Source organism: Abrus precatorius, unplaced genomic scaffold, assembly GCF_003935025.1.
Source record: "Abrus precatorius isolate BTA unplaced genomic scaffold, Abrus_2018 Scaffold3, whole genome shotgun sequence".
Classification (NCBI taxonomy): domain Eukaryota; kingdom Viridiplantae; phylum Streptophyta; class Magnoliopsida; order Fabales; family Fabaceae; genus Abrus; species Abrus precatorius.
In genome coordinates this window covers 7,048,808-7,161,480 of record NW_020874373.1, presented here as the reverse complement: position 1 = coordinate 7,161,480, position 112,673 = coordinate 7,048,808, and the positions used below count along the sequence as shown (strand labels likewise).

General features: G+C 33.2%; 17 protein-coding genes and 1 non-coding gene across 31 annotated transcripts; 6 read left to right on the top strand and 12 right to left on the bottom strand.

Annotated features, from left to right (window-relative positions):
- Positions 1-8,991: 8,991 nt before the first annotated feature.
- On the bottom strand, positions 8,992-10,066 carry LOC113863483 (BON1-associated protein 2). The gene has a single exon (XM_027497082.1). The coding sequence runs from the start codon at positions 9,937-9,939 to the stop codon at positions 9,187-9,189; it is 753 nt and encodes a 250-aa protein (XP_027352883.1). The 5' UTR covers positions 9,940-10,066; the 3' UTR covers positions 8,992-9,186.
- A 4,472-nt stretch (positions 10,067-14,538) lies between these two features.
- Positions 14,539-15,309, bottom strand: LOC113862072. The gene has a single exon (XM_027495225.1). It carries the CDS (start codon positions 15,307-15,309, stop codon positions 14,539-14,541), a length of 771 nt encoding a protein of 256 aa, XP_027351026.1.
- A 1,883-nt stretch (positions 15,310-17,192) lies between these two features.
- Positions 17,193-18,086, top strand: LOC113863644 (basic endochitinase-like). The gene has a single exon (XM_027497290.1). It carries the CDS (start codon positions 17,193-17,195, stop codon positions 18,084-18,086), a length of 894 nt encoding a protein of 297 aa, XP_027353091.1.
- Positions 18,087-18,333: 247 nt separating this feature from the next.
- Positions 18,334-18,405, top strand: TRNAG-UCC. Its single transcript has one exon. It is a non-coding gene; the product is annotated as a tRNA-Gly (tRNA).
- A 196-nt stretch (positions 18,406-18,601) lies between these two features.
- Positions 18,602-20,359, top strand: LOC113863106. Its single transcript, XM_027496532.1, has 2 exons — positions 18,602-19,059; positions 19,595-20,359. Exons 1-2 carry the CDS (start codon positions 18,722-18,724, stop codon positions 19,995-19,997), a joined length of 741 nt encoding a protein of 246 aa, XP_027352333.1. The 5' UTR covers positions 18,602-18,721; the 3' UTR covers positions 19,998-20,359.
- Positions 20,360-20,821: 462 nt separating this feature from the next.
- Positions 20,822-27,687, bottom strand: LOC113862070 (acidic endochitinase-like). Its single transcript, XM_027495224.1, has 3 exons — positions 27,678-27,687; positions 27,458-27,553; positions 20,822-21,660 (listed from the first exon to the last, which is right to left on the bottom strand). The coding sequence occupies exons 1-3, from the start codon at positions 27,685-27,687 to the stop codon at positions 20,822-20,824; spliced, it is 945 nt and encodes a 314-aa protein (XP_027351025.1).
- LOC113862731 lies at positions 22,724-27,844 on the bottom strand. Of its 2 annotated transcripts, XM_027495884.1 has the most exons (3): positions 27,668-27,844; positions 24,760-25,386; positions 23,330-24,597 (listed from the first exon to the last, which is right to left on the bottom strand). In XM_027495884.1, exons 2-3 carry the CDS (start codon positions 25,283-25,285, stop codon positions 23,459-23,461), a joined length of 1,665 nt encoding a protein of 554 aa, XP_027351685.1. In that variant the 5' UTR covers positions 25,286-25,386; positions 27,668-27,844; the 3' UTR covers positions 23,330-23,458. The 2 variants fall into 2 exon arrangements, with proteins under 2 accessions (XP_027351684.1, XP_027351685.1); XM_027495883.1 differs by having other exon boundaries at positions 22,724-25,386.
- Positions 27,845-29,022: 1,178 nt separating this feature from the next.
- On the bottom strand, positions 29,023-30,598 carry LOC113863210 (putative F-box protein PP2-B12). The gene is made up of 3 exons (XM_027496705.1): positions 30,239-30,598; positions 30,037-30,155; positions 29,023-29,947 (listed from the first exon to the last, which is right to left on the bottom strand). Exons 1-3 carry the CDS (start codon positions 30,533-30,535, stop codon positions 29,398-29,400), a joined length of 966 nt encoding a protein of 321 aa, XP_027352506.1. The 5' UTR covers positions 30,536-30,598; the 3' UTR covers positions 29,023-29,397.
- A 3,665-nt stretch (positions 30,599-34,263) lies between these two features.
- LOC113861152 (probable serine/threonine-protein kinase PBL25) lies at positions 34,264-37,318 on the top strand. 2 transcript variants are annotated; one of them, XM_027493770.1, is made up of 5 exons: positions 34,264-34,516; positions 34,827-34,994; positions 35,103-35,292; positions 35,412-35,803; positions 36,252-37,318. In XM_027493770.1, exons 1-5 carry the CDS (start codon positions 34,430-34,432, stop codon positions 37,113-37,115), a joined length of 1,701 nt encoding a protein of 566 aa, XP_027349571.1. In that variant the 5' UTR covers positions 34,264-34,429; the 3' UTR covers positions 37,116-37,318. The 2 variants fall into 2 exon arrangements, with proteins under 2 accessions (XP_027349571.1, XP_027349570.1); XM_027493769.1 differs by having other exon boundaries at positions 34,264-34,535; positions 34,819-34,994.
- A 162-nt stretch (positions 37,319-37,480) lies between these two features.
- On the bottom strand, positions 37,481-41,785 carry LOC113861151 (probable receptor-like protein kinase At3g17420). Its single transcript, XM_027493768.1, has 8 exons — positions 41,658-41,785; positions 40,759-41,332; positions 40,054-40,635; positions 39,394-39,831; positions 39,164-39,279; positions 38,815-39,075; positions 38,533-38,733; positions 37,481-38,428 (listed from the first exon to the last, which is right to left on the bottom strand). The coding sequence occupies exons 2-8, from the start codon at positions 40,865-40,867 to the stop codon at positions 38,354-38,356; spliced, it is 1,782 nt and encodes a 593-aa protein (XP_027349569.1). The 5' UTR covers positions 40,868-41,332; positions 41,658-41,785; the 3' UTR covers positions 37,481-38,353.
- Positions 41,786-43,173: 1,388 nt separating this feature from the next.
- On the top strand, positions 43,174-46,357 carry LOC113860823 (violaxanthin de-epoxidase, chloroplastic). Of its 7 annotated transcripts, none has more exons than XM_027493339.1 (6): positions 43,180-43,324; positions 43,619-43,935; positions 44,078-44,241; positions 44,324-44,420; positions 44,533-44,924; positions 45,192-46,266. In XM_027493339.1, exons 1-6 carry the CDS (start codon positions 43,213-43,215, stop codon positions 45,691-45,693), a joined length of 1,584 nt encoding a protein of 527 aa, XP_027349140.1. In that variant the 5' UTR covers positions 43,180-43,212; the 3' UTR covers positions 45,694-46,266. The 7 variants fall into 7 exon arrangements, with proteins under 7 accessions (XP_027349143.1, XP_027349140.1, XP_027349146.1 ...); XM_027493345.1 differs by having other exon boundaries at positions 43,203-43,324; positions 43,600-43,944; positions 44,075-44,241; positions 45,192-46,147; XM_027493341.1 differs by having other exon boundaries at positions 43,270-43,437; positions 43,600-43,935; positions 44,075-44,241; positions 45,192-46,357.
- A 2,218-nt stretch (positions 46,358-48,575) lies between these two features.
- Positions 48,576-50,520, top strand: LOC113863057. The gene is made up of 4 exons (XM_027496448.1): positions 48,576-49,304; positions 49,383-49,598; positions 49,939-50,169; positions 50,252-50,520. The coding sequence occupies exons 1-4, from the start codon at positions 49,299-49,301 to the stop codon at positions 50,306-50,308; spliced, it is 510 nt and encodes a 169-aa protein (XP_027352249.1). The 5' UTR covers positions 48,576-49,298; the 3' UTR covers positions 50,309-50,520.
- Positions 50,521-57,475: 6,955 nt separating this feature from the next.
- LOC113862748 (U-box domain-containing protein 9-like) lies at positions 57,476-59,820 on the bottom strand. Its single transcript, XM_027495921.1, has 2 exons — positions 59,156-59,820; positions 57,476-58,869 (listed from the first exon to the last, which is right to left on the bottom strand). The coding sequence occupies exons 1-2, from the start codon at positions 59,429-59,431 to the stop codon at positions 57,793-57,795; spliced, it is 1,353 nt and encodes a 450-aa protein (XP_027351722.1). The 5' UTR covers positions 59,432-59,820; the 3' UTR covers positions 57,476-57,792.
- Positions 59,821-65,238: 5,418 nt separating this feature from the next.
- On the bottom strand, positions 65,239-84,242 carry LOC113861252 (protein PIR). Of its 4 annotated transcripts, none has more exons than XM_027493953.1 (30): positions 84,006-84,242; positions 83,484-83,556; positions 83,272-83,336; positions 83,087-83,164; positions 82,461-82,580; positions 82,282-82,352; positions 82,111-82,203; positions 80,448-80,517; positions 80,207-80,271; positions 79,479-79,674; positions 79,156-79,307; positions 78,722-78,815; positions 78,414-78,605; positions 77,666-77,877; positions 76,424-76,571; positions 75,666-75,834; positions 75,053-75,129; positions 74,187-74,357; positions 73,302-73,378; positions 73,110-73,212; positions 71,684-71,803; positions 71,441-71,584; positions 71,104-71,247; positions 70,352-70,495; positions 69,102-69,189; positions 68,155-68,282; positions 67,136-67,343; positions 66,483-66,655; positions 66,118-66,327; positions 65,239-65,679 (listed from the first exon to the last, which is right to left on the bottom strand). In XM_027493953.1, the coding sequence occupies exons 1-30, from the start codon at positions 84,057-84,059 to the stop codon at positions 65,485-65,487; spliced, it is 3,834 nt and encodes a 1,277-aa protein (XP_027349754.1). In that variant the 5' UTR covers positions 84,060-84,242; the 3' UTR covers positions 65,239-65,484. The 4 variants fall into 4 exon arrangements, 2 of the variants coding, with proteins under 2 accessions (XP_027349754.1, XP_027349755.1); XM_027493954.1 differs by having other exon boundaries at positions 65,394-65,679; positions 68,143-68,282; positions 84,006-84,059; XR_003504169.1 differs by having other exon boundaries at positions 65,547-65,679; positions 66,483-66,591; positions 84,006-84,059.
- A 2,020-nt stretch (positions 84,243-86,262) lies between these two features.
- LOC113862069 (two-component response regulator 24-like) lies at positions 86,263-86,827 on the bottom strand. Its single transcript, XM_027495223.1, has 2 exons — positions 86,579-86,827; positions 86,263-86,442 (listed from the first exon to the last, which is right to left on the bottom strand). The coding sequence occupies exons 1-2, from the start codon at positions 86,825-86,827 to the stop codon at positions 86,263-86,265; spliced, it is 429 nt and encodes a 142-aa protein (XP_027351024.1).
- Positions 86,828-88,899: 2,072 nt separating this feature from the next.
- Positions 88,900-91,109, bottom strand: LOC113861926 (GDSL esterase/lipase At5g33370-like). Its single transcript, XM_027495035.1, has 5 exons — positions 90,850-91,109; positions 90,237-90,364; positions 89,800-90,042; positions 89,300-89,552; positions 88,900-89,173 (listed from the first exon to the last, which is right to left on the bottom strand). Exons 1-5 carry the CDS (start codon positions 91,100-91,102, stop codon positions 88,938-88,940), a joined length of 1,113 nt encoding a protein of 370 aa, XP_027350836.1. The 5' UTR covers positions 91,103-91,109; the 3' UTR covers positions 88,900-88,937.
- A 2,054-nt stretch (positions 91,110-93,163) lies between these two features.
- On the bottom strand, positions 93,164-96,019 carry LOC113860992 (GDSL esterase/lipase At5g33370-like). Its single transcript, XM_027493588.1, has 5 exons — positions 95,650-96,019; positions 95,385-95,512; positions 94,752-94,994; positions 94,191-94,443; positions 93,164-93,616 (listed from the first exon to the last, which is right to left on the bottom strand). The coding sequence occupies exons 1-5, from the start codon at positions 95,894-95,896 to the stop codon at positions 93,384-93,386; spliced, it is 1,104 nt and encodes a 367-aa protein (XP_027349389.1). The 5' UTR covers positions 95,897-96,019; the 3' UTR covers positions 93,164-93,383.
- Positions 96,020-106,878: 10,859 nt separating this feature from the next.
- Positions 106,879-109,512, bottom strand: LOC113862680 (GDSL esterase/lipase At5g33370-like). 3 transcript variants are annotated; one of them, XM_027495801.1, is made up of 5 exons: positions 109,261-109,512; positions 108,976-109,095; positions 108,615-108,857; positions 107,902-108,154; positions 106,879-107,111 (listed from the first exon to the last, which is right to left on the bottom strand). In XM_027495801.1, exons 1-5 carry the CDS (start codon positions 109,510-109,512, stop codon positions 106,879-106,881), a joined length of 1,101 nt encoding a protein of 366 aa, XP_027351602.1. The 3 variants fall into 3 exon arrangements, with proteins under 3 accessions (XP_027351602.1, XP_027351603.1, XP_027351604.1); XM_027495802.1 differs by having other exon boundaries at positions 108,976-109,103; positions 109,269-109,512; XM_027495803.1 differs by having other exon boundaries at positions 106,970-107,090; positions 107,898-108,154.
- Positions 109,513-112,673: the final 3,161 nt, after the last annotated feature.

Sequence of the window (112,673 nt, the reverse complement as noted above, 5' to 3'; positions counted from 1 at the left end):
GCGTCGTCTATCAGTATATATGGTAGTATTTTTACGAAATCTTTGATACTACAAATTAAATTAAGGAAGAAACCTTAATTACGCGTTTATTTTAAAATTTATAAAGTTTTTTTTTTAATAGGAATGTGATAATGAGAAAATGACAAAAATGATAATTAAAGGATATTTTTATTTTTTTAAAATAATTTACTAATTTTATTATTTATTAATATAAAATTAACAATGATAATTATTTTATATGTGAGAAGACAAAAATGTTTCATTAATCGTAGAAATTACTTTATAATAATTTAAGTAGTTTATACAAAAAAAATTTCAATTTAATTGTTTTACAATATTTTTATTTAATTTTACAGTTTAAGACGGTATTGTTTCATTTAAAAACACTCTAGTCTATATTAGCAAATATTATCAAATAATTAAAATATATTGTAAATATAGTTTTATATTATTTAGTATAAAAATAATAAATTTTACTCACACGACAATTTATTATTTTCTTCCCTTTAACAATCCATTACACTATTTTCTCTTTTGTATGAGTTTGAGTATATACTTTGGCAGTTTGTGGAGATTACTTAAAATTGGACGACCACAAGAGTTTTCTCCTTTTTTTTTCCCATCTATAATTCCATATTCCTAGTTATTTTGTCTTACCTCTTTATTTTTACTTTAAAATTTTATATATTGTGATGAATATAGTTAAATTATTATTTCTACATTTACTTATTTGTTTTAGATTTCACTTTATGCTAAAATCAACATTTTATTATATCATAACAATAGTAAAAAAATAAAAACAAAATAATGCTATAAAAATATGTCACTATAAGAGACTTTTAATATAATTATATAAATTTATTTATAATATGACGTTTATTCTTAAAATAAATTAAAATATTAGTGCAATATTCTTTCCATAAACTTTTAACCAAATTAAAAGTTTAATTTAAATAAATTAATAGATCTGTCCAAAAAATTAAAATACTTGTAAAAGAAAAAATATGGACGTAGTCATTCAATTATAAATTATCATAATATTTTTTAATGATTAATATAAATATTATATCTATAATGTATTTTAATTGGTTGATATTACTCAAATTAATTCTTTAAAAGTTTAATACGTGAATAAATTAGTTCTTAAAATAATTGTCACCGCAAATTAGTTTAGACACGAAGAAATATTTTTTCCCTTTAATTATCTCACAAATAAATTAATTCAAATATGAAAAATTGAATATAACATTTTTAACACTTTCTTTATAATTGTGGGAAATCTCATGCCAGCTATGCTAATATAAAATTATTTGCCGAATCAGCATAAGATTTACCGAATATTAAATAGTAATAATATTCCTCTTAAGATATATTTTAAAAATATTTGTTTTCTATTCAGTGGCTCATCACGCGAGAACCTACTAATCCTCTGTACCTTCTGCACAGTGCAAGAAACTTTTTTGTTTTTATTCTTTTTCTTTCAAATTATTTGTGTTGCCGATAAAAATAAGGACAGAGAATGTCGACATTCTCTCAATGTGTCATTTAATGGTGGGTGCCATTTTGAACAAAGTTTAAACAAAGTGTGCATGAATATGCATTTATATATATACCTATTTTTTGTATTCTTTCCTGTTTTTTATTTTATATTTTTAATCTTTTTTCAGTTATCATTTTATATTATCAATAAATTATACATTTTTTAATTTCATCTTCAAAATAAAGAATATAATAAAAGATTAGTTAATATTTTTTATAAAAATATAATATTGATTATATTTATTTAGTTTTTGCCTTGACAATTAGATAACATACAACGAAATATATAGGAGGAGTAATAGTGAAGTAAAAGTCCAACATTTTGAACTATTTTTAAGTAAAATATTTTGTGTATTGAAACAATTTTTATTCTGGTATAAATTTTAAAAAATTTATATTTAATTTAAATTTTTTATTTAATTTATTATTTTATTGGGTATAAATGTAATACTAATGTAAGAATTTCATAAGTTAAGTCATTATTTTTATGAGAATATATATATATATATATATATATATATGTATATTGTATGTATTAAAGTTATTTTTATAGGTAAAATTGTGAATATTCTCTTGTAACTTCTTCAAATAGGATATTTATTTGTATTTTTTTTTAAATGAAGCTTTTTGTTTTTCAATTACCAAATTAAAATTCCTTTTTTGAATTTCATATTTTCATCTTAGAACAACCCGTTAGTTTCTCCATTCGAATCGTAATACAAACAAACTTTAGATACAAAGCTTTTATATACCTATTCATAATTTCATCTTCATTCTCATACACCATATTACATATTACACATCTTTCATATTTATTTAACAAGAAAAATGTCTTTTTACAGATAAAAAAAAAAGACAAAAATAAATAAGAAACGTTCACAAGTATATATGAGATCGATTATGTAATTTTGTAACAATGAAACTGATACAACAATAATCATAAAATATTTACCAAACTGATACAACAAGGATTCTTGCTTCTCTTTAGTTTTTTGGTTTTTTGGTTTGAATTCTCTCTTTATTTAAAATACCGACAGCAGAATCGGAGCGAAAACGAAACAAGAGAAGTGGCAGGTTATATACTGTAGCATATGCTAACTCAACAGAGCAAAAGCAATTGGCAACGGAAAGTTAATAATTCTTTTCCCCCTTAAGACTAATTATTTATATTAATATACAAACAAATTGCGTGAACAACAAAGAAATCTCTGATTAATCAATCATTAATCACTGATGGTATTATGTTGAACCTCGAGCATCACCTTTTTTCTTGGAGAAAATGTTAATTAAAGGATGAAAAGTAGAAAGATGGCTCAAAAGCCATGCCAAGAATCAAATGCTATTAAATAAGTTAATTATGTGATGTACAATGACCCTTTTGGTGTTTAGAATTGTACATAGAATTGCTGAAAAAAGGAGTTAGTAGTGGCAGAACCACTATAGCAATAGGCTCTTTCCAGCCAAGCCACCTTGTGCACAATAAGTCAGGCCTCACTTCTAATAGTTTATTGAAAACTTCATCTCCAATATCAGTATCGACGCTCGGATTCATTTGTCATGTTGTGTACACAATTTTAAAGGGAAGAAAAGAAAAGAAAAGCATGGCATGCATTAAAAGAGAGCCTGTGGCCAAACATTGAAAACGATAGTTCTTATTTAGCTTAATATCACTACAACTCGTCAGCTTATATATTCGTACACTTCATCATTCTGCTCGATAAGATATATTTCAACCCAACATTTATTACCCAATCAATCTCAAATCTTGTCTACTTTTATCTTGATTCATCTTCACCAGTGCTACTACAATCTAAAAGTCCATTTTCACATAATTGTGTTCTTCACCGACAAAATCGTGTACTTCGGTCAGCTAAAATTTGGAAAACTTTGCTTCCTTTTAATCACAACATTTTTTCTCTAGACTTGGAGAAAGCAAGATAGAATATTAGAATAATGTATATAATTAGTACTTTTCTTTTGTATAATATCAACAAAATGATGAATTAATGAACCGTTTACTATTTTCATTGATTTTTTCTTTTTATGTATAACTCGATTTAAGTTCGTGTACTTACAATTTTTTATTAACAAGTAATTATTTTGTATGCAAAATGATGAATTTTAGCTTAAAATAATAATTAAATTAAATACTTTGAAATAAAATCACAAAATTTTTGCATAAAAAATAGCAAAATTGTTATTTATTTAATATAGTAGTAAAACGTAACTTTATAAAACTATTCACATAGTGTAATTCCTTTTTCTGTCCTTTTTTTATCACTTGTTTATCCACAAGAAAAAAGGTCTCTCACAAGGCAATGTACATACAAAAGGTGGATGTTATATATATAAGGGGTAGCTCTTGGATCATGTTTAACACGCCGGAGATGAAAGAAGAAACTCAAAATTCCAAATATAAGAAAAAAAAAACTATTTATCCAATTAATTATTAACTAGATATAATCGGTTTTTAATCAAAATCACAAAACATATATAAACCAATGCCTTGATATCGTTCAAAGCTACAATATTTTGATCATATTTCTGATTAATGTAATACATCTTGATACTCTTTTACGTTTAAAAGACAATATTTGATAGGTAAAATCTATTTAAACTTTAAGTATCTAAATATTAACTTAAGAGAGAGGTTATTTAAACTTTATAAAAATATTTTAATAATATTTTTAATTCAATGCAATACATTTTAATACAATTTCATGTATATTCGATAGATAAGGTTTTTTAGACTGAATAATTGCAAGTAACCTAATATTAAAATTAACTACATTTTGATACTGTATTAAAAATAAATCAAGTTTAGTTTATTCTGAAAAGTCAGTTCCATAAAAAGTTTATTCAAATTTTATAAAAATTATATTTTAACTAACATAGAAGTCTTAATTTGGTCTCTAAATTGTAGAAAAGGAGTGATGGGCATGCAACGAGTGCATTCTAGCGCATGGGCATGTGGGGTTGCAATGAATTTAACTTCTTCCAACACGAAGACTGTGGAAAGCAAAAGTTGGCTTCAGATCTGTTTTATTGAGAGCGAAGCAGAAAAAGAAATAAAGGAAACATTATGGCCAATGGTTTCCCTTCTCTCCCAAGGTTTATGCCTTCAATTGCCATTGGTTAGAGCTTACCTCGTGCCTTTAATTTATGGCTAGATTTTCCTTTACGACTCAAATCTAAACTTTCTAATTCAAAAAGCTATAAATTAAGAAGATTTTGGATTTGCTAATTTATTATTACTTGCATGTGACGTTTGTTAGTGAACTTAATTATATTTATTTAGAATGAATTGGTGTTTTAGTGAGAAATATGATTTGTTTCTTACTAATTTATTTCACTTGATTGTTAATTTGCTTTGCCTATAGTGGATTGAGTAAAGAATGTGTTTTGATATATTTTTTCAGAAAAAGAGTTTTTATACCATTCTTTAAACAAAAATTTGATTATAAGTTTGAGAGATATTAAATCGAATTATTCTAGTTGGTTTTGTTTACATTTTAGTAATGTATAATCAGCACAGCAATAAGATATACACAGACCAATAGCACTAGGGCAATATTTTTTAGTTTTTATTTATTAGTGCTTATATATAAATTGTTATGTATCATCGATAAATACGTGCCATTATTGTCACCCTGTAATAATTAATCAAACCCAAAACGTTAAATTTGTTATTAATTAAAATTATTAAATAAAGAAACAATAATCATGTGTATCATAGGAGACATGCCCCAGCAAACGACACTGTAAGAAATGCATTATTTAGTGGTGATTCATTAACGGTGTTTAACAATAATATCTCATAAATCATTTTGAAAATAACATTTAACATTAATTTTATTAATCGCCACAAAAAATACAAAATTTAACATTAGTTCAAGATAACATAATATAGGAAATATCACTCTTCCTTCATTTTTTATCACCTACTCAAAACTATCATTCATCTCCACCTCAGTCATGAGTTCTACCATTCTTTCTGCCACCACCACTGCCATTGCCACCATACCAAAATGTCTTTTCTAACCGTGATAATCTCAGTAATCTTTTTTTATCATTTTCACTTCTTCCAAAAATGATTCTTCTTTAACTTCTCTACACTGTAAATTATATAATATATACGTTGTGTTGTTAAATAATAAATGGAATGTGAACCCAAATAGCAAAAAAAGAACTGAGTAGAAGATAAAAATAGAAAAAAGTATGGAAGCAAAAAATTAGAGCACTATCGTGCAAAAAATAGAACATTGTTGTGCAAAAAACAAAACAATGACATGCGCAATTTGAAATTTAAATTTCAAATTTTAGCGGCAGTTCAAAATCGCCACTAAATAATCGCTGCAAATTCAAAAATTTAGCGACAGTTCAAAATCGTTATAAATTTAGCTTTATGTTGCTAATTTTAATATTAATTTTATAACCGTTGAAAAAATATTTAAAAATAGTTAAAACTATCATTAATCATAAAATTTAACTGTCACAGATAAATAATTTTTTGCAGTGTAGGTACCTTATTAGATCACCGAAAGAAGAAAACAAACAGACACTTCAATTTTCTCAACCTAGTGTATATACATGCAATCTTTCATTTCTTTCTTTCATGTATTTCTTAATTTTTTTTTATTTTCAACATTTCAAGTTTTTTTATTTAATTTTTTAAATAATCAACAAGACACGTACTTCATTGCGTATATTAATATTAATTAACAAATATAAAAATTATTTTGAATTTTCAGAAGGCTCAAAGTTTAAAGGTATTTTCTTGAATTGCCAACAATCTAACACACGACTAGATTTGATAACATATTTGAGGCCCACTCAAACGCTTCTTACATTGCTTGTACAAGGAATCATAGTCTAGTAGTTACGTCTTCAACCCCAAGGTATATTTCTACAGATAAGTCAAGTCATGCTGGAATATTTGTCATAGAATTATCATAATATCTTGATTATGCATCATCCTAGATAACTAGATAACAGCACTAAAATAAGTTCATGAAATATCCTATATTGTTACTCTCTTGATGCATTTATTAATTAACTTGAGTGATAGAGTGAAATCAACTTAAATACAAATTACTATACATCTCTGAAAGTCAATGGGAACAAATGTGTCATTCTAATCCTTTATGTTGATGACAATTCAGAAGGATTGAATGAAGAAGATCTTGTATGCTGTATTATAGGAAACTTAATGTACATTAAAGCTTGCACTAGACCTAACCTAGCTTTTCCTACAAATGTTATTGGGCAATACATCCTGGGTTGTTGCCAAGAGAGTAACAAATTTTTACACAAGATAAAAGCTAGCATGTCTTAACACCACAGTAGAATGCTCTTGTGCAAAAAGGCATTTGTTGAGAATTCAATAGAAAACCAACATTGGATATAACACTATTGGAGTACAGGGTTGGTTATGTCTCCATGCTACAATATTAGCAATTCCTTCAATAAGTGTTGATGGGTAGAGGAAAAAAAATAATAATTTAGTGAAATAAAAAAGGCCTTTTCATTCAACTATGACCAAATCAGATAAGAAATATATCAATATTAGTTTTATATGATTATCTATGATATGCTCAATCATGGCTACATTGATATTTAGTTCTAGCTCATAGTTTATTTGTAGGCCATTAGTGGTGGCTCTAAATTCATGAAGCAAGTTACATGGTTTTCCTCCTCCAATGTACCATAAATTGAACCCGAACCTGTGGCCTTTCTATTATTAGTTATGGGCCTGCCTACTGATCAATGGCTAATATTATCCATGTGCTAAGAGAAACAAAAGGAAGCCACGTGTATTCGAGAGTTGCATGGCTCCAACACAAAATGGTGGTGGGGGTAGATGTGATTTCACAACAAATACGTTGATATGTACAAATCATCAACTCTTGGACTCATTTTAATGGGACAAAATCTCTTTTATGTCATGGGTGTCTGAGTTCCATTTCATTTGATTGGAAATTGATCGTATTAAAAAATGGAAACATGTATAGATCCATACCAGAGCATATCAACTTGTATTTTGTTCTGGAAGGAAAAACAAATCGATCATGAAAAGTAGAAAACGACATGCTGATAACAATACATTAAGATTTATAAAGAAACAAAAATGTAACTAGCTAGTACCATGGTGCACCTTGTTAATAACATTAGAAAATGATAATAAAATATTCGAATTAATAAATATAAAGTGCACTAAATTGCGATAGTTGAATGCTCCAAGAGGACTCAATCAATTGCACGTAGTTATTCAACAAACTAATAAAGTCATTCTAGTGGATGTTTTGATGTAAAAGCTAACCACAAAACCCAAGAGCACTTTCGGTTCTCTAATTAATAATACTTACTTTGATGCTCTTATTTATTATTATTGTGACTTTTCAAACGCAAAACGCAAGAGGAAAAACTTGTAGAATCATTTTTAAAAAATTTAACATTTTAATTTTAGACAAAATTTATGCATAGCTCTTCATATTTTTCATGATAATTTTTAATCCAAATTTAAAATTTTATTTGATAATCTACTTAATGTTAAATACTTATTTTTTTATGAAATCATATTATAATTTTAGTTAAAAGATAATTAAAATGTTTAAAGACCTGTATTTAAAATTTATCATCGATGTTTTATTTTCTTGGGGAGAACATTTTTTCAATTTGGTGATTAAGTTATATTAATTTAGACTGGTTTGGCAAGGTACATGGACGGTATCATTTATCAGTCTAACAATGCTTCGGAGCTTTGCTGCTGCATTTTTGTGTAGTGGAATCAGTCAACCTGGGTGTGATTACGAAGACGAAACACAGCGAATAAGCCAATCAAGATATATATTCATATTCCTCGACAATATAATACATTATTAATTATTTCACTTTCATGATTATTTCTTAATTATATTATTTTAATTAATTTTTATTCTAGAGGTTAGATTTGTCCTTATGGCCCATGGGATACAGTTTTACTTTTGAGGGGTACATGGAACCCATAAATTTTAGGATTAGGAAACCCCATATTTATATTTTTGTCCCCTATATTGGTGGGCCTATGATTTTGTACTTGGTTCGAAGTACTTGATGCATAGTACTAACTAGAGAAAAGCAAAATGATTCAGAAATGACCCATGAATGGCCCAACCCTATAGTTGGACTAAATCGACTGAAAAGAAACACAAATCAACTATGAACGAAACAAAGATATGTTTCTTGGTTAATGGTTATTACCAAATAAATAAGCCACGGAATCTAAGTTTGATTTCTAGCCAAGATTCAAACTTATGTTATCAAAACTAGCTAGTACTTATGCAATTGAGATGGATCTATGAAGCAGGACTAAAAATCAATTTCACCACCATTCTGATCCTCGGTCATATTTATCATTTGATGGGGAAAAAAAATCAAATTAACAAACTCTAAAGAATATATTGTTTTGCTTCAAAACTTGAGAATATGAATTGAAAGGCAACAGCTAAAGACTTAAAGAGGAGAGTGTAAGGACACTATACAACAACAGGGACTCTGAGAGGAGAAATGACATAAGAAGAACAGAGAAAAAGAAAAAAAAGGATTGACTTTGACTTTGACTTTGACTTAGAATCTGCACCGTGGATCGTAGTTGATTATGATTATTAGTTAGCGTTCCATAGAGACACTTCTCTGTGCCACCAAACAGCACAAGAATCCCGAAGCTGTCAAAGTCAACCTTTTGTTTCCCGCCAATTCCCTCACTCCGTTCCAATCCTTCAACGCCGTCGTTCTCGGCGAAGACGAAGACGACGTCGACGACTCTCCCTCTCCCTCCTCCATCGAATCCGTGCAAGAATTCTCACAGGATTCACTCCAACCTTCTTCTTCCTTCGATTTCTCTTGCGCCCTCTTTTTCCGCCGCTGTTGTATCTTCTCTCCCATCAGGTCGCGGTACCCTATCGCCGATATCTTCTCCAGCGCCGGGAATCCCGATCCGTCTATCACCATGGCGCCGATGTTCATCACGCCGTAGAATCTCCCCGACGACCGCCGTATCTGGAAGGCGCTGAAGCAGGGGGTTCTGGCGTCGTCAGGCTCGGAGGAGAGAATGTTGCTGACGAGGAACCTGACGGTGCCGACGAGGTGGTCGCAGAAGGTTCCGACGGCGTAGATGGAGACGCAGATGCCGGAGGTTTCGCTGGCGAGAAACTCCGGCGTGACGCGGAAGAGGAACTTGTCGTTCCAGGTAGGGTTCTGGCCGCCGACTTTGTCGACTCGGGTTCGGAGCTTGGTGGAAGAGTCGATCCATGTGACGGCGTAGGTTTGGAGGCTTCGCCGTGGAGACGAAGGGGACTTGAGGCCTTGTGCTGAGATCAAGTTGATCTCCAATACTCTCTGCGTCTTCGCCGGCGTCGGCATTGCTCTCTCTTTCTCTTTCTAGAACCTTCCTTACCACACCATGTTGATTCTTTCTTGACTCTCCGGCAAGATTAAAGGCATGATGGAGCGAGAAAGAATCGGTGGTTGTGATTCCGGCGGAAGAAAGAGGCGCTGATCAGTTCTTATGAGAGAGAAAGAAAAGGCCGTTGTTTCAGAGAGAACAAGTGTGGGACCCGCCTTTATATTTATTTCCTTTTTTAATTTTTTTAGTATTAGTTATTAGTTATTTGTTAGGGTTTAAATGTGAATATTAGCTGTAAATAACTAATCAGCGTTTAGGGTGAGGTCATCAGTGAAAGCCGCCTTATTACTTGTTATTCACATCGCAACTAAATTGAACTACACAACTATAATAATAATAATAATAATAATAACAATAATTAAAGGTTAAATTTTTATTTTTTTTCTACCTTTTAATTTGTTATTTTACAAATTTATTAAAATATGAAACTTAGGTAATATTTTTTTGGCACTTTAGATAATTTTCTCCCATGTTATTTAATATCGGTTCTGTTTAGGTAATTGCCGGTGCCTGGTTGATGTTAAGTCTTAACACAAGTCCTTTCTCAAAATGATCAAGTTCATGTTCTGGGTAAGCACTATTATTAGGATTCAGCTTTGACAAATTACCAACCAAGCCTCGAATCCTATACCCTTTTAATTTTATAAAAAGGAAACGATTAGTTTACACATTTATTACATACCATTCACATGTAGATACGAAAAAAAAACACTTGCTATTGTAGAATTTTATTTATTTATTTATTTATTTTAAAACTTTGCATAGGAAAAAGTTCTTGTGAAAAAAAAAAGTCACTTCTTTTCTTACCTTACTCTTCTTTTTCTTAACTTCACTCAAGTCTTTGACTTCTTCCACCCACGACCATCGAAGTTGTTTCTCATTACTTCAAGTCTTAGAGTGCATTAGACATTTCTTTTGATCAACCTGTGAAGTGCACTAAACGACCAAAGCATTTTGATATTTTTACCCGCAGAAATCATCCATTTTCTCCTCCAATGATTTTTTTACATAGTTGTTTTTTCAAACTTGACCAAATTTTAACGTACAATTTGGAACTCGTTGTGGAATATGAGATTGAAAGTGATATTTTATTAAAAAAAACAAAGGCATTATATAGCCTTACAAGAGAAATAAAAAAATAGCAGAAGTAAGCTAAAAATTAGGAAATAGACTCCACTATAGCTAAGAACTAGGAAACAGACTCCACTACGTAATCGTAGATAACTTATTCAACTAAGACAAGTTCAAACTCCAACATACCCTCCCTTAAGCTTAACTTTCCTTAATTAAGCTTACTTCAGACAAGTTAACAATTCCAAGTAATGCTCTCAGCTTCTCGAACTGCTCCAGCTTCAACGGCTTCGTAAAGATATCCGCAACTTGGTTTTTTGTTGCATAATACTCCAGCTTAACAGTTTCGCCATTCACCAACTCTCTGAGATAATGAAACCTTACTTCGATATGCTTACTTTTCCTGTGAAGGACTGGATGTTTGGACAAAGCAATTGTCAAACTATTGTCACAATGAATGACAGTTGCAGACTCTTCTTTTGCTCCAATCTTCTCTAAGATCCTTCTAATCCACACACATTGACAAGCACAAAAGGCAACGGCAATATATTCGGCCTCAGTGGTGGAAAGGGCAACAACAGGTTGCTTTTTCGATGCCCAAGAAATCGCACTGGACCCTATCAAAAACACACATCCTGTTGTGCTTCTCCGGTCATCCAGATCGCCGGCGTAGTCGCTATCTGTGAATGCCATAAGTCTCGTACTGCTGCTTTCACTTCTCCTGTAAAAGATTCCAAGTTCAATTGTACCTTTTAAGTATCTTAAGATCTTCTTCGCAACAAGCCAATGTGACATCCTTGGATTTGCCATGAATCGACTTATGAGACATACTCCATACATGAAATCCGGCCTGGTCACTGTTAGATACATAAGACTCCCAACCAATTGCTTGAATGTAGTTGCTTCCACCTTCTCGCCATTCTCATCTTTTGTGAGCTTTGTTCCCGGCACAATTGGATTTTTAACAGCATTGCTTTCTTCCATTCCAAACCTTGCTAAAACTTCACGAGCATACCGTTTTTGACAAATAAAGAAACCATTAACACTCTACTTCACCTCTACCCCAAGCAAATGTTTCATTTTTCCCAGATCTGACATCTCAAATTCCATCATCATCGACTTCTTAAACTCATCACACATAGCTCTATCATTTCCAGTGAATATTAAGTCATCAACATACAAGCTGACAATGAGAATCTTACCTCCTTTCGTCTTGGTAAATAGAGTATGCTTGCTCGGACACCTCTCAAACTCCTCATCCAAGAAATGTCCTTCAATACGGCTGTACCAAGCTCTCGGAGCTTGTTTGAGTCCATACAATGCCTTCCTCAGCTTGTACACTTTCTCCTCTTCTCCTTTCTTTATGAATCCCTCCGGTTGTCGCACATACACATTCTCTTTTAGGTCCCCATGTAAAAATGCACTCTTGACATCTAATTGAAAGATTTCCCAATTTAATTGTGCTGCAACCGCAAGTATAGTTCGAATGGTATCGAGCCTCGCCACCGGAGCAAAGACTTTGGTATAATCTATGCCATAACACTGAGCATATCCCTTTGCCACCAACCTCGCCTTGTATTTGTCGACTTTACCATCTTCATTCAGTTTTGTTTTATATACCCATTTCACTCCAATTGGTGTAAAACCTGCAGGTAAGGTAGTTAGCTCCCATGTGTTATTTTTCTCGATCGATTCGATCTCGTTTCTCATTGCTTCTCTCCACACCTTGTTTTTCACTGCTTCTTCGAATTTGACTGGATCGTTTTCTGTCATCATCATCAATAGCATGGCTGATAAGCTTTCTTCCTCATCTTCTCCTTCACCCGTGACATAATCAGCCAAATAACCTGGTGTTCTCCTTACTCGCGGGCCTACAACCACTTCTCTTTCAATCGATCTTGATGAAGATGATGAAGAGATTGGGCTTGGCGGTGTCGAATTGCCACCAGATGCGGAAGACGAAGATGAACCAGAAGGCGACGAATTCGCAGTTGATGGAGAACAAACCATGTCACCTTTTCTCTCTTCTGTATTCTGTTCTTCTCCACAGTCGAGTATTTTCTCTTTTAAACCGGTTTTATTCCAATCCCAGCTTTTCTCTTCATCAAACACTACATCTGTGCTTATCATGATCGTTTTCATAACCGGATCATACAGCCTCCATGCTTTCGATTCCTCACTGACTCCGAGAAAAACACATTTCTTGCTTTTGTCATCTAGTTTTCTCCTCTTCTGATCAGGTATGTGCGCATATGCTATGCACCCAAAGACACGAAAATACTCCACCTCAGGTTTTGAATCGCTCCAAGCTTCTTCCGGTGTCATGTCTTCTACTGCTGCTGTTGGAGATCGATTCTGGATGTGCACACTCCATCTTGTAGCTTCAGACCAAAACTCCTTTGGGACTTGCCTCTCACTCAGCATGGATCGTACCGCATTCATTATCGTTCTATTCTTCCTCTCTGCCACTCCGTTCTGTTGTGGCGTAAATGCAGCCGTCAATTGTCGGGTGATACCATGAGTTTTACAAAACTCTCCGAATTCATTGGACGTGAATTCCCCTCCGTGGTCTGTCCTCATGCAAGTGATGAAGGTTCCAATCTCCTTTTCAACACTTGCTTTGAAAGCCTTGAAGGTGATGAGTGCCTCTGATTTTTCATGAAGAAAATAAACCCAAGTTTTTCTAGTGAAATCATCAATGAAAGTCACAATGTACCGTTTTCCGCTGTGTGAAATTGGTGTAATCGGACCACATATATCCGAGTGCACCAGCTGCAGCTGTCTTGATGCACGCCAGAGGCTCCTTTTTGACATTGATACTCTGTGTTGTTTTCCAGTCAGACACACCGCACATATCTCCTTCGTGGACTTCAGCATCGGCAACCCAATAACCATCTTCTTTTGTGCAAGTTGTTTTAGAGCTTCTTGGTTTAAATGCCCAAAACGGCGATGCCACAAATTCGTCTCCTTCTTGATCACTTCTTCTGTCTTTAAGCACATCGTGTTTTTTTGCAATTTGGATGTTAGAAGAAAGAACATCTTGTTTCCACTCATATTAGTCTCCATGATTGCACCTTTCTCGGGATGATATACTTTGCAGGTTCCATCATGAATCAAAATTGCCAAGCCTCTCTCCTGCAATTGTCCAAGGCTTAGTAAATTGTTCTTGAGCTCCGGGACATAATAAACTTCAGGTATGACTTGGGTGGCTCTGTTAACTTGTATTTTCACGCTTCCTTTTCCCACCACCGACATGCTTATGTCGTTTCCAAGTTTCACAGAGCGATTGAAACCTTATTCCAATTCGAAAAACCAATCTTTGCATCCGGTCATATGATTGCTGCACCCGGAATCAAGGAACCAAACTTCTTCTCTGTTTGTCCGATGTTTCTCAAGATAAGACATTAAAAGTAGCTCTTCTTCTTTGTCTAGTTCAACATAATTCGCCTTCTTTTCTCATTCAGGACACTCGTTCTGATAGTGCCCTAACTGGTGACATTTGTAGCACTCGATAATAGTACGATCGACAACATTTCTTCCTCTTCCTCTTCCTCTATCGCATCCTTCTCGGAACTTCCGAGACCTCTTCCTCTACCAGGTCTTTCATCTTGAAACACTTTTAATGCCAACTCTTCTTGCACATATCCATTCAATCGCTGCTCATGGACAAGTAGGCTGCCATGTAATTCATCGATACTCATCGTGCTCAGATCATTCAATTCCTCAATCGAACACACCACATAGTTGAATCTCGAGGTTAGCGATCTGAGAATTTTGCTCACGATCGTGCTCTGCTCCATTGATTCACCATTCACCTTCATCTTGTTCACCACCGTCAAGGTTCTTCCTAGGAAAATGTCGATCTTTTCTCCTTCTTTCATGGTCAGCAATTCGAACTCCCTTCTCAAAGCTTGCAATTGCGCCCTTTTCACCTTTGTAGAGCCTTGATACTTCTTTCTCATGGATTCCCAGATCGTCTTAGAGGTATCTTTGTCAAGAATAGTTTCCAGAATCTCTCTGTCAATGGACTGGAACAAGAAATTCTTGACCTTCAAATCCTTCAACTTCGCCTCTTCTACAGATTTGTTTTGCACCTCACTCGCCTGTGTTGTTCTGATCGCCGGAATCCCATCTTCCACCAGGCTCCACAATTCTCTGCTTCTCAGAAAATTCTCCATCGTCATGGACCAGAAATCGTAATGGCCATCAAATTTTGAGATGGTTGGCTGCACGAACTTTTCAGATCTCTCAGACATCTCTCTCGATCACTTTCTCACACAGGTTCAATCTCTGATACCAAATGTGGAATATGAGGTTGAAAGTGATATTTTATTAAAGAAAACAAAGGCATTATATAGACTTACAAGAGAAACAAAGAAATAGCAGAAGTAAGCTAAAAACTAGGAAACAGACTCCACTATAGCTAAGAACTAGGAAACAGACTCCACTACGTAATCGTAGATGACTTATTCAACTAAGACAAGTTCAAACTCCAACACTCGTACCCTTTAGAACCTCAACGAATCACAATCTAAAACCTACAATTTTGACTCTTAATATTAGGCTTCAGATCATTATTTCTTATCTATATACTAGCCAGGCCTCTAGTGTTTTTCCTAAAATCAATAGTTGAATTCTGACTTCTTTGTCTCTGCCCCTAATATCGAGGGAATTAACGTCAATAACTTTACAATATGTGTCGATGCTTCCCATTCATATCATTGCTCATCTAATTTCAACAATACAATGTCATTTTATTTCTGATTCCTTCGAAGAGTTAGATATATAAAATAACTCATGTTCTTATACGGGATACATCGATCTTCTAGAAACTCTTTTTCTTTAAAGTGAGGTGACGTCTCTACAAGTATCTCTAACTTTTTTCTAAAGGGTGTACCTGCAAAAAGTACTCCAATAATAAAGTCAGATATTAGTATAAGTAATAAATATTATTAAATATTCAAAAGTAACTATTTATCTGTATTTCTTATTTTTCTTTTATAAATAGTATTATGGGCTAATAGACTTTATGAGTCAGTATTGACTTTAACTTTCTAATTAAGTAAATAATGATATGATTATTTATCTTAATCAGTTTAATTATTCTTTAATTCATTTTTTATCTGATCAAAAGAGTACTTATCTTATTTAAGTTAAAGAAGTATTCATATTTCTTCTTTTATCATTGAGATCGAGTGATGTTTTATCTAGTACAACTCACAATATAAATTAGAAAAAAAAAGAAATGGTACTGATTTTTTTTATAAAATTGCTTTATTAACAAATAAATAAATGAAAAATATATTATGTTTTGTAAGATATGTATTTACTTTTTGAGTGAAAAATATCATTTTCTTAATTAATTATTAGTGATAAGATAAATATAGAAACGGAAATAGGACAGGAATCCGAATCTCCCACCCACTACAAAACTAAAAATGAAAAACTACAAGATTCTAATGTATTCAAATGACCATGAAAGATGAATGGTATTCACGGACTTTGTCCTTAACAAGATCTGATGTTTCTGATCCAAGGCTTGATAATATTTGTCAATTGGGTCTTCATCTAATTTTAAATTTAAATAACTAAAGCATTTTCATTTTCATAAAATGAGCTTAATTAAAAAATAATTTGAGATATTTTATCCCAAGAAAAGTTGTTAAAAACGAATAGATTCCTGGTAGCGAGTTAAGACACATCAACATTAATTAATTAACCTAACTTACTTATTTTCCTCTCTTGGTGTTGTTTGTCTTCAGTCACGTCGTGGCACTTGCCGACACATTTATGGAGATAATTACGCTACCCCAACTGAGTTTTATATATATATATATATATATATATATATATATATTATTTATGTATGTTAAAAATAAAAGAAATGATAATTAATTTTGGTTTAGACCACATGAGAGCCATCTAAGATTATTGTTTGTGGCAAAACTCATCCGAGTTGTTAAGAAAGTTGCATTGATTGACTCAAACTCGATACTTAAATTAAAATATTATTCCATTAAATCATTGCCCTAGCTACCCAACTGCACAGTACTCTGCATGGTACGTGAATATCTACTAAAACACTTCCCGATGCTCTATAAATTGCTTCCTAACTTAGTCATTTTAAGCAAAGATTGCAATGGGCAATGAAACATCATACGTTTCTATTCTCTTAATTTTTCTTGCCATGGTTTCTAGTACAAATGCCGGAGACATTGTGGTTTACTGGGGCCAAAACGAGAAGGAAGGTTCATTGAGTAAAACATGTCACTCAGGACTGTACAACATCGTCAATATAGCATTTTTGGCAACATTTGGCGGTGGCATGCAACCCCAAATCAATCTAGCAGGTCACTGTAATGCTGCATCAAACGGTTGCAGAAGTTTGAGCAAAGACATCGATAATTGCCAGAAGAAAGGCATAAAGGTGATGCTCTCAATTGGAGGTGGCAACCCAGGTTACTCCTTGTCATCCCCTAGAGATGCTAGTAACGTGGCAGATTACATATGGAACAACTTCTTGGGAGGAAAATCAAGTTCAAGGCCACTAGGTGATGCAGTGTTGGATGGTGTAGATTTTGACATTGAAGTTGGTGGTGGTGAAGCCTTCTATGCTGTGCTTGCAAGGAGACTCATACTACATAGCAATGGTGGCAGAAAAGTGTACTTAACCGCTGCACCGCAGTGTCCATTCCCTGATCAACACCAGAAAGGGGCACTTTCAACAGGGCTCTTTGACTATGTTTGGATTCAGTTTTACAACAATGGTCCTTGTCAGTTTGACTCTAGCAACCCTAACAAGTTCCAAAACTCTTGGAACCAGTGGATCTCATCCATAAATGTTACCAAGGTTTATGTTGGAGTTCCTGCATCACCATCATCAGCTAATACTGGCTATGTGCCACCACAGGTGCTTATGAGACAAGTGTTGCCTTTTGTCAAAAGATCAAGCATGTACGGGGGAGTTATGCTTTGGGACAGGTCCGCTGATAAGAAAACGCTATACTCCACCAAAATCAAGAGCAATGTTTGAGCTTCAAATGAAACCAACTTTCAAGTTTCCTTCACTTGTGTTAATTAACCTTTATTGGGTTAAATGCTATTTTCTTGTAATGAGTTTGAAGTATTTATGTTGATAAAACTTCTGTTTCAATAAATGATCCAGTTTGAGGGGTGAACTTCCATATATCCTCTTAATTCTTATATTAAATAAAATTTTTTATTTATTATAACGTTTAGTAAGAAAAACATAAAAGTTGTAAACATACAAATAAGAACAGGCGTTTGTAGTCCAACGGTTAGGATAATTGCCTTCCAAGCAATAGACCCGGGTTCGACTCCCGGCAAACGCATGCTTTTTATTTTTTGACATCCTAAAATAATTATAGTTACCGTGAGAATTGTGGAAGAATTTTACTTGAAGATGAAGAAAAGGGAGAGAAAGTAAGGGAATATGCTGTAAACTAAAGCCAAGGGACCTAAAGATTCTATTTTTCTTCGTTTTTGTAAATTATTTAGGAAAGAAAACTCAACCAATCACATATTTTTTTGCAACTTAATAACTCGATAATTCAAGTTATCCACAAGATAATTCTAATCTTATTTCGATTCTCCCTCAGAAAATGCCATTTTATTGTTTATTTTCATCTGAATTGGGCAAAAATATAGATGGCTCTTCTCGTCCGTTCCCCGGAAATGTGTTGTGTCCCCAAAATTGTTAACGATCTCAACCCTAAACCCATCAAACTGCACAACTTGAAACCCTTGACGAAGGGAAAGGGAATTATTGGAGGAACGCGTGAGTTAAGAGCGAGTTGCGAAGTTAAGGATTGTGGGGTTTTGGGTTTGGATGAGAATTTGAGGTTGTACGGTCAGTTCTCAGCTGCAGTGAAAGACGAAAAAGAAGAAAAGGAAAATTACTACTTGAATATGGGCTATGCTATTCGCTCTCTCAGAGAGGACTACCCTGCCCTTTTCCACAGAGAACTCTGCTTCGACATCTACAGGTTCCCTTTTCTTTCATCACTTGTCTAAATTTTAGTTTAATCAACTTTATTTTCAAAAACTGTTTTTTCTTAAAAGTGCTTTTAAATTTTTATAATTTGATTTTTCCAAACAAGCACTTTGTAGTTGTTATCTATTCAATTTTTATGATGTTGGGTAATTGACATTTGATGGTTTGAACGGTGCAGCAGGGGCTTGAGACAGTTCTTTGGGGCCTTTAACTTTGTGCATGTGTTTTTTTAATCATTCCTTCATAATAATGTTAAAACCCAAACCCCTCAAACTTGTGAAATCAAATGTGCTTTTAGTAGTGAATAGCAGAAGTTGGTTATTAGCTTTTCTTAAAACTGTAAACTTTGCTTGATTTATGTGTGTGAAAATTTAGTTTTTCACTGAGTTCAATGCCCTCATGTGATGCATGTAATTGACCTCGCCTAATGTTAGAAGGCTTGGTTGTCATTGTTGGTTGCATAATTTACGTATTTGATCTATTATGCTAAAATTTGCTGTGACTACAATATCTATTTATTCATGCAGGGATGATATAGTGTTTAAGGATCCTTTGAATACATTCACTGGCATTGAGAATTACAAGTCAATCTTCTGGGCACTACGATTTCATGGCAGGATATTTTTCAAAGCTTTGTGGATTGACTTAACTAGCGTGTGGCAGCCTGTTGAGAATGTCATCATGGTTCGCTGGACCGTTCATGGAGTTCCACGAGTTCCGTGGGAGAGCCGCGGTAGGTTTGATGGAACCTCGGAGTATAAGCTTGACAAGAATGGCAAGATTTTTGAACACAGGGTTCACAATGTTGCTCTCAATAAACCTCCTAAATTTAAAGTGCTTCCTGTGGAAGAATTGATTCAGTCTATTGGCTGCCCATCAACTCCAAAACCAACTTATTTTGAAACATCCTCATCTACAAAGAGAACTTGATGTTTCTCAAGTTCTTCCAAACAGTTTTGCTGTAAATTAAATGTAGGGTAAATATATTGAGCTAGATCTTTAGCAACTTGTCAAACTTTGAATTTTGTCTCACAAAGCTAAATTGTGCTCAAATCTATTGGCTTAAGTATATAGGGTCTTTGTTGGGTGTTGTAATTAGTTGAGTTTGGGGAGTTGTGTATATTGTATAGTATGTATACATAATACGATTGCAAGTTCTCTGGGCTTTAGCTATTGCTTCGCATAACCAAATTTTGTAGTCATCTGATGGAAGAGCATAGATATTTTCTAATTTTATTGTTACTATTAATTTATGTATGCCAGGATGTTAGGGTACAATCTACGAAGGTATTATGTACGACCGAGAGCCCTTCTATAGATATTTATTCTCCTTGTGCCTAATCCATGAATGATATATATGATGGCACCTAACAAAGTTCATTTGAAAAAAACGTAATCCTACTAAAGAAGTTATGTAAGGTAAATTTGAAAAGTTGCAAACTATAGGTGTGTAATTGTTATTATTTCAGCCTGTAACTTTTTAATTAGCAGTGTATAATTTTCCAATTAATCTTGCTACTTTTTCATATGACTACCGTTTTACCTTTTCACGAGATAATCCGAAGTGAACACCTGAAGACTTACTTCAGCACCCAAAGGATTTCAGTTTAAACAAGCACAGCCATTATATTTAAGATTCTAGACGTGGTACAATCACAATAAATAAATACAAATACATGTAAAATTAGTGCCTATTAACTTACAGAAGCACATCATGAACACAAGGTCCAATATAGCCATAAGTAATTAAGATTCTAGACGTGGCTTTTGATGGAAGAACTATATTCAGTTTGATCATCGTAGTACTTGGACCACAACATGACACCTCCATACTTTGTGGTACCCTTAATAACTGGAAGGACTTTCGATGTCAAATCACTCACAGAGATATACCCACTTCCAGCTGCCTGTGGAGATGCTGGTAATCCTAAGAAGATTTTAGTGGCTGGGATATCACTAGTCCATTGCTTCCATGCATTTTCACGATGGGCAATATCCACAGAAGAATATTGGCAAGGAGGGTTGTTGTAAAATTGAACCCAAACATAGTCAAAAAGACCTGTCTTGAGAGCCTTTCCAAGCCATGCATCAGGAAAAGGACACTGAGGAGCAGCAGTTAAGTAAACCTTCTTGCCTTGGTTGCTATACCCTGAAAGATACTTCGCAAGTTCATCCCAGTGTTGGTTTGTTCCCATTCCTATATCAAAGTCAATGCCATCCAAAGCAGCATCACCAAGTGGACGTGTAGATGAATGTCCCCCCAAGAAGTTGTTCCAAAGGTAAGTGGCAACTTGCTCAGCATCCTCTGAGGATGCAAGTGAGTAACTCCCGGCACCTCCTCCAATTGAAAGCATAACTTTAATGCCTTTGGCTTGACAAGACTTTATGTCAGTGCTTAAACCCGTGCACCCATTACTATATGCATCACAATGACCGGCAAGGTCTATCCTTGGAGTTCGTCCATTGCCAAAAGTATAGAGAAAAGCAATATTCACATATTCATAATTTCCTGTGGCACAAGTTTCTGCCAAGGTGCCTTCATTTCCATTTTGACCCCAGTAGATGGAAATTCCTCCAGCATCTGATCCTGTTGCTAGGATGAATATGATTAACGAGAAAATTGTTATCAAAGTTGTTCCTAGCAAACGAGCCATTTTATGTGGTTTTCTTAGCCTAGTTTCAGTCACTCAGTCTCTTTTGAAATCAATGTTTGTTTTGGCTGTGTAATATCTATCATGTTGGAGAAGACAGATTTATATTTCTTAAGGTTGCCCATTACCTTTGACAGTAACCATGTTTTACTTACGCACATAATAGGCGTGCCTTCGCAGTTATACTGGAGCAATTGTGCATTTGGCTTAACATGGTTGTCAGAGACTTAATCAAATCAATTTGAATATTGCGTTGTCTGTGGTCAGAATTTACAACATACGCCGTATGAAAGGCCAGAAGTAAATAAATTTTAATTTTGTATTTAAATAAGCTACCCCATCTACTAATAACTCCATCAACTTTAAATTGTGACTTAATGTATGACACTTGGGATAAAACTCAGATAGCATCTTAGATACTTTAATTATTCTCTAATCAAAATTGTGATCTTATCTCAATAACTCATAATGGTTAATAACTAAAAACACTTAAAATACTAGGTTTTGTCTTATACCAAATAGTCCTTGAAAGTATGAAGAACAGTCAATTTAGTCCCTAAAAATACCAAATGTCAATTATTTAAATTTTGTAATAATTGAACAATTAAAATGACTATTGTTAATAATTTCATAAATTAAAATAACATTTCTTATAATTTCAGAACTCGTAAATTCATAATTAATGTGACGTATTACTCATTTTTATTCGAACAAATCCAACTACCCAAATTATTTTAAGTTAGATCAGGTTCACGTGTTCATGTGAACCTGTGATCACACCGACGGATGCTGTCTCTTTTTTTCAATTTGACATATGACGAGGTTTCCATTTCTTCTGTGGCCACCCCACCCCGCTGCAGATTGCCTAATAAATATGAAAACCAAACAAAATAAACGCCTAAGATTTGGTTATTGGGAACACGGAATGTCACCGTTGTAATTGTGTGGCTATTATACTATTATTATCCAAAACTGGCCCCAGAACAAGTACAGAAGGAAGTCTGACTAGTAATAATTAACTCGCTTGCAGCTTGCTGCCAAAACAGAAGCACTTGAATATATGCAGCCTTGAAATAATAAAACCTGCATTAGGTAGAAACAGCACTTTATCCAACAATATGAAAGCAAAACGAGAAAACACATTTAAGGAAAAAATTCTAAAGATTCATTGGACAAATTCTGCGTAGAACTGGCCCAATAGGCAATAATGAGAAGAAAATGTCTAGTGACATCTTCCATTCATCTGTAAGTTGAGTATCTGTATTGTTTCCATGGGAGTGTCCTGAGTCAGTCGATCAGTTTTCTTGAGTTTATCATTCCTCTAGAGTATAGTTCATGAAAATTCAATTAAGAAAGGCATGTACTACTTCAAGATATTAACAAAGGAAGAGAACTAAAAGTGCAAGACCTGAAGACCAAGGCAGCATTTGGAGGAATGAAGATAAACCAGTTCGAGTTATTTTGCCCAACTTGTGAAACAATCTCCAGAACAGAGACAAACCACTAAGACAATTTTCTGTCATTAATTAACTAATTGTTAAGTGAGACGAGAAAACAGAGCATGCTGACAGCCCACCACCATTGCGAAACAATTCTATAAAATTATGGCAAAAACTAATGGATCCTTATTCTGTCACTGACTGGTTCAGAATACATTTAAATTACAATACAACACAACATTGATTCTATTGCAGGTAATGTTGCTGAAACAAGAGATATTTTAACAAGTAAACAAATTTGTCAAATGGGCATTGTGCATTTCTTTTGAGAATGTCCTAACATATGGCAGCGACCACATTGAACAACTCTTTTGGGACGCTTAAAGTTCTCAACTCGTAGAATCTTCTTTTTAGGCCTTCCAGGAGGTCTGCGAGTCTTTGGTGGACGAATTATGATATCAACCTTTGCTCCTCCACCTTCTGCTCCTTCTCCCTGATCTCTCCATTGGCTCTTATCTGGTATAGGATTTATCATCTGTGAATAGGTCATTCTGTAACTTTGTACAGTGAAGCACGGTTCAGCAAACATATGGGCATTGTGTCCACAAGAAATAAGTGCAGCAGCAGCATGGGCACAAGGTAAACCATAAAGCTGCCACCGGCGACAAGAACACTCACGACTCCGTATATCCACAATATTGGTCCTCTCAGTTGACACAATTTCAAACTCAACTTCATTTGCCCGGAGTACTTGATAGCAATGAGCATCAGCAATTGCCTCCAAGATCCGCTTCTCAGCTGATGGTACAAGAATTGATGTCCACCTCATGCCCATATCTTGCCGATCATTAAACCAAGATACCATCTGCTGGCGGATGTGTTCCATCATCTGCACTATAGGGAGCTCATGACATTCAAGGGCCCAGTTATACAATAATTCTGTTACCCCAAGTGTGAAATGGCCATATCGAACACCGTCAAAGTATGCCACAGCCCAAAGATAGGGAGGAAATTGTTGAAACCACGATATAACATCTTGCGAAATTTCCATCATCTCGCTAATCTTGCTTTCAAATTCAGCAGCTGTAAGTGCATAAACAGCATTCCAAAAGATGTTTACCAACTTCGTGTTTTTAAATGTATCGCGGAAATTTTCACTAACATAACGCAGACAGAATCCATGTGAAGCACTAGGAAAATGTGTTTCTACTGCCTCTACCATGCCTCTTTGCCTTTCAGACAGTATTGTCAGTCTAGGCATGTTGTCTGTGTTTACTCCTAGAAGTTTTCGCAATTCTGACATGAACCACATCCAGTTTTCATCACTTTCAGTATCAACAACAGCAATAGCCAAAGGAAACAAAGCATCATCAGCATCAACAGCTGCAGCACAAAGCAATGTACCTAGGTATTTTCCTTTAAGATGTGCTCTGTCAAGTTCTAGAAGTGGCCTACAAGCATTTATAAACCCATAAATTGATGCACGATAAGAAATAAACAGGCGTTGAAAACAATTTTCTTGTCCAATGGCAACAACAGATGCAATACTACCAGGGTTAGTTTTCCTTATTTGCTCACAGTATGCAGGGAGAAGACGATAACCTTCTTCAAATGTTCCATGAAGTGCAGCCATGCTGCGTTCCTTCCCACGCCAAGCTTGCATGTAAGAAACAGCAACTCCATGCTGATCTCGAATATCTTGCAGTATTTCCCTTGGTTTATATTGTGGATTATCTCGAATGCGTGCTTCAACAGATCTTGCAACCCAACCAACTGATGCTTGCTGATGATGAAGATTGCGAACTCCCTCACAAGTATGGTCTCCCTGTAGGGTTCTTATGGTGAAAGTTGGAACACCAGGACACTTTGCTACATGGACACGCCATGGGCAACCTTCTTTGGAGCATTTTGCTATAAAACGACTGCGATCTGACTTAACTATCCGAAGATCAAAATGCATAGCTATGGCAATATCTTTCAGTGTCCTTCGGCAGGTTTCCACATCTGGAAACTCTTGCCCAATGACTAATGGATGTTCTGATATAGTAACAGTACTAACAGAAGTATTATCCAATACTAAAGAATGATTAGCCATATATCCACTAAAACAAGGAAAGAACAATGTCATCTGACTCTAAGGGTTTCCATCATATTTATGAATTATTAAGGGCTTCCAAGGATCAAATTTGATAAATGCCATCATATTAAACTTCCTGCCAATTACAGACTCTGCAATACATAAGAGATGGAACAGTTAAATTTTACAAATAGTTCAGAACAGAAAGCCATAAAACAAAATGGAAATTTGGAATCATAATACTAGTAAAGAACATTTGATCTGTAAACAAAGTAAGTCACTGATAATGGATGTCTAATGATTAGATTATTCAAAATGAGAAAAATGAAAACAATTGCAGAGGAAGAAAAAGGTAAAAGGACCCACCAGTAGACTTAGAATACAAAACTACGAATTTAAGCAGTAACACAACAGTTTGTAAATAGATCATTGCTTGTTCAATCTGAACATTATGAGGCCGCCAACAAAAGGGAAGTTTGTAGAAGTAGAACATTCACCTCTTGCATAAGATCAGTATGTTCTTTGATAAATAGAATTCCAAATTTTATAAGGAACGCAAGAAACATTATATGAAATAAGCACTATTTTAAAAAAGAAAGTTTAGGGAGATGGGTTGGTGTCTTAGTCCAAGGCAAGACAAGGGTAATAATATAATATATGCTTCAACTGATACCTAGCTAGCTGCAAGCTGATTTCTTGGCAAACGATGGACTGTTACAAGCATAAAATTCACTTTATGTGATTTTTTGTCGTTTTCTTAAGATTTGCTTAAGAAAATTCGTTTAAGCAAAAATGGATCGAATGGTCCAATTACCGCCACAACGAGAGAGAATCCAAATCCCAAGACAAACCTTGAAGTTCAAAAGTTTTTTTCACAGAAAACATATTTATTTTACCCCAAGGAGATGAGTGAGAACTCAACCTACTACCTATCAGATACAAAACTTTGCCTTGCTCCACTAGACCAACCGTTGAAGGTTTGAACTACACATCTTTTATTAACATGGAAAATCAATTGCTTTGGATAATCTAATTGCAACCATTACAATTTCAAATTATTGTAAAACCTACCACATGTAGGTGTGTATAACTCAATCCACAGAAAAATTTCCATAAATGAAACAAGCTAAGAGTATAACACACTACTGAGATACAAAGACCAAATTTTTTCAGAGATGATTCCATTTCTCCATCCCTAACTTAATTTTGTCATAAACTTAGAAGCCTTTTTCTCATTTCTTTAATTTTAATATATAGTTGAGGTGACAGGATGGGGATTGAAATCAAGCGTTACATGAATGATATAATTGCAGGATTATATCTAAATTGTGCTTTAATGCCATAATCACAATACAGAATTTCGCCAGCCACGTGTATCCACAACCTGCATTTTCTATGGAAGAATAGCGCTGTCATAGCAACTATATAAAAGGATAGTCTTTATACTTGGCAGTTTATATGGAACTTGTTCAACCAACCACGTGTACCCACCAGAACCTACATTCCTAGTCCCAGGTCCCTAAAACTTACTATTACCATCTAACTGATTAAAGATTGAGGAAAATCCACATTTCTGTAGAAAATGACCTTGAGCATACAGTTTTTGCCGGCATGGCCTTGCCTAAACTTCCAAAATGGTTGATTGTCCCTTCACATAACTCCTCTGATTAATTCATAGGAACTTGTTACCTGCACCGGACTGCTTCTTTGCTTTTCAAGGAATAGTGAAACAAGGATCATATTCTCAGGGAATATAGGACACCACAGTAACTGTTAGTTCACTTTCTAAAAACTCGAAGAACCTTGTGAACAACAATCAGTCCACCCTCACAGCCATTAAAACGAATAATATTTTCATCTCTCTACTAACAGTAATAACTGCACCTATTTTGATTCAGAGACTGAGGTTATGGGCTTTTGTTGCCCTCTTTCATGTGAGGTTTCTCTTTTGAAGAAGCAAACGGGATCAACAGATTAGCAGCACAAAACCCCTATATTACATAATCTCTTGATAATATATTTGAGGGATTCATATTGAGGCTTCAAATCAAGGGGTCACACTGAGGGAACAAGGACCACATTGCTCACCTAGGTCATATATCAAACGACCGTAACTGTTAACACTCCCTTCGGATCCAAGAATTCGCAATCTCGAAATTTCAATTTCCTAATCCGTAATTTAATTTTTGTAAACTACGAGGTAGGATTTCCCCTTGGCAGAACAATTCATAGAAAGCGAGCAAGAAATATACTCTATAAAATAGATTTTATTTTTTGGCGTAAACGAAATCAAAACATCCAGAACCTTGTAAGCGAAAGCTAATTGGGGATATGATGCGGAAGAAACAAACAATACGTGGAGGAAGAGACTTCGGTTGAAAATATATGTAATCAATTATTGGGGGGGAAAACAAAGATAAAGAGAAAGAGCACCTTAGTTTACAGTTGTTCATGTTTGAAAGTAACGGTTTGTGCTACTGTTGTTATTGTTGCTGTTCCTTCTCCTTCTTTTTCTTCTTCTTCTTCAGCTTCCGTTTCTTGAAATTGAGGAGATGGTGGACCGTAGTAAAACAAACTTCTGTTTCTTTTTGTTCTGCTCTGATTTTGTTCTTTTTTAAAAAAAAAAAAAAAAAACTTTTCAGAGTAATTACACAAATTTGCTTTAATGTTTTTATCTATGATTTTTCTATTTTCACGTCCTTCTTCAAATAATTCATTTTTGTATCATTGATTTGTTCTCATTTTCTATTCCAGGCATTATGAATTTTGAAATGTCGTTCTTTGAGATGACTGTAGTTAATCATAACTCTCAAATTAAATTATGTGATATAATTATAATGTTAGAAAGAAAATTAGTTGATTTCATAAAAAAGGAACAAAATTATTTAGCTGTAACTCTCAAATTAGATTATGTGATATAATTCTCAGATTTTTTTTAATCTCATTTTAATAAATTTCATTAAAAAATAAAATCAAGATAAGCAACTCTTATCTTATTTCAGTAAGTTTCACTGTCAAAATTATAATTAATCAGTTGATTCAGATTCAAACTCCTGATATTACCTTAATGATTAATTATAATTTAATAGGCAAATGGTCGGCGTATTCACAAATTAGACTTACTTTGAGAAGAAAAATCATCTAATTCAATGCTATTTTTTTATTTGACCATTAATCATTTTGGTACTAAATTAAAATATAACATAATAAAATCCAATTTAAATCGGTATTTATTTTATTTTATTTTTTAATTAAGATAAACAAATAAATCTTATTTTATCACCTCTGCCTATTTTTAAGTATAAAAAACAACAAAAGTAAAAAATCGAAATTAATAAATATAATAAGATATATTTAGAGAATAATACTATGTAAAAAATAGTATTGTAATTTTGTACATATAAATCTATACAAAAATGAGTGATGTATGAAATTCATAAATACACTTGTATATATGTATATAAATTTGATTTGAATTGGAAAATTTTACAATTCAATTCAAGATCTAATTCGATTTAATAAAAAAAGATCATGTTTAAATTTGTTCACTTCAAATTTTTTACAATTTATATTAAATCTACGAGTTCCCCCCTCAAATGGTAGAAGCAGATAAAGTTGTAGGAAAATGAAGGGACAAAGCAAAAATATCAGCTGACTGGTTGATTCGTGAAACTTTTAGCTGGACTGTCAAAATAGAAACTTTGTGACCAATGACACAGCAGGCCTTTGGCATTTGAAGGATCTAAACTATGTTCCGTTTGTTAATTTTACCTTTCCCGTTAAGGAAAATGGCTGAAAAGAGAGTAAAAGAAATGACAGTGAATTTGCTTTTGTCCAATATTATTATCATGCTATTTTCTTAATGTATTATTTATCTTATCACACATTTTTTAAATTTATCTTTTTTATATAAAATACTTTACCGAATTAATGGACAGCAAACATCAAGGATTTCCCATACAACTAGTTCTAAAGATGTGCTATGCATCCAGCAACCGACATAGAACCCACAATTTGAGACTAGTTCTAAATAGACCACTTGCTCCAAACGGAATGTATCATTGAGAAGACCACAATTTGGTAACGAGGATTTGAAACAAAACTAAACCACCATGAATCTCTCGAAAAAAATGCTGTGTGGGCAAAAGCAAAAAAGTGCTTCTTCAACGTTTAGGCCTTATTTCGAATCCTTGAACCACAATGCCCCCTTTCCATTCGCCACTCTTGACCTCGTAAACACCCATCTCCACCTCTTTGTCTTCTCCTCCGCCGCCGTTGAAAAATTCACCTAACTCAACCTCCCACCACCCATCCTCTCTCTTCATCGGATACTCAACACCAGGTCTAGAAGAATCAACAGATTCTTCCACGTGTGAGGGAACAGCTGCTGCTGCTGCTGCATCAAAAGTATTCAACAAACGAGAACGAACAAGGTTGAAAATCCTAGTACGCCGAGGAACAATATGCTGACGTGGCCTCCGCGGTCTCTCCGCTTCCAAGTACACCGTTCGCTTTTGTCCTTCACCTTCACCTTCCCCCGCAACCCCAACGCACACCTCAAACGGTTGGTTCTCGAACCCATAGACACCAGCGTCGCTTTGCTTATAAACAAGGTACGCTCCATACAACGTATTTGGGGACAGCATGTGAGTTTTTATCCGTCCCTTAATTTCCAACCAACACACACTAACAAGTTCTGCCACCTCCGAAAACCTGCGTCAAACGTTGATAAAATCGAAAATTATATAATTACATTTTTCAATTTCAGATAACAATGCAATTAATAATTAATAACTAATTACCTTGCCGTTGGAACACTAGTCCACCTCCAATACCTAGGAGTATCTCCCCAAACAATGAAGAGATTCCTAGCAGAAAGCATGTAGCATTTTTTCCCGTTCGGTTTATCTAGTGCAAAGCTCTGGTGATTTGCCAATTAAACGTTATTCTTCACGTTAGCTAATTGATTACGATTTGAGAGACACGATTAATTAATTAATTTACCTTTTTACCAGAGTCTATGAGGAGGGGGTTTTGGCATAGTTGGAGGTAGAGATGTTTCTTGGAAGAAAAAGTGAGAGGCGCAGAGGATTGGGAAATAATGGCGAGGTAATCGGAGGGGAGGAACCTGTCCCATACGACATCGGATTGTGCGGCAGATCTGAATGTGGATGAAACCAAGGAGAGAATGCAGGCGTCATGAGGAGTTGTGAAGGAAAGCACATTTGCTATGCAACCTTCTGGTAAATTCTCAAACTCACCGCCGTTGTCTGTTTCCATCACCGTAACCTTGTTAACCATAACAATGCCGTTTCCTCGTTTTTCTCGATTCCTCTTCCTGTCGGTGTCTCTCAGCCACCACCCCCGTTTATAATGCAATGCCAGCGGAAGGAGAAGCTGTGCATTTGAATGCGAGGGAAAGCTTAGTGGTTAAGGTTCGCTCCTATCTTCCATATTTATTTGCCGCACAATTTCAAGAAAAAAGTTACACTACCATTCAATTGTAACACTCACTTTTCGAATCACTACTCAAAAAGAATATATAGTACTGTTATTTACTTTCATTTCATAATTCACATTTCCACAAAATGGTACCAATTATATTTGTATCAATCTCAAATTTATAATTTTCAATCAAATAGTTTTGATTTTAAACATTACTAGAAAATTAGATTATATTTCAACATTTTCTTATTATATTGTTTCGAAATAGTTTATAATTTCAGGCAAAGGTAGTAGAATTTTTGAATATATTGAAGGGAGACTAATTGGTTTGGATGAACGCAAATTTAATTTAAAGTATCCCATTATCGAAAATGAAACCTAAAGAATAAATAAAAAGAGAAAAAGGTTCTTTATCTTTATCGCATAAGAGTATCTGAATAAGATATCCACGTCAAACAATCCTTTTTTTGGCTTTTTAACAATGCGTTATTGATTCAGTGATTAAATAACAATAATAATGCGTTATTGCGATAGTTATAACCTGAGCTCTCTCTTCCGTGATCTCTCCTTCTTCGGTATTTGAGATCCGTTTACTCCCGAACACTTATGACCACCAAAAACACACACACACACACACTTTAAAACAATTAATAATTTCATAAAACTTTTTAAAAACAAAGATATTTTAAAAATTATTGCACTAATGAAAATTTTAAATACAAATTTAATAATAAAATGAATTGAAAAATTATAAGAATAATTTAGTTAAACATTATAAGGAGATACTATCGTGACTAAACTCTTATATATTTAATTTCTAATGTACAAATTAAAACTTTAATTACATACGCATCGTAGGACAGTAAATTTTGTAATATTCTTACATGTTTATAAACAAAATAATTTATATTATGATGATGAAGTTGTTTTAGTTTACTTAGGAATCATATATTTGAATATTTAACAATGTAATTGCGTTGAAAAATTGAGATTTGTTATCATTCATTATAACATTTTAAGTTGATGATAGACATGATGAGTTCATATATAGTAGAATGAGATCGGGTGTAGCGTAGTACATCTTTAAAGGTACGGACGAGCTCAAGTGGCACTCGGGCAAGTGGCTTTTCGTTCCAATGACGTTTATAACGCAATTTGAAACTCTCTTTTGACGTGTTTTGGGAATCGCTTTCTCATGTGCCCCCAATTTTGGTTTGCATGTGCATGTGATTAAATATCATTTTGTTCTTCATAAAGACAATAAAAGGCATTTTGTTCACTACGTACATACATTCCACCAATGATACATTTGTATCAAAACATTCAAACTTTGGTTAATTAATTGAATTCAGTATTGCTTAACAAAATTACTTCGACTCCTAACTATACTCTAAATTTCTACAGCGATAAATTATTTATTGATTTGTAGAAGTAAATATTATTCTTTTTAACATTATAAGAGGCATAATTTATCACACCAAATTAAATATTGCAATACTTAATGGAAAAAAAAAAAGAACTTAAAAACACATGCGTCCCTGTTAATGTTTTAATATTTCATAACAAATTAAAATTTTTCTTTGTTCATTTGTGACAAATTAAAGTTGCATATTCAAAACTGCAAGCGTTATCACCATCTTACCTTGGACACAATTGTACATAATATTATATACAATTGTTTTAATTTTTATGCACGTATTCTTAAAATATTATATACCTCGTCGCCACGTCGTATGTTGTGTGCAGCTATGAGGTTAGTGGGTTTAATTATTTGTGATATCGTATATAATATTATATATAATTCTTAAAAAAAATTTATACACGTATTCTTAAAATATATCCCTAAAACATATGAAACACCTCTTCAAGATGTAAAAAATTATTTTTCTTTAAGTTTCAACTTATTTATTTGTAATATTATTCACTAACCTTGTTTTAAGGCATATATTTAACTAACCATAATCTTATAATTTGTTCAGAATCGTTTGTGCCCTTTTATTTTTAAAATTAGTGTTTATGCACTTAATTTAAGCAAACCTACAAACAAAAGTTAAGAGCATGTTAATTAGGTACAACTTAATCAGTGTGTGTTTAATTTAGTTTACTTTTTTTAAAAGAAAATTTAACTGCTTACTTTTGCTAACTTCTTAAGAGATTTTTTTTTAAATAAATAAATGTTTCCTAAATTTTAAACTATCCCAAACAAACACGAAATGCTTATCATGTAAAATTTAATATTATTTCTTACTTTATATGTATTTAAAAAATTGAGATGTAGTTAAAATTTTAAGTATTTATTGAAATAAATAAATGCAAAGTTTTGACATAAAAGTCAATTAAAAATTTAGTAAGAAGATTTCACTTGCTCCTCATCCAATACTTCTCAAAGGTGTCTTTCCTTAAAGAGATGATATTTTTTATTTTTTAATCACAATTCACACAAAAATACAAAAAAAAAAAGTAAACTATTTCAGTACTTGGTTTATTAATTAAAAGAAACAAAAGCGTGTTGAAAATTATAAATTGTTTTATCTTTTCATTTTATATAAGTTGTAAAATAAATTTTATAAAAACGTCACTCTCTTTCCTAAATATGTCTTGTATAGTTTGGGGCTTTGCCTCTCCTCTAAAGGTTAAAAAGAAATCTATACGCTAATTATACATACTCAACTTGCAGCGTGAGTTGAACGAAATGAACAAAATATAAGCAATTAAGTAGTAGCTTGATTATCAAAATACTTTATGACTTCTATAAATTTCACAATAAAAACTTATTAAAACATATAGATAAATAAAATAATTAAAAGCTTAGTAGTTTTATAAAGCCCAACGGACATTTTTAATTGCTTAATTGTTTTTCTTTGGTCTTGTTTGGATTCCTTGAAGAAAGAGAGTGTTTTGAACAGTTGACAAAAAAATGTGTAACTTTTTTTTGTTTAAATTAACTTTTAATATTGACATTGTTATTAATATTGTATATAATCATTTATTTTTAATATATATATGTATGTATATACAACTAAAAGTTATCCTTCAAAATAGAATGCGACATTCTCAATGATTTTTAATTTTAAAAAAATCAAAAAGGAAAAGAGAACGCTACCGACTATCACTCTGTCTCCCACCATAAAAATAATCTCCACTTCATTTTCTGATGAGAAATTGAAGAACTCCTGTAATTGCATTGTGTATTCTTTCTTTTCTTTTTTTCCAAATTGAGGAAGTGAACCATTAAGTTTTTTCCAACTGAAATTCGTAATCTATCTATAGCATAGTTATAAATTAATCTTAGTTATTAGTTATAGAAAGATAAAGTAATGGAAACAAAGGTTAAAGTCAAAATGTAACTGTAAATAACCAATTGAAACGATGGATGCCATCCATGCATGGTCTGTAAGACAAGAAAGAAAATGAAAAGTCACGTGCAACTGAATGGAACGATAAAACTGAAATATGAAATCCACATTTGTCGGAATCCATCTTAAAAGACACCCACCTCATAATCATGTCCACTCAAATTTCCCCTCCTTTTTCTCTCCGAGAGTTCTGAGGAAACGTCACCATTTTCTCATTACCCTCTCTCATACATGCATGGGTTCTTCTTCCGTTCACCTTTTGCTGTTGATTTCCCTTCTATTTTTTTAGCCTCTGCTCCCCTCTTGCGGGGTCCTTCAATCTCATTTGGGGGAACCTCCGTTTATCACTCAACTTCAATCATAGAGTTTTGATTCTATATAGATTCTTAGAAGAATGAATTGCTTTCCGTGTTTTACAAAGAGCAAGAGAAGCAATAGCAAGAAGGAGCAAGGCTCAGGGCCTACACCCCAGGAAAATGTTGTAACAAGAACACCACCGGGTAAGTTCCCATGCATGGCGTTATTATTATTTTTTTTAAAAAGAAAACATTAGTTGGTGATTCTATGCCATTTATTAATTCATCAAAATATATAATTCTTATTAAAATGGTCTATGGGAATATTAATATTAATGATAGAATGGAGTGGGAGATGGGAATGCCATTTGGAAGGTGTAATCAATTTGTTTAACTTATTAAATTCTTGTTTGCATATTTTTTTAGCAATTTAATTGTTCACTTACCAACATAAGACTTCAAAATTAACGTTGGGGATGACATGCAGAGGTAAAGAAACAAAAGGCAGATGACCCAAACCAAGTTGACACTTCAAATATTCAAGCACAAAATTTCACTTTCCGTGAGCTGGCAATTGCAACGAAGAATTTCCGCCAAGAGTGCTTGATGGGAGAAGGTGGCTTTGGAAGAGTTTACAAGGGAACAATTCCTGCAACCGGGCAGGTCATATCATAAGGCCTTAAATTTATAGTGCATATATAAAAAGTGATTATTAAATTCAATATACATTTTTTTTCCTCGTTTGTATGCGTGTCTTTTCCCCGTCTTCAGGTGGTAGCAGTGAAGCAACTTGATCGAAATGGGATGCAGGGCAGTAGGGAATTTCTGGTTGAGGTTTTGATGTTGAGTCTCTTGAGCCATGAAAATCTGGTCAAACTCACTGGTTATTGTGCTGATGGAGATCAACGTCTTTTGGTGTATGAGTTTATGCCAGGAGGCAATTTAGAAAGCTGTCTTCTTGGTACTCACCCTTTCTTTCTTTGTATATTAATCATTCTTCAATTTCGGTCTTATGCATAAAATAATATAATATATGATATATCTGTGCACTGTGTAATGTGTAATATAATAATATAACAGAGAGGAAACCAGATGAACCTCCATTAGATTGGTACAGCAGAATGAAAATAGCATCACATGCGGCGAAAGGACTATGGTACTTGCATGACAAGGCCAATCCTTCAGTCATATACAGGGACTTGAAATCAGCGAACATCTTGCTGGACAACGATAACAATGCAAAACTATCTGATTATGGACTGGCCAAACTTGCTGGTAAAGATAAGATGAACACCGCACCCACAAGAGTTATGGGTACCTATGGTTACAGTGCTCCGGAATATGTAAGAACGGGTAATCTCACCTTGAAATCAGATGTGTACAGTTTTGGAGTTGTCTTGCTTGAGCTCATAACTGGACGGCGAGCCATTGACACCACAAGATCGCACGACGAGCAAAATCTAGTTTCATGGGTAAACCTATAACAATCCCTTTAATTTTGACATTGGTTTTTGTCCTATTTCTATAACAAAACTCTCTCTAAGATGCTTTTTGCAAAAATAGTACGCAGATACTTCTTGCATGTATACATGCACATAGAGGAAAAAGAAGGAGAAGAGATAAAAATGATAAATGTAAAAGGTAACATGACATGATAAGAAAAAAATAAAAGAGGTGTTGATAAATATTAAGAATGTTGCGATGTTTAATCAAGATTGATACTTTTTACTAACATATAAGAGATGAAAGCTCCAACTTAAACTTCATTTAATAATGAAGTATACGTGTAAAGGAAAAACTGAAGTCTTTTTCTAACATTTCTCTTCTTATATACCAAAGTCCAACAGCTTAATTTGATCACCAGATATCAGTTTTGTTAATCTTATATATTTTTTTTCTGCTATTACTATGGTTGAGCAGGCACAACCCATATTCAGGGACCCTAAAAGATATCCAGATATGGCAGATCCAAATCTGAATAAAAAATTCCCAGAGAAGGATCTGAATCAAGTTGTTGCAATTGCAGCAATGTGCTTACAGGAGGAAGCAGCAGCCCGTCCTTTGATGAGTGATGTTGTAACCGCTCTAAGTTTTCTTTCCACGTCTCCTCCAGATCCTTCCACCTTGCCCCCAGAGAAGAGTGCTTCTGTAAAAGACAGTGAAAGCGAAGAAGAATCTGACAAGGACAGCCAGAGTTCCGATGGAGAGGATAACGGAACTGCTGGTACAGCCAGTGGAAAATACCAAGATAGTGATGAGGCCTCAGAATCTGAAGATGATGATTATTATGAGAGTGAAAACCAGCATAATTATAGTCCACAAGATATTAAAGAGACTCAAGCGTTTTACTCCAAGTCAAGCCGCAAGAGCAGCACCAGATCAAAGAACGGAACCAGATCAAGGTCTAGTTCAGATTCAGAAAATGGAACTGTCTCAACGACTCACAAAAACAGCAGAAAGAAGAGCAGCAAGAAATCTTCTTTGAATCAGAAGAGCAGCAAGAAATCTTCTACGAACCAAAAGAGCAGTAAGAAATCTTCAGTGAGAATTTCAAGCCACAAGAAAAAGAAGGGATCGGAGGATGGAAGCCATTCATCCAATTTAAGCAGTAAAAGTGGAGATGGTGTTGTTGATCGTAGTGGGAGCAAGCCATCGCATGGAGATGCATCTTTTGGCCTAATCAGCAGTGACAATGAGAGCAGCACAAGGTCAGGTCAAAGAACCAGCATGCGTTTAGGCCATACCAGCAGCAGGGGATCAGAGGAGGGAAGTGTTCATTCATGATAGAGTTCTTATCAATTTGTGCTTGCAACAACAACTACTTGGCGATGATGAACATTAAAAAGGCCACTTTGACATGATGCTTTGTATATTTCTGTCAAAGGTTGTATTTTCTTTGTTTATACATCAGTTTGGTCGAGCGAAACAAGTAAGATAAGATAACCGTTTCGGGTATCGTCTAAATTAAAATCTTGCAAACTCGAGCGTCCACATATATACACTTGCTTTGTTTTAGTAGGCTTCAGCAATATTCATGTATCTACCTTTAGTTCAAGAACAAGAGTGACGGTAACCGTGAATATGTCCATAGAGGATTGTTGGCATTATTGGAAACAGTAATCCTTGTTTGTATTATATAATATTTATGGCAATTCTAATGTTATTATTTTTGTCACAAATTAATACATATTTGTGTACGCGAGAATCAAATCTTGTGTCCTATTGATAGACAAATCAATTAGAAACTTTGTTTCTGTATGCTTATTTATTTTCTCCCTCCTCCTTTTCTTTTTTTCTTCTCTCTCTTCTTGTCATCGCCCAAAACAAAATTCTTCCTCTCTCATAGATTAATAAGGAGATGTGTAAGTATAATATGTCACATGAAGCAGGAGATGGGCTTCACTTTCTTCACCATTTCTTTCTTCCGCATTTACTAGGCTAATCTCATAGATAACTTCATATAGAATTATTGGCTTCATCGCCATGTTTCGGTAGTTTTTGTTCTACGACTTAACTAAGCAAACACAAGGAAAGAGCTTCGTAATGATGAACTTGCATGTCAAACATCGATATAGCAGAAGATGGGTGGAGATATACCCGAGGACAATCAAACAGATTATTCAAGTAAATCCGATTGTATCTCAGAACATTCTTATGGAATCTGGAGGATGCTATAATAAAATTAAGAAAAAAAAAATAAAGAAAGAAAAGAGTAGCCATAATGGATTTTAATTGCTAATACTATAAGCCTATAACATGCATTAAGATCGAATATCTGGATGACTGAAACAACTTTTTGTTTCTTTTGCCGCCATATGTTCTTTTAAGCGGACCTACAGTTGGGCAGAACACCTTTTCTAGGAGCATTTCAGATCCGTGACCAAGAGAAAGCCATAAGTGATATATATTTGTATGTACTCCACTCTCCCTAGTATATGTACCATCATAGCAGTTCAGTTGTAATTGTATGGTGAAAACAGAAGCCTCACACGCATATAACAAGCAGCGCAATGTCTTTTATGTCAAATAGGAGTCAATTTGGAGGACTTAGAGCTGGGAGTGGATGTTGTTGATGAGCTTTCATCATGCTTTGCCTTCTGCAGAAACACAAAAAATCTTTGATAAGCACACAAAGCTACGCAAGGACTAATGGATTTGTTCTGCAAATTAAGTTGTGAATGAGCAACTAAGCATGTTATACCATTCGTGCTTCCGTTTCTCTGCAGACCTTATTCAATTCCTCAAAGACAACCTCAATGGTTGGACGACCTTTGCTTGATTTGGCAACACACAGTACTGCAATCTGTAGAATGGCTTCAAAGTCTGCCTTATCAACTTTTCCATTTAGCCGTGGGTCTTCAAAATCCGACAGTGGACGCTTTCCCAAGCTTACATCTCTTGCCTACAAAAAAATAGTTTCATATTGTTATTGCACTTAATGCAATTATTACTTTTTGTCCTTTTTCTGAATAGCGTTGAGTACCTTCCTAGTGAGTTGATCTCTGGCATCAAGATCCAATTCTATGACTTTCTGTCCTGACAGAATTTGTAAAGCAACAATGCCAAAACTGTATACATCACTGGCGCAAGTTAGCTTTGCATTACTCATGTACTCTGGGTCCATGTATCCTATGGTTCCTCTAACATCAGTAAAAACCTTGCTCTCTTCCATTCCCATCATCCTTGCCAATCCAAAATCCGACAGTTTGGCTTGGTATTTATCATTCAAAAGGATGTTCGTAAGCTAAAATTAAAATCAATTTTAGAACATTGCATTAAAATACTATTTACTGTAAACATCATTTTATAAAAGTGTGCATTCACCAGATCACCTTTATATCTCTATGGACAACACAGCCCTCTATATGATGGTGGAGGTATTTGAGTGCAAATGAACAGTCTCTCAAAATTCTGACTCTTGTTTCCCATGTCAAGTGGCTGTCTCTTCCTGAACACAGAATCACACATATATACTAACATTCCAAAAGTAAATAACAAAAGAAGCATCATTAAACATAGCAAATAATTGATCAAGAGACAAGGTGAGGAGAGAGGACATTACTTAAGAGATGTTGAGCAAGATTTCCGTTTGCACAAAACTCATAGACTAAAAATCTCTCATCACCTTCAATGCAACACCCAAACAAGCAAACCAAGTTTGGATGGCGAAGCCTAGAAAGCCCTTCAACTTCTCGAGTGAAAGAATCAGAAGTGTTACTCTTTGTCAAGTGCTTGATGGCCACAACTTGACCACTGGGGAGAACCCCTCTATACACCTGCCCCGCACTCCCACGACCAAGACTTATCTTTTCACCGCCAAAACTCATTGCATTCTCAATTTCAGCCTTGGAAAACCAGTACAGTCCAGACCACGCAGTGATCTCTTTCAAGTACACTGGCCTACTAGGCTTCTTCTTCGACATACATTTTACCATAATAATGATAAGACATATTGCAAGCACAACAATTGGCACGCTTAACAGCAGTTTCACCGAAAATCCTGGAACACCCAAAAACTTTCTTTGTCAGTTCCATTTGGTTCAATTCTAACTTACACTAAAGTTAGACAACAAGTGCATGTTTGTCAAACCAGTCAAAGGTGTATCCATTTCAACGCTCTAAGTTATAGCTTTTGAGTTAAAACGTGGTTTAACGTGATTTTTTGGGTTTCCAAACATGCACTAATAAGTTAAAAAGTTAAAAACACGTTAGAATTTGTTACTTTTGTTTGTTCCTGAAGTTGGCAAGCAGCGTAAGAATTTGTCAACGAGGGCAGGATCATCGGGTTTGCCAGCTGCAACAGCAACAATAGCTGCTACACCGCATATGGTTCTCTCGGTGTTGTTGTTGTCTTTGCCCATTACTTGGGAATATAAACCATCTCTGACGTTCAATATTGCAGTGGTGCAATCAGCACAAGACTGGTAAAATGGAAGGTCGAAGTGAGAGCACTTGTCCAATGCATCTTGGTACTGTTGCATGACTCGAACACTCTGCAAAACGAAGCTGGAGCACCTGAAGTTGCCTTGGTACAAATTGTCAAAGCCACATGAAGTAGGTGACATCCCTTGTTGAGGTTGAAATGATTGGTTACAGTTCTGCCATTGGTCTTGGGAAAGGAAGAGTTGTCCTGTTGAGTTGCGTGCTTGTGAGGCCAACGCGTCCGACAGAACCGTGAGAGCGTTACGGCAGCATAGAGTGGTAGGGAATCCATCGCCACCCCAAGTGCTTATGTCCTCTTTCACATCGCCACATTCACCAAATGCCACGTATGGGTATGTGTTGAAATTCAACACACATTCACCTGCACCACCAGGGAAACATATATATTCCATTTTAGGTTTTAACAAATTATTTTCCTTATTTTTGCATGTGTACATAATCTATGAATATGAATAAAAAAAAAAGGGAGGGAAGCTGATTTGACCTTGTGGGTTATTGGATGCAGGCGACACGAGTGGGTAATACTCTATGAATATTGCAAGAGTGAAGAATGCAAAAAAAGTGTGCCGAGGTAAATGGGTTTTTATATTCATGTCCAACCAAAACCTCCTTTCCCCGCAAGAGAAATTACGCCATTGTGAAGCTGCGTAACGTTTAATAGCAGAGAAACCAAAATTTTCCCGTGAGACGAGTGGAATTGAGTAGATATAGTATCAATTTCTTTGTGAACACCGTAGGGATGTGGATATTCTCGCTTACTCAAGGTCCTTAAATTACAGCTGGTGTTCTAAGGCCTTGCAATCATCACCAAGTCTTATATTATAACCTTCCAAATATTGTTTTAATATTAAATGACATTCTTCTGATGCCCCTCCGGCGGATAATCCATGGCTAAGAAAGAACAAATTAGCAAATAATAATTCTATCTTGCCACGAAGTATTCATAATTGTTCACGAAGGACTATACTAAAACGTTACACGGATAAGGATACATGGAATTGGCCTAGTGGTCAAGCCCAAGAGTCAACAGAGATGAAGATATGCCACCATACTTTTCCCTGTATCTCAAAAAAAAGAAAAAATGTTTCAAAGCAATTCCACATCTTTTTATAGAATTTAAAACAGCTCTAATAAGAACTAATACAAAGTAGATATTGGATAGTGGCTATAAATTGTTCTTTATGCACTTCGTATGCAAATTTAAAATTTGAATTTTTTTTTAAAAAAAATTTTATAAATCAAAATTGATTATTTATTGTGTTCAAACTAGAGTTTATAATTTGAAATTTTTTCTTTCACGAATTTAAATCTAAAATATAATAAAAAAAATTGTTAAAAGAAAAAGAGAAGAAAAAGATATTCAAAATTTTGTAAAAGACTGACCTTGTTAGTATAAATAGATAAATTGTTGCCTTCACAGTGACATGATAAGTCTGATTTAGTAATAGAGAAAGAGATAAGAGTGATGAGAAAAAGATAAAAGAGAAGAAGCGGCGCGCTACTATTGCAAATTGAGCAGCATTTATCTCTTATGTATTTATATACTAAAAGGTGTTAGGGTTTTTTTTTTTTTTTTTTTAACTTTAGTTTGAGGGAGTGGTTACCTTATTTAATTTTATAAATGATAGTTTCAAAAGATATAAAATGATATAAATTTTATTTACATTAGTGAAGATCATTGATAAAGGAAAAGAAGTGGTGTGCTACTATTGCAAGTTGGGTAGCATTTATTTCTTATGTATTTATATGCTAAAAGTTGTTATAATTTTTTTTTTTAACTATAGTTTGAGGATTAGTTATCTTATTTGGTTTTATAAATGATTATTTCAAAAGACATAAAATGATATAATTTTTATTTACATTAATGAAGTTATTAGGATCTCATTCGTAGTAAAATTTATTATTAACAGAATGCTTGTAATTTCTGGTTAATTATAAGCGTTTTTTTTAGTCTTTAATCTAGTCTCCTTAGCTACAAAATTTAGTGCTAATCTTATCCTTAAATTGGTCTATAAAGTATCCAATTTTGACTTCTAGGGAAAAAATTGAAATAGGTAAACCTTGCAAACCGAGTTAAGTTTGGCAAGTGAGAGTTAGTCTGACCGAGTGATGTATGGTATGAACCAAACATATTTCGATAGTTACAACAATGAACTTAATTTAATTAATTTCACTTAAATTTTTCCATTAAATTTGTCACTTTCTATACGTTTTTTTGGGGAAAACACTTCCTTGAGTGTACAATTAACACTGCAATTAACACAATAATATTCCTATATACAAGTCCCAAAGCCGCTTAGCATTTCTGCCTTATCCACTCTAATTCTATCGTGTTATCATGACTTTGTTTCTTGGGTTCTATGAATACTAATCTTTTTACATACTCAGAGAATAATTGCCACTGTCTCTCTTTTGATTTACAAGCATTGCCTCTTTATTTTAAAAGTAACCACCTTTCGTATTTCACCATCTCAATATATTATTTCTTTTGGAAGGATAACAAATAAACAAACTAAATATACAATAATTATCGGATGTCCCCACAGGCACTTAACACACATAATTATATTAATAAATAAATGACGAAATTACATACTTCTTTATAAGATAAGATTAATTGTTGTAAAATTACACATTTAACAATTTTTATAAAAAAATGTTGGTAATCTAACTATCAGATTTAAATTTCTATTAAAATAAATTAATTTTATAAAATATTATACAATTTAAAAAATAATTGATTCATTATTTTGGTCTAAACCAAATCCTTATTATTATTTTTTAATCAGCAAATGCGAACTGGGCCATGAAAGAAGATATTGGACTGAAAATATTGAGTCCATATGCAAGAGGGCCTGTGAATGAGTTAGAAGGAGATGTAAACGTGTGTGTTGTGATTGCAGTGACGAGTTTCTTTGCAGTCCACACGAACACCATCATGTTCTTATCTCATCTTATGCCACGGCATCTCTTCTTCGTTCTTCTTCTTCTTAGATTTTCTTGTTCTATTATCTTACAGCACCTGCTCTTGGCCTCATCTCCGCCGCAAGGCATGTTTCCCACCCTCCTCATTCTCAATCATATTTCTCCTCTCAATTACTATTGTTAATATTATACATCAAATAAGCTAAATTTTGGAACTTTGACTAATGACAAAGAATGGGTATGCAATATCTTAGGCCAATTATGTTTTTCTTTTGTGTTAGAGTCCTTAGCATGCCATTTTGGTCCATGATTACATCTGCATTATGCTTTAAGAGATAACAAGCTCTTGAAGACATGATTTTTATGCTGCGTTATTTATTTGTTTATTTTGCTGTGTCAGGTCACATTTGGAAGTGAAGACATACATAACATATACATATATAACATATTATATGTATGTATGGCAGCGTTGGGTGCACACTCAATATTGTTATCGTATCAAGAAGGCGCAGGCACTCCCAATGTATATATGAAAGCAGGCCTTACGGTTAGAAGTGATTTAAGGTTTCATAAAGCAAGAGGGTTTAAGCATTCTCCTAATGTGGTTGTGTTCAAAGTGTTGTCCAGTACCACAAAGCCAACACGCTTGCACTTGTTAAGACCTTGTCGCCATTCTTCTAGTTTGGGATTGCAACGCCACAAAGGGAAAGGAGATTCTTCACCCCCTCCTACAAAGGTACCACGGGTAATTATGTATTAGTTTGTGCTACTTTTGTGTGAAAATGCAAATTTTGTTCCTTAAATAACACCTTGATAGTTGATATCCAATTCCAATGTCCATCATCCTATGAGTTGACTCCTTGTTTGGATAACAGCAGATATTCAAATTTGTGGTTGATGGAATGCTTGCTTTTCTTAAAGATTGGAGTTACTTGGGCACCATGGAAGTAGCTGGCATATTGGTATTCGTTTTGATGATCATTCCTTCAGCTGATGCTGTAGATGCTCTCAAAACTTGTACATGTTTGCTGAAAGAATGCAGGTAAATCATCTCTGAAATGTATAAAGGAAAGCAATGCAATAGGCTTCTAATTTCTCCCTTTTCTTGTAATATTTATATGCAGGATAGAACTGGCTAAGTGTCTTTCAAACCCTTCATGTGCTGCTAATATTGCTTGTCTCCAAACTTGTAACAATCGACCTGATGAGACCGAATGCCAAGTTAGTCTTGTGTACTTTACATCTAATTGATGCCTTTACGCTATATGCCAATTACCAAGAATGGTGAACTCAACTCATGGAAGCTTCCTTTTCTTCCTAATTTGTTTTACAGATTAAATGTGGGGACCTGTTTGAAAACACTGTGGTTGATGAATTCAATGAGTGTGCAGTCTCAAGGAAGAAATGTGTGCCTAAGAAATCTGATGTGGGAGATTTTCCTGCTCCAAATCCTGATGTCCTTGTTCAAAGCTTTAACATTGCAGATTTCAGTGGCAAGTGGTTCATCACTAGTGGCTTGAATCCTACCTTCGATACCTTTGATTGTCAATTACACGAATTTCACACAGAATCCAATAAACTTGTGGGCAATTTGTCTTGGAGAATACGAACTCCAGATGCTGGATTTCTTACCAGATCAGCTGTGCAGAGATTTGTGCAAGATCCTTCTTACCCCGGGATCCTCTACAATCATGACAATGAGTACCTTCACTATCAAGATGACTGGTAATTTCTTATTCAGAAACTCTTTTCGATTTTTACTCAGCTAAACATGAATAGTTATTGGCAACAATGTTCACATGAAGCAAACCTGATATGTTGCTATTAAAATTGAAATTCAAGTGTCTAAACTCTGAAGGAAGTAATTGTAACTTTCCAACTTCAGAAAAAGAACGAACAGGACAACATGTTGTTCTATGCACTCTTACATGTATGAGGAATCAGTGTTGTCACTTACCTTTTGATGACTTACTTACAAGCAATGATATGCAGGTATATTTTGTCATCCAAGATTGAGAATAAACCAGATGACTACGTATTTGTGTACTACCGAGGCAGAAACGATGCATGGGATGGTTATGGAGGTGCTGTTGTGTACACAAGAAGTGCAGTTTTGCCTGAATCTATAGTTCCTGAACTTGAAAAAGCGGCAAAGAGTGTAGGAAGAGACTTCAGCAAGTTCATCAGGACAGATAACACTTGTGGGCCAGAACCTTCCCTGGTGGAGAGGCTGGAGAAAAAGGTAGAGGAAGGCGAGGAGACTATTGTGAGAGAAGTTGAAGAGTTAGAAAAAGAGGTGGAAAGGGTGGAGAAGACAGAGGCCACCTTGTTTCAGAGGTTGGCAGAAGGGTTCAAAGTATTTCAGGAAGATGAGCAGAACTTCTTAAGAGAGCTTTCAAAAGAAGAAATGGAGACACTTAACGGGCTCAAAATGGAAGCCAGGGAAGTAGAAAAGCTCTTTGGACGTGCCCTGCCGATAAGGAAACTAAGGTAATGGCCTGTTTGATTTCGCGTTAGAATGCATGTGGATCCATGTTTATCAGATGCTACTTAGTTGTAGCTTTTATGTTGGATACACGCTCTTAGACTTTCTAACGTGATTCCAAACAAACCCAAAACCATCTCCAAGATAACTTGGCTTCATAATTTTGTTTGATCATCTTAAATTCCTCTTTGCTCTTACATTCATTAACTATGTCGCATGGATTCAGATATCTTTCCACCTTAACCATTGTTTCTTTGTTGACATAATAATAATTGTTTAAATATTTGTAACTGTATCTACCATTACTGTATAGATTCAGAGTGTTCTATAGGTTTAGACATAAGATGCTTGAGCTAAGCTATTTTTAGTTGAATTGGAAACTTCCACAGGAGGAATGCTATATGATATCAGTGTTCCTTCTCAACTAATATATAACCATCAGTTGTATTAGTCATTGAAATTGAAAGTATTCACTAATTTCTATGGTATTGAGGTATTAGACCTTTCTACTTTGTAATTTAATATTTTTGTTACTACGTTTTATTCTATAATGTTTTATGGAATGATGAAAAGTTTTCTGTTTAGAAAGACTTGTGATGCAGTTGATGAAACTTTTCTTTTTCTCTTTTCATATTTGGTAAGATGCTACGTGTCTTCAATGCATGTATACCATCCATTTTGATGCGTACGATATGAATTTGTAGAAATATACCGTTATTCAATTGGGTAACCCGTGGGCCAAAAAGAAAGAATGAAGCTAATTATAAACTATGGTGGGCCTAAACCCCGAACAATCCAAGTGCACCATAGAGTGTCTGACAAAATGGACCCATTGCTGCAGTTCCTTGTACTCATTTTTTCGTCCACTGCATTTTCCTTGTACTTGGACAAGATTGTGGAGGTCCTTCAACTTCTATGGGCCTTAAAGCCACGTCACCACTTGTAGTATACATGACTAAATTTAAGGGGGGAAGAAACAAGAATCGAATCCCCTTTATATTTTTAAAAAGTCTTCCCAATCAAAAGGTGATACATACAAAATTAAGAGCTAATGATTTATCATAGAAGATATAGCTTTTTATAAAATTAATATTTTCGCACTGTATATTTAATTTATTTTAATCCTTTAACTTAAATGTCTTGTTTTAATATTTTTAAAATTAAATACTTATTTTATTCTTTTAAATTAAAAGTCCCAATTATTTTAATTTTTAAAAAATCTTACTTTAACATTTGATTTTGAAAAATGACAATGACAATAAAAGTCATGTGCCGGTAATATCAATGACAACATGATAAAATAATGATAATTATTTTGTACCTTTCAAAAGTTATAAGAATTGTTTAAAAACTGAAAAAACAGTATCCTAAATTAGCATCCGAGTCTGAGCATAGCCTTCTTCTCCGTCTTCATTATTGACAAAGGTATATTGCAGCTGTTGGGGTCCCAGTAAGGGTGAAAAGGAAAACGAATAGGAAGAATTGGACTGCAAGGATTTTAGAAGATACTATAACATATTAGCATTCTATCCCGCAAGACACTTTTCTCAAGTTATAAAATCAAACTCACCGCACAAAATGTTCTAGTTATAGAATTAAAATAAATGGAGAGAGAATGAAAGAAATTTAATTTTAAATTAATTTCAAAGTAGAGAGAACTCGAATGCAAGTGGGTGTTTTAGATATGAGAATTATTTAAATATATATTTAAAGGTACAAATCTTGCGTTGAAATTAATGCAAACAAAGACTTTGGTAATGTGACAATGTCATGTTTTCACTGACCGATGCTTAGTGTGAGAACATCCAATTCCATGAATTCCGCATGGACAGAGGGAGAGATTGTCAACACACTTTAATTAAAAAAATTGATTAAATCATTCAATAAATACTCTGATTAGAGATGAGGCAATAAGTGTCGTATTATGGAAGGAAACAAAGAGATTTTGGCGTGTAATGACTCATGTCATGTGCTGGAAATTGGCGTTCTTGTTTTGTTGACTAAAGGATGTCACATTAGTCAAAGTTTTGGTAAGAAAGACCCCCACTTATTCAACTATCAAAAATGTTTTAAAAGGAATTTTAAAAATTTATTATAAATTAAAAAATAAAAAAAAATTTAATTTAAAAGTAAAAAATAACCCAAGTACTCATATTTGTGCTAATCTTTATTACACTGTTTTTGGTATTCTAAGTCAAACTTGCGACCCCAAATCACAATTTTCACGAACCACGATGCTAACTTTTATGCTTCCTTTCTAATCACGTTTCACAATAAACTCTCTTTCCGTTATATATATTACTAATAATTATTTATACTTAATTTTAAAAGTTAAAGTTAATAATTTTTTAAAATATTATTAATACATTTCTTCTCATAATTCTTTAATTAAGTTATTATTTACGTTTTTGGTAAAATCATTTTACTTTTATTCTTGAACATATTCTAGAAGAAAATGTAGTAGCCATTACTCCATTCCTAACCTATATCGTGTTGACTCATTGCTCCCTCCGTTTGACCATGGAATTTCTGCACGTCTGTCGCATGGCATCCGTTTTCTTCGCCGACTTTACACTCTATGCTATTGACTATTTTGGTCTACTTTCTAAAATGGAAATGCATTGTTGAGTTGCACGGTGGTAGAGACTACTTTCATCTCATTCTCATCTCTGTTATGGCAATCAAAATTTATTAAAAGGGATACAGAGTATAACATGACATGTGCAAGCGTTGATCAATGTTCTTGGAGTCGATATTTGAGTAAAAGTTTAACTCCAATAAGAAAAAACTTATAATCTAAAAATAAAAAATTGTTTAATAATAAAAACGATTGGCATGGGTAAATAAAACAAAAGCACGAGATCCGGCATGGTCCAAAAAAATATAGGATGAAAATGAAATGGAAAAAGGGTGGAAACTTTCTTTGCGAGTTTCGCGCAAAGTGAGAAAGAGAGAAAGGGGGGGCCTTTGGTTTGCTTTATAAGGGCAAAGTGGCGCAGAAGAGAGTCAACAGTGACAGTTTGGCAGCAGCCATTGGCATTGAAGTTGGAAGCTTTATCAGATTGGTCATACTTCCCAACAGTAACACCCACCTACCTGTCAGCAACAGTCACTCGTATACTAAATTCCTCAAATCTAGCTTCATTCAAATTCAATTCAATTATACATAGTTACACTCACACACCAATTCACTTGTTTATTTTTTCTTTTTTTTGTTATTGGACCAATTGTCTCTCTAGAATTTTAGTAAAGGGAACAAAATCAATGGGTATGGACAGGTCCCGTTTTTGTGCTTCTTGAGCAGTTATTAGTATCTCCTCTGCACCCCTTTCTTTGTCATAACTTCACAAGAAAGCAAGTGAAAAGGTTTTATGTTTTCAGATTCTCTTTCTCTAAGGAATTTATATCCCCTGTCTGAGGTTTAGCCCCTCCCTGCGGATCCTGTCTTTACTTTAACCCCTTTTCCTCTCTCTCTCTCTCTCTCTCTCTCTCTCTCTCTCTCTCTTTATACTTAAACTACTTCTTCAACCCCACACATCCTCTCGTAGGACACATCAACAACATCAACAACCACTGAATCACCTTCTGGGTCTCGCCTTACACACAAGCCAAAAATGGATGTAAGTCTTCTTTTGGGTTTTCTTTCAGATCACCAATGCAATACAATGCAATGATTGAATTCTGTTGTTATGTGACAGGAATGCAAGAGAAGTGGGCAGATACCGGCGTTTGGGAACTGGGATTATGCCAATGACTTACCAATCACTCAGTACTTCGAGACTGCAAGACAAGCTGGTTTGCTTCGTTACAGTTCTTCCTCCGGAGAAAGTGATCCTTCTTACGTGCGTGCAGATCGAGACCTTTACGCTGTTGATTTTAAGAAACCTCCACCTGTTTGTTCTACTATTAAAAAGGTCTCCTTGGTGATTCTATCTTCACTTTTTAAATTCCCACATTCAATTCAAAATCCTATTTTATTATAATTTAATCAGGTAGAAAACTTCATTAGCATTAAAGTTTTTTTTTTTCTTTTGGTCGTAATTAGTTGTGTGGAATTTTGATGGTACGGTGGTACATGATAAATGACCTGACCCATAGACATGGCTAATAATGGTGTGGTGGTTGAGACGGGACGTGAAATCTGAAGTGAAAGCACATGCCTCTGTGCTCTGTTTTTCCGTTTTATGTTTTTAAATTATTTGTAATTTGTTGAATTTGATGAAAATAAAAAAAGGGAAAATGTGGTGGGTGCAGGGGACGAGGAACAGGGAAAGGAAAAGCGCAAATGTTATGGTGAAAGATAACGTGAATATGAGAAAGCAAGGGAAAGTGTGCGACGTAGCGGAACAGGCAAGGAAGCCAGTAGTGAGGAAGCAGAGTCATCTACACGACGCCGTTCCGCGATCTCCGCCACCTCGACCTCCGAAACCTGTTGATGAAGATCTCTATAAGATCCCTCCGGAGCTACTTCGCACAACTAAGAGGGTTATCCACCTAACCTTAACTTTTACAACATACTAGTAATATGTTTTTATCATTTAGTGATTTGTTTTTGTTGAAAATGCAGAAGAAGATGTTAGGTTTCATTTCCAAGTGTCTGGTTCCTGCTGCTTGCGTTTCGTGATGGAATTGAATTCCAAGGAGTTTTCTTTTTCTTTTTAATTTTTTGAGAAGGAAAGGAAGGAAGAGTGGTCATGTGTTTCTCTGAGGGATTCTAATATAATAGATGGCTATGTTGTGATGGTTTTTGCCGCATCCATATGCTAAGTGACTTTTTTTAAATGTTTTGGAGAATTTATGTAATTGTCATCTTTTAATACCTTTCATCTCCTTCATTCATTCTAGTCGGTGCTTGCATTTATTATCTTTGGATTAAACCATTATTTGTTGGTCAAATGTCTCATGTCATTACTAATCCATAGCCATGCCATTAAAAATTAAGTTGTACTTTAAGAATTTCAAGAACTGTGGATTATATTTTAAGATTGCCTTATTTTTGTTTTCGGTTTGTAAAATTAATTTCGTTTCCTAGTCATTCATTTTTGGAGTATGTTTGAAGCATGAAAAATTCTCTGTAGAGATATTTCAGCGAGATAAATCTGTTGCTATAAAATCAATCAATGAATATTTTTATTATTATCAATTTGTAGATCGTTATATATTACTATACTTGAAAAAATATTTTTAAAATCGGTTATTTTTTATTTTAAAATCAGTTGTTTAATCAATTTTGAAACAATCGATTTTAAATAGTGAATTTTTTAAAATCGGTTAACAACTAATTTTAAAATTGAATATGACACGATCGATTTTAAAGAATCAAGCACTTTTAATATGTGATTGTCATCTTTCATAGCTGCAATTAATCTTTATAGTCTCTTTATTAGAGGTAAATTTCTTGAAGGAGAAATTACAACCTTCTCTTTATCCTTTGGTGGGGTAACAACATCCTATTCAACAACGTACAATTTTGATATTATACTATATTAGAAGAAAATAACACTATGTTAAAATTAAATATTACTTAAATAACATAACTCTAAAGATATCATCTTTACCAAACTCTGAGGCCACTGAAAGAAGGTGTTTAGAGTTTGTTCCATTATTTAAACATCCTCTGTCGGTACAGGAACTCTTGCCTGTGGATGTCTAACATCCATTACTGAAATCCTAACCATATCATCTGAAGGAAGGTGTTTAGATCTTGTCCCATCATTTGAACATCTTCTATCGGTACAAGAACTCTTGCCTCTGGATGTCTAACATCTATTACTGAAACCCTAACCATATCATCTCTCCTATGGTCTGATGGTGCATAGTAGATCTAAACATGTGAATCCTCCCTATGCATCAACAGGATCGAGTGATCATCTCTATTATTCAACCTTGAATTTCTTATTAAAAATAAGCAACGGTCATTCAGGAAACCAAAGAAGATGACATTATGAATGATGCATTCACAAACGTTATTATCGGCATCTAAATTAGAATGTAAAACTAAGTACAGATAAAGAAAAAACATCTAAAACAGCGAAAGAAGTGAATACATTACCTAAAATGCGTGCACTTGCCTCCGACCTAAAGATTGCAGCTTTGAATCCTGCCCCCACCTTTCAACCTTCTCCAAATCCTGAGTTTTTTTTAGAAAACCTCCTTCTTTAGTAGATAGGCCGAGACCACCGCTAGACCTTGCTTTGCTCTTCTCCACTGAAAGGAAGCCTGAGGTGTTTGTCTGAAGCAAATCTATTATATTAACAGATGGGAACCCAGAGCAAATCTCCAACTTGCCTAGGTGTTTGTTGAGAGCTAGAACCGGAAGGGGCTCCTCTGCTGCGAGAATGACTCAATAAAGAGAGATATTTGTATAAAAAATCATACAAGATCGGTTAACAGGAAAATCGATTTTATATATATCTTTTAAAATCGGTTAATAAGAAAACTGATTTTATATATATCTTTTAAAATCGGACATACACAACTGATTTTAAAATGCTAGCAGTTATTTACAAAATTGCCACCGCATCATTTTTAAAATTGACTACTTAATAACCGATTTTAAAAGTGTGATTTTAAATTTATTTTTTCCACTAGTGCTAGTAATAGTATTTTGTTTTGATTCTTAGACTTAAGCATACTCTCATTCGAACACAACCTAAAACTCCTCGTGTTTGTTTTGAATACAAGGTGGGAAGTAGAATACATTGTCACGCAGAGAATTAATTGAAGACGCAAATAGGTTAAGATGTACCACAGGAATAACCATTCAATAAGAAACACCAAACTTAAGTATGTTTTTATTGTGGAACCCTAACCATGCCTTTTTAGTCGTTTTGGTAGTCAAGTAGGTGAATTTTAACTTCTAAACTCAAATTAAGTAGCCTATGAAACATGATTCAAACGACAAATTAATATGAAACACCTCCAAGATATTTATGCATTTACAATTCAACCATAATACTGTTGTCACCTCGAAAGCCTTGTTTGGAGCTGAGGTGACTAATGTTATATAACAATCAAGAAGACCTGTAAGGTCAAGTAGCTTTCTTAAGTGGGGTGCTTCTGAATACAAGACATTCAAGTAAGAAAAACTAGTCTTATGAATTCAATTAAAGTCTGATTGTTTTAGTTTTCTTTTCAATTTTTGTGAAAATAATCTTTTATTTTAAAAAATTATTTTTGAAAATTTTAGTATTGTTTAAGTTTATAAGGAAAAAAAACAAAATATAAGAAATAGATTCTTGATTACTTTGAGTGATTGCTGAAAAAACTATAGAGATAACACGTTTTTAAAATAAATAGTGCTTTTCATAATTATATTGAAACAGAAAATAGATTCTATTTTATATTATTTTATAAATTTACTTTTACTTATTCTTACAATAATTTTTTAAAAATTTAAAAATACAATTCCTTATTACACAAATACCCAACTTATAGTATGACTTATGTGGTAGTTGAACTAATTATTTTAATCTTTCAAAGTAAAAGTTCATCTAATTGATTTTTACGCAAGCTTCTTTTTTTTTTGGGGGGGGGGGGGGGGGTGCTTTAATTTATTCTTAAATATATATTAGAATTGTATTTAGTCCAATTTTTCCTTTTAAGAATAAAAATGAATCAAATGCTATATTGATGAAAAAAAAGGACTTTTTTTTTTCTTTTTTTCTTTTTTAACTGCTATAGAAATAAATTATGAATAAACACAATTCATTCATAATTTTATCAAATTTATTATTTGTGCCTTCGTGCATAAGATTTAGTTCTAGCACAACTCAAAGTAAGATTTGACTAATAATGTGATTAAATAAAGATAAAGAAAGCAATCATTCTGAAACTTTTACTTAATTTTTAATTATAAAGTTTAACTAAAAGAAGTATAATGTATCCATACATTTGCGAGTGCAACACACACCTACATTTTAATTCTTTGACTTAAGTTTGTTCTTGAGTATAAACTGAATCCTTGTTTTGAGATTATAAACGAAAATTGGAAGACTCTATACTAAGTTTCCTTAAGAGGCTCTCCAATGCCCTAAAATGGTTTGCGTTGTGACATGGAAAGACGTGTGATTCCTCGTTGGTTTCGCATTTTTCCTATTAAAGCATACCTATTAGATAGCTTCTGTTCTTGGGCATGAGAGATCGATAGCTTTTACTCAAAACAATTGACCCAACAAAGTAACTTTGAAAATAAATTATCAAACGAACATACCTCCCAAATAATTTCCATTTTTGATGTTGTTTTCGTCATGTATTCGTCACATCAATTGTGCAAGTTAAAACTTGCTAATTATTAAATAAAATTACATTAATGCATGCAAGTGTGTCACGTGATACTTTTAGAAGTCAGAGGCTCTTACAATCTTACAGCTAATTTTGCATGTTTATGTTGTTTAACTTGGAAATTGTATTGAATGCTATTGTGCAAATACCCAGAGGAAGGGCAACTATCCTCTGAGTAGAAGATGAGAGGATATCAATATTCATATAGGTAGAAGATAGTCCTCGCCTCGTTTTGTTTATTCACGAGTTTGAAATACTTTCAAGACTAGCCTTAATGACAATACGCTAATGAAAGTGGATGGACCCAAATTTATAAATTCTCTAATCAAGCGTTGTTATCATCTTGATCTTTAAACATAATTTTGTTGTGAGAAGAAAATCGGTAAAGGAAAATTGAGATAAGAAAAAAATAAACGACATTTAAAGTGATTTTGTATTTGCTTAATAGATTAAATAAAAATAATAATATTTTCTCTTCTCTTATTTGATATATAATAAGAGAAGGAATTTGAGGTAGGTCTCACCCTCTCTTTTCCCTTTTCTTTTCTCTTGTAATCGAATATAAGAAAGTGTCGTATATTTTTTCTTCTATTTTTCTTTTTTATTCTTAACTAAATAATTGCTTAAGGTGGTTCCTTAAAAATTATAATGTGCATTTGATCTTCTTATTTTATTTTTTTCTTAAAGTGAGTTTGATCTTTCTCTGCTTTTCCATCTACTCTTCACCATTACTCGTTGTTTACTATTTAGTTGGGTTGTCTCTTTTGTCAACCTTCACCTTACAAGCTTTGAATTTTCTTTTATAATGCTGTTTTCTTTATTTTTATCACGGAATTCTGATGCACCACACTTGAGTGTTTTAATGACAAACTGAAATAAATGAATGGAAAAAACTTAAGTATAGTACTGTTGGTGTTGTTCTCTTATTAAAAAATTGAAGTACAACTCAATATGTACAATAAAAATTGATATTAAAAGTCAGATACTACTATTAAAAATTGACAGATTATTAAAAATTGATATTAAAAGTCAGATACTACTATTAAAAATTGACAGATTATTAAAATAAAACTCACACTCTAACCAAAAAATAACACCAATAAAACCTATTACCCTGTATTTTTTAACCTAAATTTAATCTTAAACGGGCAAGTGAAATACCGTTATCCGAAATGCACGAACGCTGGGGCAAGCGAGACTGGTTTGCCTCTCTCGTTTTAGTGGTTTGTCCCGAGTCGAAACAACAGCTATCGTTAAATTGGGCCTTATGTTGGGCTTTTTATGGCTGGACTGGGTCCGGATTATTATAATGTCGTGTCTAATCTTTTTCCATTTGTATTATACACTTTTTGGGCGTTTTTTGCTTTAACACAATGACCCAAAAAAAGGCCCTATTTTCCTTAAATAGTACCACACAGACACCATTTTCAAGGATGTAAAATGAAAGGCATATATTAACGAGTAGTACTATATAAACAACTTCCTTCTAGACGCTTAATATTTACATGCAAGCTCTGCACAGTTGAAATTAAATATTACCATAAGAGTTATTATGCTGAAAATCCGCTTGAGAGTTGGGAATTGATAAGCCAGAAGTTGCTGTACGATGTTATGCCTTTTGGAAACAGTATAATTAGATACTGTTATTAGTAAAATATTAATGAAAATAATGTGGATTTGTGCAAATCAGGGAAGAAAAGTCTAAAACCTTATGATATTGGCGGGGCCATTTGTTCTGTGTTTGCATCTTATTGGCGATTGTACCATTCTCCGCTGTTTCTTGTCGATCTCAGTAATTAAGGACCACTTAACAGAAACTACAAAAATGGGGGGCTAAAATGTTACTTCTACATTGCAAAAATGTTTAATGATAATTATATAGTAAACATTAGATTATTTTTCAGCTGTTTTCAAAATCAACAATCTGTTGCTTAGATTATAAGAAAGTTCGTTTTAAAAAATTACTGTAAACATTTTTTGAAATTTCATACACTCATTATATAATCATATAATACTACTATATCAAAAGTTAAAATGGGTCACAGGAAAAACGTGGTATGTGAATTGAATAAGATTCCAACCCATCCATTTCAACTGAGATGGATACCCCTTTGGTCTCTTTCCTTGGCCTCGTGCATGCTATCATTATCTCTTAGACAGTAGCCAATAAGTGACAGTGCATTCCATTACTTAAGATTCCCGCAGTTCTATCTTCAGCCATCAAAATAGCGATTTATTGCTTCGGACAAACAATAATGGTGTTCATGGTTTACTTTGGAACAAGCGGTGCGGACACGAACATGGCTAGAAATAACAGCTTTTTGGGAGCAGTGGGTGGCGCTTATAGTGCCCACGAAAACGACCTTGGAAAATGAAAATTCCTCTCCATCTTCACTTGTCTTGTTTGCGACTTTACTTTACACTAATATTATCCCATACACTATTGTAAATCTTGACAATTCTCATTTTTTTTCAGACCCAATTTTTTTTACATACTTTACACTTTAATTTTGTCGTCTTATACTAATAATACAGGGTAATGTGAGAGAGGAATAATGCGCAACAAATTTATTTTTTTTCAAAATTGCTCGCCAATTTTGGTCCATCCATCCTACGCGTAAACTAAGTTAGAAATCCACTCAATTGAACCTAAAACCAGCCATCCTAACTGAATTCTGTGAATAAGCTCGCCATTCGAACTAACCATCCTTTTGCAACAAACTTATTATAGTAAGTGATGATAATGACAATGTTGTTTTATTGAAAGTAATCATGATCACTTATTGCTACTAATGAATAAAATATAGCTCTAGGTACAACGAACCTTATTATAGAAAGGCATCATCACAGTACTGAGCCTGAATCGTCCTTATTTCCTATCACTCTTTATTTATATGTGACCAAAACAAATTCACTGCTTCTGTTCCTTCCTTAGGATGTACAAGTTAATGAAACAAATACGATGGAATGTCTAGTCACTCAGCACATCGTTAAGAATCAGAATAGTTAGGTATGCCTGACCTGAGCAACTTTGAATATTCTAGCCTGTCGGTGAAAGTATGGCATTGGCAAGAATACTACTGCCTATCAGTGAACCTATAAATAAATTTTGAATAAAATAAGTGACAAAAGTCAAAATACTACTCAAATGTAATATCAATTTGGAGATGAATGTATGTGACCGTGTCATACATATCATCTTAGTCCTTCCTATGGGCAATCACCTCGGCTAATTGGTGCATTAAAGTTTAAACAAAGTTGGGAAAAGAAGAGGAAAAATAAATACCATGCCGACACTCTTCAATGGTTGGCGGGGGGGAAAGAAAACAAATGGGGACCCTACCCAAGTGCCCCACTCTCAGTCCCACGCTTTGATTAGTTATCTATTCTCAGAGCTGTATGATACCAACTTACCAGCAACGAAAACCACATAAAACAGCGCCATTGGCAAAATACAAACAGACAATTTGTCAGCACTCAAAATTGGTTGGCTACACGACAAAAAATTAAGAATAGTAACAAATTTAGAAAGCAAAAACATCAATCACGGGCAGTCAGGAAACGATAAATAGAAGAATATAGTACCTTATATGCAACCTTTAGCAAAGAACAGAGCTTTTTGAAAAGGTATAAGGAATCAAATAGGAATGAAATAAAGGAAAAGTTAAACACTTTGCTCATTCATTCATATGCCTGATTGCAAGTGAAGGAACTGTATGCGGTTAATGTACATAATATGTGAACTTCTCTTTCCCATTTTTACAGCTACCTGAGATGGTTTGTACAGAAGAACACAAGAAATTTATTTACAAAGAAGTGATTTCATTAAGCAGTGTGGGTCAAGGAGGGAGATCTATTAAGCCTTTCAAGAATACCGTTAGCCTTCCTTTTCGCCCTTGAAGTTCCACATTGTGCAAGCTTTGAAAGTGTACCATTGACTTTTTCATCTTCTCTAATTTCCTTCCACTTTGTTCTATCACTAAAACAGATTGTATATAGAATTGCAACACAATTTTCCTTGCTTCGCTCTGACGTGCTTTCCCTTATGATACTCAATAAGAAAGGAACAGCACCTAGATCACCCATTTCTTCAACAGCCTTGGGATGACTAGAGAGTAATGCCAGTATAGCCAATAACTCATCAACTAGAATGTGGTCCATCATCTTGTTCAGAATAACCTGAACCGCCCCTTCACGCACCGTCCTCCCTTTATTCTCATGCACAAGACATAGGTTGAATATGGCTGAAGCAGCATCTTTCATGGCCAATGGCTGCCCCTCATGTAAAAGGTCAAGCAGATGTTTGATAGCTCCAGATTTTCCAATGATGTGCTTGTTGGAGTCGAGAGCCGATAAGGTGAAAATAGCTGCTGCAGCATTGCTTCTTGTTTGAACAGTTCCAGATTTCAAGGCATCAATAAGCAGAGAAATGACAGTCGGATCCTCTGCAAACACTTTCTTATTATCGTCATGAATTGAGAGATTCAGAACCGTGGTGATCAAGTCCTCTTGGAGATCAGAGTCAGCACAAGGCGTGCCAGGCGATAAAGGACTCAGCAACTGCAAAATCACATCACTAGACTCCCCAAAATGGGTTCGAATCGAAGGCATTCGCTTCGTCAACCGGCGAAGCTCTTTGGCAGCTTCTTTCTGATCAGAAACAGACAAGGACAACTTACGAAGCAAGAAGTTTAAATGGTCTCTGTCGGCATCAGTCACAACTTCATGGATGTCGCAAGCAGGCTTTGGCAGCTCAATTCCACGGTCATTACACCACTGCTGAATCATGTCCCGGACCAAATAATTCGGAGTGAGGATTGTGTGAGAGAGAACCTGCTGGGTTTGTGGGCATGTTCTATTACCTTCATTCAACCACCTCTGGATGAATGGCCGATCATAAGTCTGCAAAACAACAATACACCAAATTTAAAGCACAACAATGAATGAGTATTGAAAATAGTCATAGTCAATCAATCCATCCAGGAATGTGAAATACACCATTTTTCTAATCGATTTTATTATATTCTAGCCGTAGTAGCATATGCTTCATCTAAGCTAAGCTCCAAAACACAATTGAAATGAATGTAATTTGAACAAGGGTGCTTAGGGTCACTGTTGCATAGGTTAATTAAGGAAATGAATGAATGATTAATAGGGTATTGCTATGATGAAGTTGAGAAGAGAATACCTGACCGGAGGACAAGATAACAGGATCGGTCATCAAATGGGTGGAAATGGGGCAGCGAAAATGGGGAGGAAGGGCAAAATGGTCCAATCTGTCGGAGAAAGAGGTTCCACTTGCAGATTTGAAATCCTTCAGAGACTTTAGGGTGGAGATGGCCTCGTCGGTGGCTTGAACGGTGTAGTCATCGGTGTGGACGATGGCTTTCACCAATTCCCACAACTTCTCCTTCAACTCCGACGCCGACACCGACACCTCTCTCCCGCTCTCACTCTTCGCCATTACCACCCACCATTCATTCCCTCTTATTTCACCTAATTCATAAAACTGATAACAATTAATTACTAATCAAAATAGTACGCAGTGACACTCATTGACAATACAATTGAGTAATTGACATCACAACTCCCTCTTTCCCTCTCTCTCTCTCTCTCTCTCTCTCCGTGCAGATACCGCGTAGCGTAGCGTGACAAGTGTAAAAATGAATAAAATAGGAAGCAACTTTATTTATAAAGGAAAGGCACCGACCCAGCCCGGCCCGGCCCAGCGACGGTTTGGTTTGGTGTGTTTCAGTCTAAACCTAAGCTCACGGGAGCGCACTTTTCTTTGTTCCACGCCTTCTTTTATTGTTTTTCCTCTCCGCTACTCTCTCACCACTCATGTATGTCAATACAACAAACCAATGTTTTTTAAGGGAAAAAAAAAAACTGAAAAAGAAAAGAAGAATGCAAAATCAAATTTAACTTAACACGAGAAGAAATAGACTTTTTTGTCTTTTTGGGATAATTTTTAAAAAATTATCAAAATAGGCTACATTAAAACAACACGTAGCATGAAAGTTGTTCAGAATAGGGACACACATGATGACGTGTCAAGTCCTGAGAGTGTCATTTTATTAGGAGCCGACACTTACGTGATGATGACACATGTCGCGCCATAAACTTATGTCGTCCATATTTGAGACGATTTTAGTAACATCCAAATCAGAGACAACTATAATGTTGTCCAATAGGAGCCGATTTTAATATTACCGTTGGATAAAAATTTTGATACATCATTTTGTCCAAATCTAAATGTCTATAAATACGAACAATAACTGTAGAGCTAAGAAAGAAATAGCAACTGTGGAGCTGGAAAAGAAATAACAACCGTGGAGCAATCAGGTTATGTTTTAAGCATTATAAATATATATTTTATTTTTATTGGCTATTAAGATTTTTTATTTTGAATAATAATTTTTATTTTTTATTCTGATAATATTTTAAGCGTTAATGTTATAATTTAATTTTTTTGTTATGTTTAAAAATAAGACAGATAAAATATAATGTTAAAAATTAAATATTTAAATATTTGTAATTACAAATGACTTTTTAAATATAATTTTGTTATATTATAAATTATTATGATGATCAATTATTTTTAATGTAGGATGAATGAAATTATTGTTATATTATATTCAAATGGTAGAATATACGAAAGAAATAAGGGTAATTTTTTAATAGAAGAAAAAGATGATTAAGATAGAACGTGAAATCACACTTGCGATATTTAAAAGGAAGATCCACACAAAATTAAAATTGTCTAATTGTCACGTAATTTCTAGATTAATTTCATGAATTTTAGTTGGAACAAATGGTCTATACCATACAACTTTGGATGTATGTGATGATGAAGACATAAATTGCATGATAAGTGCGTGTCAACAACCACATCATAGGAATGTAGTTGAGATATATGTGGATGTTGCGGTCGGTGAAACATCTTCTGTGACTCGTCCGTTAGAAGTTAATTTATCACTCTCACATATTCATGTAAGCGATGACGATGATTATGCAATAAAAAAAGGTAATATGATTTTAATAATTTTAAATTTTTAAAATTAATGCTGCAAATACTATTAATAATATAAGCTTACAATATAGGATCTATATATAAAGATGATGAATATGAAGATGAAGAAGATATTTCATTAAATAATTTTTCTGATACTGAGACAGATGATTATTTTGATTCAATGATCAATATGGAGGGTATTGTAAAAGTTAGCTCAACGCAACAATAACATAGAGGTATGATTTTAGATAGTGATTTAAAAGATAGATTTTCATAACTTATATTTGTAGTAATATATAAATCGTTAATAAGGGTGTAAAATTGACAGATGAATTGTTGTAATACAGAAATTACATTGCCTTTTTAAAATATAACCCCACATTACAATCATATTAATTGGAGCACCCTGATCAAGAATTAAATTTTCTTGGTATGAATGACTCATAATCATGGAAGGAAAGAGATGTATTATATGTTAGATAACTATTTGACATTAAAAAAGATGTAAGAATGGCTATAAAACATTATACCATGAGGAAACATCAAACTTTTTTTGTGGTGGAGTCAAAAGCAACAACATATGTTGTGAAGTGTGTCAATCACGATAGTGGATGTCCTTGCAGAGTTCGAGCATTATTGCAAAAAAATGCAGGCAAGTGAAAAATTATGAAATGGGATGGTGTCCATACATGCGTACATGCTTCAATCTTTCAGGACCAACAAAAGTTGGATTCCAAATTTATTTGTTCATGCATTCTTAGTATGTCAAATCTTATATTAAATTTTATTATTTTGAAATAGAAAAAATATACTAAATTTCATCCTACTAGATATAATATTTTCCTACAAATTGAAAAACTCCTTTATTATATGAGATGTAGATATGGTGAAACAAGAACCATCAGTGCCTATTTCGTTAATTTAAGAGAGAATTAGTGGTCAATTTGGATATTCAATTTCGTATAAGAAGGCATGAAAAGCAAAACAAAAAGTAATAGTCACTGTATTTGGTGATTGGGACGAATCTTATGTTGCATTGTCAATGTTGTTAGAGTACATGCAATTACATACTCCTGGATCTTTATACAAAATTGAAACAAATGATTATGTTGAAGGTCACATCGTGGATAATGGATATTGAGTTTTTCATCATTGTATTGGTCGTTCAAGTAATGTCATGAAGCTTTCAACTTTTGTAAGTCTATAATACAGATAGATGAAACATTTTTGTATGGTAAGTACCGATGAACTTTGCTAACTGGAACCATGCTTGAGGAATGATCAGCCAACATGAACTTACCTATCAACCTCATAATATAAGCTCTAGCAAAGCGAGTAAGCTGAAGTTTGTTTTGGTTGTGCATTGCAACATGTGTAAAGTGTTGGTCCAACCAACTCAACTTCAAACTACTCCCCATAAATGCATCAGCAGGTGGTTTAATACCAAGCAAGTCCTTCACAATTTGTGCCCAATTACCTCCTGTAGCTGCAATCACTGTTTTTCCATATATATGAAACTCTATCTAAATAGTGATGTCCTGAAGAGTTATAGTACACTCTCTAGGAAGCATGTGAAAGGTATGAGTCTTTGGCCTCCATCTTTCCACCAAGGCTGTAATAAGATATCAGTTAATAGGAAAGCATGCCAACTGAGCTACTCCAACAAATACAACTAAAGTAAGATGAAGAAGTATCTCTATTGGAACCCCCTCCATGTCAGCCGGTATAAAGTGACTCCTCATCACCTTCAAAATTGGATGGTCACGTTCATCCCAAATATGCTGAGATACATAAATAGACTGATACCTCAATAATAAACTATCTTTCGGGTCAGGATTTAAAACTCTACTTCGCGATAAAGATGATGTCATCTGAAATGAAATTTGTTAAGTTAAACTAAAATTATATACATTAAAATTAATAGATTAAAAATTCTATTGAATATTATCATTCATTATTCATTATTATCTAATTTTTATTACAATTATATAACTAACAATTTCAAATATTCAAATTAACCTAAATTCTTTTAACTTTAATACAAAATCAAATTTTTATTTATAAAGAATTTAACAACTTTTAAACATAATTTTACAATTATAATACATAACAAGAAATTTAATTACTCTAAATTTAAAACAAAACTTGCTTTCATGGACTAAATTAACTATTATATATCATACTACGAAAAAATTAACAAAAAATTTAATTAATTAATGAAGACCTTTTTATATTTTTTTTTTCAAATTTTATAATTAAATTATAATTAACAACTATTTTAAATAGATACATAATTTTATCACTCTTAATTTATTTATGTAATTCTTAATATTAAATAGTAAATTCATTATTTTTTAATTTCATTATTCTTATTCAATAATAATTTTATTTCTTAAATTATAAAGTCTATTTTCAATATGTAATGTTTTAAATAAATTTGAAGACAGAATTATTATATTTTATAATTAATTTTTATAAATATAATACTTTAAATCTGTTTATCATATACACAAATTAATATAATTAATATTTAAAAACAAGAAAATTTGTGCACCTTTGCAGTCTAGTTTCATCTGGATTTGGACCTTCTTCTTCTTCACGAGTTTTCACCCACTCAACCACAAATCTTTTATTTAAACCATCATCTCAAAGTTACATGCATGCAATCTAAATAAATATTATATTTAAAAATAAAATATATTCACATTACTGTTATTTTACCTTTATAATGTATTTTTTCATACAAAATAGATTCTGGATGCCAACAAATTTCAACAGATCCTGTGTTTTTTTGAATCTGCAAAAGGTCCAATGTGGGAAGACTAACAGAGACAACGAAGGAGAAATGGAAGCGGCGCCTTTGAACAGTCAAATGTGTATGCCACGTGAACCAATCACCTTATTGTTATCCATAACTCAGTTGACACTGAAGTCGGCCTAGATCCAACTGACTCTTTAAGATTTTGACACGTGTTTTCTTTTTTCTCAACTGTTGATCAGTTTTGAATCATTTAATTTTTTTCCATTTTTAGTGTCGTCCTGCTTTTAGATGACTCTGGTGTCACCTGACATTCTCTACTCCAGACTAATTTGTTTCACTTAAATCTTATTTCAGTAATTTTTTTTTAATTACCACAATATGGAAAAACAGCCGAAAAAATTTCCTAAAACCATTAATTAAGTGTAAAAAAGGAACTCGTCACTTACGATGATAAACTACGGTTTGAATCTCCAAACAGTTTCATTTGTGATTGTTATTCTGTTTACAGTTTGATTTTTTTTATTTTTTTTTGTCAACTGGTTTGTATTTTCTGAATCACGAACCCCTCATACAGTTTTGCATGTTATATTAAATGATTAAGTATCCAATTTATTAACTATTATTTTTAATAAATATGAATATATTAATTAAACTTATATTATACTAAATTTGTATCTGCATAGTGCATGATAAATTTATTATAAAAAATAATGTCGCCATTGGCTGGCAATAATGCATGATACTTATTTGAATTAAAAGAGCGTAATCATACTAATTAAATGATTGAACATAAATATTGTCTTTAATTAACATTACACGAGTTGGATGGATAGAATATTATTATATTGATGATAAAAAACAAACTAAAATAATACACACATCTAAAACTCCTTTTGGGAAAACTCAACATTGATTTAGTTGAAAAAGATCTCTCTGTTAAAGAAGTTTAAATGTCTCATTATATTTAATATTGATTAAATATATTTAATATTGATTAAAAATATTTAAATATCAATTAAAGAGTTAACTAAAAAAATTTATTAGGATAAAAAACTACAAAAAAAAAAGTATTGATTTAATACCGATCACATGCTTTTGAGGCAATGATTTGATTTGAAATGTAGCAAACTGTTTCTACATGTTAAGGTAGATCACATGCAACTGAGATAACTAGATTTGAAAATCCCAAAATTAGTGCGTTTCCATTACTACTGCAATTCTCAAACTAAAATCTAGAGATGTCCACAGTCTAAACCGTGGCTTTTATTCTTCATATTTGCCTTAAAGGTGCGGATAGCATCGACTAACTACATAATATCTTACTATCATATTTAGAGGGGGATCAAACATAAATTATTGCCTTTTCAACATAAACTGAACCAAATATATACTAGGATCCGAAAGATAATTTTATTTGGTTCCCAAATAACTTTGGATATTAGAGATTTTGGTTGTATTTCCTACTAGGAGTTCAGATTTGGATTTCGTTGCATTAGCGCATGCCAAATATTATCCAATGTTAATTAGTTCAAATCGACCAAAAAAATCGAACATCTGCGTCAAACATTTCTTTATCGAATGCGCAAAATTTTTACTCCCTCTCTATAGAAACTTCGCTCATGAAACATACATGCCGTATCTCGTAATTACATACAACACATCGTTACATATACACGCCGGGGGGGTGATGTTGAGGATTAAGGCAATTAATTTGACGGAAGCCTGCAACTAGACTACTCGTTTAAGCACCTTTCTGTGGCAGTGTTTCAAAAGCCGAAACTGTGTTGTCAAATTTTATACGATGTATTGGCGCACCACTTTGCTTAATAGCACAAGCTGTCTTTTCTTCAAGGGGGCAGCGTGCTTTAAGCATAGAGAATACATGGTTATTTAATCTCCTTGCTTTTTTCATTGCTTCCAATAAGGCTTCCCATCCCTGTTAAAAGAAAATAAAATGCGATCAATTACAGCACACAAGATACACCAAGAAAGTCATCACTACTTAGTCTGTGAGAACTTCAAATTTAGATTGGGCTTAACCCAGTCGCAGCTTCTTCACAACTATAGTACTATTTTGATAGCGTTAAACACTTGAGATGATATCCGTATAAATTAAATTTGATTTGTTTAACAATACGGTCAAACTAAAGTTGATTTCACCTTCAACTACTGCATTGCTGAATTGAAGAAACATGACTTCCTAGAAATGCGGTAAGGCAAAAGAAAAGGTTGAACAAAAAGGCAAAACAAAACATTTCTGTGATACCTGCTTGGCAAGTATCGACAATAACAAAAACGAAGTCAAACAAAAGATAATGATTATGTAAAGCAAGCAAAAATTCTTTTGGCTTAGATTTGAAGAAGCAATATAAACCTGCACAGCAAAGTGTGAATTCTTATGTGTTTGCACAGAAGCAGCAGCCTCTACTTCTGCGATATTGAGGATCTGATATGAAAAGTCAAAGAGCTCAAAATGCAGCTGTTGCCCAAGCAAATAAATTATAGTGCAGCCCCCCCAAGCAACTGAATCTCCCAGCCTTTCATGACTATTTGATGGCACTTGGGCAGACTCTTCCAAGTATCCCTATATAATCACGCAAAAGCACACATCAAAAGATTTTTTTAAAAAAGGAAGACAGAATCTAGGAATTTCATTAATGTAATAAACTAGATATTACAAAGAGCTTCAGCCAACTTCTAGCCATATTAATAAATGAGTGGCGAAAGGTTGCTCCTTACAATTTGGAGACCACTGTATATTCGATAGAAATCTTTAGAAATTGTAATGTCAATAAAGCCTGTCTTCGGCGCAGCACTCCATTTACTACAGTATTTATCCAACGCAGCACTGGTGAAAGCAAGCGCATACTCCAGCACACTTCCAGTATTCAAGTTAGCCTTGTATAAAAGATCTGTAACAAAAGAATTGATGCCCGGAACATCAATAAAAGATCATAAAAGTAGATGTACATAAACCATAACACTTAGGTCTCTAACAGCATTGAATAATAACATGGTTTATTTAACATTAGCCCTTACGACTGATTATAGGGAAAGAAAGTTTTATCAAGTCCATTCACTTGTAGTTGATTAAACTCAGCTTTAATAGCTGATGGTAACAAAACGAACAACAAAACAATTTTGATTTATAAGCACCCCAATAATGTTAACGCCTATTCAACATCCTTCATCTCTCTCTTCCTATCACACCACATCACATCACCTGTCACATTTATCACTTCTCTCTCATCTTCCTCTCTCTCTTTAGGTGTATACACCCAAAGAGGTGTCCATGAAACATTTTGCATAACGAAAAGAGAGAATAGCCATAAAACACAAAATCCTGCCATGCTAACATCAAATTTAAATTACAAAAATATCCAATACCACACCTGCAGCTTCTGCTTGTTTTGACATAATGTGAAAAGATGTAGGTGATGGGCAACCAGGGTATGAAACCATTGCAGCAGCTGTTGATTTAAAGAGACTAACAACAGGGCTGTCTCCACCATCTTGAGAAGTTAATATTTGTCCATCTGCTCCAGGAAGCAAGCCCAGCCAGGGAGCAGTTTGCATGAAATTCATAGAATCTGTTTCCCTCTGTCAAGAATGCACCATATTGATCACAACTACTCACAAACCAAATAACATAAAAGAAAACATCAAAAACTAAATTTAAGGAAAATATGAGGTTATTCCTCCTTATTTCCATGTAAGAAAGTAGCAATTTTGCAAAAATTATTCTTCAACATTTTGCATTCTTGGAAAATTACTTTGGGAGTTCCGTGAAATAAATTATTATTCTTTGACAGCATGAGATCCCCTCTAGGTCAGATTCTTAAAAAGTCTGAGACTCCAAACTCCCTAAGTACTTCTCACTTTCTTTTACTTTGCCTATCCATTTTGTTATTGGAAATCGCATGAATAGTTTTATATCTCTAGTACACCTCCTTATTTCGATCTTGAACAGACAATGCATAAACTTACACTACCATGTGCTGAAATTTAACTTTGTCTGGAAGAAGGGGGCAGCAAGAATGTCCTGATAATTTGGTCATTGAGGATCTTGATACCATGTCTGTGATAATTCTCCTAATAGCTTAAACCATTAAGTGAAGTCTTAAAATTGATTTATATATTTAACACTTCCAACCAAAAAAAAGAATTCCAAATTCACTTAACACATCCTGATAGAGGCGCTTAAGGACCAAGTATGTTATATCTTTCAATTGGCTAAAATAGCAATAGTTTTGTTTGTTTTTCAAAAACATCCATCCTTTTTCTTTTTATATGTATGTGTGTGTCTGATTTTAAAAATGTTATCTTGAAATATAAACAGATTTATTAAGTCTTGCAGTTATGCTGAAGACAACTACAATAAATAAAATGATAACTGCACCAGGATACTGACCAACACAATATCTAGAAGCCCCATCCAGTATAATACACTTCCAATCTCTTTTATGCCATGAAGAACCTCTACTTTTAGCTCTGATTTTGTCTCCCAGTTAAGCTGTTCTTTAACAAGTCTCACACAACCTGTGTAGAAATAAACTAAGAATTAATTTCTAAGATTTGAACATGTATAATGTATCCATGTAATGGATTCCTTCCAGTTGAAATTGAAAGAGAATATTTCTGACATTTTTCTGCATGATCTGTATAACATATTTATATACAATAGTGGCTAAATCAAATCCTAAATTTTAGGGACCAGAATCAGGCTATCTACGGAAACTACAAAAATCAAGGATACAACAAATCAAATCTATATATCATACTAAATCAGGGTAATATATCAACACGTCCTTAGTACAGATTATTTGTTAATGAGAATATTTTTGTAATGACCGTGAAATATAGCTGTCTTAATAAATTTCTAGCAAAATGTTTAGTGCTATTGAGATTTTAAAAATTGCCCATGCCAATGACCACAAAATTGAAAAATATGTACCTCAGTAAATATGAATAAATGGAATCCAGTAATACTTTTTGATTCAAAAGAAAAAGGACAAAGAAATACATGCTACTAATAACTAATACTTATTTAAGAAATTTCTTTGGTCAGGCACTATAATTATTGCATATTTACCATGAATTTGGAATACTGTACAATGGATGCATATCTGAACATATGAACCACCCACATGATTTACATGATAAAAATCGCTACTTTTGTTGGTGATTTTTCCTTTCATAATTTTCTATAATTGGATCTTGGAAGAATTTTATATACATTGATTCAGATTGCACAGCTTTCCATCAAGATGTGCATTTTAAGCATTCACACACAAGCAAATTTCAGCACAAGGTTTTTTCAAAAAAGAAAAAAGTGAAAGGAAAAATGTCATCATGTACCTGTCACACCTCCATCAAAAGGAAGAAGCCCAATTGATTTCGGCAAGGATTCTTGTAATCCATTAATCATTGGTTCAAGCAAAGTAATCTAGCAATAGAAAGTGTTTACATTGTTACTGGGCCACATATAAGTTTTATAATATCAATAAATAAAGACATAAGCAAACTATATGCATTCAGTATGTATGTGTGCCAATCTATAAATAACATTCAATTGCTTAGTATGGCTAAAATAAGGTAGAAACATTTAGTGAATGTCATTGTGGATCAAGATAGTTAAAATCGTAAAATCGATTTTATGATTTTTGTCGGCCAAATGATGCAAATTGCAGCAAAATATGTAAAGTCAGTGAAATTGTGATTTGGATCCGATTTCATGTAATTGCACGTAGGATTTGGATCTCGGCCCAGATTATTCATAACCCAAGCCCAACCCAGCTTATATTTAAACACAACTAAGTCTCGTCCTCCTAAATTCTTTCTTTCTTCGTCGAACCCTAGACCGAGAGTGACCTGGTTTGCAGCATTTAATCACGTGTGCGATCCTTTTGTGGTTTTCTCTGCCTTAATCCTTCTTGTTAGCTGTTTTCTTCTCATCTTGCTGTGTTTTTTTTTTATCTTGTCCAAGAATGGCTTCAAAAACTGGTGGTGGTCAAAGCTCAGGTGATGTCAGTTCTAGGTCTTGTCCAAAAATGCATGTATATATAATTTTTGTAAAATCTTACAATTCAATTTATGATTTTTACTTCTCTTAACGATTTGAAGTAAAATCCCGATTTTAACTACCTTGTGGAATCTATATATTGTTAAAAATACACGTAATATACCGTCACTTATTTCCCATATCCGTAGCATATTGGTGGTGTATTAATCCACACATCTTCACTGAATTCTCTCTTCATCATGCAGCGCTTTGCACTATCTATTCATTTCATTGCTTGAGTCATTTTAGAATCTTTATACAAAGTCAATTCATCAGTTTTTCGAAGCTCAAACAACTTTGTACTTTGTAGCCTGTTGTTGACAGATGGAATAGGTGTCTTGAATATGGATGCAAAAGGTATACATTTGTGACAATGGCTACAAAGTTCAATTAGTTTACATAACTTTTCACAGTTTAGTTTATCATTGAACATCTTGTATGCATAAAATTGTAATTTATAATGTTCAGGAGGGGTCCACAGAAAAGAAAGTGTTGTGCAATGAACTTATTCACAATTTATCAAATATAAAGAATAGTATTGGTATACCTTGTTTGATATGTGATCAAGAAGTGCTCTAATAAGCCAAGGTAATGATCGGGATCCCAGAAGTCGAACAATAGAGAACATGTGAGGTATTCCAAAGAATCCACTATGCAGTCGTGCAAAACTTTGATGAGCAGAATTTAAATCCTATCACATAGAGATAGAATGAAAGTATGAGATAATGAGAAACTTATATTTACTTAAAGAAAAATGCAAAACTTTGATGAGCAAAATTCAAATCCTATCACACAGAGTGAGAAAATGAGAAACTAGTATGTAAAGAAAGAAAATGCTAGAAAACACAAACACAACCATTCATCTCCCACTCCCTCATTATATATATCTTCAATGAGCAAAACCCAAAAAAAAAAAAGAAAAAAAGAAAATGTGAAACACTAAAATTATAGCTAAAAAGAATAGAGCAAAAGCTGAACAAACAAGTGCTTTCGACTCTTAAGAAATGTGCACTAGACTCCTGTACTTGGAACAACCACCGGGCACATTGATCCTAAGCTCTTATATGTGACACACAGATACATTTTGGTATTTCCCAAAATGGAAAGTGAGATAAACAAGTTCCGTCAGAGGAAGTAAATAACATTATTTCACCCATGTAAACATGCAGCCCCGCTAAGAATTGAAATAACAGTATTTAACATGTTTATGATAACAAATATATGATTAAGTACGCCATTAAAAATATTGCAATTGATTACAATGGTTGGACCATTAATGGTGGTAAGAGGAATGCTTACTTGAGTACCACAATAGAAACTAGGCTTAGCAGAGGGTACAGATGGCTTTTGAACAGGAACAGTCCTCGATGATCTAATAAAACGTTGGGTAGTATTGCAGAGGATGAAATTTGGCAAAAAATCACTTTGCATCTCAGACCAAATCTATCATACATAAAGAAATAGATCAATGAAATTGTAGGACACAGATCAAACCATAAAGTTATTGATAACAATTCAAATTAATGATCAATATGAGCATTTAAGGTTACAAAATAACATCAAGTTGATGATCAATATTGTCAAAGGAGAAAGAGAGACATCAAGATTAAAGTACATTGAGTTCAAAAGGATAAACCTGCGAGGCCAGTCGACTAGAAAATGACACCAGAGAGATGTTCTCTTCCATCTCATTCAACATGAGATTAAAAGAGTCTACAGAAAGATCTCTAGACAGTAGTTCATGGGAGTGTTTTAAGACATCCAACAACTTCTCCAATTCCTGAAATAGTCAGTGTTTCTTTACTTAATGAACATCAACAAAAGGAAAAGTAATTCATAATCGATGAGCAAAGAAATTATCAAGGATAAAATCACTCACCACTATGGCACACAGATCCTGACATTCGAAACGATCGAACAGAAACTCAATATTTTCACGGAAAACTTTGTTCATCCGTTCAGTGATCAAACTTCTCAAATTAATCATCCTTCCAAGAAGCTGTGAATCAAAAGCTTTTTAATCACAAAGAAGAGTAATTGCAACACAAAAATTCTATTTATAATATCAAACTGTGTGTGTGTGTGAGAGAGAGAGAGAGATCATATATATGAAACAAGGAATACACCATGAAACTGAAAGTTCATAAATCATGTAAATGTAAATATCAATTTTAGTCATCATATCCTCATTTTCTCAAACAATTTCCACTAGTTTGCTGCAGGATGTGGCATTGAAGATGATAGAATTTGCTTTGCAAGCTTTTGACACCATAAGTTTCTAGAAGACTTTTATTGATAATTAAAAGAGAAATACCCTGGAAACAAAAATTTGAAAAATAAACAACTACAATATGTCTTGTCTCTTAGACTACAACTTCAGGGAAGTTCTTTTTTTTTCCTTTTTAGGTAGCATTTGAACTCACTATTTTGGATCTTAAAAGCTACTTTAAACTTAAAAATAACAGGTCCAAAATTAAAGTAAAAGAAGTTTGGTAATTTCATATTTTCTTTCAGCTTTAAAGTTAGTTCAAGTTAAATATTCTTGGGTAGTGAATAAGGTCTTGGAATCTGGAATAGAGAACAGAAGCTCCTAAAATTAGCATATCTAATACTCTTCTTTTTATATTTTCTTCATTTAGAAAAAAAACTACTTTTATTCTTAAAAGTTTTTCTACAATTGTGTCTGGCCTGTCGTCTCCTTTTAAAGAGAACAGAAGCTCAAAAAAGTCGGACCAAGCAAGACTTTGGTATACAAATGCCAATTTGGACCTCGACTAATCTGAGTTGAACTAGGTGGGACCAATTATACGGACAAAGCTCTCAACCTTGCCATCCTGACCAACAAGCTTTGGTAACTTTTGGGAAGATTTTGATGAAACTAACTGATAATCAGTATATTAAATTTTAAAGGACAAACATATATTCTCACAAGTTATTCCTGCTGCATAACAGTACACAAAGGCATCTGTTATGTAACATCATTCCAAAATCACCCAATGATAATGAGGTTTGAATTAGTAACTCCCGAAACACATTAAAGAAGGTAATAAAACAGTTAAGCTTTGTTCACTTAAGCAAGGTTTTGATCAAATGTTTTGAATACCACATGGAGAGGGGGTGATCTAATAACAATTCTCGGGTACACAGACACTCCAATCCCCCCAGGCCCTAACCCTGCCCTATCTTGGGCTATTTTCATTAAAGTTGGCATATCCAAAAATTGTTGAGCAAGTAGGGTGCACCGCACTTTCACTTAAATGCACCAAACAAATCATGGATACAAAACATTGATGTGATTCAATTACCTTCACTCTAGTCATTTTAAGCAGCATATTGAGCCTTATAGGTTGCACAGCATACTTTTCTGCATTGTCTGAGGCAAAGAGGAACGAAGGATCAAGCAATTCACTGCATGATTTAGGCATCCATCAGTGAAAAAGATTAGTCCATGGAAAATCAAAAGAAAAGCTGGATAAGCCAGAGAAAATTGAGCATACCTTGCTGCCCAACTTTTGTAATATGTGAAAATCGTTTCACACAATTTTGAAACAAATATATCAAAACAATGATCCACCTGTGATAAAAAGTTAAACAGAAAACACATTATCAATGTAGAAAGCATATGATAGGAAACTGGAAATCAAAACTGGAAATCATATTGTAACTAGAATTCACTCTCTGCGACTGAAATCAATAACAGAAAGCATGAATTTACAAATTCACTAATAGAAAAGAAAATGAAAACAGAGACATAAAAATGCAGACTCTTCAAGGGTCCTGCCTCCACCCTGTCCAAAGGACCTACGTTCCCACTCCATTTTCTGGATGACTCCGTAAGGTTCTTAACCCCCTTCCTCTGTGGCCCAATTGCCACTTCTACCCCTAGTCCTCAGTTCCCTATTATTATTCTTGTTGAAGATAATAATAATAGTTAATGCACTTGAGAAATAGTATGTTCATGTAAAACATTATAAAATGTGTTAGTACTCAAGCATATCAGTGTATAGGAAGTTGAGCTCAATTAATCGTAGCCTATAAATAGTCTCCACTAAGTCTATCAGTATTAAGAACCTATCTGAATGGATACCGTGCATAACCTATGTCACACATTCTATTAAATAAGAAAGCATTCACATTCTCCATTCTCTTTTTAACATATTCTGCTCTATCTTTCTCTAATCACCCCCCTCTAAATTCAACAATTCTTTTCATGATCTATTTAAATTAAGTAACTGTAGGATTCTTAACATTAACAGCACATAAGTTACTCCCTGAATTTGGTATACCTTTAGCATATGCACTTAAAATCATCTTTTATCGGATATTACTGTTTCAGGAAATTCACCTATAACACCTAGTATTAAGTTAATAGTGTCTAATACCTCAGCCTCAATTTCATCGTATAGAAACCGTTGCTTCAGCAACACCAAGGCTTGCTGAGCTGAATCATTATAGATGTCAAATGGCATCAGAACACTCTCGAGGAGACCAGAATTTGGCGAATCAAGTACACTATCCACCAACATCCATGGAAGAGAGCATTCAATTGGAAACTACAAGAATAAATTAAGTAATTTAGTACTAGAGGGGGAAGTAGAAAACAAATGCATATAAGAAAGAAAAGAGAAAAAAAAAAGGTCACAAGTTTGGTAGAATTTGGAAACATTAAAACACAATGCTGAGAAACACCCGTGATACAGAAACAAGCTTCTTGACAACAGAGTAACACAGAAGTTCATAAAAGGCTATCAGCAAGAGTGAAGAAAGATCAGATACACACAACATATTGCTGTGATTATTTTTTAATAGAACATATTTCCGTGAAAGACTCACCCAAAAATTAAATCCAAATAAATATGCAGGCCTCTTGTTATTTCAATCTTCATAAGTGTCCATGTAAAATTAACAAATTTGGGAGGGGGGGTAGGGGACAGCTAAAGTATACTGACATAGAGTGTTTTTGAAAAAATAAAAATAATAAAGACCCAAACCATCATCCTGCTATTTCCACTAAAAAATTTCAAGGAAATACCTGCAGGTTCTAATAATTCAAATTCCATCCAAGCTTAGCCTAACATTATTAGAGTTTTTATACAATTACAAGAACAAATAATTTTCTGAGTGAAAGGTTGGTGCAATCAATATCTTGCAAATACCTACAGAATTTGCAGGTGGTCTCATCTAAAGAGTATTTCTGGTGAATTTGATAGATTTGAAATTCAAATAATCATGTGCTGATTAGTATTACCTGAATGACTCGTGAAGACTCTAAATAAAATTCTCTAAACCATAAGAAACCAAGGTCTGTCAATGTTGCAACAGTCACTGCAAGCATCATCACACAAGTCAATTACACTGAAGGATGCATTAAGGCAAAGGATTCTATATCATTAAACTGTTTGAAACAGTAAAGGGTCAAAATCTTTCTGAATTTCCTATATTCTAGTGTATTTCTTCTCTAGTCCAACAAATTGAAATCTTTTAGGATACTTCCTAAAAGAATTGGTGACACTGTAAGAGTGAGAGGAATCATGAATAGTCAAAATCAAAACCATAAGTCATGAGAGGTTTTTAAAAAAATCATGAATTTCTTAAGTGATCATGTGATTTTCAAAAACTTTTAATCTTGATCATTGATATATAATCCAAATTTCTCCTCTTACTCTCATACAAAAATGGTTTTCTCACGATATATCCTCTATATATAACTAGCTCCCTAACATAGAAGAGAAATTACACAACGGTCAGCAAGAGAGAGGAAGAAGTTGTCAGAATAGATATTTGATTTATCAATGGAGAATGTGCCCAAAGGATGACTTTTTGCAGTAACATTGATGTTACAGTCAATCTAAGACCATTACCTGAGTAGTCTAAAATATGAAGGAAAAACCCAAGCTTGTAAAAAAATGTCTCCAATTGTTTCAAATCATTAACTGGGATTTCTGAGCCACTATTGCCAAATAGTCCACCTGGCCTCCTAAGATTACCACCAGAAACCACCTCATATATTAAGAACTGCAAGCAGTGCACCTGAATTGAAGAGATTAGTTTAGCAACTATTACATGCTAACCACAAAATTATGCACATCCACAAAAAGAACTCAAAATATAGCTTGCCAGGATATGGAAGATCTTTGGTAACAATTTTTGATATGCCTCTCCACAAAAATTATCAGGCTAGGCTATATAGAGTCAGAATAAATTGATTGCTATCATGTATGTATTCACATGAAGAAGAAAATTTCACGCAAAAGGCCTGACCTGAGCTTGAAAAAGGTAATATTAAAAAAATCAAAGAGAAGAAAACATATATTTTCATAAATTCCTAATCACAACCTCTAAGAACCAGTCTGCCTACATGCATAATCGCTTACATCAATGCTTGTTCAACATGTACAAATAATGGCCCACTAAAGAATTCTTATGTATATATATTTTCTTCTATCAAAGCATTATAAGTCCATATGATAGTTCAACTCAACATCTATACAAATAGCAGAGCTCAGTAAATAGTTTTAATACTTAGATATCTGATAAATATGACTCCTCACTTATATGCATATCAATGATAACAAATTATATAACAGAGGGCAACAAGAGAATGGATTACGGTGCAGACCTGAGCGGCAGTTGGGGCAACTGCCCTTGGATAAAATATGTTTGCTTTGCTTTCTTCACCTCCATGCTGTGAGGACTGTAACTCAGATTCTGACTTGTTGGTATTAGCCATCCAATCAGCTGAAAGGGTCCGCATATCAGAAAGAATCCTAAAAATCCACATTTGGGTAATTGATATGAGCAATCCAAAAATTCAAAGCAAGAAATAAATATTAAATGATGCAGACATCTCAATCATTTTTTCTCAGGGTTCAAATGAATAAATAGAATTCAACCTAAAAACTCTATAAAGAAGTTAAGGATCACAGGATAATTAAAAAAATCAAATATTTTATGTAAAAATGAAACTCAAGCCAGCTTTTGGTAATACTCTATAAACTCTACCCACACTCTTTGAATAAGCTGTTCACGTGTGTGACAAGTATCATGCAACAGAAATTATAACAGAGGAAATAAAGAAACAAAGACAAAACATCAGCTAAAAATAGCATTTTGATTAACAAACAGCAAATGCTAATATTTAAAATTCAAACCTTTTCCCTGGATTCCATTACATCTTTCAAAATGTGTACTTGAGTTTCATACTCTCAAAATAAAGCACATCTGTTTAGTGAAAGTTTTGCTCCTCCAGTCATTTATCCTTTTTATTCTCATATATCACAAGAACCAAAATATAATGACTATGCATGCATTCAGTTTTGCTTAATAGTAACACAAAAACAATTTTCAACTAAAATTCACCTTGCAGCTCTTTGATTACAAGGTTTTCACTTTACAAAAACAAAATATGCTAACTAAAACAGTTAGTAAATTTTATGTTGGTATAATTGCATACTGGACAAAATACAGATCAGTGCTAACTGTCTTGTTTACTTTATTTTATTTATTGTACAAGGTTGTACTATAAGCTGCACATAGCCCATAATTGTTATAAATAAAACAGTAAACATAACAAGCTAGGTTCTTCCATACTTTCAACAGAGAGTGTTTTCTCTCGATACAATCTAATTCTACAAACATAAAATTGCATCTTGAAACCAACTATCTTCAATTTGCATTATGAAAATATTGTTACATATTTTATTCTGATCAAAAGAATAATGTTTTCAATTTTTCATGAAACAATCTCAGAGCAGCTTTAGGACTTTCACCAACAATTCCAAGTGAGAATTGAGTCCAAGGAACATATTAAGTTACAAAAATCAACAACTGTATACCATGTAAAGTGAAATTAGAATCTTACCTAGACAGATCCTTCTTCTTTCTAAAGGTAGTCCGCAACATAGTAGCTAATGTGTTTTGGACAAAATCTTGGACCTCAGCATGTATTGTTTCCCATAAAGCATCAGCAACAAGTGTATCACACCGCTGCATCATAGATCCAACACTCTTTATGTAGCTCACAAGTTCAACCAGAGCCTTCCTTTCCTCTGCATTGTAATTATATCGTACTACCTACAAGAAAATACAGTATTATGGTAACATGTATTTTAACAAGAACAATTCAAGATACCTTTTGACTATAACTGCATACTGTCAACTTTGACTTAAATCAAAGCTGAGTACAATTAAGCAAATTCACGTTTGTGCATGATTAACACAAATAATTAGTTAATTCAATAAGTGACTAAGTGATACAATATTTGACTTCAAGTTCAACATGCTTGAAGTAATAAGGACTCAGAGAGTATAAACATTAGTACATTACTAAAAAATTAATGGAGAAACAAATTTTATTGCAAAAAATTTAACGAGGATAAAGCTACAAGTGGTATCAACACCACTGCAAATACAAATTGCAATGTAGAATTGCTCTTCGGCATAAATAGTTAATTATTTTATACAAATAAAAAATGACCTCAATATTGGCAGTACCATGGTGCCACAACCAGATTGGAGCAGACATCATAACCAATGAGAACAAGAAGAATGAAAAGAACTGCACAAGAAAATAGAAGGTAGAAATATTTGAAGATTTGAGCATTCCTTACCTTTTCATAGTCAGAGAATGATGGGGATGCATCCTTGCATGGTCGAGAAAATTTCCAAGCACATTGTTCCCATATGCGGGCAGTCCATCTGCTTAATAGCTGAAAACCTTCGACAATCATATCATACATGTTACCCTTGACTTCTTTGCTCCATTCAACATCAGAACCATCAGTAGACTTCAACAATAACAGCTGTAAGAACAGAAATAATGAACAAACTAGCAGGCATTAAATGCTATGCAACAGTCAACAGAAACAAAACAAGGAGGGCTTTTCATGCGCAACCCTGGCAGAGCAGAGGGCAGCACCTGATTCATTGCAGAAGCAAAACGAATTGTGAAATCATCATGCTCAGCGCGGATGACTCCAATATGATTGATGATCAGATAATGTCTTTGATATGTGTATCAAGTCAAGGTCAAATTCTAAAGACAGAAGGAAGATGATTTATAAGTTTATAAAAATTGAACACTTCATAAGTAAAAAGGTTTCCTCAATAACTTCTTTTTTATAGAAATTCTGTTAGTAATTTTAACTAAAATTAATCAAAATGCATCATGGTTGCAATAACATAGATTATGTAAACCTTTGATGTTTGACATATAACCCTACAAAGAACACAAATTTGCAGGAAGAAAATAAATGACACCACCAAATTTCTTGAGGAAATGAAATATTGGTTCAAAAATAATAAATCAGCACCAAATTATCAGTAAAAACATAAAAACAATCTGGAGGATATTCTTGTGCCTCGCGAGGTGGAAGCTCATGAGGTGCTGGAAGGGTGAGAAGGCGAGTTTGGGAAGAAAACTTCGGAAAGTATGTTGATAATTCTTTCAATATTGAAGCAGGAGACAAATGCAGATCTGGAAATGCAGGAATGACTGCTTCATTCTGTAAAAAAAGGAAAAAGGATTAAAAGATATGCAGATTTGAACTTATGGACAATACAGAAAGAATTCAGTGCATGAAATGTAAAATTTTTCAGGTAACCTAGACATTAAATCATTTATTTTCATAAACCAGTGGATATAATGTTATCAATAAGCATATATACAACAATACCTTAAATATATTGATCAGTCTGTTGATCTTCACCCTCTTGTACAGAGACTCACTATCTTTCTCCGATGATGTCACTAGGACAACAAGAACAGGCAAAACACGCAAAAGAACATGGCGCTCTGGAAAGAGAAGGGCAAAGTCCAATTCCAAAGACTCTACAACAAAGACTATAAGAACTTGAAGAATGTCTTCTACACTGTTTCAGGTCAAGGAATTTAATAAGAAATTAAAAGGAGGGTATTAAAAATAGTGTTACTGTCAGGGTGATATAAATTAATAGGAGTTCTCTGCACTTCTTGGTGATAGTATTCAAGAACAAATGTAGCCCTAAATTTCAGACTAAAAACTCCTCTCATCAACTAGATTTCTTCTAATTTGCTTTTAAACTGTGGGCTTGGATAACTAATTAAAAGAAAGATTTAAGGTAGCCAAGCCATCAATTATTCTGAGATTTTCTCTTTATTCCCCTGCTCAAGTGTTGAATAAATCCGCTTGTTTCTTGATTTGCAACAGAAACTAGCACTCAATTTTTCTTTTTAATAGACCACCTTATCTGTCAATTGAATCAGTTACCATATCCATCCTAAAGACCTAAACACAAATAACTTTTTCCAAAAAAGGAATCTAAACAAAAATAACCAAACATTAACAAGTTAAACCTAAAGAGTAGACATAGCAGTTTTGGCAAGATTGTCATATGGAACAAAAATGATAAGTAGACAGGATACTTGTTCACGCGGAACATCTCAACATGCAAATTCAACAAAATAGCCCATCTTGTGCTCAAAAAAATCTGCACATGAAGTTTAAAAGAAAAAGGTCAATCATGATCCATCTTTGGTTCAGCATTTCAAAAAATAAAACATAAACAAGGAGAATTATGGAAAAGACTTTTCATAATCATTCAATAAATAATAAATTTACAGCATTCTATATGTCATAAACTTGGAAATTTCACCAATTATTCACCTGTAAATCGTCTAATTCCTCCCTCATTGAATCAGTGTCTTGCCACTGACCACTGACTTGTGTGAAAGTCCTGACAAATTGGATGAAAAAAACCAAGATGACTGGCTGTGAAACTTCATTAAGTAATTTTTCAAATATGGAAATCATAAATCAGGTGAGAAGGTGAGAAAACTATTAGGCATAACATATACTTTGGGCAAGTTTGTATTTTTACTTAATCTGAAGTTTAGCAATATTCTAAGCCATTTTTATAATTTTCCAAATTAGAAGTAACAGATAAACCTGTATTTCTTAAACTAGATAAATATGAATATCATATTTTCAACATGATCTCTTAGAATTTATATTTGTATTAACACCTAAATGACTAGATAATTTCAAGTTTCGACACTCAAAAGCTAAATGATGTGACATAAATCTGAACTTTTTTAATTCTTCTTTTATGGAAAAGGAAATTTTAAAGAGAAAAAGAAAGGGAAAAATTCGAAAAGGACAATAAGAAATTTGAACTGTCCCATAAATCCATTGAAAGCACCAAAAAAAAAAAAAAAAAAAAAATCGAAAACCTCTGCAAATCTGTTAGGGATGTTTACACAAAGATACAATGGCTTTGTCAAACTAAGTTTTGCATTGAAAATCAACAATCGTATCAAATACATAAAAAATGACCATAAGTCTCACAAAACAAAATCATAATTGAGTGTGTACAGCAACAGCCACTATTTCAAAAGACTGAAAACAGAGAACAATGGAACAGTCAAATACAACACATAGAATGAGTTAGTGACAATGTGAAAAACCTTTTTCCAAAAAATGAAAATAGAGAATTGGAATAATCAAATAAGTTTTGTTTGATAGAGCTCCATCAAACTCTATTACTAAACATTTTAAGCTTCTTTGACTTTTCAATTTCTTCAACAAGAAATGGTGAAAGAAAAGTAAAAAACAACAAATTGTTGAATCCAGTGATTTGTGACAGCGATACAAAATCACATTAATTAATTTATGTATCGTAAGATTCAAAGTTATCTCACATGATATGAGTTGTTGGCTAGCCAAACCATATCAAATCATGTGACACATTGCAAATTGTAAGATTCTATCATAATAACTATTAAAAGGTTGTCTTCTCCTTGCACACCTTTTGAGGGAAAAAACCTCAAAAAGAAGAACTTTCCGCATTTGTTTTGGGCTTTTGGTGTTTTTATTAATTAACCCATATAATTTTTCACATCAAAGTTACTCCTTCAAGTACTAGAAATATATTGAGGATTGCAATACATTTCTCTGTTCTGGTCCTGGCCTTATATTATCTTAGAGATTACAGATTAGGCTAAAGGACAGAAACAAAAGGCTTCTTATTTCCATTTTCTCTAACCAAAAATAGAGTTAACGTATTTCCTAAAACAAAAGAGGGAGAAAAACTACAAAAAGTTAAAATAAATTGAATGAAACAAAACATACTGTAACATCAGTGCAGAGTACAGAATCATAGTACTTTTATAAAAAAAAAATGAAACAAAGGTAAGTACAGGTAAGTTGGACCTCCCTTATGCAGGGATGGCTATAAGATATAACTAACAGAAACAAACTGAACCTGAAAGAAAAGTTCAAGATCCCCAACCTGAAAATAAAGTCACATAGGCATAAATTAAATATATACCTTTTATACCATGAGAAGTCATTAGGTATGCTTGCCTTAGCATTTTTAAGATGGTCTAGTTGCACCAAAACATCAAGCAACTTCAACATAGACCTGAAGTCAACAACAAAGCTATTAAAAAAAAAGGCAAAACAAAAACAACAACAAAACCAAACAGGAATTATAACACACCACAAATGAGATATTGTAGGGCCATTAATGCGCCGCTCAGGCCTAGAAAAACGTTGCATGTCAGCAGCTAACTGCATAAAATGACATTTACAGATTTACTTAATGTGCTAAGACTAGATCAGGCGAAGTTTCAGAAAAAATAAAATAGTAACATATAATTTGTAAAAGACATCCTGTACTTTTGAGGAAGCTGATGTTTGCCATCGCTGAATTTCACGCAACCGACTCATTTCCAAATCCAGAACTTGGTAAGTTTCCAAATATAAGTCAGCTTGACTTTGCTTCATAGAGTCTGGAAGCTGTCCAAAATGCACAAATTACATAAAACAATATAGGCATGTGGAAACATTAAAATGGATCTTCAGTATGGTCAATTTATATTGCCAGTTATCAGCAAAGCAAAAGAATATGGCCGCATACAAGATATGATGTGGCATTAAGCAAAACTATCAGTTAAGTGAAGCCTCATCCACTTGACTTAAATCATTATACCCCAAAAAGCTAGGTTTGAAGTTGGAACTTTGGGCATGGACCATCCAATCAAAACATTAAAAAATAAAAAAAATATTGTTTATAATATTAAGAACTTTCCCTTTTGAGAAACCGATGTATAGATACTTCATAAAAAAACTAGTCAACGAGCATAGTAAGTCAGGGTTAGTGCCACTAAACTTCAAAGATAATGTACATCAAGTACAAAGATTAACCCTTTTAATTCTGACAAAAATTCTTCATTTATAAAAAGGCAATGTTCAATAAACCCACCAACTGACTTTGATGACCTGTAATTTCAGAGAGAATTTACCTGAGGAAGTGCTTTGACACAACTGCGATATGTGTAAAGCACTGATGCCATCTCCTTGCCCTCTTGGGTAAGGGCATTCTGCATTTTGTATAAGCAAAAAGCAATTAAAATTTATAATCAGAATAAATAAATAAATGACAACTAAAGGCAGATTAAGCAACAAAAATAGCTCAACAGCTGCATACCAGCTGATTGAGAGCTTTTGTGTCCTCTGATAGAGATAGTCGGTATGCAGAAACATCACTATACTCTACAAAACAGATGGCAGTAAATGGTAATTACAGTTAAGTGTTAGCATCTTTGAAGCAAAGCCAAAAGTACGCAAGATTCAAGTACAATCACAGCATAAACGCACAACATATCCAAATAAAAAAATTGGAAGAAGAAACAGAAGCACCTATTGGACTTTCTGTTGCACCTCTCTCAGTTGACACCCACACTCCGGGCCCTTGCACCTCTGGTTGCTCATCCTACATAATTTAGAAACCAAAAACAAGCAATGCAGATATGAAAATAACTCGCATATATATGCAAACAAAACCCTCAAGTTCCTGCAATGCGTTATTGAAACCTCAACATCAAATTACACATGCTATGTATCTAGTATCAGATCAGTAGTTTGTTCGGTCCATTATTTCACCACTAAACGTTTCGAATAAAAAGAAGAAATAAGCTCGCTGACTACAATAAACTCATTCAACTCCAAAACCAAAACGAAAGTTTCTGTAATTAGAATTAGCACAGATTAAGCGAATAACGGACCGAATTATACAAAACAACAGCAAAATTTAAGAAGTAAATAAAAAAGATCCGCAAGCGCATTTGAATTTTGGTAACAAAAGAACAAAGAGAAATGTAGCAGAAAGAGGATTTAAATGGAGAATGAAATTGCGGTGCGAGTTGTTCGTGAAGCAAGTACCTCCAGCGAGAATGTGGATAGAGCTGCAATGGCTTCTTCGACGGGTACAGCCATCACAAATTGTTGAGCAATCTATAAGAGAAACCAAAGCGCGAACAATAGAAATGCAGAGGGAAGATGAACTACAATTCCTTCGTTTCTCTCTCCTCCTCCACTCGGTAGGTACATAACATCACAGAGTCTTCAATTGCAAGGCTGAGCAGGTATTTTTTACGTGTGGACTATAATGCCCTCCTTCTACGCTGTATTTTTCGAGCTATATAAATATATCAAATATTCAACAGCATTTCAACAGAAAGTACTCTCACCAATTTTTTTAAAGATGATTTCATAATTAATTCATTAAAATAATTTAAATTATATATTGTAAATCAATAATATAATTTAAAAATATTTATATAAATGGTTAAATTAGTGATTTATACACTACATAAATAAATATATTATTTATATCGGTAATGTAATTTATTGACGTGATTTTTTTAACAAATTAAAATATTTAATAATTAATGTATTTAAAAAAAATTTATTTCTGACAATTTAGATAAAAAATTATTATTTTTATTTAATATAAAAAGGTTTAAAAAGAGTGTAAATTATGAAACAAAAATAAATCAAGTAATACAACCTGACCAGCATAAAATCCAAACTTGGTTAGTATAATTTGTACTCCATTAATGGTTTAATCGCTTTAAAATAATGTTCGACAAAATTTATTTTATTAAAAATAATAAACCATATTTAATATTGTCATCAGTTATTAAAGTGAAATTTTAATTTTAAAAAATAAAAACATCTTAAAAAACTGTACTTATAATTTTTCGTATAATGATTCTCTGAATTTCATTTTAATCCATAGTTTGTTTTGTTTTTTTTCTGAGTTGCTAGTGGGTCATTGGCTTGGTGGATTTTGGGACTATCCTTTAATCCAATAATTATATCCATTGACTTCAAAGTGCTAAAATAATTCCAAGAACTTCCTCATTTGCTTTGAACTTAAGCAAAAGAGAATTACCTGGATAGCAAACATTAAGTAGCATTTACTCAGCCATTGTAGTATATATGTGTGTGTGTGAAAAATAATCCTAGAGATATAAATAATTTATTAAAGCAAAACCTAGCAAGATTAAAGTTTGAGGACAGTAATTAGTTGACAAAATTTTGTTAAACGACTTTATTTTGCAAGAGCTCATTGTTTCTTAGAAGAATTAAATTTATTAGCAAAACTTTAGAAATTATTGACAACATTTAAATTAATAATTAGAGAGAATGACTAAAATATACAATTCATACTTTTTTTCAAAAAAAGAATCGCCATAAAATTGACATAAAACTAATTTTTTTTCAGTCAGAAAAATTATAATTTAGTTCCCTGATAGCCCACGGTCTATACACATATAATTTTATTTTTTATTTTTTTTTGTTTTTACACATATAATTAATTTTGATATTATTCGTTTGAGTGATTAAATTGATTTAACACTATTTTTAAAGAATATTGACACACATGTATTTAATGAATAAAGTCTAATGAAAGTATAGTTGATTTTTTTAGTGTTTTTTCTTAAATTTTTTCGTTGAAAGATTTTTTTTTCCCAAATTTAACAAGACTGGATAAATTATCATTTATTTGTAAGGCTATTTGAAAAAACATCAACTTCTATCTATTATTTTATATTAAAAATTATTATGATATTATTAAATCATGTTTAGTACAACAAATTAAATTATTATATATAATATGATAATGGATATTTTTTATTTATTTTACGTGAAAGTTTTAATTTTTGATCTTGTTGGCGCCAACTGTTTATCATAAACACCGAATGCTTAAATGTTCGCATCCAAACATAAATTGGCATTTAATATATTTATTATTACAATTGTTAGAAAATAAAAAAATAGTAGTAATATATATTTTTTATTGATTTGTAATATTTTTAATTATAAAACAAATTTGTGGTGAGCATTATTAAACAAAGAACGAATCTAAACTTTCATTGATTGAACTAAAACAAAATAAATTATTATTATTATTAAAATGTACATATAAGGAATATATTATTATTATTTTATTATTATTAGAAATTATGTCTTACGTTGGGTTACTGCTTACAATCAATAACCCAAAACATAAAGTCCCAGCTAGTTTATTATGGGAACATTATCGGTCAAAAGCAAAAACGAGGAGCTAATTAAACACAAGAGACTGTGGTCTTCATTGGGTTTGGTCTATAAGAAAAATCACGAAGGTGAATCAAATGCTTAAATTTTTAAGCTCTCGCAACACAACTTCAACCATTGCACGCTTTAGAGGCTTCTCAAGACAGTGGTTCAATCCAGCAGCTAGAAATTCCTGTGTTTCTTTGCCATCAGCCCTGCTAGTGATTCCCACAATCATGCTCTTCACACCCATAGCACGTAGCTGTTTTGTTGCCTATTGCAAGGAAAATCAATATTTAATTTGTAATTAACAAGTAATCATGTTTTTAAATAAGGAATCATGCTAAATACCGTACTTCACTAACTGATTTACATAAACTAATTAATGAATATATATATATATTTAGTACCTCAACACCATCCATGATTGGCATTTCTTTGTCCATGAATATTATGTCAAACTTAGCCCCAGAACGACACAAATTCACTGCTTCCTTTCCATCCTTAACTGTTTTTGTCTCAATTTTAAACAAGCTCTCGAGCAAGGTCTTGTGGATTTTACCAGTGACAGCATCATCATCCACAATCAGTGCTGAAATTTTTGAGCTCGATGAGTTGGATGAACCAGCTCCTGTGTTCAATTGGTTCATGGATTCCATTTGATTCCTAGTCCAAGCTATTTAGTGTAAAGAAATTATACCCACGTTAAATAATATCGAAAAACTTAGGAGGTGACATGCATACATATGAGATAGAAATCTATTTAACTACAGAATAAATTAAGATGTTATATATTTTCCGTGTACTAATATATAAGTGCACCCTGCACCCTGCACCCTGCATTGGCATACTATATTTACGAGAATTAATTAATCAACGATCTAAAGTATTAGCATAAAGTTCAAATAGAAGCTATACCAAGGCAAAGAAAACACCACAACACCCAAATTTAATACCGATCACTACGAAAATGCTTTACATTATAACCACAATAGCACAAAAAGATTATGATTGTGGTATACAAAGAAGATATGTCTGAATCACTCACTTTAACTTCGGAACTTCTTAAGAATTTCTTCTAATTAGTCAAATGTACAGCATACGGTTCTACCCCGAAGCTGTATAAATACTCAATAAATTAATGCTCGTAAGACCAGGATTGGCTAGATATGCATCTATTTTTCATCGTAGAAAAATGCTAAAATGAAAGTGAAAAGATAGAATGATATGAAATTTTGATATGTGTGCTTCATTTTTCTTTTTCTTCTTTTGAAAAATTTTAGATATGAAAACTTCAGAAAAATTATTTTTTTTCCAGTTCGGTCAATTCTATGTCATTACTTTTACCATCCAAGTGGATACGCAATAATTATTATTTTTTGTATATTAGATGTGTAATAATTTTTTCGTATTAGTATTAATCCAAATCCAGTTTATGGATTGACCATGTGCTTCTATGGTATGATGCTATATCGAGCATAAAAATGCTCCACGTTGTCATTGATTATCACTTAAAAAGGGTACAAATCTTGATTTGAAAAGTAAATTGGATGCACGCATATTTGATTGACAATCAAGGTAGTTGAAGTGCATGCACAATCCTACTTTTCTTTATCCATTAAATTAGCCCCTTGTTTTTTAATTCGTGGTAAAATAAAAATAGATTTCACTTTAACTCTTTTTATGTAAATTTATGGATTTGACATTTAATTTTCCAGTTTATTTTAAGAGAATAAATAAAGAGAAATAAGTAATTTAAAAAAAAAACTACAATTTTGAAGAATTTTAAAAGGTACGTAGTGGTTAAATGGAGTAAAGCATTTTACAACCATTTTTTAATTCTCTATCATCTTTAAATAACAAAAGAATCCCAAAACATAACTCACATTAAAATTTAAACGTCAATCTATTAAAAATCATAAATGATTTGATATACTAAAAATTTAATTATGTTTAACTTTCTTTAGTTCTTTTCATCATACTTGTAGCGCTTTAATATTTTTAGTTTAATTAAATTTCTTTATTTTTAAAAGTGTCTTTAATAATACAAATTTATTGTTTATTTATGACCTTATTTTTTTATTAAAAAAGTAGTAAAAATTATTTGATAAAAAATTAGAATAGCTTATAAAAAAAATACTCTACAAGTAGCATTTAGCTTATTAAAAAACAACTTCAAGTCTTTTTATTTTTATTCTTAATTTTTTCAATAATTTACCTCTATATAAAATATTTTTAAATACTTTTTATTATTTAATATATTTCAACTTGTTTGTACAACTAATTTTATTAAATAATTCTAATTTAATTAACTAAACTCGATTTCTCGATCATGGATTTGACCCCAACAAACTAAAGGTTCATTTTTTTTGGGGGGGGGTTTGGGTTGGGGGATATATTTGACCCTTCTTATAGAAGGTATGATAAAGGAGTTACATGTTGTCTGAAAGGTACCAGAGATGAAAATGTTGCGAGCAATGTATCGGATGAAAATGTTATAACTCACTTTTTGTTTTTCAACGCCAATTTTCTATTTGATTTTCTAGTTAATGTTATCATTTAATTTCAGATCAGCTTGAAACACGTTTCAATCTTATCAGCAAGCCTAAAGAATGCAAAGCAGCGTTTATAAAAGGGGATTATTTAATTTATCAAGAATTCGTTTCTAGAAAACACAACTCTAAAGGCTATGAAAGTCACACACTTGATACAAATTGATAACAATCCCGGTTGCAATTACAAAGAAGACATGCATTATTAGAGTTGTGATCATGTGTTGTTAGCATCCAATGCTAGGACGGTGCTGAGGTTCATTGGTTTCATATATCTCTTAGAACCTGACATAATTTGCTCCACAATAAGTCTGCTTGCCATTTCGGATGGATGGAATGGATCCCAAAATGCATACAAGTTTCTGTTGGGGCACAAGTTAGAGAGTGGTGTGCATAATCCAATCCCATTGTAGGGTCCTTGCCCACAACAAGCAATTTTTGATGTAGTAAATCCTGCCCAACAACAACATATATTAATACATAAACGTGTTACTTAATTGGTGCTTTAAATTGTTTCTTAGTGAATGCAATTTAGAGAAACAAGTTGACATATAAAGATATAAAAGTCATGGCTAGTACCATATGCTGATGGGTTACTAACGAAATCATTATGCATCAGCGCTGTATTAGCAGCAATAAAAACGTCTTTGCCAATTTTTTTGTTGAGTCCTTGTACCATGTGTAGTAGTTGAGGGTTATACAGTTCTGCAGCACGTTGAAGTTCAGCAGAACATCCCCCATTTGTTCCGCGCATGGCCAATTCTGCTGGAACACAACCCATTGGTCCAGTTCCTGTCACAAGTACTCTGCGAGCTCCTAGATCATATAATCTCTGCAATAATTTGTTACACAATAAACAGGACCGCATGAATTTCATTTGGCTAGATAAGTTAATGTTGTTATTATTAATGATTTTTCTAATCTGAGCAATATTGCATAGAATAAAAAGTTATATATAGTTCACAATCATGAGTTTGTATTTCAAATGTTACACAAGTTAAAAAAATCGTATTACTATAATTTTGGGTATGAGAAGTTAATTATTATTAAACTGTGGTTGATGAGAATGATTTGATTACCTGTAAGAGTTTACGGTACTCTACAATGAGAAATTTAACATAATCCTGTAGCGAATACTGGCGAGACCTTGCAGAATAAGGCACCAAGTAGTAATTGTTTACGAAATCGTTACCACCAACAGTAATGAGGACCAATGCTCGATTGACAAGTGTCTTAGTACGAGATACTCCAATTTGAGATGCAATTCGTTGCTGGTATTCTTCAAAGTAGTCTAACTGTCTATACATTCTGATTATATTCAGCTGCAAGATTGAGTCATTAGCGCCGTATATATGTTAGCATTTTAATTTTAAGTAAATAAAGTTGCTTAATTTTTTGTGTTGTCGCTCTCTTTTCATGCATGAAAATTAAACTCCTCGATGGGTATGTGTAGATATATATGTGCACTGCTAACTTGCAGAGTATATATTTTGTTTTATAGTAGCTAGGGACTTACAAACTGTGCTCCAGTGTCGTTAAGAATGCCGATTCCAGCGGAAGCAAAATTTGCACCATTTAGAAGCTTGTCACCTCTTAGTTGTGGACTCAAGTATGGCAACACAGACTCAGCACCTAGTCGTTGACCTGAGATAATCAATGCAACTGGTTAACTATACATGCACACACATATTAGACTAATCATAACTTTTAAAATCCAATTAATTTAAGAAAAGAATTGCCTAAATTTTATAATAAATATAAGTGTGATTTATAAATATTTCAGTTGTATTAATATTTAATTAGTATTTCTCATTTTTTATTTATCTATTCTCATCACATTGTATCATATATCACATCTATCATTCGATCTCTTGTTTTTCTAAAATATATTCTTAACTAACAGAAGACATCTTAACATCGTACGAGTATCGAAGTATATGTCTCATCATTTCTCAAATAATAATTAGTTTGATGTGAACTAATATTATCCCAAAAATTGAAAATTAATTCTCACGTAAAGACAGTTTTATATTGTAAGTCAAAGTTAGCGAAGGTGAGAAAGAGTGAAAATGCATGCATGGTTTTGGATACGTGGTTGAGACATGGAAGTAAAACTTGGAATACGTAACTAATAAGATCAGGAATGTTGAGGCCATTGGAAAAACGACCGGTTGGTCTGCGAGTTGGATAGTCAATGCCATAAGGAGGGGAATCAGCTCGTGCAGTAGTGGTTAAGTAATTGTTGTTACCACTATCAACAAGTGAATCTCCAAATACAAAGAAAGCCCTGGATTTGGCCTCTGCTCCTGGGACAATGACCCCAGCTACCAAAACCATACCAAAAGTTATCATCACGGGAACAAAAGCTGAGGGAAGTGCCATTGATGAGTTGAAAACAACCTTTCGATGTGTGTGTGGATATAGCATGAATTCAAGACTTTTTATAGCGGGTTTTTGCTATATATCTTTTTCCAAATACAAACAAAATAAAATTAAAAGGAGGATTTTAGGCTATTTTAGGTGTGTTGGCTTGCACGTCAACTTTTAGGTGGTTTTAATTGAATTTGAATAATTGAATGATTCAAGTTTTAGTTCTAAAGGTGCATCATGTGAAGAGGGTAAAAGATATGAATAGATGGAGATGCAGTTAGAAATAATTTCCGCCGCCCAAGCACCTTTGAAGAATTAGAAAGAGATGAAAAAAGCAAAAAGTGAAAACAGGTATGTTTCCTGCGCTTGATGCATGCTTTTAATACAACCAATTAATATAATATAGGTGATGAATTATTCTAGCTAGTCACGAGTTGAATACTAGTGTTTCGAGCAAAGACTCTTGTTCAAAACGCCTTAGACCTTATTGCCAGCTTCCCAGGCCTCAATCAGAATTCTCTGTCGTTAATTATTTCTCCCTCTTAAAGGCAAATTTTACTAACGTGAAGTTCATGGCAACAAGAATTTAGAATTAAGATACAACATGATATCAAACTTAATCGCTACGTCCTGTTTAGATATTTAATTAATGTTATGAAATTACCAAAATAAGCTGATAATAGAAATCAAGAGCTTAAACAAAATGGTTTTCAAGTCGTATAATTTTATTTTATATTTTCTCTTGTAATTACTGATACTGAAAATGAGCGTTAGGATGTGTTTTAATATATAGTTTAATTAAGTATGTATTCAATAAATATTTATTATATAAACATTTATAATATAGATTTGATTATAAAATTTATTAGAATGTATTAAAAATAATTATAAAATTATTTAAATATATTTTTAGAAAATTATAAACTATTTTTAAATTTTGGTATAAGTTTTTTAAAATGCTCTTAAATAACAAATGAATGTTGTGTTATATGTTTCGGAAGTGGAATATGATTATTTTTTTCGGTGGCGCGACCTCGTTTCGTCGGACGGATATTAACCAAGTGACCTTTTTTCGTTTTTCTTTTTAATAAAAGTTAAGGTTTAGCTCTTAAAATTAAAGTTAAGCAAATTAAAAGAAAAAACATATATAAAAACCTTTTATATTAAAATATGGAATTATAATTAATATTTTATTTTTTAATAAATTATTATTATTACTTCTTAAACTTAATGTGAAGAACTAATAATTATAAAACCGTTTTTTATGGACAAAATTTGTTTCATCATGATCTGCAATAAATATAAATTCCATTACGACTTGGTGGGCTTGACTGAAAGAATAAAATAGTTGAACTGTTGATCGATCCATTAGTGTGACTGTATGTTGCAGTTGGGGGAAAGAAAAACTCTATCTGGGCCCAACTTAATATATTTTTCTTTCCACTTTATTAATAGTGCACGAAAATTCATGCACTGTACCAAAGGTAGATCAAATTTAAAATTTAACCTAAAGTTAGAAAAAAAATTTAAAAAATTATACCTTTCAATTAGCACATGAATGTATGTACCACAGTTGCCTTTTTTTATCACTTGCGTCTTTTTATTATAACTGTCGCGGATTTCAATGTTGGTTTGCTATTTCCTTGAAAATTTGATTATCTCATTGGAAATTGGGTTATTTCACCTTTGATATTTTTTTCCCCTTCTCAATAAAAACTAGGTATCTCATCGGAGGATAAAAGAAAAGGTGAGTAAAATCTCAATTCAGAACTTCTTTTTAAATAATTATTGAAATTAATTAAAGAATTTCTCCAAATATGAATTAATAAAAGTGTAGTCAAAAATTATTTAAAATTAAAATTACTCATTGATTATAATAAAGAAACAAAAGAATGTAACTAAGTTAAAAATTAAAATATAAATTTCAACTAAGGTAATACGTTCAATAATGAAGTCATTTATATGCATTCTTGACGTATTAGATGATAAAATTATCGCTCAATAACTTAAGACAATCGTGTGAAAATACTTAAATAAAAAGAGAAAAAGAAAAGAAGAAACTATAGAAGATAAAAATTCACTGAATTATTATGCAGTCCTTCTTCGTACTGCTGGAGAGATTGAAAATGAAGACGGTACTTATCGTCATCCATGGACTACAACATTATAATATACTACTATTTAGTACCCACTACAACTTGGAGATTATTGAGGACACCAAATTAATTTTCAAGACATATCAACGTATATCACAAATTAACGAGTAAACTTTTTCGTAAGACACAGAGGTGGGCTAGTTCTTAGAATCCAAGGCCAAAATGGTGCTGAGATTCATTGGATACATATACTCTGTGGTGCCTGAGAGGATCTGTCGAGTGATAATCTTATTGGCTCTTTCTGATGGATGAAAAGCATCCCAAAATGCATAAGCATCGCGATTTGGGCACAAGTTGGAGGCCACAGTGCACAGTCCTAGCCCATTATAGGGTCCTTGACCGCAGCATGCTACTTTTGATGTAATAAATCCTGCATGTTTAACACCCCGAGCTTTACTATACCATAGAGCATTAATTGCTTTGTTTGATTTATATTTACATGCAATCCGCTTTTAATGAACTCTTATCTATCATAAGTTATATCTATAACTATATATCTATCATTTAGTTCTAATCACATGATAGTTTTAATGGTTAAGATCCCATTCCCATTCATGTTAGTCTTTCCCTCTTACTATAATTTTAGTTTGAAATTTTAATGCCGAAATAAAAGCCAAAAACTTGCCTTTTCTAGAACACCCCAAAAAAGATAATTATCATTTGAGAGTTGAGACCCTCACACCCCAAATACTCACAAAATTGTACATTATAGGAAGAAAGGAAAATGATTTCTTAAACCCCACCCCTACATGCTATGAAGTGTATGTCTTCCACACAACTTTATCCCTTTAAAGGAGTAACCTTGTGTACTTCTATGGTTGGTATACCCACTCTACAGCTCAATAATAAATGCAAAGTGTGTATAATTTTGTGCAAGGCCAATCCATGTGCGTACGTATATTATATACTGTGGTAATGTAATTAGTACATTTATTAATATTTACCATATGCTTGAGGATTATTGACGAAGTCACTATGCATCTGTTGTGTGTTGACTCCAACGAAGACATTGGAACCAATTTCGCTGTTGAGTTGTTTGATAATCTGAACAAGTTGAGGGTTGAACAATGACGCAGCACGCTGTAGGTCTGGTGAACATTCCCCATTTCTGCTTCGTTGAGCCAATTCCGCTGGAACACAACCCAACGGACCAGTTCCCGTCACCAGCACCCTACGTGCCCCAATATCGTATAGCCTCTGAAATTCCATTTCGCATTCAAATGTTATATACTATATAATAAAGAAATGCAACAGTTTTATTTAGTAGCTTAGCTAGCATGCATAGACATTACTAGGTTTACCTATACTAATATGTTATACATTTTTTTATAACATATGGTATGAGACTTTAAATTTACAAAACTCATATTAATGGGTTAATTTTTGTTAAATAAATATTATAATTACAGCATAAACCTAATGTTTTCATATGACATGTGCTTCAAGTAATGGACATGCATGAGTTAGGAAACAAAGATAAGGATAGAATCAATAAGACTAATTACCCTCAGAATCTTCTTATACTCAGAGATCAAGTACTTGACATAATCTGGTAAATTGTATTGGCGGGATCTTGCAGAGAAAGGCACCAGGTAGTAGTTATTGACAAAATCGTTGCCTCCAAGAGTGATGAGGACTAATGCTCCATTCACCAATTGCCGAGTTCGCCCAGCTCCAATAAGAGCAGTTACTCTCCGCTGGTATTCTTGGAAGTATTCCAGTTGTCTAGATATCCTGATTATGTTTACCTTCATTTGCAACAACATATATACATAATCAATATTTATTTTATATCCAACCAAATGACAATGACTGCTATATAGCCTATTATAAAATTAGTTATATCGTCTTACTAAAAATAACTGTCACTATTTCGTAGAAAATTATGTATCTGGTGATGAACAAAAGTTTTGTCACCGAAACTAATAATCAGATAATTAATTTTCATATCATCAGTGAGTACATATCTCTTGTGTATTATCTACGATTTTTAAAATTCAACTATTTCTTCTTCTTTTTTTAAGTACGAACTAAAAGAAAAAGATATTCAAAATAAAAGGGATAATGTTCATATACATATATATATATATATATATATATGACAAACTTAGCAAACAGCTCTCCATTTTTTGACTTACGAATTGAATTCCAGTGTCATTGAGAATTCCAATACCAGCAGAAGCAAAGTTGGCACCAACGAGCAACCTTTGCCCATTGAGCTCGGGGCTTAAATAAGGCAATGTGGATTCTGCCCCAAGTGCTTGACCTAAACGAAGCCAAATAAATATGAAAATTAACTTAATGAGTTAAGTAACTACATACATTATTATATAAGTACGTGACAAATCAAGGAGTCATAAATAGCATTAAACAATGTTAAAAAGACTAGTTAGTTAACGGAACTGATGAAATCAGGAATGTTATAGCCATTAGAGAAACGGCCAGTGGGTCTGCGAGTTGGGTAATCAATGCCATAAGGAGGAGAATCTGCACGAGCTGAAGTAGCCAAGTAGTTGTTGTTGCCATTATCCACAAGCGAATCTCCAAACACAAAGAAAGCACGCGCTGCCTCTGCCCCAGTGAAACCACTCCCTAGTGCCACCACTAGACCCATAACAATGTAAGACGCAAAAACCATAGAACTAGCCATGGATTTTGATTTTGGATGGAGAAAGATAAAAATTACTAATTAATTAGTGGGCAAAATGGAAAGTTTTAAGTACGGAGCGAGCTGCTCTGAACTAAGCAAACATTAACTTGATATGTATATGAATGAGGAATGGGTCTTTATATAATCAATAGATTATGTGATTGTTGAAATAATGAATGGCCCACATTGCAAAAGCTAGTACAGGTAGTTGCATGCATTGGAAATTAAGGGCCTAAGGTCATGTCTGACCAATGTTTCAAGTAAGGGACACGATATATCGAAGCAAAGTCATGCTCGTGCGGTGTAAATATACATAAGCCTTAAGGCTTCTTCAACTGATATAATGTGGGGAGATTTGACAGACACTCTTATGGCAGCAAGTACATGTAAATCTGAGCAGTATTACCGACCAAAAGCAAGAACTGCCAATTTCGTTCCATTCTTCTGCTGGAGGGGACATTTTACCACTTTAATTATGTTGAGAAAATTACGCCGAATTTTCTTGTAATGTCAGATTTGTGGAAGTGAAAAATAAATGTGGAATATTGCACACAAAAAATTGATAACGGAGTTCGGCCAATAATGCTTACGTCTCTGGACTGCTGCAGATATATTACTGAAAAGGGAATACACTCAGTGTTTACAAAACACTCAAAAATGATTCACAATCATTCACAACCCGTAACCCAATTGTATCAGAAGCTAAACTATTTTCTCTGTTTTTGCTCTCTGAATATTTTCAGTTGTTCTGCATTTTTTGCCTTTCATTGCTTTTTTTATATAGGCAAATGAAACGCTTAATTTCAAAACGCGTTAGGTACCGAATTTCAAAACGCGTTAGGCACCGAAATTGTACGCGTTTTTCTTTGTCATGCGCCTTTTTTCTTTGACTTTTCAACAATCTCCCACTTGATTCAATCTGTCTTCACACCTCAATCAATGCAGCAGTCTTTTCTGGTCTGTTATTCTAGCAGGCCAACTGAAGTTGAACACAACTTTAGTTTGTCAATGGTCACCACCTTTGTTAGCATGTCTGCTGGGTTCTTGCTTCCTACAATCTTTTTCAATGTCAGCACTTCATCCTCAAGCATAGATCTGATGAAGTGATAACGTATATCAATGTGCTTGGTTTTAGAGTGAAATGCTGAATTTTTTGCCAGATGTATTGCACTCTGACTGTCACTGTGCAAAACACTCCTCTCTTGGATGAATCCCAGCTCTGTTAACAAACCTTGAAGTCATATCAACTATTTACTGGCTTCTGTTACTGCTACATACTCAGCTTCTGTAGTGGATAAAACAACAATCTTCTGTATCCGCGACATTCAACTGACAGCTGTAGTACCAACAGTAAAAATGTAACCGGTGGTACTTCTTCGGTGATCAACTTCACCTCCGAAGTCTGCATCTACATAGCCTTGTACTTTTAATTCTCCTTTTTCAAAGTACAAACAATTCTTTGTTATGCCTCGTAGATACCTCAAAATCTACTTGACTGCTTCCCAATGAGCTTTTCCTGGATTTGCCATAAACCTGCTTACAACTCCTACTGCATGGCCAATGTCTGGCCTAATACATACCATTGCGTACATCAAACTTCCAATGGCTGAAGCATATGGAATCTTAGCCATGAAGTTTCTTTCTTCCTCCGTCTGAGGGGACTGATCCTTGGATAGGCGAAAGTGACTGGCCAAAGGTGTGCTAACTGGCTTGGCTTTGCCCATGTTGAATCTTTGTAAAACACGATTGATGTACTTCTCCTGAGATAACTGCAAAATTCCTCTTTGCTTATCTCTCGTGATTTGCATTCCAAGAATCTTCTTTGCTGGACCTAAGTCTTTAATGTCAAATTCTTTTGACAGCTGCATCTTTAAATCTCTAATCTCGTTCATATTTGAACCTGCTACTAACATATCATCAACATAAAGTAGCAAGATGATATAACTGGACTTATATATTTTGAAGAAACAACAGTGGTCGGCATTGCACTTCTGGAAGTCTTCCTTGTGCATGAAGCTTTCAAACTTCCTATACCACTATCTTGGGGCTTGTTTCAGGCCATACAAGCTCTTCTTTAATCTGCATACCATATTCTTTTTTCCTTCTTCTGAGAAACCTTCAGATTGATGCATGTAGATTTCCTCATCTAAGTCTCCATGAAGAAATGCAGTCTTCACGTCCAATTGCTCAAGATAGAGCTCTTTACTAGGCACAATACTTAAGACAGACCTGATAGTATTGAGCTTTACAACTGGAGCAAAGATTTCAGTGTAGTCAACTCCTTCTTTTTGCTAAAATCCTTTGACAACTAGTCGGGCTTTGTATCTTTTGGAGCCATCATGGTCCTCTTTCACCCGATACACCTATTTGTTGTGAAGTGCCTTCTTTCCCATAGGTAACTCAGCTAGTTCCCATGTCTGGTTGGAGATTAAAGACTTCATCTCGTCTTTCATAGCAAGCTCCCACTTATTGGTATCTATAGTCTGACATGCTTCTACATAATCTTCAGGCTCTCCTCCATCAGTCAACAATATGTAATCCATATATCTCCTGTTAGGCACATGAGGTCGAGAAGACCTTCTCAATACTGGAGTTGAAATAGGAGCCTCTGATGTGTCAGACTGCTGCTCACTGTTCTCTTCAGTTGATTCCTCTGACTGAGGATTCTCAACTATAGGATTTTCTGGGACATCATCCACTTCTGCATACACTGGCTCAATCTGTTCTATATTGTTGGCGCTTATGCTATGCTTGTCCTTGTACATAACTCTTTCATTGAAGATTACATCTCTGCTGCGGATCATCTTTCTGTTTTCATCATCCCATAGGCGGTAGCCAAACTCATCTTCACCATAACCGATGAAAGTGCACTTCTTTGATTTGGGATCAAGCTTACTCCTGCCTTGATCATTAATGTGCACATATGCTACACAGCCAAAAACTCTAAGATGTGAGAGTTTTACCTCTTTTCCACTCCATACCTCTTCTGGTATTTTGTGCTCCAATGGTACCGATGGACCTCGGTTGATCAAGTAAGCTGTTGTGTTGACTGCTTCTACCCAGAACTGCTTTGGTAAGCCTGACTGCACATGCAAGCTTCTGGCTCTTTCAGTCAACGTTCGATTCATACGCTCAGCTACACCATTGTGTTGAGGCGTACCTGGCACGGTCCTCTCCATTCTGATCTCGTGCTCATAGCAAAACTTCTTGAATCTGGTGTCTTCATATTCACCACCATTGTCGGTTCTGATCTTTTTAATCTTCAATCCTGTTTCATTTTCAACCATGGCTTTCCACATCTTGAAAGCCTCAAATACTTCAGACTTATATTTCAAAAAGTATACCCATACCTTTCTGGAGTGATCATCGATAAAAGTGACAAAGTATTGCTTTCCACTAATGGATGGGACAGATGTTGGATCCCAAACATCAGAGTGAACAAGCTCGAGTCTTTCCTTCTTTGGAGTTTTTCCACTTGTCTGAAAGCTAACTCGTTTTTGTTTTCCAAGTATACAGTCTTCACACATGTCAATTTCTACTGACTGAAGACCTGGTAGCTTACCGTTTGAGTGCATGATTTTCATCCCTTTCTCACTCATATGGCCTAGTCTCTGGTGCCATAGATTGAGATTTTCATTTGCTGCAACTGCAATCAGATGACATGCTCCTGCTGTCTTATAAAGAGTACCACTCTTTTTGCCACGAGCAATTACCATTGCACCCTTTGAAATCTTCCAGTTATCACCGTGGAAGATTGTTGTGTAGCCTTCACTGGCCAACTGGCTTACTGAGATTAAGTTCTTTGTCAGGTCGGGAATATGTTTGACATTTTTCAATTCCCATACAGACCCGTTCAACTTAACCTTCACTACACCTTTACCCACAATCTCACATGATTGGTCGTTACCAAGGTAAACTTTACCAAGGTTTCTGGGAACATAGTTCTTGAAGAATTCTCTCTGTGAAGTGGCATAAAAAGATGCTCCAGAGTCTAACACCTAAGACTCTTCCTTGCTCTCTAAAGAACATATCAACGCATCATCTCCTCTAGAGGTGGAAGCAACATTTGCCTCGTCTTTCGCGTCCTGATTCTTTCGTGCATTCTTGCACTGATTCTTGTAGTGCCCGGACTTTCCACAATTCCAACACTCGATTGCCTTCGATTTGTGGGAACTATGATGACTTCTGGATTTGGACCTCCTGTCCTTTGATTTACCACGTCCATTTCCTCTTATTGAATTTCTTCCTCTTGACTCTGTATGCAATACTGAAGAGGTTGATGATTCTCCTGACTCTCTTCGTCAGATTTCTTCATTGAGAATCAGATCACGAACATCATTGAATTTCAACTTAGTGTCTCCCGTCGAACTACTCACAGCTGTGACAGTAGTCTTCCAACTTTCTGGTAGAGAGGACAAAAGTGTCAATGCTCGTACCTGATCATCAAATTCAATCTCAATTGAACTCAATTGGGTTAGGACTGTATTGAGCTCATTTATGTGGTGCGCTACTGATGCGCCTTCTGTCATCCGAAGGTTGAATAACCGCTTCATCAAATAAACTTTATTTGAAGCAGACGGCTTTTCATACATGTCGGAAAGAGCCTTCATAAGATCTGCCGTGGTCTTTTCTTTTGCAATGTTGAAAGCAACATTACGGGATAACGTCAATCGGATGACTCCAAGGGCTTGTATATCGAGAAGATTCCATTCGTCCTCTTGCATGCCCTCTGGCTTTGTTCCTGTGAGAGGTTGATACAGCTTTTTTTGATACAGATAATCCTCGATCTGCATCTTCCAAAAGTCAAAGTTTGTATCATCGAACTTTTCAATTTTCACCTTTCCTTCATCTGCGGCCATCACTCCCACTCAAATCTGACTTCTCCTCAGAATCGTTTCTGACAATTTCTGTATACCACTGTGTTTAGAACACGTCTGTGAACAAATTTGTAATGCTGACAAATTTTTCACTATTCACTATTCACTATTCACGTGAACAGTACTTGCGAGTTTACTATTCATATGAACAGTACCTCACAAAAATTGCAGAATTTTGAACCAGTTCTGATACCAGTTGTTGAGAAAATTACGCCGAATTTTCTTATAATGTCAGATTTGTGGAAGTGAAAAATACATGTGGAATATTGCACACACAAAATTGATAACGGAGTTCGGCCAATAATGCTTACGTCTCCGGACTGCTGCAGATATATTACTGAAAAGGGAATACACTCAGTGTTTACAAAACACTCAAAAATGACTCACAACAATTCACAACCCGTAACCCAATTGTACCAGAAGCTAAACTATTTTCTCTGTTTTTGCTCTCTGAATATTTTCAGTTGTTCTGCATTTTTTGCCTTTCATTGCTTCCTTTATATAGGCAAATGAAACTCTTAATTTCAAAACGCGTTAGGCACCGAATTTCAAAACGCGTTAGGCACCGAAATTATACGCGTTTTTATTTGTCATGCGCCTTTTTTCTTTGACTTTTCAACAAATTAAATGTACCACTCGTTGCCATTTTGTAATTTGTACCATGTTATTGCTTCCTCTATCAAGTTTTTAAATATTTTTAGAGTTATATTTATAAATATAATTATTCACATTACCCCTTTGACAGACTCTAAATACGTACCTTTATCTACCTTTAATCATCCTCTCACATATATCACCTTATCTAATCGAAGATTGTTAACTACTATAATATGTTTGAAATTAACTCCTTAAGGAGTAATTGGACAGAAAATAAACGAAGACCTTTTCAAAATGAAAATGTAAAGGGTAAATGTGTATAACAATGTGAAAGATAACTAAAACACATTTTAATTTTAATTAATGCATGCGCTGACTAATTCACCAAGCAGAATACGTCTCACGAGAACTGTTAATTAATCCTCCTCCTTTGAAAACTCTGATTTTGGCCAATCAGCAGGTTCTTAGCCCTTTATTTTTATTTATATATTTTCTTTTTTTTTTCGCGTAAAAAATTCCAATTGGTCGAATACTTGGCGGCAGCAGCCACAACCAATTTTGCACTATGCTCTCATTAAAAGATTTGGGACATTATGGCATATGTATGAGTGTATTAGTTGTAATAAGTTTAGATAAAGTTATATGACATTTTTTTAATTCAGATAGATGTGTTTTAAAGAAATTTACGAATATATTAAATCACCATGGCATTAACATGTAACCTCTTAATTCATACTGAGGGAACTACTTATGAGAATAATATGTCATTCTGATTTTTATGATTATATTCACTCGTTAATTTGAATTTTAAAATTATCAAGATATTATTTTAATTTCTAAAATTATAAATATGTATTAATTTATTTTCAAAAATTTTAAAATTTAATAATAATTAATCTTAATATTCTAGCATAAAATTTATAAATAAATTATTAAATAAGCTAAAATATTATACAAACATATTGAATGGATAAAAAAAAAAAAGCAACAATCTCTAGTGTAAATACATTTTTAAATAAAGATAAAATAAAAAGAAAAGTCTCAAGAGAATTTTTTTAAGTAAAATAAAATATATCATTTGGATAACTAGTAAAATAGGTTATGTAGCTCATTTGAGTTAGCTCTTCACAAGTAACAAGATTTAGCATATCATGCTAAAAGTGCACAAATATAATTTAAACTTGTAATAATAGGACTTAAAATAGATAAAATAATAATAATTCTTTTCAAATTTTTGTAAGTTTAACATACACCAAATTTAATTGATTCAGATTAAAAATATATTAATTTAATTTAAATTCAAAATATAAAACTCATACCCTATATTTTATGGAGCACGCGAGTTCTGTTAGCTTCAGGTATTTGATATGGACAGTCGTAGACACTCTGATGATTCATAATGTATTATATTTAATACGTTATTAGACAAATTTGACTATGATTAATGGGAGAGAGTAATATTTTGATATTTTTTTAATAACTTTATATTTTTAAAATTCTTTGATATAATTTTAAATATTACATTTACAAGTGCTTATGATTTTAAGAACTACAATAATTGATTATAATAATTTTATTGACTACAAATTTTGTTTGATAATTAATAGATAAAAATAATTTTAAAGACTAAAATAATTAAATTTTATAATTTTAGAGACTTTTTTTTGTAATTATAAGAACTAAACTAATGTTGCTTATAATTTCATTAATTAAAATAAATAAATAGATTGATAATTACATATAATTTTACGAATTAAAATGACATATTACTCATCTAATGTTTTAAAAAAGTTTGTTAGCTTTGCTGCAAGAGAGGGAAGAAACCAAATACTTTTTATACAGACTTACAGTGACATTTACACAGTTCAGTATACATTTTTCGTTAATTTGTTTAATACAGAACCGTGTATACAAGGGTATAATCTTCCCGCTCGATTTAAATATTTTATTTAACTTATATTTAATGAGTTATAATTGTTATTTTACTAATCATTAAATATAAATTAAATAAAAAATTTAAATTTAGTATAAGAATTTTTAAATTAATATAAAAAAATATTATTTTATATATATATATATATATATATATATGCTAGAATCTTCTTAGATCGGGGTAAGTCTAAAAATTCTTACATTTAATTTAAATATTTCATTTAACTTAAATATAATGAGTTATGATTTATTATTTTACTAACTATTAAATTTAAAATAAATAAAAAGTTCAAATTGAATATAAATTTTTAAACTTACACTAGTATAAAAAATTATTACTATATATATAAAAAGCAAGAGAGAAAATGAGACAGCATTTTGCCCTAGCAGCTACCGGAAACAATGCTACAAATAGAAAATATTCATTGTGATGGCAGAAATATTGTCCTCTCCTTTTCGCGTTGCCTAACTGATCAAGGAATAGTCAACTAATAATAATGATAAAAGTTTTATAGAGGGGAGAGGGATGTTTTCTTTACACATGTAAATTGAGTAAATATATAATTCATTTTTTTTATCTATTAAGAATTTGTTTGATGAAAGCTGGTCTTCAAATCTATAAATTTATTCATATTTTAATTATTTTCTTGCAAAAATGTCAATAAATGAGAGTAATATAAACAACAACAACAACAAATTGTTTAGGCACCAAATTACACGTGTACTGATCGTTTTAGAGACTAATAAATTTTTAAAAACAACCAAGACATAAACAAGTTCAAATTCCAATTTGTACATTTATTCTTAAACATGTAAGCTGAAAATTGAAAAATACTACTTACGTTCTGTACCTTTTTGACATAAGTGAGATTAAAGATGATTGGAGATATTAAAGCGACCTCACCTCGCAAAATGTAACAAATAGAAAACATTTTATTAGACTCCACATACCACATAAGTCGTCCAACTGCAAATACTTTAAAAATGAAACTGATTTTTTTAAAATATTAGGAGTATAGTTTATTTGAACATTTTTTATAAAATTTATGTTGTTTAGTTTGTGACGACCGATTTTTTATAAATTTTATTATAATAGAAAGTATAAAGAACTTTACTCAAACCTAGTAATATTCAGAAAAATATTAATTTAAACTTTTAAAACTTAAAATAAGTAATTAATAATGTGTTATATTAATAGATATTTTGTTTTACCTTATCAACTAAGAAATAGATTCTGAAAAGATAGCGATTCTAATTAAATTTAAACACATATTTTCAATTCGCTTTTTAATTGATTTGATTTGCGTGAAGTAGGAAGGGACTCACTAATCCACTACCTGCTAGAGAATTATTAAACAGGTTGGAGTTCAGTGTCAATTCTTGATTTGTTATTAAAGCGTACTTTTTGACATTTGGTCATTTTATTTCTTCGTCTTTACAAATGATTGAAATTCACCCAATAACTTTAAGGCCTTTTTCGCCCATTAATGAATCCGTAAAACAGTATTCTCAACGTGTTTTATAATTTCAGAGTAGAGTTTATTTTATATCAGACTTAAAATTTTAATGCCAAACTTCAAAAGTAATATTTTATCGCTTTTAATGTGAAGAAAATTAAAATTAAATGTTGATTAACAAAAATATTCAAACAGGTAAATATTTGTTACTCAAACACACTTTTCTTCGTATAGCTTTAGGATATTTTAGAAGATTGATGATTATACAAGGACCACTTCATATGGTAACATATGATTAAAGCATGAATAACAGTGTGAGCTGTATAGACTTTATAATACCAACCACTCTACACCTAATAACCTTGACATCACATAATTTGGCTGGAGAAACGGTTCAACTAACATCCCTTCACTCACGACGAAGTGTTAATTTGATCTATAATTGAATCCAGTGAGATACTTCAACCAACTTTTCAGGCTATTCAATTCCAAACAAACTAAGCGTGAACTTGGGACTTGAGAGACTGAATCTCCACTCACCCATTTCCTCAAACATATAGCAGATTACTTTCCTTAATTAGTCTACTGAGGAACATATTCATGCAATTCACATTGCAACTACACAATGTACAAGGATTATCTACCTATATTTTCTGAAAAATAAATAAATATGGCTACTCATTTGTTTATGGTTTGGCTTACATTATTAATTTTGCTTTGGTTTCAAAAACATAGATCAATGTCAAAATTGCAATTAGTTTATATAATTTAATTTACTTCGCATAACGCATTTGGAGGCTGAGTTAATAAGAAACTGATGAGTAGGGCTCCTTGTCCCCTATATATTTATTTCATCAATGTTCTTAGTTGCGGGCCTCTAAGGTTGGTGTATCTTTAAATGCATTTCTGGGGGGTTTTAGATGTAAATTGCGCTTTCATGCCATCACTTTTTTGTTCTGACTGAGCCTACATGTCCCACATATATACTCCATATTCACAGATCTGCATGCATTGTTTGGAACATTGGAGTAAATATCTAAGGGAAAAAGGGGAGAGAAGATATATTTTAAACATTATATAATTGTTTAATTTTAAAATAAATTATTGTCCTTTTTTTTCCCCTTAACTTTACTCTCAAATATATTAGAAAATTGTAAGAATGACTACTAGTAATTATTAATCTCTCAGAAATTTCCCTTCGTGTCAAGACTTTTAGTACTAACTTCACCATATGTGCATTACTTTATTATCGATCGTTTGGACATCTATGCCAGCAAAACAAGATGATCACTCCAAGATAACTCAAAGTCTTTGTTTTTAATTAGATTTACGTTGTAATAGTACAGGCAATAAATGGCTTTTATAGTTAGAACAGATTTCTTACGTTCTTTGAACTTAAAAGTGTGAGGAATAGACATGCATAATTTTAACAAATCTGTTATATTAAGGTTGATTAATAAATTTATACATCTAACATTCTTTATAATAAAGTTTGTATTGACAATTCCCCCTTAATTAGAAATGTTCATTTTGGGATACAGATAAAAATACACATTCCAAGATCTATATTGCTGTCATTCTCATTATTGTGAATATTTCTCATTATTGTGAATATAACTCTCTCCCTAACAACATTAACACAACTCTCGCACTATTGTTAGTGTTTTTTAATTATTTAAAGTTTATATATAATGATATTTCATGCATAATTAATCACAATGATCAGAATCAGTGTACTTGAATTAGTTTATTTTATTCGAAACCACATATAGTTAAGAGCTTACTAAACTAGCTATTTTAGCAAAAGCTTTTTCTTTTACCATAATTAAATCCAGACATACTACCAATCTCACCCCTTCCTTCTGCACAAAAAGAGAAAAGAAAGAGTTTTGCAGACAAAGGAATAGGACATTTTATTACTGCCGAGTGACCAAAATTACTGGCAACAAAGATGGAGCCATTGGAGGGACAAACCAGGACATAAAACTTAGCACTACAAAGCACACTAGTTAGGGGATCATCATCAGATGAAAAAAACTAAGAGGGCACACATGGATAGAATAAAACTACACACATATATCTTGTGACTTGCTAGAGAAAGCGAAAACCAGAATGATGATCAAGTCATGGAATCAAGGGCCATGATAGTAGTGAGATTCAGGGGGTGCATGTACTCAGTGGTGCCTCGCAGGATCTGTTGGACTATGATTTTACTTGCTTTCTCGGATGGATGGAATGGATCCCAAAACGCGTAAAGGTCTCTGTTTGGGCACAAATTTGAAGTGGGTGTGCACAGCCCAATCCCATTGTATGGCCCTTGCCCACAACAAGCTATCTTTGATGTCACAAAACCTGTTAGCCCAAATACATAATGGACCATTAAATTTGTTGTTCAAATATTTAAAAGGGAAACCATTGGGCTTCAGTTTGATGATAAGAGGAGCTCATTAGACTCTTTACCCACACTTATTAAGTCTAATTTTATAGTTCACCAAAAAATCAAAATTAAGTCCAATTTTACAGTTACACTAAATCGCACTCCTTAATATTACTTATATTTAATTTAAAGACCGAGGTTTATTTGTCAAGTCAATCTTGTGAACCAAATAATTGTTTTCTTTCTCATGTTTACGTCCCTTAAGAAAATTAAAAGAACCATCTATATATTCTATTTTCACACGGGATCATAATATATTGAGATTAATTTTATTTAATAATAATACATGAACAATGAAGATTGACCTTTTAAAATAAAAGAATATTATTTATTCATATACAACACACAAGCCATAATATCTGTTAATTTTGCAATCATATTATACAATTACTCACATGAGAAACTTTTTAAGAAATTAATAATTTTTTTAAAAAGATATTTTCGTATCTCATTCTTAAAATTAAATATGAAAACATTTTAAATGCTCTGTTAAAATTTTATTCAATGTCACATGGGTCGTCCCATAATCATCACAAAATTACTGAGTACTGTTAAAGAAAAATGGATAAAAAGGAGCAATTCTATAAATTAAAAACTTGCTGACTAATTTCAGTCTCTCAAAATCGTGTGGGCACACATACATTAACGTTTATAGGCATACACACTAACATTAATTTTTTCCCAAAGTATATGGTGCATACGTACCATAAGCTCGAGGGTTGGAAACGAAATCCATGTGCATTCTATAAGCATTAGCAGCAATGAAGACATCAGCACCGATTTCTCGGTTAAGTCCATTGATCATTTCAACGAGTTGGGGATTGTATAAGGATGCAGCTCTCTGAAGTTCCACGTCGCAATCACCATTTCTGCTCCTCATGGCTAATTCCGCTGGAACACACCCCATTGGCCCTGTGCCCGTGACAAGAACCCTACGAGCTCCCAAATCATAAAGCTTCTGCATGTGTTTTCAAGTGTGTATTTTTGTGTTAATTAATTAGGTCGTGTACATATATTCTACATCTACATGTAATTAAATATATAAGTTGCAGTGAAGGCGAAAAAATCTATTAACTTATGCAGAATAATATTAGAGTGTAGCTAGATGTGACATTTTAATGTGTCATATAAATAATAAGTTTGAAAGTGACGAACAAATTCGGTATCCCTCACCAACCAAAACATACATCTATGCTTTTGCATGAATACACTCACTCCTACACCAACACTTGCACGTGGAGCAACAAACGGTCTTAGAAACATGACCATGACCCTTTAAAGATGTCCATGTTATTAAATTTCCTTAATAAACTGCAACATTCTCAATATTTGCAACCAATCACATACGGGAAAATTAATTGTCAAAGGGCCTAGCCTAATTCAAAGATATAATAATTGTTTGGGAAAATAATACATACAGTGAGAACTTTGCGGTACTCAGATATGAGATAGCGCACATAATCTGGGAGAGAAAATTGGCGCGATCTTGCTGAATAAGGCACCAAGTAGTAATTGTTGACAAAATCGTTGCCTCCAAGAGTGATGAGTACGAGTGCTCTGTTTACTATGTTCCGCGCTCCCTCCGCACCAATGTGTGCTCTTAACCTTTTCTGATACTCTTGGAATAGCTTCAGTTGCTTCTCGATGTGGATAATGTGCAACTGCCAAAACAATAGTATACCTTACTATATATCAAGTTTTTCAATACATATAATAAGCACTCTAAATTATAATATGTCCCCAACACATATATATAAATTAAAAACTAATTAAGCTTACAAATTGTATTCCCGTGTCGTTGAGAATGCCAATCCCCGCGGATGCAAAATTGGCACCAATTAGGAGCTTCTCTCCAATTAGTAGAGGACTCAAATATGGCAGCGTAGGCTCTAAGCCAAGCTCTAAACCTGAAATTAAAAAGAATTGCACAAGTCCATAAATACACATGAGCCTAGTTATGGCCATGCATGCAAATGGTATGTAGAAACAAATGGGCATGCATTGATGAATTAGTATATCATTAGTCAAAAACACATTGATTTTAATGTCAATTATGTGAGAAACTCTCATACTGATTATGTCAGGGATGTTTAGGCCATTAGAGAAGCGTCCAGTGGGTCTGTGTGTTGGGAAATCAATGCCATAGGGAGGAGCATCTGCTCTTGCTGTGGTTGCCAAGAAATCGTTGTTGCCACTGTCCACAAGTGAATCACCAAAAACGAAGAAAGCCCGTGTTGATTGAGCAGAAACAGAACCTTGAGCTACAACCAAGCTTAGTATTACTAAACAACAGCCAAACACCAAAACATTAGCCATGGCTATTTTACTTGTATGTGATATATGATTCTTAGTTTGATAACTCGTGGTTTGCATGGAGCAATTGAGAAGGGGTATATATATATAAAGCCTGAGAAGTTGATCCTTGCAAATGCAAACCACATTCATAAATGTTTTCTTCTACCACCTCTTCAGATTTAAAGCAAACCGCCGAATCAAAAAGAAGCAAGTACCTCAAACAATTCCAACATCCAAACCTGGCATCAGTAATTTCTAGCCGCATATGTAGAGAGGGTATGAAATATTGGGAGTGATTTTACATCAAACCACAAGAAAACATTGAAGTTAAACATTTTCATCTTCACTTCTTGACATATTGTTGACTATGCGACTTAATTTATATAATTATTGGTAGATTGGTGGCATGTAATTTATCTAAGTTAGCAGTTAACAAATTAACCCACCTTGTTGAATCAGTAGAACTGCTTTATTTAGTAATTTGGAAAGTTCATTTTGGGAGATGAATGACGTGTTATGTTACTTTCTGCTCGTAAAATAATTAAGGTAACAAGAGGTGTAACTTTTGTTAGTCTTTTTCCCAAAGTGACAGAACTTGACCGATTATATTGAAGAGAATAAAATGATTAATTATTATAGTTAAAAGCCATGCAAACACGTAACACATTCATACGCACAAAATTTAATATCATATCCTTAAAATAAAATTAAATGCAAAAATTATATTTACTTAAAGTATTGTTTTCATTCTTTTAAATGCCTGACATCATCAACAATAACATCAAATTTAAATTTTTAATATAAATAACTATTTATCTGTAAAAAATTATTTATTTACCATTTTTTTATTATTTGAATTTTAACTGCTTGAGTTTAAAATAATAAACTATAGTATGGCAGCGGAGAGTCTATTAATGTGAGAATGAGAAAGTAGCTAGTTAATATAGGGTGATCCAAAAACAGTTGACGTCAAAGTGTGTTGATATATTTAAAACTATAACTATTTCAAGCAGATCGAGTACTAAAGTTATGCTCCGCCAACTTTGTTGTCAATATAGTTTTGGAACTTGTTATTGCTGCGTATCGTTTGAAGTTGACCCTCTAGCCTCAGAGAGCCTAGAGTTATATTCATCACTAAGATCGCATCATGCTTCTAATTAATTCACCTCACGAAGATCAATTTCGATCAAATTCAATAATCGCAATCGATCTAATTCCAATTGCATCCTGTATATTTCATTAAAGGCAAAGATTACAAATGGTCTTTCAATAGACTCTCAGTTAATTGCATTAACTACTTGATTAATTTGATCAGAAATACTACAATTACTATGTAATTAGGCTAGAGGATTTTTTTTGCTAGTTAATTTGTATGGTGTCAGATCATAGGATAAAATTAACCTTAAGGACTGTTTGTTCAGAGAATCAAATCTTGGTCATGTCGCTTTACTTGCACTTTAGTTCAACGATATCAGACATAAAGGGGAACCACGAGTTCTTTTAAGCACCGCAAACTTAGGTAGTCATATAAAATGTGATCAAAGGAATAAAATAACACACAAAGAACTTGAACCCCAAGAAATAAACAGGTCTCTTTTAGTATAGACAGGATTACGTTCCATGTATATTTCAATTCATTCATGACTAATCATTGAAGTTTTCTGTTAAACACCACAGTCACTCTCATTTGGTCTTGATTTTGAATTAGAACATCAAATGATCAAGACTATTCCCTTTTGAGCTAAACATGCTCTAAAGAAATAACAAGTTGTTTTTCCTAAATATAATAAGGATTCTATTAAGGGGTGGGAGCGAGAGGAGTAGACAAATGAACATGTGATGAACATAAATAGGGTGGCGTTGGGGCACAACTACCCTCTTCCAATATCACTAGTTCTAGATCTTTTTGCCCTGCCTTCGGTAGAAGAACTTTCACTTTTCTTCAAGTTAAAACTCAAGCGGGAAATCATTAGTGTGACAACAAAATGTTGTTTCTTCTATTTTAGAAATAATTTTTTAGATGTTTGTGTAAAAAGAAAAAATAACGGAGATAAAAATGTTTGCATATAATATTACATACAATGTTATTTTTTTATGTTTAAATAATAAAACTGAAATCAAACATACCATCACTGCAAACACAAAAATAAGAGTTTGGATTGAGTCAAGTTGAATGAGTCTTGAAACCCATCAATCCAACTTGAACCAATCAAATTTGTAGTAATTAGTTTCCTTTTGAAAGAGTTGAACTTATATATATAATCGACTGATCTAGTGACCAAACTGATTAAATTTGTAAGTTTCGTGAACTAATGTAAGCCGCAATTAAATGAACCACAACTTCACCCCCAAACTCACGCTGCCAAGAGTTAAACGAACCAATTTACAGATTGTTATTCATATGCCTACCTCCAATGAATCATGAGTAATTGATAAAATAAATTATACAAATTAAATAAGTAATACAGGAGGCCTGAAATCACTAAATAAATCCTTACATTCTAGTAATTAGGTTGGAGTATTTTAAATAAAAAAACTTAAATATATTTTTTATCCTTACATTTTAGTAAATTTTTTTTTTTTACTTTTTTTTTTTAAAATTAATCCTTACATTTTTATAACAATTTATTTTAGTCTCGTCTACCATAAAATTAAAATGTATTGACTTCTTAAATAATCACCTCAGTGGTAAAAACTAAAAAAATAATAATTAAAATACCAAAGATATTCAAATAGACTAAAAAAAATGCTAAAATATAAAGATCTATAACATATTTATGCTAATACAAAATATATTAAGTGAATCACAAAAGTTACGCAAGCCTATATCTTTATGATTAGGTTCATGTGCGAATTCATAATTCAAAAAAAGAATTCTTTTTACATAAAGCATTTTTGTAGGTAAAAATATTACATCCATACATTGCCTTGTCATAAGTCATTGGGATTTGACTAATATTGAAGAGCTTAGATAATTTATACAAGGTTATTGATTCTAATCTCATTGCAACCGTTGTAAGAAAATCATGTATTACCTTATCACTATTTAACTGTACAGTCAGTCACATATTGTTTTTGACACTTTTATATTTGATCTTTAACACCCAACAGTTGTGTGAAACGGTGCAATTGGTACTAACATGTGTCAAGCTTTCTTTTTCTGCAAATTGTAAATAAAGTCT

Coding starts and splice junctions, on each gene's coding strand:
- LOC113862680 (XM_027495801.1), bottom strand. CDS start 109,512: ATGGCTAATGTTTTGGTGTTTGGCTGTTGTTTAGTAATACTAAGCTTG. Junction 109,096..109,260: donor CTGACATAATCAGTATGAGA/GTTTCTCACATA, acceptor TCAGGTTTAGAG/CTTGGCTTAGAGCCTACGCT. Junction 107,112..107,901: donor TTCCAACCCTCGAGCTTATG/GTACGTATGCAC, acceptor TTGGGCTAACAG/GTTTTGTGACATCAAAGATA.
- LOC113860992 (XM_027493588.1), bottom strand. CDS start 95,896: ATGGCTAGTTCTATGGTTTTTGCGTCTTACATTGTTATGGGTCTAGTG. Junction 95,513..95,649: donor TAACATTCCTGATTTCATCA/GTTCCGTTAACT, acceptor GGCTTCGTTTAG/GTCAAGCACTTGGGGCAGAA. Junction 94,444..94,751: donor AGTATAAGAAGATTCTGAGG/GTAATTAGTCTT, acceptor ATGGAATTTCAG/AGGCTATACGATATTGGGGC.
- LOC113863057 (XM_027496448.1), top strand. Junction 49,599..49,938: donor TTTGTTCTACTATTAAAAAG/GTCTCCTTGGTG, acceptor TGGTGGGTGCAG/GGGACGAGGAACAGGGAAAG. Junction 50,170..50,251: donor TACTTCGCACAACTAAGAGG/GTTATCCACCTA, acceptor TTGAAAATGCAG/AAGAAGATGTTAGGTTTCAT.
- LOC113863106 (XM_027496532.1), top strand. CDS start 18,722: ATGGCTCTTCTCGTCCGTTCCCCGGAAATGTGTTGTGTCCCCAAAATT. Junction 19,060..19,594: donor CTCTGCTTCGACATCTACAG/GTTCCCTTTTCT, acceptor TTATTCATGCAG/GGATGATATAGTGTTTAAGG.
- LOC113863644 (XM_027497290.1), top strand. CDS start 17,193: ATGGGCAATGAAACATCATACGTTTCTATTCTCTTAATTTTTCTTGCC.
- LOC113862070 (XM_027495224.1), bottom strand. Junction 21,661..27,457: donor TTGCTCGCTTTCTATGAATT/GTTCTGCCAAGG, acceptor TATTCATCCTAG/CAACAGGATCAGATGCTGGA.
- LOC113861152 (XM_027493769.1), top strand. CDS start 34,430: ATGAATTGCTTTCCGTGTTTTACAAAGAGCAAGAGAAGCAATAGCAAG. Junction 34,995..35,102: donor CAATTCCTGCAACCGGGCAG/GTCATATCATAA, acceptor CCCCGTCTTCAG/GTGGTAGCAGTGAAGCAACT. Junction 35,804..36,251: donor AGCAAAATCTAGTTTCATGG/GTAAACCTATAA, acceptor ATGGTTGAGCAG/GCACAACCCATATTCAGGGA.
- LOC113862731 (XM_027495883.1), bottom strand. CDS start 25,285: ATGACATTGTTCTTTCCTTGTTTTAGTGGATATATGGCTAATCATTCT.
- LOC113861252 (XM_027493954.1), bottom strand. CDS start 84,059: ATGGCTGTACCCGTCGAAGAAGCCATTGCAGCTCTATCCACATTCTCG. Junction 71,248..71,440: donor CTAGTCGACTGGCCTCGCAG/GTTTATCCTTTT, acceptor TATGTATGATAG/ATTTGGTCTGAGATGCAAAG. Junction 68,283..69,101: donor TTTTGATGGAGGTGTGACAG/GTACATGATGAC, acceptor ATTTCTACACAG/GTTGTGTGAGACTTGTTAAA.
- LOC113860823 (XM_027493339.1), top strand. CDS start 43,213: ATGTTCTTATCTCATCTTATGCCACGGCATCTCTTCTTCGTTCTTCTT. Junction 43,936..44,077: donor CTTCACCCCCTCCTACAAAG/GTACCACGGGTA, acceptor GGATAACAGCAG/ATATTCAAATTTGTGGTTGA. Junction 44,242..44,323: donor TGTTTGCTGAAAGAATGCAG/GTAAATCATCTC, acceptor ATTTATATGCAG/GATAGAACTGGCTAAGTGTC.
- LOC113863483 (XM_027497082.1), bottom strand. CDS start 9,939: ATGCCGACGCCGGCGAAGACGCAGAGAGTATTGGAGATCAACTTGATC.
- LOC113863210 (XM_027496705.1), bottom strand. CDS start 30,535: ATGGTTAACAAGGTTACGGTGATGGAAACAGACAACGGCGGTGAGTTT. Junction 30,156..30,238: donor TCATAGACTCTGGTAAAAAG/GTAAATTAATTA, acceptor GCAAATCACCAG/AGCTTTGCACTAGATAAACC. Junction 29,948..30,036: donor ACTAGTGTTCCAACGGCAAG/GTAATTAGTTAT, acceptor CGTTTGACGCAG/GTTTTCGGAGGTGGCAGAAC.
- LOC113861926 (XM_027495035.1), bottom strand. CDS start 91,102: ATGGCACTTCCCTCAGCTTTTGTTCCCGTGATGATAACTTTTGGTATG. Junction 90,043..90,236: donor ACGACACTGGAGCACAGTTT/GTAAGTCCCTAG, acceptor TCAATCTTGCAG/CTGAATATAATCAGAATGTA. Junction 89,553..89,799: donor AGTACCGTAAACTCTTACAG/GTAATCAAATCA, acceptor AAATTATTGCAG/AGATTATATGATCTAGGAGC.
- LOC113862069 (XM_027495223.1), bottom strand. CDS start 86,827: ATGGAATCCATGAACCAATTGAACACAGGAGCTGGTTCATCCAACTCA. Junction 86,443..86,578: donor CAATCATGGATGGTGTTGAG/GTACTAAATATA, acceptor TCCTTGCAATAG/GCAACAAAACAGCTACGTGC.
- LOC113862072 (XM_027495225.1), bottom strand. CDS start 15,309: ATGTCTGAGAGATCTGAAAAGTTCGTGCAGCCAACCATCTCAAAATTT.
- LOC113862748 (XM_027495921.1), bottom strand. CDS start 59,431: ATGGCGAAGAGTGAGAGCGGGAGAGAGGTGTCGGTGTCGGCGTCGGAG. Junction 58,870..59,155: donor TTATCTTGTCCTCCGGTCAG/GTATTCTCTTCT, acceptor GTTGTTTTGCAG/ACTTATGATCGGCCATTCAT.
- LOC113861151 (XM_027493768.1), bottom strand. CDS start 40,867: ATGAATATAAAAACCCATTTACCTCGGCACACTTTTTTTGCATTCTTC. Junction 39,280..39,393: donor TCTTGCTCAACATCTCTTAA/GTAATGTCCTCT, acceptor TTCTGTGTTCAG/GAAGAGACAGCCACTTGACA. Junction 38,734..38,814: donor GAGATCAACTCACTAGGAAG/GTACTCAACGCT, acceptor ATTTTTTTGTAG/GCAAGAGATGTAAGCTTGGG.